The sequence below is a fragment of the Leptopilina heterotoma genome, unplaced genomic scaffold, assembly GCF_015476425.1.
Source record: "Leptopilina heterotoma isolate Lh14 unplaced genomic scaffold, ASM1547642v1 Lhet_45, whole genome shotgun sequence".
In the NCBI taxonomy this organism is placed as follows: domain Eukaryota; kingdom Metazoa; phylum Arthropoda; class Insecta; order Hymenoptera; family Figitidae; genus Leptopilina; species Leptopilina heterotoma.
In genome coordinates, this window is record NW_025111086.1 from 9,161 (window position 1) to 153,339 (window position 144,179).

The following is a 144,179-nucleotide window of genomic DNA, read 5'->3' on the forward strand; positions in this document are numbered from 1 at the left end:
GTTTTCCATAGCGTCACGGTTCATTGGACCTTTTTTCATTTTTGTAGCTGATTAATAAGAATGTTTTAATAAAATAAATTTTTTCTAATATTTCTAAATAATTTAATTATAAATCAAGTGTCTGGAATAATTTTAACTTATTATTTCATGAATCGAATAGATTGTAGAAGACTTTTCCAAATGCAACGAGTTCACGCTGTGAGACGGATTTTTCCTGAATTCTTCGGTCGTCTTTGATGAGTAAGCACCAAAAAATATATTTAATTTTTTTTAAATCAATTTTTAATAGAATAGTTTTAATAATTAGCATAATTTTAATTATTTTTTTGTTTTTTTTTAAATTAATTATTGCTTACATTATTTTAATTAATTGACTTTTATTCTTATTTAATTAATAAATTATTTTTCACTTATTTTTTTAGTTGGTTTTTATTATTAATTGTAATGATTAATTATTGTTCACATTATTTAAATTAATTAAGGTAAATTAAACGATAATTTTGAACGAAAAATGTTATTTTTTTATTTATTTGACGATTTTTTAGCTGAAAAAGAATATAATCGGTTCTTTACTTGGGACCTTCAATTAAAGAAATAAAAATTTAATATCTAAAATTTTTTTTATGGAAAGAAATGATTTTTTATAGAGAAAATTATTGTTATAGAAATTAATTTATATTTTTTGAAAATTTAATTTTTTTTGTATTTTTTTCTTTTTTAATTAAAAAAAATTTTTTCTGCAGCGATGTATTCTTCTTTCTCGACAGTCATCGGGGAGAGAACGAAAGAGGAACAGCAGGAGACAAGAAGACTTCGAAGTGTTGTGCGAAATTGGCTGGAAATCTGCGATGAGTTTTGTGTTTAGCTCTTTTTAATTGTAATAGGATATTTTTCACCGTTTATTTTTTCCACTATTTTTTGTCAATTATTTAGCTAGGAATTTCGAAACCAAAAGATGTGATTATATTAGCTAGGTAATTAGCAAAGTAAGTAATTAGTTTTAAGAACGATAGAATAATTTTAATTTCTCAAGAAACTTCAACAGTCAACAGCAAGTGACAACATTCTTTCCCTAGAGATTAGGGGTAAGTGGAAAAAAACAAATATTTTAAGTTCTATTATTACTTCCTACACTCAGAAAAAAATTTTATTCAATTTATTCTTATTTTTATTTCTAAAAAATTTTCTACCAACTTTATTCTTTTCTATAAAAGTGAAATTAATACAAAAAATTTTAGTAAATAAATCATTGGAAAATAGTGCAAATATTAAAAATAATAAAGTAAATTTAAAAATTGATAAGCGAAAAATAAAAAAGTAATAAAGATTTAAAGATAAAGTTAAACTTTAAAAATTTATCAAGAGTTCAAAATAATATAGTAAAATTTAAAAAGTATTAAGAATTAAAAATTAAAATTAAAATAATTGTAAGAATTCAAAATATAAATAATTAAAACAAAATGAAAAGATAAAAAATTTAACTAATTTTGATTGAATTAAAAAAAAATTACGTTGAGAGAAACAGCCTTTTTAAATAACAGAACATCTGGGTGTAGGTTTTAATTTAAATAGTAATAAATAATAGTTAAGTACCAGTTACTGTGGTTTTTGATAAAGTAATTTAATTTTGTCATTTGAAAATGTACAGTTTACCATAGTTTGAAAAAATATGCAAATAAAATGAGACCTCAAAAATATTTAAATTCATATTTCAAATATTTGTTTTTTAATGTAATTTATTTTTAAGAAAATTTGTTTTAATTAATTTTTTCATTTAAAATTTAAATTCATTATTTCCTATGGCTGGAATATCGCAGTAATTGGTACAGATTCTTTTCAGGGGGAGTAAAAGACATTTCTTATTATTGTTTTTTTCAAATTTATCCTCTCCTTCCTGAAGTACAATCAAATTATTCTGTAACAGTTAACTTATATGCAAGAGTTTTCGAAATTTTCCACTATTTATTTTATGAGTCTACAGGGTTGCCACAAAAATTAAATTTTGCTCTTTCCTGACTTTTCCCTGATTTTCAGACAAAATTTTTAATTTTTTTCTTGACCCCAAAGAATATTTTGATTCACTCTAAAAATTATTAAAAAATCAAAAAAATCTAAATGTTATTTACGAATTTCTCTAATTGTAAAATCATTTGAAAACATCAATAGTTTTATTTTCAGAATTTCAATTCAATTATTATTTTTTAAAATTCTTAATTAAATTTTTTTTAAATAAACTATTTTTAATAACTTTTTATTTTTTTAAAAATTCTTTGACAATTTTCGAAATCCATTTGCTTACAATTCATTTTTACGAAACTTTGATTATTCATCAATTCTTCAATTAAAAATTCATTTGAAAATAAAAACTTTAAATTTAAAAAAAAAATCCAATGAAATGTTTTTAAAAAAAATAATTCTACAGAATTAGTTATAAGTATGAAAAATTTCAATTTTTAAAGATTTTAATTTAAAACCTTTCAAAATTCGATTATTTCTAAAAATTCATCCTATAATGCTTTTAACATTCAATTATTATTATCGAAAATTTTAACTGAAATTCATTTTTAAATAAATTTTTATTAGAAAATTCTACGAGAATTAAATTTTTTAAAAACAAGAATAAATAATTTATTGAATAATTTAATGTTTCTTAAAATTGAATTGCCATAAATAATATTATCAGCAAATTTTTAAATAATTGAATTTCTTGACAAATTTTAATAAAATTCTGCGATGAGTTTTATTATTTATAAAAATAATTGAATTTCTAAAAAATTGTATTATTTACGAAAATAATTGAATCTATGTAAAAAATGTTATTATTTATGAAAATAATTGAAGTATTGCGAAGAAATTTATAAAAAATTTGCAATTAATTGAAATCCTGTGAAATTTTTATTATTTATGAAAATAATTAAATGTTTGCGTAGAATTTTATTTAATAATTTATTTTTTTAGGAAAATTTTATTAAAATAGTTCGTGAAAATCATTGAATTATGAAAAATTTTTGAAATTTTTCCAAGAATTTTATTAATTCTAAAGATAATTGAAATTATATGTTTGTGTAGAATTTTATTTAATTTTTTTTAAATAATTGAATTTTTTTGAAAAATTTTATTAAAATAGATCTTGAAAATCATTGAATTAAGGAAATTTTTTTTGAATAATTGAAATTTTGCCAAGATTTTTATTAATTCTAAAGATAATTGAAGTTTTGGCGAGAATTTTTGTATGTATAAAGACAATTGAAATTAAATGTTGGGGTAGAATTTTATTAAATTTTGTTTTAAATAATTAAATTTTTTTGAAAAATTTTATTAAAATAGATCCTGAAAATCATTGAATTAAGGAAATTTTTTTTAAATAATTGAAATTTTGCCAAGATTTTTATTAATTCTAAAGATAATTAAAGTTTTGGCGAGAATTTTTGTATTTATAAAGATAATTGAAATTAAATGTTGGGGTAGAATTTTATTAAATTTTGTTTTAAATAATTAAATTTTTTTGAAAAATTTTATTAAAATAGATCCTGAAAATCATTGAATTAAGGAAATTTTTTGAAAATAATTGAAATTTTGCCAAGATTTTTATTATTTATAACGATAATTAAAATGTTGACGAGAATTGTTTTATATTTATATAAAGATAATTTAAATTTTGACGAGAATTTTTTTATTTATATAAAGATAATTGAAATTTTGACGAGAATTTTTTAAAAAGTTTTTTGCTTCCTGACCTGTGGCAACCCTGCTCTAATGTTTGTTTATTATTTAATTCAAAGAAATGTGAACATGACAATAAGTTTTGAACGTTCAACTAAACGAAATAATTTTTAATAAAAATATTTTCATAATTTAATGATTGCAATAGAAATTAAAAACGAATTTTTCATTTAGAAATTTTATTATTCATTTCTTTTCACAGTGTTCACAAAATTATTCTAATTAAAATTTAATTTGAAGAAGAAATAAATAAATTTCGGATTTATTTGAACGTTCAAAACCTTCGGATGATAGAAATATTTGAAAATAGTCGGTAATTCATTATTATCTTGTAAAAAATTGACTTAATGAAAACACGAATGCAAAGTAAAAAATTAATTGACTTTATGAAAATCGGAATCAAAGGTAAAAATATTTACATATTTTTTAATTAAATTAAAAATTTTATATAAACCAGTGCGATAGAAAATCGAAAAAAACTTTCGGTTTATTTAATTGAAATCTCTAGAAAAAGACTCAAAATGTAATTGTCTGAAAAATTTTTTTCTCTAAAGGAGCACTTAAGCTGTGCGAGTACCTTAACAAAAAGTGAGTTTACAGGTCTGTTTACCGTCTAAAAGTATTTAAATACTTTAAATAAATTAAATACTTTAAATACTTTAAGTGCGCTTAAAAGTATTTAAATACTTTAAATACTTTAAATGCGCTTAAGAGTATTTAAATACTTTAAATACTTTTAGTTTCATTTTACTTGCTGAAAGTATTAAAATACTTTAAAATGTAAATCTAAAAAAATTTTCCTTTGGCAAAAAGTAGCTTTACGAATTCGTTTACCCTCTAAAAGTATTTAAATACATTAAATACTGTTAGTTTAATTTTACTCCCTGAAAGTATACTTTAAATACTTTTAGCCGAAAGTTTTTTTTCAACCCCACTGGTTTATTTAATTTATTTATTATTATATTTATTTCCGTTACATCTTGTTTTACATTTCTTTGAATAAATATACATTTTTTCTTTAACTTCACTTGAAGGAATAGGAATTAAAAAAGACAAAAAGTCAAGTGCTATTTTTTAAAAATAATATTTAAATAGTTTATTTATTGTAACACATAATATTACATATCTTAAAATGTAAATCACGCGATTATACAAAAAAGAGAATATATTTATTAATATATATTTTTTAATCCTTGCACGTAAGTTTTACTTGCTAGTAAAAAATCCTCTTCTCTTATTTGTCAATCAGTCCTTTTTTTCTCCTTTTGGTCTCATCGAGTCTTCTTTTACTATTATTCCTGAAACAAAAAAAAGATCTTTTATTCCCTCAAAAAAGATTCTAATTTGTATAAAGACGTTTTTTCCTAAAGAGCGGAAAGTTTCACTTCAAAGAAAGGCCCCTTTCCTTCTTCTTGGAGGGGAAAGTGACAACTTTTCTTTCTTTGGGAAAAAATTTAGTCACTTTAGTTTCCATGGAGAATAAGTGATTTCTTCTCTCTAAAGATAAGAAAACTTCTTCTCAGAAAGATCTTCTTCTCTTTAAAGATAGAAAAGTCACTTAAACTCCAGGTGGAAAAAATAGGACTTTTCTCCCTGGGAGTTTTGGAGACAACTCTGCCAGGGAAGAAAGTTCCTAAGGTGCAGTTTTGACGACTTCTTCTTTTCCCTAGGGAAAAAGAAGTCCTGACGACTTCTTTCTCCCTAAGGAAAAAAGAAGTCCCCAGTGGGAGAGTTTGACGACTTTCTCTTCCACTTGGGAGAAACCAAAGTCGTCCTCGAGGAGAGAGTTTCCGACTTCAATCTCCTCGAGTGGGGAAGTTTCCACTTCTCAATAGAAGTCGAAGTCAAGGATAGGAGCACCAAAAAACTCCTACTCCTTGAAAAAGAAAAACAATAGGGTGTATGTTAACTTTTTTCAATTTTTTTTCCATCTCTATAGAGGTCGGTATTCACAGTGACCTTCTTACCCGTTCGACTTCTTCTGAAATTGAGAAAGTCGCAAGTCGCCATTTTGGACGACTTCTGACTTTTCTCTCTTCCTACTCAAGGAGAGTGAAGTCGACAACTTCTCTCCTTGAGGACGACTTCATTTCCCATTTGGGGAGAGAAAGTCGTCATACTCTACCCAGGGATAGGGTAAGGAGGTAATTCTAAAAGTCCTTCACTAGGGAGTCTGTGAAGGACTTAATTTACTATGGTGGAAAGACTTTCTTCCGGAAAGAAAGACTTGTTGCAAGTCTTTCCACCAAAAGGAAGGAAGGAAGAACTGATGTCTGCTCTCCATTGGTCAATAGAGACTAGCCGGTCCCCCAGGGAAAGATACGACACTTCATCTTACTCCCAAAGAGCAATTTCTCCTTTTTGGGGTAAAGGCGAAGTTGCCCTACTCCCTAGCGAGTAAGAGAAGCGCGTTTTCCCTAGGGGAGACTGAGTCCCTCCAAAGGAGAGGTGACATCAGCTCTACTAGGTAGACAGAAGAAAAAAGATATTTGAGTTCCTTTTCTTTTTTTCTGAATCTTCACTTTTCCTACTCTTATTTATTTTCTCCCTTGCTCCATAGTCTGGGAGAAAAAAAAATGGAACACGAGTAGAAAAAGTGAGGAGTCAGAAAAAAAGAAGAGGAACTCAAAGAAGCAGTAGAAGAAGTTAAGGAAAAGTGAGGAATTAAAACGAGGGAAGGAAATGTAAGGAGTGAGGGAAAAAAGAAGTAGAAGAAGCTAAGGAAAATTGAGGAATTAAGTTTTGGAAGAGAAAGGAAAGAAGTGTCCCCTTCAGGGAAAGACACGATCACTTCATCCATTTCGCTAGGAATAGAACAATTAATTTCTGCTACTGTTAGGAGAAATTTTGCCCTACTGCACAAAAAATGAATGAAGTGCGTTTTCCCTACAAGAGACTGCAATAGAATATGATTGATAGAAAGAAAGAATACTCGTCCCCCCCAGGGAAAGACACGATCACTTCACCTACTCCCCGGAGAGCAAGTGAAGTGCGTTTTCCCTAGAAGAGACTGTATACATTTCAAAGAACTGTACTTTTGGAAATAAAGAAGGAAATTAAATATGAGAATTGTTTTTGACTTACCCCTTTTCTGCTGTCCTTTTCCTCTATCGATTCCTTATTGAGTAAAGTTGAAAAATCCATCACTTGTAGTAAGATTTGTAGTATGATTTGTAATCACTGTAAAAAAAATAAAGTCAATTAATAAAGACAAAGACACATAAAGATAAATTGCATAAATAAAGATAAATTGCTAAAATTTATTTCTGAGTCCAGATATTTTTTTCCATTAAAAATAGTTTCTTCAAATTGAACAAAATTTTTGTATAGTAAGTAACAAATAAGACTTAATTTTTAATTAAAATAGCTGCAATTTAGAGTCAAGAATTATTGAAAATAAAAAATAGAAAATAGAATTACTAATGAAAAACTGATAAAAAAAACCAAATTTTCAGAAAGAATTTCAGGGCTGCCAAGCTATATACCTGGAAAACCTGGATGTAAGGAAATTTTATAAACCTTGGAGAAAACCTGGAAAAGTCAGGGAATTTTGATCAAAATCCTGGAAAATTGTTTCTAAAGTTATTGTGTTTATTCTTGAAATCCAATTTTACTTAAATATTTCAAAATTAATTCAATTTTAAAAGAGTAAAATTCTTCTCAAAAATTCAATTATTTTCTAAAATTTTAATAAAATAGAAAATTTTAATAAAATTCTTGTCAAAATTTTAATTATTTTCAAAAATTTTCCCCAATTTAATGATTTTTAATATCTACTACTTTAATAAAAAAAACCCCAAAAGAATTCAATTAGTTAAAAAAAATTTTAATAAAATTCTACGCAAATGTTTCATTATTTTCATAAATAATAAAACTCATCGCAACTTTCAATTATTTTTAATACAATTTTAATGGAATTCCTCAAAAAAGGTAATTATTCTAAAACATTATATTAAAATTTATCAAAGAAATTCAATTAAATTTTAAAAAGCTTTCAATTAAATTTTAAAAACCTTTACTACAATTTATTTATTAGAATTTAAGCAATACATATTTTCAATACAGTTTTAATCAAATTTCTTCAAAAAATTAAATTATTTTCAAAAATATAAATGAAATTCTTTGTAACCGTTTAATTGTTTTCAAAATAATTTTAATAAACTTCTTCGTAGAAATTTAATTAATTTCAAAAATTTGTCAAAATTTAATTATTTTCAATGTCTACTATTTTAATAAAATTTCACAAAAAAATTCAATTATTTGAAAAGCAATTTTAATACAATCCGTCTAATTTAATTATTTTCAAAAATAATATAATTCTTTGCAGAAGTAAAAATTATACTCAAAAATTTACAAAAATTCTTGTCAAAATTTCAATTATATTTATAAATAATAAAATTTTTCTCCGAAATTCAATTATTTTCAAAAATTTTAATAAAATTCTTGGCAGAATTTCAATTATTTTTAATCTAATTTTCATCAAATATCTCGAAAAATGAAATTATTCTTAAAAATTTTAATAAAATTTGTCAAGAGAATTCAATTATTTAAAAATTTATTGATAAAATTCTTGATGAAAATTCAATAAAATAAAATATTTATTTTTGTATTTAAATAATTGAATTCTCGTAAAATTTTCTAATAAATATTAATTTAAAAATGTATTTCAGTTGAAATTTTAGATTATAATTGAATATTGAAAGCATTATAGCGTGGATTTTTAAAAATAATTGAATTTTCAAAAAGTTTAGTGGAATTTTTTCTTAATTAGTTGAAGTTTTTTTAACTTCTAATATATTTAATTGAAGAATGTCAGAATAATCGAAATTTCGTAAAATTAAATTTTAAACAAAAGGATTTAAAAATTCTCAAAGAACTTTTTCAAAAATTATTTTAAAAAAATTGATTTAAAGAAAAATTTTTGCTCTCTAAAATTAAAACGGTTGCTTGCTTAAAACATTAATGGAATTGATTTTTATGTAAATAAATTAAATCTCTAAAATTAAATCAGTTGCTTAAAACAAATTGTTAATGGAATTAATTTTCATGTTAATAAATTAAATCTCTAACTTTAAATCAGTTTAAATCACAATATCTTCAATTATAGAATAAATATTATTTTCAAATACTAAAAATCTCCTGGAAAAGCGACAAGTTACTGCAGAATAGAGAAATTATCAACTAAACTTTCAGGCTGAAGGAGAAAATTAACTGCAAAGGAAAGAAGAGAAGGGGAAAGGGCTCAATTTTAATTTTGTACTTTTCTTATCGTTGAAGTAAATGTAGACAAGGACGAAAGGAAAATAATGTCGAGAGTCGGTTATCTTTCTTGTCCACAATAGACGGATTAACTTCTATTTACAAGAAAAATAAACATTAAAATTAACAATTTTCAAAATTTTCAGTAACACGCAAATTTTCAGAAAAAAGTAATAAAATTATAAATTTCAAATTAAATATTATGTTTTAAATTCGAAAATAATAAAATTTCCCTCGTTGTTAATTCACAAATAATTATTTCAGACTAAAATACTTTAAAGAAACTTTTATCTATTTTTCATTTATAAAAAATTATTATTGTTAAAAGAACTGTTTAAAAGTAGATTAAATTTGACATTATTTAATTTTGTAAATAATTTTTGGACGAACGACTTTCTTCATTTTTTGGAAGGAAGAGAAAAATGAACATTTTTTTAAGAGGAAAAAGGTGAGATTTTTTGGTAAAAGAGAAAAATGGAAAACTTTAATTAAAGTGGGGGAATTTGAAAAAGAATGCAAAGTATATTGGAATAATTGAAGAAGAAAGAAAAAAAACAATGACCGACCTTTTGTTTTCAAATCAGCAATTCTCAACTAATTCAAATTTCGAGAGTGATTAACTTTATTTATTCCAAATTTCGTACTATTTCGACCTTTTGTTTTCAAATCATCAATTCTCAACTAATTCAAATTTAGAGAGTGATTAACTTTATTTATTCCAAATTTCGTACTATTATTTTCATTCAGGAAAATATAGACAACAACGAAAACAAAAGAAGTTCTCTTAACAATGTCAAGGGTCGTTACGAACTTCCCTGTTTACAAAAAGGGATTAACTTCTCTCTCTAATTTTCAATTATTGAAAGTTGCCTTCAAAAATTCAAATTTACAAATCTCAAATTCTCAAAAAGTTAAGTAATTTTCCACTAAAATTTTCATTTCAAAAAATGTAAAATACTAAAAAAACAGTGGAATTTTACCATCCAAATAAAAAAGAATTTATACTTGTTTTTTTACCAATTATTTTTGCTTTTCAATCTTTATAATAATTTTAAAGTTTTCATTTTTATTTTTAATTCTTATTTATTAACAATCTAACATTTTTTTAATGTTACTTTTTATTTCTTTTTTATAATTAAAGATTAAATAAAATATTTAAAAATTTTAGAGTTAACATTTTTATTTCCTTCTTACTTTCTATTTTCTAAATATATAAAAATAAAATAAAATCTCTACTTATTTTAAAGTTAACATATTTAATTTTTAATCCTTATTTATTGTTAAGTTTTTTCTTATTTCTTCTTTATTACTGAAATATGAAAATAAAATAGGTATTTACAAATTTTAAAGTATACATTTTTATTTTTTACTTTTTCTGAGTTTTACTTTTATATTTTTTATTTCTTTCTTATTTTTTATAAATAGAAAAATAAAATAAATTATTGGCATTTTTTGACTTACCCCTTTGGTGAACTCAGCTTTGAAGATTTCCGGACAATTTCGACTTCTCGCTAAGGACTGCTGAAGAAATATGTCTCTGCAAATAAATTTTTAGTTAATTAGACGTGAATTTAAAAAAAATTTCATACTTTTATTCTTTTTATTCAGAAAAAAATAAATTGTTGAAATAAAATCTTATATCCGAATTTTTTTTCATAGTGTTTTTTATATAAAAAAAACTTTTATATTTATAAATATAAATATATTTTTTATGTGGAAAAAAATGAAAATTTTAATTACAGAAAAATAATTAAGACAATTATATATTTATTCAATTATGAAAATATTTTTAATATTTATAATATTAAGATTTTCGTTTAATTATTATTCATTAATAATGAGCTAAATATTCTGATTGTAACAAATATTTTCAACTTCTGTAATTCCACTAATAATTTTAATCACCATTGACTAATATAAATTTTTTCATAAAGTAAAAAAGAAAAAAATTTTTTTAAATTTCTTGGTACTTACTCATTATTTTTTCATTAATAAATTAAAAGTACTCAATTTACTAAAAATATTATTATATTATATAAGTATTTAAATAAAAAAAAATTTTCTTATTTGGTGAAATAAAATTTATTTAACAAGTTGCCCCACCAAAAGAGGCCAATAAACTGTGACGCAGTGGAAAACTGAGGCAGAAGGCGAAAACTATTCATAAAGGAACGAAGGGAAGGGGAAAGGGCTCAATTTCAATATTTCTTACTTTTATTGTCGTTGACGAAAAGGAAACAATGCCGAGAGTCGTTATCTTTCTTATTTACAATAGGGGATTAGCTTCTCTCTCTTTCCAATTCTATTTAAAATTAAACTATAAATATTGAAAATAATTTTTAGTAATTTTCCACCAAATTTAGAAAAAATTTTAAACTACTCAAAAAAATGTTATACAAAATAATTTTTTATTAAAAAAAACGAATACTGTAAAAATACTGAAGGTAATTAATTTTATTGTTTACAATAAAGGAATAATTAATTAATATTAAGGGCATTTGAACCTTGATGACGTTTCAGTTTGTGCAAAGCATGTGTGACGTCATCAAGTTTCAAATGCCCTTAATTAATATTAATTAATAATTTCTAAAAGTTTACAGTAACATTAAAAAAATTTTTTTTATCAAATAAAATGGTATGTTTTACATGAAAAAATAGTAAAAATATTTAATGACTATTTTCGCCTGTTGTTAATTCATAAATAATTATTTCAGAGTAAAATATTTTAGAGAAACTTTTTTCTATTGTTTATTTATAAAAGATTATTATTGCTAAAAGAATTAATAAATAATTTTCAGACGAACGACTTCTCCTTCTTTGGAGGAAAGAGATGAAAGATGAACATTTTTTGGGTGACGACTTTTTTTTGTTAAAAGAGAAAAATTAAAAAATTTGGAGTGGGGGAATTTAAAAAACAAAGCAAAGTATTGGAACAATTAAAAAAGGAAGAAAAGTATTGGAAAAGAAGAAAAACAATTACCAACCTTTTGTTTTCAAATCAGCAATTTTCAACTAATTCAAATTTAGAGTTGAAAACCAGAATATTTTCAATTAAAATTTTCATGACAAAAAAAAATAAAGTAATTAAAAACAGAATTGAATTAACTTCTCTCTCTAATTATAGTTAAAAGCAAACTATAAATATTGAAAATAATTTTTCAAAATTTTTAGTAATTTTCCACTAAAATTTTTAGAAAGAAAAATTCTATTGAATAGAAAATAAATAAAATTTTACGTGAATAATATGTAAAAATGTTTACTGATTTCTGCTTCATTTATTAATGAATAATAATTATTTATAGAAATTTTTAAGACTTCTTTATTTTAATTTAAGTTTCTTATTTTTTTTTTTATTTTAAATTCTATTTTTAATAAACAATTTTTTAAACAATTTAATTTCAAATATTACTAGTTGTTGGCTATAAAATTTTACTTTTATTTTACGAATTTTTTTCTGAAATAAAAATTATCTTGATCTTGAAGTATTTTTTATTTCTTTCCTTATAAATTTGCCATTGAAATTTCTATTTAAACAAAAAATTTCAAAACAAATTATCTCACCATACTGATGTTTAATTAATTATTTCAATAAAATCAATTAACAATTTTTAACTTTTTTCAAAATTTATAATCAATTTTTTATTTTTAAATTTTACTTTTTTCCTTTTTATTTTTATTTTATAATTTTTTATTACTTTATTTTTTACTTATTTTCCATTGTTACTAACCTTATTCATAAAAAAATTATTATTTTTCTTGAAATATTTTTGATTAATAATATTATTCCAATGAATTTGAAATTAAAATTTCAAATAAATTTTTCATTATAGAAATTTCAAGCAAATAAAATTCTTCAACAACAATGTAAACTTTCTTGTTTACAAAAAGGGATTAACTTCTGCCTCTAATTGAAAGGTCTTCCAACTAATATTGAAAATAATAATTTCTAGAATTTTCTGCAATTTTTATTATACGGAGAATTGTTATTTTAAAAATAAAAATATATTATTTTTTTATTGGAAATAATTTCTACAATTTTTTGTAATTTTTATCATACGGAGAATTTTTATTTTAAAAATAAAAATATATTATTTTTTTTTATTGGAAATAATTTCTACAATTTTTTGTAATTTACAAAGAATTTTTATTTAAAAATTAGTTTTTTTTTGTTATTTTCAACTATTATGGAAAATAATAATTACTAATATTTTCAGTAATTTTTCATTTAAATATAAAAGAAAAGTAAAATTAATACCTAAAAGATGGGAATAAAATTTTATACAACAAATTAAAATAATTTTTCTTACTGTTAATTTGTTATTATTCTTTGTTATTTAAACATTTAAAAAATATAAAATATTACATTTTAAAAGAATTTAAATGTGAACTTAGAAAAAATTGATTGAAATTTATAAATTTTTATTTATTTTATTTTTTTATTTTTTTATTTATAAATTTTTACTATAATTTAAATTTTAATTCTCACTAACTTTTCTTTAAAATAAATTACTATTTCTTTATAATATTTTTCATTTTATTCTTGAATCAATCAGTTTAAAAATAAATATTTTTATTGATTTTATTTACCTACAAGAAATTATAACATTAAAAAAGTGTATTTAAAAGGACGATTTTTATAGATTTTATAATTAAAAATAAAACATTTTTCGGAGTGTAGAAATAAATAATATTGATATTTCTTTGACTTACCCCTTTGCATCTGGTATTCTTTGAGCATAATGTCCTAATCTAATGAGAGCTGAGCGCCTAATGACGTTACGACGATTTCCGGGCAAGTTCGCATCATGTTTCATTGTCTTGTCGAATCGCACTTCCCCTTCCATTTCTCTCGAAGGACTTTGGTGTCGAAAAATGCAATGCGATAAATTGCTTTCTGAAAATTTAATGAATAACTAATTTATAATTATTATTTATATAATTATTATTAACAATTAAATAATTTTGAATCAAATCAATTAACCCTTTTTTAATCAAACTTTCTTTCTATTTTTGAGAGTTTGAAGAACTAGTTAAAAATTTTTATTTAAAAATTCCACTTTTATAAATTTAATTTAAATAATTTAAATAGAATTTACTATAAATAAAATTTCATCTGGTAATTTTTGAACCATTTTCCAGAAATTGGTATAAAATTTTTCTATTTCGTTAAAAATACCCTTTTTTATTTTTATTTTACTTTTATTGAAAAAAATTCCTCTTTTATAATTTCTCATTATTCATTTCAACGAACTACTTGAATAATTAAAGAGAATTTTTTGTTAATGCATCTGTCATTGGATAAGTGAAATGTGTCTATAAAAAGAAGAAGACACAAAAGTTATAAAAATTGCAACGAAAGAGAAATTGTGTCATTATTTATTTTTTATAATATTATATATACATTTTTATATATATATATTAAACGTATAAAAATGCGAGATAAATTCAGTGTAACGTGTATTTGCATAACTTATTCGTCTTGAGAATTCTGCGATATTTAAATATATATAGAGTGCGACTATTTTTTCGCTAATTAAATAGCTGTTTAATATTTGATAAAAATATTTAAATCTCGTTCTAGATTTCAATATTTCTTTTTACAATTTTTAGCAAATATATCATATTTGTCGAGAGTTAAAATTTTTTCAAAATTTTTTGCAAAAAATTAAATAGAGAAGAAAATTTTCCACTAAAATTGTTTCAATGTCATTACTTTCATTTTTGTACCTTTTTTTATGTATTATTTCTTATTCTTTTGTATTATTCTATTTTTTTGGAATTTATATTTTATTTTTATTTTAAATTATTATATTCATTATTATTTTTTTCATTATTTTCCCATATTTATGCTTTTTTTATTGTATTTTTTTATTATTATTTTTCCATATTTGCTTTTTGTTATTGTATTCTTTGTTATTATTTTTATTTTTCCATATTTGACTTTTGTTATTGTATTTTTTATTATTATTTTCATTTTTCCATATTTGCTTTTTATTATTTTTACTATTATTATTATTATTATTATTATTATGATTATTATTATTAATATTTTTCCATATTTGCGTTTTTTGTATTTTTTTATTACTATTTTTATTTTTCCACACTTGCTTTCTGTTATTATTTTGTTTTAATATTATTAATATTTTTCCATATTTGCTTTTTGTTATTGTATTTTATTATTAATATTAATATTATTATTATTTTTCCATTTGTTCAGAATTTTATTTTAATTATTATTGTCAGTAAAATTATTAAATATATTTACTATCATTTATTTTATTAATCAATTTTTTAAAAAGTTCACAGCTTTCGGCGTTGAAAGTATATTTGTTTATTTATTTATTTTACTAACAAAGCCCCTTTTATTTATTAATACCTATTATTTTGATTATTTATTGTTTTATTTGTTGATTCATGCCTTTCGGCACTGAATTATTTATTTATTTATTTTACGAACAAAGTTTAAATTTTTTACAGGTGGCAGGAATCGAACGCTGATCGGTCATGGAATTTGTCGCGTTCTACGCCTTAAGCACTTCGGCTATCATTAACCATCAATTAATTATCACAAACTACAACTTCTTCTACTTATTAAACTTATTTTTTATTTTATTGATTAGTATTTATTGTATAGTACATACTGCATTAAAATTAAAATTAATAATCTTTAAAATAAACAATTTTTAAAAAATAAAAAATTCTTAAAATTTTAGAAAAATATTATCTTTAAAATAAAAAATAAAAAATTTTTCGTATTTCTACCCCGAAAAAAATTATAACCGTCAATGTAATATTTAATAGAACTGTTATTACAAAGATCAGTGAGTGTCAAGAATAAAAAAAAAAAAAAAAAAAAAAAAAAAAAAAAGACAGCGCACTATATCTAGCGCAAAAGTCTACATTGATTATTAGTTTTAATGAACAAATATCAATAGGCAACATCTGTTTGCTCGCTTATTATTTTTCTTGGACACTAATTGAAATGTGCTTTAAAGAAAATTAAATTTATTCTCGATAAATTGATTTTTTTCCATCTCTTAAAAGCATTTTTTTTAATTATAAAGAAATATATATTCATAACTCAAAAACAGGTATATGAGAATATTAAAATTAATAATTAATTCCAAGTTGATCAATCATTTAAGTTTCACTCAATATAAATTCCCGAGAAGTAAATATTATTGACAATAATTAATCATTGCAGCTATATATAAATATAAATAAACTATACCTTTATTCATTTTTATTAAAAATAAATTTTAAAAATTATATTTTTTCATTATCAATAAAGTTCAATTACTTTGCAAATAATTTTTTTTTTTAATTAATAAATAAAAAAAAGTTCTCGGAAATAATTTACGTTTAAATATTTAAGAAGATGAATACAATGAAACGTAGTATAAATATTTATAGATGAAAGATTATTGTTTTTCACGAGACTTGAATCAATTTAAGTTTAAACGACGTACGAGAAGAATATGTATATGCACATTTAAACGTATATTAACATGATTGACGATCATTATAGGTCACTGAACAAAATTTTCAACGTCAACAATTATATACTTGCTGCACAAGACTGTATCGATTTTTTTAACTTTGCTCATTTATTAAATTATATTCAAACAACAGATACAATTTTTCATAAAATAAATTTTTATTACAATTTGTAATAATTTTTTCAAATATTTGGTATTGCGTATCAACCTTGACATAGTGCAGACAAAATCTCTCTCCAAAAATAGTATAAAATTTATTTTTTTTAAATTATTTTTTATTCTTTTTAATTATTTTTATTTTTTATTTCTTATTTTTTATTCTTTATTCTACTGAAATAAATCCTAAATTAAAAATAAATGAAATTTTTAAAATTGAAAAAATAAATAAAAATAAATGACAAAAACAATAAAAAGTAGTAAAAATATAAAAACAATTGTATTCAATTTATTTCAATAAATAAATATTTTAACCGTAAATTTAAATTAAATTTTCAAAATTAGGAAAACAATAAAAATAAACAAATGAAAATAAACGACAATAAAAACAATAAAAAGCAGTAAAAATATAAAAACAATTATTTTATTAAATTTATTTCAATAAATAAATATTTAAACCGATAATTTCAATTAAATTTTCAAAATTGGAAAAACAATAAAAATAAATAAATAAAAATAAACGTCAATAAAAACAATAAAAATAAATAAATAAAAATAAACGACAATAAAAACAATAAAAAGTAATAAAAGTAGAAAAACAATTATATTAAATTTATTTCAATACCTAAATTTATTTATAATTTTTTATGATAAATTTACTAAATAAATATTTTAACCGCTAATTCAAATTGTTTTTAAAGTCCATTTAAATAATATTTCAGTTAAATATAATATATATTCAAAGTATATTTAATCTAAATTATATTTCAATTTTAATTAAATTGGACTTGATATAAAATATAAACTTTCGCTTTTGTTAAAAATTTTTAAAGCCGATATATTCTTCTCGAAGTTGAGAACGTTCATATACGTATTTAAAGCCGCAATGAAAAATAAAAAAAATAAATAAAATAATAATAATAATAATAATAATAATGTTTAATAATAATATTCCTGATAGCATTTTTTTATTAATTGAATAATAATTGAAAAATTACTTATTTCACAATTTAAAAAAAATTATATAAACTTTAGTTGAATTATTTAGTTTCAGTTAAATATTCTTGTTTTAGTTTTAGCTGAATTTTAGTTTAGTTAGTTTTTGTTGAATAATAAAATAGTCAAAAAATAAATTTAATACTAACTAAATTTATTACGTTGAAAATAAATATTTTTCTCAAAGTCTTTTTATTTCTATAAAAAAAAAAAAATTCATTTGGCACAAATAAAATATTCGTCTCAGATAAAAATTTTTATTTATCGAAATAAATTTATTCAAAATAAAAAAATGTGTTTTTGTCACTAATAAAATGTTTTTTTTACTAAATAAAAAAAAATGAATTCAAATTAAATAAAATTTATATCACATTTAAATGTTCCATCCTTCAAATATAATTTTTAAGTAAATAAAGTAAAATTTATTTTTTACATATGAAAAGCTTTTTGAATAGAAAAAATGCATTTAAATAAAATAAAATTTTATCACAAAAATATTGTTTAGCTGAAATAAATTTTTCATATAAAATTAATCAATAGTTCTCACAACAAAAAATGCTTTTTGGCAAAAAGAATTTTTTATTTGAAGCCAAAGTAAAAATTTTTTTTTTGATGATTTTATTAAAATCAACAAAATGTTAAAATTAATCGAAAGTTTATAGAAAATTAAAATCGATGAAAAGCTCATAGAAAATTAAAGTTTATGGAAATTTGATGACAAGTTGATAAAAAATTAAAATTAACAAAAAGTTATTAGTAAAAAATTAATAAATAAAAAGTTCATGAAAATTTAAAATTATAATAATGATAAAATACTACTTAATTTTAATTAAAATGAATTTTATTTCGTACAAAATTTATTTAGCTAATGTAATTTTTTTTTTTTTAGTGAGAATAAAATAAAATTTATTGTCAAAAAATAAATAGGTCAGTAGGCTCTGAGACAAATACATCGTCTTTTTTTTAAAGGTTGTAGAAAATAAAGTTAAAGAGAGTTAACATAAGAACCCCCATAAAATGACAAGAGTAAAAAAAAAATAATTAACAGTTTTAATGAACAAATTAAATAGTATAGTTATGAGAATATAGTTTGTTTAAATAAGCAAAGAAAATGTCCACTTTGTGGTTTCAAAGAATTAAATGAAAACATGGTCATGGAGTTGATGAAAAACAGAATTGAAAACGAAATAAATACATATGTGTACTTGTGTGATTGCATATATATATTATTAACTTTTATGTATATATATATTTTATATACATATATATGTCTATATAAATTGCACAAAGTGGAAAATCAAGTTTTGCTTTACAATTTGACAAATGAATAATGGAAAAGCCGTGCGGTTTATATTATAATGTTGAACTTTCGGTAAATTTCTAAATTTCTATATATCGTTGATGATGATTAAAGGTAAAATTAAGCTCGAAAAAAGAATATTTTTTTTTATCTCTTCGTTAACAAAAGAATTCATTTAGAAAAAAATTTTTTTTTCACTCCAACTTTTTTTTTTTTTTTGTTTTATTTAAATTGACGTAGTCGTGAATCTTTGAGATTGAAATAGATGCAAATTCTTTAGAAGTCCATCTTTGAGAAGGTCGGTTCTAACATGAGAAAGGGGTGGTTAGGAAAACACTGGTATAAAAAGGAGAAAACGATGTAAAAGGCGCCGTGGCGTCGCGGCGTCGTCCTTGTGACGTCAATTCAATGATACACCCTTTGCAATATATATATAAATTTATAGAATCAAAGGACAAAAGTTGAAGGGGGCGAAAAACAAGAATTTATTCTCCTTTTTGATATTTCCTCGCCTAAATATTATATTATATAATTTAATGTATAATACACTAAAAAAAATTTTTTATTTGATTCAAATAATTAATAAAAATAATAAAATTAAATATTTATTTATCAAATAAATATTTACTTGTGTCAAATAATTTTTATTTGAATCAAATTAATTTTTTAGTCTATATATTATTGCATTGAAAAAAAATGTATTTAATTTCCTTATTATAATTAATTAATAAAAATAAATTCAATTTAAATTATTTAATTAATAAGTTATTTTAATTTATTCGATTTAATTTAATTTTCATTAGGTATTATTAATTAATTTATTTAATGTGTATATCAATTTACTCGAATTTTACTCCATTATAACCGATGATTTTTGAAAAAAATGGTAAAAAAATTTATTGGGAAAGTTTTTTCGGAAATCGTATAATTTTTAATTTTGACCCATTTTACTATTTGTAACCTATTAACACAATAACCTACATAAAAACATCTGCTTGCAAGTATTTCGAAGCCAAATAACTGCTAAAGCTTCTAAATCACTTTTTCTTTCCACAAAATACAGAAATTTTCATTTTTCAGTACAAATATTTTACCAATAAAATTATTTCTATAGAAAAAATTAATCATTTTTCATCAACAATAAATTTTAAAAAATTGATCCTAAAAATGAAACTAAAATAACTTGAACTGAGAAAGAAACTAGAAAAGCAAAAATAATACCAAAAAAAAAAATTTTTTAATAAAAAGAAATAAAAAAATAATAAAAAAAATAAAAAAGAAACTACACTGCAAAAAACTAGATTGTATAAAAATATATAATAAATATTATCTTAAATATAATAAATTTAAAAAAACATAAAAAAGATACTAAAACTAAAACTGAAAGTGAAATTAAAAAACTGAATAAAAAAAATCAAAATAAAAATCTAGATTTTTTGAAAAAACGACAACAAATATATTGCAAAAATAATAAATTAAAAAGAAATTTTAAAAAGCAACTAAAATAACTTGAACTGAGAAAGAAAATAAACAACAATAAAACTAAAACAAAAAAAAATAAATAAATAAAAAGCTAGAACTGAAATAGAAATTTAAGAAATTAAAAAAAACCGTAAATAAATAAAATTACAACCAAAAAAACAAGATTATTGAAAAAATCCAAAATAACTTTTTCTAACAAGTTTTGATTTCCAAAAAAACGTTTTTCTAAAAAGTACTGATTTCTAATGTTTATTTTCCTGAAATTCGTAAAATTTCATAATTTTGATAAAAATTTAGAAAATTGTTAAAAAATTAAGATTAGAAAATAGAAACTATTTTGCATATTTTCTGCGTCTCAATCACAATTCTGTTCACAAAATTATGAGTTTCTTTTTGAAAAAGAAGAAATTTTTTTATAAAATTCCTATTTCTTATCACAATTTTGAAAAAAAAATTCCGTTATATTCTTTGAAAAAAAAGAAATAATTATTTGCATCATTTTTATACCAAAATTTCAAAAAAAAATATTATATTTATAAAACATTTTTTTAGAAAAATTTTAAATATCTTTAAGAAAAAAATTCCTATAATTTCTATATTTGTTAATTACGATTTTTAACTAGATTATAGTTTAAAATTTTGTTGAAAAATTTGCATAGTTTGTATTTTTTCATTACAATTTTTTAACAAAACTCAAGTATTTTTTTTTTTAAGAATTAAAAAATTTCCATAAATTTTATTTTTTAATCGTCATTACAAAAAAATTTGAATATTGTTAAAAAAATAAATTTGAAAATTACTTTTATTAAAAAAAAAAATTTTTTGTCAAATGACCTTTATTATGAAGAAAGAAAATTAGAAAATCACCTTCATTAGAAACAAGTTTTTAATTCAATTATTATTTTTTAGAATTTTAAATTATTTTTTTATGAAAATAATTAAATTCTTGCATACAATTTTATTAAAATTTTGTTTAAATAATTGAATTCTTTTTGGGAAATTTTATTAAAATAGTAGATATTGAAAATCATTAAAATTAGAAAACTTTTGTCAAGAATTGAAATTAGGACAATTTTATTTATTTTTTTTTTTTGAAATTGAATTTCTGCAATTATTTGTAATTTCTCCAAAATTGAATTTTTTTTAGTGTTTTCAACAAAAGTTCAAATTAGAAAATTTTTAAATTCTATTATTTTTAAAATTGCTAATTTTATTTAAAAAAAGGCAATAAGAAGTACTGGTCGAATTTGAAATTACATACCCATTTTATGGTATTAAATTAAATGGCAGGGATTGTAGTATAATAATTTTAAAAGAAAAAAAATTTTCTCCACGGCTGATGGATATTTATAAACATAATTATTATATCATTCAAATGTTTTACGATAGCAGAATATTATCTTTTGACCTCCCAAGTGAAGACTAAACTATTCAGTTTCACAAGGGCAGGGATAATTATTATTTTGACATTAAACTTCACAATCTGAAATGTTGCCTTTTTTTTTAATTTTGCAGCTAAATTATTTTTTCTAAATATCGGATCAACTCTCTTTCGAATATAATTTTAAACAATTTTTTTTAATATAAATTTTAACATTTATTGTATTATAAATTGAAACATTTATTTTAATACAAATTTTACCATTTATTTTAATATAAATTGAAACATTTATTTCAATATAAATTTAAACATTTATTTTAATATAAATTTAAACATTTATTTTAATATAAATTTAAACATTTGTTTTAATATAAATTTAAACATTAATTTTAATATAAATTTAAACATTTATTTTAATATAAATTTAAACATTTATTTTAATATAAATTTAAACATTTATTTTAATATAAATTTTACCATTTATTTTAATATAAATTTTAATATTTACTTTAATGTAAATTAATGTTATTTGCTTCAATAAAAATAAATAATAATTGTTATTAACAATACCGTTCTATTCACTCAAAATTACAAAAACTGCACGTGATTAACTGTGACGTCATAATGGTTGAAATGCCCTTAATATAATTTTTAATATAATTTTTAATACAATTTTTAATATAAATCTTAATATTTAATTATTTACCTTAGTAATTGTTATTAACAAATACCGCACTATTCACTAAAAATATTTAAAACAACACGTGGCAGAAATTGGCACAGCCATTGATATTTATACTCTGTAGGTTATCTATCCCCTTTACGAGAGAGTTTTCATGCCATCTGGACGGGAATTTCTCGCATTATTCTGGCGCGAAATTCAAATTCAACGAAACAAAAAGGCGAAGACTTTTAACTATAACTCTTGAACTATTAATCAAAAATTAAAATTTTAAATTGCTTTCTACTTTCGCAATCTTTTTTCAAGAATGGCTAAAAAATTGGCCCACAATTTCAACTGTGAAGATTCGTCCAAATCTACTTTTTCTTCCTCCTACTATTTTTTTCTCGTTTCGAAAGCATCTTCATTTGAAAAAAATTCTTATTGAAAGCTTTTACTTAAATTGAAATATAAATTTCCGGCTTCTATAAATATAAATATATATTCTTTCCTTTTTTTCTTTTCTTTTTTTCTCCAATATTTTTTCAGCATATTTTCTTTTATATAAATGTCAATATATTCCACTGTATTCAATTTTGCAATTATTAAGTTTTCATTTAACTGGACTATTTTTATTTATCTATAAATATCACCTCCCCCTCTCCCCCTCTTCGGTAATTATATTCACACCCAATTTTTATACACTTCCAAATGCGATTTCCAATAAAAGTGATAAAAAATTTATTTTTCAAATGAATCGTGAATTCCGAAAAGGACCTTTTTTAATCGTTACTGAATAATAAAAAAACGTTTTTAACACAATAGAAAGTGTTTTTTTCCTTTTAATTATAATTTTTACTGTTTTTTTATTTTATTATTGTTACTATAACGTAATAAATAATTACAAACAACTGTTAAATAAATATTTATATAATTATCTATAGTAGTAAAAGAATTACTTATTCTTTTACTTTTTAATTTTAGAATTATTATATAATTATAAAATTATAAATCAATTCAAGAAAATAATACGTATTTAATTGTAAAAATGAATAAAAAATAAAAAAAAAATGTTTTAAATTAATACTTAATTTGATTCGAAAAAAATTATTTTACTCAAAAATTATTTCTCTCAAAAAATTGTGTATTTAATTAAAAAATTCTTTGATTAAAAGAAAAAATATAACATCTTTCAATAAATTAATAAGAGTTTCTAATAAATAAAGAGTCAATTAATCGATTATTTGAATCAAGTAATTTTTTTCTCCGCGAGCACTGATATATAAAAATTTATTCACGTGACAGTAAATAAAGAGTTCACTTGAAAGAAAAATAAAGCATTGTATATTTTTTGATAGAAAAAAAAAATGTGCAATTCAAATGTCAAAAGGAATATTTGAATTTTAAAATAATTTTTTTTTTCAAAAGAGTTTGAAGAGTTTTATAACAATGAAATTTGTATCTAGTGAAGGAGGATAAAAAAAAGAAGTTTTTCTAAGTTATCGTTACTTTAGTATAAGAAAAAAAATACTTCTGTGAAAGAAATATATATAAAAGAAGTGAAATAAAGAATTTTTTACAAAAAAAAGATAAAAAAGTAGGAGAATGGAAATTTATAGCATTTATCAATGATAGATATGGTTCAACTGGCAACCGTGAAATCGTGCTTTTCATCATTCAATGGAAAAATAGATCTCAATTGCAATAACGAACTATATACTATCGTTTATCTATATATATAGATTCAAGTTTCAATTCAAATCGATTAATATTATAAGAGTTTTGTATTAATATTTGACGATTGAAAAGTACTTTTAGCTGATAAAACGAATCCATTTAAATAATATTGAGAAAAGCACTTTTCGTTTTAAAAATAATTTTTTCTACAAAATAATTTAATAATTTAATACTTTTTAAATTTAATTAAATTTCAAAAATAACTTAAATTAGATTTAAAAAATTTGTTGTACTAAATAATAATTCTCAGCACGTGTATTTTTACGAATAAATACTTTTAATTTAATTATACTTTATATTGCAATTGATTTTTAAAGAAATTAAATTAAATTGAAAAATGTATGTCAAATAAATAATAACTTTTAGCTCGTGTATTTTTATAGAATAAATAAATAATTTTATTATTTTATAATTTAAACTAATTCAAAAATATATTAATCTAAATTTGAATATTTATTATAAAAAAATAATAACTCTTAGCAATTTTATTTTTTAACTGAATAAGTAAATAAATAATTTACTTTATTATTTAGAAATAAAAAATAATAATAATAATAAATTAATAATAATAATAAATAATTTTCTATAATTTATTAGAAAAATAAATTAAACTAAATAAAAAATTTATTGTAATGAATGATAACTCTCAATTCGCGTATTTTTACGAATACAGTGAAACCTGTCTGAATGCAACTCGATTTTGTAAATTTTTTACAGTAAATAACACTTAAAATTTTTTTTTCTAATTTAATTTTGTAATATTTTTGCAATATTCTTGAACAAAGTAAGTGAATTCGTCTGTAAATCAATTAAATTAGTAAAAAATATTTAATAATAAAATTTAATAAATGAATAATAAATAAATAATACAATTTCATTATTTAAATTCTCCCCATCGTAATAATGATTGCAAGAAAAAATGTCCCTGTACGAAATAAATTTAACTTTAATTATTATTTGACAATATTAATATATTTAATATATTTAATATAATGAATAATAAACCGTAGTATAAATTTATAAATAATTTCATTTAATTTCTTCATGCAATTTAAGTTTAAATTATAATTTAATTTCAATATTTTGAGTAAATTTATTTATATTAGTTTGTTACGTATAACGAAATTTACTATAAATTACAGTGAAAATTGCAAAAAAAAAGAAAAATTAATGACATAAACTTCTATTTTCATAATTTAATTTGCCTCAAATGCGTCATTCTTCTTTTTGGACAAAAATACGTAATTATTATTGGGTCAAGGGGTTAAAAGTTGATAACGAAAAATAGAAAAAAAGCAAACTATTGCCAAGTTTTAATTATAAAAATTATTACTCCCTTTAATATGCTAAAATTTAAAAAAACAAATTATCAAGTTCCGAAATTATTAATTCAAAATACTATACAATTTAAAAATAGTAAAGAAAATGAAAAAATTGAATATAAAAATAAAATACAATAAAAATAAAACAATAATAAAATAAAAAAAAAAAAAATTTTTTTAAATAAAAAAATAAAAGAAAAATAAAAAAATGAATAATTCTCGATTATAAATTCATATTACATTTGAATTCTTATAAATTTCTATCAGAAAAGAAATTTTATTTAATAAAGAAAATGTTCTCTATTCTCATTTATTTTGAATAATTTAGTTTTATCGGTGAACATACTTTTTTTTCGGCAGGAAAACTTTTTTTTCTTTGGGAAAAAAAAAAAAAAAAAAAATTTTTTTCACGCTCTCGTGTCTTATGAATAAAAGAAACACGTGGTTAAAACAAATATATGTATATACTATATATGTATATATGTATAAACATGTATAAATGTTTATGACAACGTCAGTCGATCATACGATTAGTCAGAAACGTAAAATAAAGAAGACACGTCAAATCGAATGTTTTTTCTTCCACAGAAATTTTCTCTGACGATATTTGTTACGTTTTACGTTCTTAGCACATTTTTCTATATAAATTAATTTTTTTATTTAATAAAATATTTCTCTAGTTCGCAGTAAATATTTATTTCAAAACAAAAATATTTACTTGTATAATTATTATTTTTTTATTATCCAGTATTATTATTATTATTATTATTATTATTATTATTATTATTATTATTATTATTATTATTATTATTATTATTATTATTATTTTTATTATTATTATTATTATTAATATTATTTCGAAAAATAAAAAATTTGATTTGAAAAAATCAATTAAAAAAAATTATAATAGTAATATAATTATAATAATAATTATTGCTATTATTATTTTATACCAATAGTTAATAAATTATAATCATTTTAATATTATTGTTATTATCACTACAATTGTTATTATTTTTCCGAAAAATAAAAAAAAATTGATTTGTAAAATTCCATAGTAAAAAAAAGATTTTAAACGTTTTATGAATTTTTTGAAAAACACAAATTAATTCACGCGAGCGTATTAGTCATAATTGAAAAGCAGTTTATAAACATGATGAAAAAATTTGCTTCCTCCATTATATACTAAAAGGAGATTTGATCACGTTTTAGTAAAATACCAATTAACTTGTTGTTGACCATATGAATCACTGATAATTACTTTGTTGTTAAATAATAACTCCAATAAAGTTGACAATTAAACTATAGGTTGTTGGTTAATTTTCATATTAAACTGTTTTTTTTTTGCAATTGTATTCAAATTACATGATTCTCCGAAATTTTGCGACTGAGAAAAATAGTTCATTTCCAAATGTAAAATAATACATTTTTTTTAAGTTGGTAAATTGTTTGATATTATCATAATAATAATTATTATTCCGCATTAATTTAAATTATTTTTATAAAATGAAGCTAATACTAATTCCATTAATAAAATGAAATTACTGATATAATTAAAATCGAGATTAGAATTGAATTAAATAGAGTAGTTAGTAAATAAGAAGTTAATTAATAATTAATAATTAATAATTAATAGTCAAGTGTGACAGAGGTTCAAATAATAATTTCAATCAGCGGAATAATAATTATGATGAAAAACAAATAAAAGATGCTTAATAATGTAATAAAAACTTACTTTCTCATAATAGCGATTGTGAGTGAAAGTTAGGCCCGTGGTTAGCGTGCCGAATTGTTCCTTGGAGTCGTTCCCGTGTTCGCCTCCCTGTAAAAATAAATTTTTTTTTTTTTGGTAAAATTTTTTAAAAATTAATTTTACTGATAGATATAATAATCATATATTACTTAACGATATATAATAAATTTTCTTTGAACTATAAATTTCAGGGAAAAAAAAATTGTCATAAAAAAATCAAAGATATAAATTTAAATTTATGTGGCTCTTATATATACGTATATATGTGATTGTAAATAACAGTCATTTGATGTTTTCTCATTATACAAGGAAAAGTAGTTCTAATATTATATAATGTCAAAAAAAGATTTTTCACTTTTAGAGGAAAGAATTTTCATTTCAAGGAAATCTTTCAATTTGAACATCGATTTCCTTGTGCGCTATGAATATCTAAAGGACGCATACAATGTTATGAAAGCAAATGCCAATAATTGGTGAATGGAAATCTACTACGAAATTAACAGAAAAAAAAAGTTTTATTATATTTTTTTATTATTTATTTTTAAATATTTTATTTTTACATTTTTATTTTATTATTGATACTATTACGTAAAAACTAATTACTAGTATTATTTCACAATGATTAATTATTTTTATTTATAAATTAATAATCAATTCACCCCAATTAGTGATATTTTTTAATTAACAAACAACTTGTATTTTAGAATTCTAAAACAATTTGAAAGAATAGAACAAAAAAATCCACAATTACTAGGAATCGAACCCAGAAACTAATTTTACAAATCCAGCTGGTTAACCACGAGACCAAACATTACTTAATAATATAAAAAACGTTTTTAATACAATCGAAAGTTTTTTTTCCCTTTTTTAAACTTTTATTTATATTTTTTTCACTTTAATATTGGTAGTATTAGCTAATAACTAATTACCGGTATAATAACTAATTAGTTATTTATAAATTAATAACAATTTTCACCAATTATTAATATTTATTAATTAACAACCAATTTTTATTCTATGAAATTATGAAAAAATGAAAGAAAAGTCGAAAAACCACAACAAAAAAAATCACTTCTACCGGGAATCGAACTCGAAAACTAATATTAGAAGTCTGGTGCGTTAACCACGGAGCCAAAAAATACTGAACACCTATAAAAATTTTTATAATATATTCAAGAACGTTTTTTTCTGTATTATATTTTATTTTTTCGATTTTATTATTGTTACTATTACAAAATAACTATTAGTATAGACTCCAATTAGTTATTTATAAATTAATAACAATTTTCCCCAATTATTAATATTTATTAACTGACAATCAATTTTTTATTCTATGAAATTGAAAAAAATTGAAAAACAAGTGGAAAAAACACAACAGAAAAATCCACCTCTACCCGGAATCGAACCCAGAAACAAATATTACAAATCCGGCGCTCTAACCACGGAACCAAATGCTACTGAAAAATATCAAACTTTTTCTAATACATTCGAAACTGTTCTTCACCCTTTTCATCCTCAAAAACAATACAAATATCAATCGATTTCGATTTTTAACCAAGAAATTTTCATTTCTCACCAATTTTGAATCTAAAAAAATAACTTTTTCCAGAAAATAAATAAATATAAGAAAATAAATACACATATAGAATACATACATGCCAAAGAGGAGAAGGGGGGTAGAAAGGCGCACGATGACCGGCTTAGGTGGGAAGGTAAGAGGTTCTGTAACAAGAGGGACGAGGTCTGTAGCGGGGGGGGGGGACTGCAGGAGGGCAGAGGGAATAAAGTGGCGTGAGCGTCGCACATGCGCATAAACTTAAGTTTCTTCAAAGCTGTCTGCCGCCAAAATCACGTTCCGCGAGTTTCAGAGTTTTAGTCGTGAACGGCCGTCCGTTGTGAATGATACGCGAGAAATATTCGTTATCAATTTCACAGAGTGTGTTTTCTTTTCAAAAAGAAACTTATGACGGAACTTGATTAATAAAAAAAAAACCAAAACAATAAAAAAAAGAAATCTGTGTGTAAAAGAAATTTATTTTTTCACAAAATATTGTCAATTATTAAAAATTAACAAGTTTTGAAATAAATAAATAAATAAAAAAAAGTTTGTCTTTCAACCGGATTGTTAATCACTTCACCGGTATCTGAAGTTTTTCCTTTTTTTTTAGTTGTTGATACTTAAAAGAAAAAGAAAGACAAAAATTCTTTAAGTTTGACCACTTTTCAAAGTGTCTGTGTGTGTTTATGTGTGTGTTTGTGGGAATTTGAAAGTTTGAAAAAACAAAATATTGAAACGTGTTGTTTATCACAAGTGGCGGGAATTGAAATTATCACAAATTTTCATATATTTTGGAAAATACTTTTTTTGCAGAAACTAAAAAAATAAAAGGAGAGATTATTTTTGAGAAAGAAGATATGCGTAATCTGATGGAGAGACAGAATTCATCCTGGTTCGCGTTGCTTTTGACCGCTTTCTATTCTGGTGAGAATTTTTAATTTTCTTTTTCTTTTCCTCCGAACCGCGCGAGTTCAACTTTGCAAAAATGGAAAAAAAAAGTTCTTTTCCTTACAATTCAAAAAAACTTTTTCTTTTTCTTTCTTTTTTGCAAAGGGGAAACTTTGATTCAAGTTCAAACTTTTAAATTTTGTTCTCGGAAAAAAATTCTTTGGAAAGAAAAAGTAAAAAAAAAAGACGCGGGAAATTTGAATATATGACGAATTGAAATCACGAGTTTTGTGAATTATAATTCATCGGCTGGATGTTATAATTTTTTTGTTTATCAGTGAATATTTTTCCTGTTCGTGAAGAGCGTTTAGTGGCCTTGCCTTATCGGCAGACGAGACGAGCTGTGAAAAAAAGTCACTCTCGTCTCAACAACTCTCCCTCTCGCCAGAAAAGTGTTTGTGGAAGCAATTTCATGACATAATTGACGATAAACTTGGAACCTTTCAATTTATATTTGCATCATCCTTCACGCATCTACTACGATTATTATCTCTAATTCATAGAAGAATTTTTTTTTACCAAATCAGACAAAAACTGACCTAACCGTCAATTATTTTATCTTTGAAGAAAATTCCCACTATTATCTCAGAAATTAATTCGTATTTTTTATATTTTAATCTGTAATTATAAATTATTATTATAATCTAATACAATTGTAGTAATTATAATATAATTATCATTTAGTATAATTATAATTCTAATTTAGCAGAATTATAATTTAATATAATTATAATTTAGTAAAATTATAATTTAATATAATTATAATTAAGTAAAATTATAATTCAGTATAATTATAATTTGGTAAAATTATAATTCAATATAATTATAATTTAGTAAAATTATAATTCAATTAAATTATATTTCAATTCAATTACAATTCAATAAAATTATAATTGACTACACGGAGAGAAAATATATTTCAAATTTTGTGAAAGTATTTTACAATTTGGGGAAAAAAGTCGACAAAGCGAAATTTTTATATAAAAAATACTAAACTTTAAAAAAATTCTGTGAAATTTTAATTAAATTTTAATATAACTTTACTATATCATTTCTTTCACAGTTTAGTATTATCTATATTAAAATTTCGGTTTGTTGCACTTTTTCTCCAAATTGTAAAATATTTTTACAAAATTTAATATATTCTCTCCGTATACAGTTGCAATGGAATACAATTATAATTTAATATACTTGTAATTTAATATTTTATACAGTATAAAATATACTATAATAAAAATATATCAAATTATGTCAATTTAAAAAATATTTATAACACCCTTCTCGCCTTTTCATATCGAAATTCGTTACACGTGGAAAAAATTATATTATCCAATATTAATTTATAGATTATGTTCTATTTTTATAAAAAAAATTTATTTTATAATATTAACTTTAATAATTTAAGTAATACTTAAATTAATTAATTTAATATAAATTTAAATTAATTTTTATCAAAAAATAATTCAAATGTTTTTCAAATGTTTTTTTAATTCAAATAAATCATCTTTGAGTCACTTAAATTGTATTTGCTTCAAATATATTAAATATATTTGAAGCAAATACAATTTAAGTGACTCAAATAAAAATTACTTGATACAAGAAAATATTTATTTGATAATAGACAATTAATTTATTTGAATCAAATAAATTTTTATTCACTGTTGAAAATTAAGTCGAAGCATTTTTTTTTTCGTAAATTAAAAAAAAAGAAATTTTCAGTTTCCTTTTTACTTACAATCAGTAATAATAATGACGATTACCGAATATGATGTTTATTCATTAGTCAAACTTGACAATTCTTTTTTTAAGATTCATAATATCAATTACGTGATGCGACACTTTTTCCTCGTATATAATATTTTGTTTTTATTTACTCTTTCCTTGTGTGTATATATCCACATATACATATACACATTTAGTACACGTGGCACTGTTTCGCGGAATAATTCGCTAATTTAATTTCAAAATCAAGACACAGTATAAAATTTAAAAGTGAATGAGCGAGAGAGAAAGGAAAAGAAATTTAGAAAGAGAGAGAGAGAAAGAGAGAGGGATACAATTTTGATCCGACGTCAAGATTACAATATACGATTGAAATGTTGCATCTTTTATCAATCTCGCGTGTAAAATTCTGGCACAAAAGCGTACAAACATCTACACGCAAAAGACATTTCAATGAAAATGTAAATATCGCACTCAATCTGAGCCACGAAATTTATAACTCAGTTATTTCCATTAAAAAGTAGGTCCAATTTTATCTAATATACGATCATGGTACACACATACACAATATATATAAATATATACATATTATGCGCCACGTATATATTTTTCAAGACGAATGATGTATGGAAAAAGAAGAAAAATCTAATCGGAGCATATCTAATGAAACAATAAATTCTACGAAAAAGATAAAAAAAATTTTTCTTAACTTAATTATTATGTAATTTATAATACGAGGAATGGGAAAAATTTTGAGAGGGATGTTAAAAAGATTCGTATTCTAATTTCGAAATATGCTGAAAATGGAATTAAAGCAGTTTACTATTAATTAAAGGTACCACTTATTAGTACCATTACTATTATGGTACCATTACTATTTTTAATGGTACCATTACTATTATTAATGGTACCATTACTATTACTAATGGTACCAATAAGTGGTACCTTTAATTAATAGTGGTACCATCACGTGATACTTTCAATTAATATTTGTATCAATAATAATTAGCAGCACCAATTGTTGGTACCATTAATAATTACCGGTACCACTAGTTGGTACCATTAAAAACTACCGGTACCACTAGTTGGTACCATTAAAAACTACCGGTACCACTAGTTGGTACCATTAATAATTACCGGTACCACTAGTTGGTACCATTAATAATTACCGGTACCACTTGTTGGTACCATTAATAATTACCGGTACCACTTGTTGGTACCATTAATAATTAGCGGTACCACTTGTTCGTACCATTAATAATTACCGGTACCACTTGTTGGTTCCATTAATAATTACCGGTACCACTTGTTGGTACCATTAATAAATAGCGGTACCACTAGTTTGTACCGTTAATAATTAGTGGTACAATTTGTTGGTACCACTATTAATTTAAGGTACCACTTGTTAGTGCCAGTATTAATTGATGTTACCAATGATTGGAGTCACTATTAATTAAAGCCTAATAATAACAGATGTTGTCATTTGCTGGTACCAGTACAAATTGCTGCTATCACTGATGTTAATTTGGTTATACTATTTTTTGAAGGTAATACCAGTTGGAACCATGATTAAGTAAAATTAGCACTGATTGGTACCACTATTAATAAAAACTACGATTAATAAATGCTACCATTTGTACCACTATTAATTGAAGGCACCACTTATTGGTACCTCTACTAATTAAAGGTGCCATTTTTTGGAACCACTATTACTTAAAGTTACCAATGATTAGAAGCACTTTTAAATTAAGCTATTATTAATAGATGTTGTTATTTGTGCGTGCCAATATTAAGGGAAGTTACCACTGATTGGGACCACTACAAATTGATGACATCATTAACAGATGTTGTCATTCGTTGGTAGCACTATTAACTGAAGGTTCCACTTATTGGTACCACTATTAATGCAAGGTACTACTTTTGGTATCACTATTAATAAATGCTACTATTTTTTGGTACCACTATTAATAAACGTTGCTTTTCGTTGGTACCACTAAAAAATGTTGCCTTTTGTTGGTACTCCTATTAATAACTGTTGTCATTTGTTGGTACCAGTATGAATAAATATTGCTATTTGTTGGCACCACTATTAATAAGTGATACCATTTGTTGATACCATTATCACAACAATATTGATTGTTGATGGTAGCAATAGTTTTGGTAACAAGTGTTAATCCCAATTCTTTCGAACAAATTTACAACCGCAGCAACTTTAATTGCAGTTTGTTTTAAGGTTTCCTAATTTGGTGCTAATGGAAACCTTGAACGACACTGCTACCAATAAAATCACTCAAAAGTTCAACAAATACCATTAATTACCATTTATTCATTGGTGAATGAAACATTAAGTAAAAAGAAGCAAACCAAAAATTATTCCACCCAAAACCAAAAACCACACTCAATAAATCCTAAACAAAAATTCCCACTACAGAGAATTACAAAATTCCAACGCTATGCGTCGTTTTTTTTATATAAGGAAACTTCGTAGTTGGTCACTTTCATTCAATGATCAACAGCTGGTTGAGAAACTCGCCGGGAAAGACACATACGAGAAACAGGTTATTTGATAATTTATATATACACATATGTATAGAATTTTGATCCAGCATGAATGGAAAATAAGAAGAAAAAAAGAAACAAAAAGAATAAGAAGATTACGACAAGAATATTATTATAAGATGATTCTGGAATGATGAAGAGAGCGTGAATGTGTTGTAAAAATTTCTCCATTTAACGAGATACAAAAATAGCGAGTGCAAAGAAGAAGTAGACTCACCACGTGGGTGACTGTCTCCGTTACATCGTACGATGTGACGTCAAGAATTGTGATTGGTCGAACCGATGGGCGTGCGCTGCACACGTTGCAAATTTATCATGTTGGTGTGAATACACTCTCATCCGTTAGGAATGCACCTGTACGTATATACCGAGAATTACACATACATAATGCTTTATAATTGTATGTGTATATGTAAAATACATTTTTCGTGTATAACGTGTCATAACTCGTCTGCGCAAGTAAAGTGTTATATTTAAATTTTATTTTTTATATGCGATTGCATTTTATTTATGTTTGTGGAATACTTTTGACCTTCGGTGGTTTTGGATTTTTGAGTTGTTGCAACTGCTACTACTGCTTCTACTACTTCTACTATTTTTGATTCTGCTTTTGCTACTACTATTTCTTCTACTTATACTGCTACTGTTGCTACAATTTCTGATTCTACTTCTGCTACTATTATTGCTATTACTGCTGCTACTATTATTGATTCTACTATTGTTACTACTGCTGCTTTTCCTACTGTTACGGTTGTTACTACTGCTACTGATGCTACTACTGCTTGTATTATTACTAATACTACTTTAATAATAAATTATTATTTAAAATTATAAAAGTAATAATTATCATTATCAGCAGTAGCATCATTATCAATAGCAGTACGATCATCATCATCATTAACAGTATGAATATAATCAGCTATAGCATCATTATCATCAATTGTAGCATCATTATCATTATTAGCAGTAGCATCATTATCAATAGCAGTACGATCATCATCATCATCATTAACAGTATCATTATAATCAGCTGTAGCATCATTATCATCAGTTGTAGCATCAATATCATTAGCAGTAGCATCATTATCAATAGTAGTACCATCATCATCATTAGCAGAAGCATTATTATCATCAGCAGCAGCAGAATCATCAGCATCATATCTGGGAAGTGAGACAACCGCCAGTGTTTGAAATTCGATTACCACGTAAAAAAATTGATGTCTGCGAAAATAAATTCAATTTTACGAACAAGGTGACGTCGCAGCATCGAAGAGGACGTACTGGTCGTCTGTCATGTAAAATTGCCAATGTTATTCTCTTCCCTGACCCTTTCGCTCATCTCTATATCCACGTCTTGCACTCTCTCTCTTCCTCTCTCAAGATTTATTGGATACTCAAACATGTACCTACTTTGAAGTTGAAATTTAAATCTAAAGAGTATTCCCCGGCCTTTGAAAACGTTTACTCTAAGAGGAGAGCGCATTGATCAAATCTTAACGGATATGTTACAAGTAAACTCTCCTCCAAAAAGAAGAGCGAGAAAAAAACTTTGAATCTTTCAATAAAATAGCAAACCTTTTTTTTTAAATAATCCAAGAATACAGAAATACAGAAATACGAAAATGAAATACAGAAGTGCAGAAAAGAAGAAATACGGAAAAGGATTTTTCTAGACAGAAATTTATATTGGAAAAAATAAGTACAATCAGCTAATTGGGTTTTTTTGATTACACTTCTGTTTGATTCATACAAAATAGATTTAAGAATAGTACCATAGAAACGTATATTAAAATTCTTTTTGATACAGGAAATGATGATGTCAGTCGTGGGGAATATGACATCAGCTTTTTTTCTCTTCTCTTTCATATAGTGAAAATGTCTAACTCGTGATATAATTTGATTCTTACTGTTTCTCGTATATGTAACGGAAACATCTTTGAAAAAGTGTTGTCATTAAAAAATTGCGCGAAAGGTTATCTCAATTCTCGACTTTTTTTGTTTTATTTTTAAATGCAAGGACGAAGTTGAGAGACCTATCGTCACGCTATGTATACTCTGCACAAGTACGTTAACACGCGATTAATTTAATTATCATCATACTCTCATTTACAACAATTTTCGAGAATGTGTATTATTAGTCTCGTCACAATTCCAGAACAAAACCGGTCTTGATTTCACTTTTTTATATTGAATAAATTCCAAAAAAATCAATCTTAATTTTTTGATGATCAATAATAATAAGAATCAAATCTAAATTTTTGATTTACGCTGTATTTGAAAACTTTTTGAACACGGTTTTTGTATTATTCATCATTTTATCGAAACCATAATCGGTATTACATCAAGGATTGCGGAAATTAGAGACGATGCTGAAAGAATCGACTACCAAGGTTTATAATTTCTCGTTACATTAATAACGAGATATGCTGTTAACGAGACCTTACTAACGAGACGTTACATTTATAACAAGATGCTGTGCGATCTTATGTAATTCGCAAGTTAGAATTTATTCCTCTAGAATACAGTTTTATCCAAAGTGTTAAAATTCCAGACGAGAAAGAATTTTTTCACCAACGAAGTGAATACAAAATACAAGAAATGACAAAACAAGAAATACAGATTTTAAAGAATACCAAAACACAAACAATACAGAACACGAGGAATAAAAATAAACTAACGAAACACTAAAGTATTTGAATATTTTAAACAATTCCAAGTTTTCGAAAGAAATTTTTAATTTACCTTTTTTCTAATTCCTCGAATACATTGCTATTTTATATTTATAAACTTTTATTGAAAAATATCCCAAGACCGAGAATTTAAAAATATTCGAAAAAGAAAATTCTCCAAGTAATGCGTATATATATGCGAAAGTAGTTGGAAATTGCCAAAACTTTTCTCTGTAGGATTAAAAGCACACTTTCGAATAAAAGTAAAAAACTTTTCAACACATTTTCGATATAGAGAATATTATATTTTTCATTACAGAATTTACGAAATAGAATATATATGTGTATATAAATTATACTCGACGTTGAAAAGAGAGGTTTGACTAAACAAACATATGAATAATAACGGAGATACCATGAGACATAAAAAGGCCTCGAAGAATTAGTGCTGGACAAATGATACCGCCAGTTTTAATTTGCATAAAAATACTTTAGGAGCATTACCAGTCTTCATTATCCTATCTGTACGAATTTAACCTCTAGGTATGTGTGTTTGTGCGCGCTCACACTGCTTTTTTTCTTTATCTTCTAGACGCATAATCAAGTAATGTCTAGCGGAAAAAAACGACTCTTTTCCATATTATTCATTAATCCAAACAATATCTATAATGTCTTTGAAAAGATCCAAACAATATTTAATAATTGTCTAAATATTAAATATTGAGATAGTGTCTAAATGTCTAATTCTCTAATGTGTCTGAATGTCCGAAGAAAATCTAATAAATCATCAACTTTTAGTGTATTTCAATAATGTGGTAAAATCCATAAAAAAATAGAAAATTTAATAGATACCTAATCAATGCGACGAAGATTCAAAACACTCAATCCGAACATATTAATCTAAGGTAAACACTTTCGATAAACGTTTGACATTAAGTTTTCTCCTCGAATAACCTAGATTACAAAGTATGACATCATAAAACAGAATGTTATTGAGAAATTTTTTGGGAAACCCAATACTACGCATTTGATAATGAAAGTATTAATATGAAGCATATATTCTACACTCATATATATAAATATGAGAGCAAGTATGTAATAATGCGGAAACTAATGGACATGCAAAAAAAAAATGATCGTCTAAGACAGAAATACTTACAAAGTTAGTGGACTTTTTGTGTTTCACTCACGACACGTGTACATGAATAATTTTCATTTCATTTTTCAACATACCTTTACACAAATATGGTTGCATGTGTCAGATATACTTTGATTAACGTTTAACGTTGCTGGATCTGCATGTCTGTGTTGAATGTCGAGTATGTATACTCGACATTCAACACAAATATCTGCTTGTGCGTAACACATTCTATGAAATACTTCTGTATGCATAATCCACTAAACAGATATGTGTTATACTTGTCCTTTTCAGTTATTTTTCCACTTTTGGATTTGTACCTTTTGTTAGAGATACTTCTTAAACTTTGTTTTACGTTTAGACCTATTTTTGAAACACTTGTGCATTCATTTCATTTGAAAGGCGAAGTATTTTTTAGGAAAGATTTATGAATTTTTCGATTTTAGGAAACAATTTTTGATTCTGTTCTTTTTGTAGAAAGTACTTCTTCATTTGTTCTTTTTGTAGAGAATACTTCTTTATTTGTTCTTTTAGTAGGAAATGATGCTGCATTTGTTGGTCTTCTTGTACAAAAAAATTCCGAATCTGTTCCTTTTGTACAGAGTGCTGTATCTGTTCTTATGGAACATGATTCTGAATCTGCTCTTTTTGTACGAAATGCTTCTTCTTCTATGCTTCTTGTACAAAATGATTCTGGATTTTTGTATACAAAATTAATTAATTTCTTTTGTATGGAATCAAATCCGAATGTTCTTCCATCCATATGTGATCCGTACAGATGAAGTTAAGTTAAATATTTCTGATTCTGTTCTTTTTGTACCAATAACTTCTGCATTTGTTCCTTTTGTACCAAATGCTTCTGTAATTGTTCCTTTTGTACCAAATGCTTCTGAATCTGTTCCTTTTGTACCAAATGCTTCTGAATCTGTTCCTTTTGTACCAAATGCTTCTGCATTTGTTCTTTCTGTACCATCCGTATACTTTTGTTACGAAATAGTATTGCATTTGTTCTTTTCGGTACAGAATCCTCTTTTGTTGTACACAATCATGTTTTTCTATACTCTCACACTAAATATTGTTATCCTACAGCAAAAAATTGTTCCTTGTCACAAAAATACCAAAATTTACAACTATTCTCACTTCTGCATTTATTCTCCTTGCGCAAAATCCAAATGCATCTGTTTCCTTCCTACAAAATACTGTTCTCGCATACGGTACGAAACGCTTTCCGTATGTTCGAAATAATTCTCAATGCATTAAGTGCTTCTGTACGGTATCAAAAATACCACTACACGTACAAGAAATACATCTGCACATAAATACATACAGCTCATGTCTGAATATATATACGTATATGGAGCACCTTTATTTGTACAAAACGCCTCTATTTGTATGAAACACATCTGTATTTATGGAGCATGTATGTTTTAGATGATGTATGTACCTGTACCGTACGGAAACAAATCCGTATGCATGGAAACATATTTGTAACACAGCAGTAGGTACATCTCTATACTTATACGACATATCAGAGAACATACAATACAAATTCTACCATAATATATTCAGAAGACGCCCTATTTAATTAATTATTTTTAACTCATTACATTAATTAATTTAATTTTGAAATTTCATGTTACAAACTTGTCTACAAATTCGAAATTAATTTCAAGAGGGAACCTTTCTCTGTTAACGTCCAGCTTTTTTTTGGGTACTCTTTCTTCCATTATTCTTTTCTTGGAGTATTCTTTGAGTATTCCATTCTTGGAGTACTCTAAGTATTCTTTTCTTGGAGTACTCTAAGTATTCTTTTCTTGGAGCAATCTTTGAGTATTCTTTTCTCGGAGTACTCTAAGTATTCTTTTCTTTAATTTCCCTTTCCTTCAGTACTCTTTTCTTGAATTACTCTTTCCTCAAGTACTCTCCTCTTTAAATAACCCTGTCTTTAAATATACTCTTGCTCTAATTACTCCTTTTTTAATAACACTCTTTAATCTTTTCTTGAATTACTTTTTTTTCTCGTATTAAATTCTCCAATAAGATTAACTTTTTCTCCACACACACACACATACATACATACACACATATATACAGTTATCATGAAAGGTATTCGTTCGTAAATGAACAACGTTGCTTTATTAATGCATACGGTCATGCATGAGAAGTCACAAGGGAGTGAGAGGTGAGCAAGGTGTAGTGTCTTGGGAAGGGGTTATTGGTAAAGGGGGAAGAAAGGGGGAAAGAGGAGGGGGGGAGGGATTGAAGGCGCGTTTATTTATAACACACGTCAGGACCATCGTACGATGCCGGTTCCACCAATCAGCAACAATCTCGTGGTCTGGCCTTGCGGCCCGTTTCACGCACACACTAGACAAGTTTTAAACTCGTCTGCGACCGAGAATCTCATACTTTTACTAAGTCACAAACACAATATACATATACGCACTTATGTGTGCCTATCAATGATCCCACAGCATCTTGACCCTGTTCACGCCCTTTTTTATCCGTAATACGAAAAAAAATAAATAAAAGAAAAATAAACAACACACAGAAAAAGAAAACAAAAAAATTTACAAATCCACGTGGTTAAGCACGTGCTTTTTGATATGCTCTTATTTATGTGATTAGTATCAATTAGGATTAGGGAATTAAACGATTTTCTCGAGATAGCAATTTTTTTTTGTTATTTTTAATTTATTTTCTATTTGTTCTCTATTTTTAGTAATTTTTTCCATAAGTGCTCTTTATTTTAAGTATTTTTTATTTTAGGTACTGTTGATTATAATTACTCTCATTTATTTTAAGTAATTTTTAATTGAGTACTTTTTTGTTTTAAGTATTCTTTATTTAAAGTACTCTTTATTTTAATTACTCTTTACTTTTACTAATGTTTTGTTTTAAGTAATTTTTAATCTAGTTACTTTTTATTTTTACACTGAGAAAACAATACGGGCAACCAAAAATTATTTTTGAAATAAACATAATAATTTTTATTAAATGCATAATAATTTTGAGTTAATAAAAATTACGTTTAATTGAATTATAAAATATGTTTAATTCAAACATATTTTTTGGTGGGTTACTTATATATTTGAATTAAAAATTTTTTTTAAATTAGTAATTAAGATTTTCAAGATTTATTTAATTAAGATTTTATTCAATCAAATTGATTCAAGATTTAATTAAGATTCTAATAATTAAGATTTTCAAAAAATTCAAATTCAAACCTTTTTGAAATTCAACAACTTATAAGAAAATTACTATAAAACATGAAAAATAACCGAGTGATAAAATCATTATTTTATATTATAAGAATATTGTTACTGTAACTTCTTCAAAATTATTTTCATCATTTCAAATCAATTATTTTTCAAATCAATTTTCTCGAATTTTTAACTAAAAGTTTTCATTAAATCAATTATTTTTAATAATCTTTGAAAAAGTTTTTCTTTGAGAATTTTTAAATCCATTTGTCTACAATTTAATTTTAGTAAAAATTTCGATTAATCGGAAATTCTTCAATTAAATATATCTTTGAAAATAAAAATTTCAAATAATAATTTCAAGTAAAATTCAATTAAACTTTTTCAAAAAAAATTAATTTTTTAGAATTATTAGTTAAAAAAGTATGGAAAATTCAAATTTTCAAAGATTTTAATTTGAAACCTTTAAAAAATTCAATTATTTCTAAAAATTCACGTTATAATTGCTATTCAATTAGTCAATTCAATCAATCAAATCAATTATTCAATTATAAAAAATTTTAACTGAAATTCATTTTTACATCGCTCGCAATTTTTATTAGAAAATTCTACACGAGAATTCAATTATTTAAATACAAAAATAAATAATTTATTGAATAATTGAATGTTTCTCAAAACTGAAATCTCATGAAGAATTTTATCAACAAATTTATAAATAATTGAATTTTTTTGACGAATTTTAATCAAATTTCTGAAAATTCCATTTTTCCAGGAATTCACTTAAAATTGTATTTAAAATAATTGAAATTCTGCGATGAGTTTTATTATTTGTAAAAATAATTGAATTCGTAAAAAGAATAAATTTTGTTATTAATGAAAATAATTGAATTCCTGTAAAAATTTTATTATTTATGAAAATAATTGAATTCCTGTAAAAATTTTATTATTTATAAAAATAATTGAATTTCTGCGTAAAAAATTTTATTATTTGGGAAAATAATTGAACTCGTATTAAATAATTAAATTCGTCAAGAGAAGAAATTTTATTATTAATGAAAATAATTGAATTCCTGTAAAAAATTTTATTATTTAAGGAAAATAATTGAATATGATTGCGAAGAAAAAAAAATTTTATAAATAATTGAATTTCTATGAATTAAAAAGAATTTTTTTTTAACTAATTGAATTCTTTTGGAAAATTTTATTAATTAAAATACTAGATATTGAAAATCATTAAATTGAAGGAAATTTTTGAAAATAATTGAAATTTTGACAAGAATTTTATTAAATTTTTTGAAAATAATTGAGAATTTCGAAGAAGAATTTTATTATTTATAAAATTAATTGAATTTTTTAAGAGAATTTTTAAAAATTTTTGAACATAATTGAATTTTTGCAAAAAAATTTATCAATTTTGAAAATAATTGAATTTCTCGGAATCATTTTTGTAACTTCTTTAAGATTTAACTTCTTTTAGCGTTTTTAATTAAAATTCTTCTCTAAATCCATTAATTTTAATAATTAATTAAATATAGATTAAAAAATTCAATTAATTTTAGAAGAATTATTTAAAATTATTAAAATTTTTCAAATAATCTAAGTTCCTTAAAATTCCTAATTAAATTCATTCATTATTGAAATTTCAAGTACTTTTTTTATTTTTAAGTACTCTTTAGTTTAATTACTCTTTATTTTAAGTAATTTTCATATTAAGTAATTTTGCTTCCTCATAAAGGAAGCCTTATAGTGATGTCGATTTCCGAATTTTTTAGAATCAATTATTTTTACAAATTTTCAAGTGTAGTATACATAATTCGTCGAGAGGAACAAATGTCCGGATGTATGTGTGTATGTATGTGTGTGTGTGTGTGTGTGTGTATGTCACCGATTCTTGTGGACAAATTTTCTCTTACACGTCTTGACGGATTTTGATAAAATTTTGTAGGTGTATTACGGTCACGAATACCAAAAATCAGACAAAAGGATTTTCAAAAATATCTAAAAAAAAATTTTTTTCAACAATTTTTTAATTTTTGAAAAAATTAATTTTTGGATTTTTTGAAATAACTTTTTTCTATATTAAAATTTTTATTAATTCTTGTCAAAATTGCATTCCTGACATAAAAACGAATCGATTCATGTATATAAAGTATATATTTTATCAAAATTTATAAAATTAATAAATATTTTAAATTTTCACAAAAAATTGAAATTTTGTATTTTTTGACATTTTATCTTAACACTTTAAAATAATTATTCTAAAATAAAAAATTAAACAATTCGTATATATTATATTGAGGAAGCTTAATGATCATGAAATGAACAACTTGTTTAAAGTAATTTTCATTGCAAATACTTTTTTTATTTTAAGTACTCTATACTTTAATTACTCTTTATTTTAATTAATTCTAAATTGAATATATTTTTGTTTTAAGTTCTCTTTTAATTTAATTACTGTTTATTTTTAGTAATTTTTATTTTAAATACTTTTCTATTTCTAAGTATTCTTTGTTTTAATAATTATGTTTTATTTTTAGTAATTTTTACTTTGAGTATTTTTGAAAGTAATTTATACTGAGTTTTTATTTTAAATACTTTTTTATTTTAAGTATTCTTTTTTCTAATTACATTTTACTTTAGTAATTTTTTAATAATTTTTAGTAATTTTTATTTCAGATATTTTTAAAGTAATTTTCATTTCAAGAACTTTTTTACTTTAAGTACTCTTTATTTTAATCACGATTTATTTTTAGTAATTTTTATTCTCAGTACTTTTTACTTTAGGTATTTTTGAAAGTAATTTATAGGGTAACTGTACCAATTGTCGAGGGTTTTAGGCAACATGTGACTTTGACATTTTTTTTCTCGGAAGTAAATGCACTTTAAAATTTGATTTTTGTATATTTGGACGAAGGATCTAATAATGTTTAATATTCATTTTTATTTTTTTAATATAAACTAAATTGTTAAGCAAAAAATATATTTAAAAGTCAATCGAGCAAAAGCACCATTTGTCGATGGTCTTGTGCTAATTTCTCGAGGGTCTGTTCCAATTGTCGAGGGTATGACATTTTTAAACATATAACCCAATATAACCTAACAATTAACCTGTACAGATATTTGAAAATCAAGTAGATATTTATTTTTTCGATAAAAATATTATAGAACATTACCAGAAATCAAATATATTTATTTAACTATAATTAAATAATTTATAATATCGATATAAAACATTTTTATAGTAGACGATACAGGACAGAAAATTATTTAACTGTTTTTTAAACTTTTATAAATAAGTTAATTAAATTTAATCAATTTTGTTAATCAGACACTAATTGAAAAAATAAATTAATTTAAGTCACATTAAATTTGTAAACGAATAAAATCAACTTTTATTACGAACTGTAAATATAATGGTTAATTATAATTAAACTATAGTACAAAATTTTTTAGTTTTAAATAATGCATTTTTTTTATTAATTTTTTTCCGTCTTCCTTGTTTTTTTTGGTTGATTATTTTCTGTTGGTTGTAAATTTTTGGAGCATTTTTTTTCTTTTTCTCTGTACCTATAAATGTTTAGTATTTATGTTTGACGTTTAGTAAATAAACACTTAACCATCGATAAATGGTACATCAGCGAAAAAAGTGACTACACCAATTTTCGAGTCATTACCTCGAAAAATGGAACTGTCAAAAAAAAAGGAACCAAATACCGATGATTTGCTTTTAAAAAATATTAAATATTTTTTTAAACAAAAAAACATGCATACAAAATTAATTTAGTTCGTGTACAAAATTATAATAATAATTTTGTACACAAAAAGTCATTATAAATACGTTTAATTTGCATTTCTAAAAATCTCTTTTAATCAACCTGAAGTATTAAGAAAACGGAGATTCGTGTAAATTTCACAGCAGTGAATTATAATATTAATTAAATAATTATTTTAGTAGAATCGCTACGAAATTTGTATATATAAATATACAGTTGAAAATACAAAGATTATTTAGAAATTTTTTTTGTTCTTAAATATTATATATTATACTATTTATCTAAAAAAGAAAATTATTATCCTCGACAATTGGAGCACCCTCGGCAATTGGTGCAGTTACCCTATCGAGTTGTTATTATTATTATTAGGTATAAATACTTTTTATTCCAAGTACGTTTTTATTTTAAGTTCTCCTTATTTCAATTACTTTTCATTTTCTGTAATTTTCATTCTAACTATGTACTCTTTGTTTTCAATAATTATTACTTATTATTTTTAGTACCTAACAATAATGATTAATTATCGTGAAGCTACTGAAAGTTAAAATAACCAATCGCACAATTTAAAAAAAAGAAAAAGATTTTCTCAAAAAAAAAAAAAAAAATTCAAACAGAGATCAAGATAAGTAACTCGACATTTGAAAAATAGAACTGGTATGTTATTTTTTGTGGTTTCCACTGCTTTTTCATGTAACCATGACAGGTTGTGCGCCACTTACAGACACGCTACTGCGTATCAATTGCATAATTATTATTCTAGACTCGACAATATCCGCTGTCAGGGAGTTTAATGTATTCACGCCAAGTGATTATATATACCTAATTTTTCCTTTTTTTTTCTTCTTTTGCACCAATAATATATACTCAATTGTAAACAAAACGTATCTCATATTTATGAATTGAAGAATTGGAAAAACTCATTAATCGCGGATGAAAAAAAAAAGAGAGAAAAAAAATTCTACAACCGCAATGAAACTTAATTACACATTTATATAGATTGTATTCGACAGGAAAAAAAACCCCCCCGAGTTATTTCAATCACGTGTGGGATAAATAATTTGTAACATAAATTATCCGACAATTATAAACTAGTTATAATGATTAAATGGAATTAAAATTTTTTTTCTTCACCTTATTCATAGTTACAGCGTTTGTTTATTTGTGTCTGTGTGTATTTCTTCATTTATCAATAGATCATTTAATACAAGATTCAATTGATATATGAAACATATAGTTAATAATTTAATGTGCTTTAATAGATCGTAAATTTTCCTCAACGTGAGTATATTAGACGTATCTAACTTGGGAGTTATAAAATTTTAATGGATATAAAAGTTGCGTCACGTCAAATAGGGTTCAAGAGCAGCAGATGTTATTGAACTGAGAGAAAAGTTCCCCTTGACAAATAACTTCCGCGAAAAAAAAATTTTTTTTTTCTTATTTTTTCCTTTTTCTTTCTTTGTTGTATATATAAAAAACATTATTGAGTGTTGCTGACAATTCAATTATAGTTGCCGTCAATATTTTTTTACAATATTTTTAATTGGTTAAAAATAAAGTTTATATTATATTAAATGGAAACTATCCATGTTGCGAATATTGGATAAAGGATCAATGCCAAGGTTTGAATTTAAATATTTACTCGCTGGATTTCCATTAGGAAAAAATTATTTTCAATTTGGAATTAAATTTATTTTGTCAATAATTCTCATATTATTGTTAGCGATACAATTTTTTAAAAACTATTAATTTTGTTTTAATATAAATTAAAAGAACAATAAAGAAATAAAAAAAATAATAAATAAAAAAAAATAATTAAAACAAATCAAAAATATAATTATTATTCAAATATTAATTTCAATTCTGGAATAATTTCAGATTCAAAATTTTCAAAAAATCGATTATCAACTAATTTATTAATTAAACTTATTTATTGTTTTCAATAAAAACTTTATTCAAATTCTTCACAGAAATTCAATTATTTTCAATAGAATTTTAATGAAGTTTCTCAAAAGAATTACATTATTTTGGAAAATTTTGATAAATTTATTTATGAAAATTGAATTATTTTCATAATTAATAAAATTCCTAGCAGGAATTGAATTATTTTCATATAATTAATAAAATTCCTAGTAGGAATTGGATTATTTTAAAGAATTGTAATAAAATTCTTAGCAAAAATTTTAAAACTTTGAAAAAATTCAATTCTTTTTGAAAATTTCAATTATTTTCATAATTTTTAAAACTCTACGTAGAAATTTAATTATTTTAAAGAATACTTTGGAAAACTTTGGAAAATTTAATAAAATTCTGCGCAAAAATTTTAATACTTTGAAAAAATTCAATTCTTTTTGAAAATTTCAATTATTTTCATAATTTTTAAAACTCTACGTAGAAATTTAATTATTTTAAAGAATACTTTGGAAAACTTTGGAAAATTTAATAAAATTCTGCGCAAAAATTTTAATACTTTGAAAAATTCAATTCTTTTCGAAAATTTCAATTACTTTCTTAACAAGATTTCAATTATTTTCATAATTTGTAAAACTTTATGTAGAAATTTAATTATTTTAAAGAATTTTAATAAAATACTTCGTAGAAATTCAATTAGTTTGGAAAATTTTGATAAATTTATTTATAAGAATTGAATTATTTTCATAATTAATAAAATTTCTAGCAGGAATTGAATTATTTTAAAGAATTGTAATAAAATTCTTTACAAAAATTTTAAAACTTTGAAAAAATTCAATTCTTTTCGAAAATTTTAATTTTTTTTTACAATTTGTAAAACTTTACGTAGCAATTCAATTACTTTGGAGAATTTTGAAAAATTTTATTTATGAAAATTAAATTATTTTCATAACTAATAAAATTCCTATCAGGAATTGAATTATTTCAAAGAATTGTAATAAAATTCTTCGCAAACATTTTAAAACTTCGGAAAAATTCAATTAATTTCTTAACAAGATTTTAATTATTTACAAAATTTGTAAAACTTTACGTAGAAATTTAAGTATTTTAAAGATTTTTAATAAAATACTTTGTAGAAATTCAATTAGTTTGGAAAATTTTGATTTTATTTATGAGAATTGAATTATTTTCATAATTAATGAAATTCCTAGCAAGAATTAAATTATTTTAATGAATTTCAATAAAATTCTTCGCAAAAATATTAAAACTTTGAAAAAATTCAATTATTTTGAAAATTTTCTTTAAAAATTTTTTTATACGAATTCACTTATTTTTAATACAATTTTAATGAAATTCATACCAAGATTTCAATTATTTCCACAATTAGTATTTTTCGAAAGAATTCAATTTTAAAAAATTTTGTTAAAATTCTTTATTAGAATAAACTGATAGCAAAAAGATCTTCCTTGGTTTTTCTAAATTTTACTTAAAAATATTTTCCTCAAGAACACTTACTTTTCCTTAGAAAACTTTTTTTCAAGAACGAAAATCTTAAAATATTCCCGAGAATTTGTGATAAAAAAAAATAATACCTTAATGCATCAAAAGGAGTAAAGAAATTTTTTTTAATCAACACGATAGGGAGAATTTGCATTAAAAAAGATTTTTTGTCGAGTAGTTTTTTTTTCTGTGCCGCACGAGCATAATTGATTGCATTTAAATTAAGTAAGTAACAAAAATAATAAAATCATAAAAAAATTAAAACTAATAACAAAGAGTAATAAAAAAAAAATTAATATAAATAATATTAAAATAAATATTAATAAATGTATTTAGATAAAATTCGGACAATAAATATTTTATTCATTGTACGAATGTTTTCGTTTAATTTGCCTTAATTATTAATTTATATAAAGAATCTCGGACGTTAAAGATTATTTGACTAAATATAATAAAAAATAAAATAAAAACTTGAAAAAATGTCGACAATGTTTAATTTTGCGCTCCCTCACTATTTTTTAATTTTCTTCAACGTTATTTAGTTGCGGTTTCTTTTTTTCTGGTTTTTCTTTTTTTTTAATGCCAGCTTTTTGGAATATGTATGGAGAGCGGTAGTAGATCTTCAGTATAAATTATGTCGTCCGACATGGTGTCTGGTGTGCCTGTGGGACATTACAAGGATGCACACGTGGCATTCAAAATTAACTAATGCCCGGTCGCATAATGTCCTCGTAATTTCGGACCTGCGGGAGCCGTAACATCGCGGTTCCCTTTAAAATGTCCTTCTGCCTTGCAAAATGCTCCCACAATTCAAACTCAACACATACGTTAGCAATAAACATTAATAGTTGATTTTTTCCAATTGCACATCAAATTTACCACTATTATTATTATTATTATAATTATTATTATTATTGTTATTATTATTATTTAACATTATTGTTTAAGAAAATATTTTTCTTTAGATTCTAATTCCTTTTTTTAAATTTTTTCTCTCCATATATTTATAATAGAATAATTTATAATTTATTTATAATTTATCCCTTTATATACGTGAAAAACGCCCTTAATTACAAAATAATAAGAAAATAATTAACAATAAAATAAATAAATATATAAAAAAAAATCCCTCTCAAAAAATTTTTTATTATTATTAAATATTTAAATATTAAAAATTTTAAATCGCATAATTACTCGAAAAAGTGTAAGTGCTATAAAAAAATTTATTCGATCCAAATAATCTCGACAATTCCCGAATGAATATTGTTTTGCACTAAATATTAATTATTACATTCAATATTAGATTGCAATTTGATTTAAAAATATAAACAGAAATTATTGGTTCGAATCTAAAGTTTATTTAATGACCCAAATGAAAATTATTTTTAGTTCAAGTAAATATTTCATAATTGTCAACTATTTGATATCATTTCCAGCAAAGACATTTATTTTCACTCTTTTACTTCGGAGTCAGTTAAAAATAACCAATTTTAAATATTAAATTTATCAAATATTAATATTAATTTATTATTTTAATTTAATTATATATTTCACTCTTTATATACGGGCAACGTCTTTTATTACATAATAATTTAGAAAATAAAAAACATTAAATAATCAACTTTAAAATAAAAATAACGAAATTATTTTTCATATTTAGTTATTTTAATTACTTTCATTCATTTGAATTTTTCCAGAATTTTTCACATTTTTCATAGTTTTAAATTTATTTTTCAATTAATTTTAATTAATATTAATTGAAATACTGAAAAAAATGTATTTTATTCAAATAACCGATTACTTGTCTATTATCAAATAAAAAATTATTTGAGTATTTGTATAAATATTTTCAGTATTTGAGACAAATATACCATTTCATTGATTTGTATAAAAATTATTTAATTAAATATTTACTAGCAACAATTCTAACTTCTTATTACCTTTTTTAAATAAAATTAGCAATTTTAAAAATAATAAAATTTAAAAATTTTCTAATTTAAATTTTTGTTGAAAACACTAAAAAAATTCAATTTTGGAGAAATTACAAATAATTGCAGAAATTCAATTATTTTCAAAAAAAAAAAAATAAATAAATAAAATTCCTCTTATAAAATTCAACTATGTTCAAAATTTGAAAAAAAAATTCTCGTAAAAATCCCAATTATCTTTATAAATAACAAAATTCTTCTCCAAAGTTCAATTATTTTCATAAATGTCAAAAAAATTCTTGTCCTAATTTCAATTATTTCCAAAGAAATTTTCTAATTTCAATTATTTTCAATATCTACTATTTTAATAAAATTTCCCAAAAAGAATTCAATTATTTAAAAAGAATTTTAATAAATTTGTATGCAAATATTTAATTATTTTCATTAAAAATAAATTTTTTTAAAGAAATTCAAATAATTTTTATAAATAATAAAATTTTGTTAAGGAATTCAATTATTTTCATAAAAAATAATTTTTTTTTAAAGGAATCTTCTTCTAAAACAAAATAATAATTTTGTTAAAAAAAATTGTGATTCATAAACAAAAATAATGCAAAATAAATAAATTTTTTATTTCTTATTCACAGTTGTTTAACAATTTTCTAATTTTATTTAGAAGTAAAGAACAAAAGTCTGCATAATTTCAATTTGACAAAACATAAAATTTAACAAAATTTTAGTCTTTTAATGAAAAGAAGTGAAAAAAAATCAGATGATTTCTATTTGTCATTAAAATTTTGAATTAATTATAAAATAAAAATAATTATAACTTTATAACATAATATTATGAATATGAAGGAACATTCAAATTATTATAGTTAATTAATTAATTAATTATAGTTAATTTTATAATAGACAAATAATCGGTTATTTAAATAAACTAAATTTTTTTCAGTAAATATTATTAATTGAAACTGTCATCTAATGAAACGTAAATTAAAATACTTTAATTTAAAAATTCAAAATTAGTTCCAATTTTATAAAGTTGACTTTTTCTCGCCCTCCACCTATTCAATAACTTACACAGCAAAATCGATAATTAATTATTGAAATTCAAATTTCAGGTAAAATTAACTTTGATTTTAATGTCCTATAAATTTTATAAATTACCACCATCCGGTATAATTAAAGATTTATAATTGAATATTTATAAATTAAGCTCTCTATAATTAAATATTATAATTAAAAACTCTATAATAAAATATTTATAATTAACAATTGAGAATTGAATTAAATATCAAATATACCTTGATATTTTAACATCTACATTTAAAAATATATTTAATAATGAAAAATTATTTTTAAACTCTTACTTTTTTTTCTTTCATTTTTTTTTCTTTTTAATCAGACCAAACAACGTTATAAAATTTCGCCAACTACGCTTTTTATTAATGATATCCGCTTTTCTAATATTTAGAATCTAAGTGGCCTCGCGTAAAATTGTCGACAATTTTATTAAATAAATGGCATCAGGGAACTTAAGTGTCTCAGATTTATGACTGCGTCCTGCTTTTCCTTGTAGTAATGAGGATTTTCCGGTGTATAAGAGAGCTTTTGGCGCGCGCAAATTAGAGGAAACTCGTTAGGACAATTCTAAAAGAGTTAATATCACTTTTTCTTTTGCTTTCCCTCTTTTTTTTCAAATTTATAGACAAGGATTTCGATGCGCAAACTAGAGGATTTTTCACGTCATTATTTTAATGACGATCGAATATATATAATCCTTTTACCCCCCCCCCCCCCACCCCTCTTTACGGTAGTGATCGTGCTTCATTTTCTCGCGCGTACAAAATTAATGTTTGCCTTGAGAAAAGAGGAGAAATTGAATAAAAAAAAAAAAAAGAAAAGAAAAAAAAAGAGGGAGAGGAGAAGAAATCTCGCGAAGATACGCGAGGTGGTCCAGAGAGAGGTGAAATAAAAGAATAAAGATGAGGGTCGAAGATTTTATTAAAGCTTTTTGTGCTGCTCTCACGATTACGAGTTGGCATTTGATAATACTTTCAATCTCTTTTCCCTCTTTTGTTTTTAAGATCATATTTTATGTGCATATATCTATATATAAAAAATTAAATCTATGTTTAACAAATTAAATCTATATATAAAAAATATATATGTATACAAAATATACAAGTACATAATATATAAATGTATAAAAAGTATTTACCAGAGAAATTAAAAAGAAAATTAATTAAATTCCAGACAATGCTATTTTAATTTCTATTATTTTTCCCTTTTTATTTCTATTTTCAATCGGGCGAATTCACTTTTCTGCGGTTTATATACAAAAAAAGGAATTATGAAAATAGAGATTATAATTTAATCAAGTTATATGTGATGAATATCGTTAGAATTCAATATTTGTTTTTCCCTTCGAGTCTCTTTTTTTTAAAATTTTATTCCAATTCTATATTTGCCTTTGTTTTCTCAATATACATTCACTGTACAATTATTCACTTTGGAAAAAAAATTAAATATCCGCAGAATAATAATATAATTATTATATTATTATTTATTATTTAATTATATAATTATATTATTAATGATAATAATTAATCGTTTGAAATAAATAATAAATGTATTATAAAACAATTTCAAATTTCCCGTGTTCTCTGTACTTTAGAAAAATAAATTTATGGCAAACTTTTAAAAGACGAAAAAGAAGGACAAAAAATTAATTAGGACAGAATAGAGAAAAAAAGGACATGTATGACTTTTTTTTTCATACATAATAAATTGTTCCGGTTCATGAAACATTTTGTCACTTAATGAAACTATTACAGTTTTACGACATTGTTACTCGCAGTTAATTCTTTTTCATGAGAAAATAAAAATAAAATTGAGCACGAAAATTGTCTGTTCTCTTTTCTTTCGTGCGGTATTTTTTTTTCTTTATTCTCGAATTGAAAATTGTTTTCAGAAAATTAGGTGAGATGAAAACATTCTTTTCTGTCAATAACAATATATATATATATATATATATTAACACTATAATGTAATTTTCATCAACAACTTTTTTTCGCGTCGAAACAAAATTAAAAAATAAATTTCAAACATTAAATCAAATATAAATATTCTATTAAAATAAAATTTTTTTATTCAAGTATTTAATATATAAAATATATAAATAATTATTAATGAATGAATGAATGAATTAATTAATTTATTAATTAATTTATTAATTAATTTATTCATTTATTCATTACTAATTTTTATTAAAATATGAATTACTTATTAAATACTTTATTAAAAAAATTTTCGATTAGAATGAACAACGAGTTTTTAATAATAAAAAGACGGTTAATTAATCATTAACTTAATATTCTAAATAGTTTATTGAAAAACAATTTTATTAGAAGGAATTAGTAATGAATTTTTAACAAGAAGGTGGTTTAATTTTTTCTTTTCTTTCTTTTTTTTTAAAAATAAAATTTCTCTTGAGAAATATAAAAGAAGAAATTAAGTTTAAGAGAAAGAACAATAGATAGAAAATTGAGGAATTAGATTAGACAATTTTTTTTTCACCCTTTTTCCGGACCTTAAAAAAGTCTAATGACTTTATTGTTAAGGTAGCTCGAAGGGGAGAAAAAAGTAGAATAAACTGACATTAGTCGACAGCCAATTGTTGGATGAACAACAAGAAAAGAATAAAGAAACACATTTTCCTAAATTCTACAAAATTTTTTTTTGTTTCTCCTTTTTTTCTTTTTGAAAACAAGTTTAGAATTCATAAAATTAATAAATGAAAATAAAATTTTAAAATAAAAACAATTTATATTTTAGAAAGCAATAAAAAAATAAAAACTAAACAAAAAAAAAAAATTAAATATTTTATTACAAATACTAAAAGAATACTAAAAATATAAAATACTTTTACTAATTTGAATCAAAATAATTAAAATTATAATATTATATAATTATAAAAAATAAATAATTAGAATTGATATTAATTAATGAATAAATTGGTAAAGAATAAATTTTTTTTCATTCTAAATATACAATGATTGATTGTAAAATAATTTTTATTTATTCACTATCAACGAAAAATAAATATTAATATTCAATGTAAACTAATTTTTCTTTTCAATGTAAATAATTATTAATGAAAAATATTAAATACAAAATAAAATGTACCTAATAAAAATAAAAAGACATAAAAAAAATTTCTAATTTTAAAATTATTTTACAAATTAAAAAATTTCTATACTTTCGACCTATATATCAAGCAAGTTTCCAACAAAACAACGCAAAGCATCAAAAAACAGAAAAAAGAGAATAAAAAAAAAGGTGCGAAATAAAGAAATATCGCCAATTTTAATTAAAGTTTGTCAATAAAAGTGCGCTCGTGAAAAGAGACGAGATTGTCTAAATGAAACGGATTTGCATGTGGGGAAAATATAAAAAGAAATGAAAAACAAAACATAGAAAGCGCATTTTCTGTCGCTTAACGATGAAGGATGAACGTAATATTATATGACCACTGTTGGACCGTAGGTCTCCGAACGCAAGTCGCAAAAACCATTCGTTCAAATTAAGAAGTTGATACGGATTTAATGGGTTTTGTTTTTCGTTTCATTCCTGCCAACCTTTTCTCTCTCTCTCTCTCTCTCGCTCTCTCAATCACTTTCTGTGCTTTTGTTTTCACCAAATTCGGAAATAAATGATTGAACGGATATCTATAGAAACTTCTTTCCTCCGGACAGTATAGGGAAAAAAAATGAAAAAAAATCTCCCTTTCCACGAATACAAGTGTAATTAGCAAAATACTTTTCCACATTTGGCGCGCAACAGTAAAAACCGGAAATAAAATATAAATCATAAAAGGTAGTCTTGGGGTTATTTTTATATACAGAGTGAACTAACTTCTTGTTTTTTCCTTCTCAGAATTTTATAACGAATCGAAAAGTTGGATTTAAAAATAAATAAACACACGTGAGAAAAATTTACGTTTTTTGCTTTTTGATTATTTTAATCAAAAATAAAAATTTTATTTTTAAATTAAAATAATCAAAAATAAATTTTTTTAAAGTATAGAAAAAAGCTACTAAGTGAAAAGTAAAGTAGAAAAATTTAGATTTATGTAAAGTTAAATAATAATTTAAACCCAAATTATAATTATAATTCTTGCATCAAATGAATATTTACTTGAATTAAATAAATATCCGTTTGAATCAAATAAATATATATACTGGAAATAAATAAATATTTTCTATTACCAAATAAATATTTAATGGAATTAAATAAATATTTTCGTGTACCAAATGAATATTTACTTGAATTAAATAGATATCTACTTGAATCAAATAAATAGCCACATGAATTAAATAAATATCTACATGAATCAAATAAATAGCCACTTGAATTAAATAAATATCTACATGAATCAAATAAATATCTACTTGAATCAAATAAATATTTAACTGAATTAAATAAATATTCACTCGAATAAAATAATAAATATTTACTTACGTCAAAAAATTTTTATCAAAATCAAATAAAATTGTATTTGAACCAAATATTTCAGTATTTGAATCAAAAATACAAATTTATTGACTCAATCAAAAAATAATTTGATACAAGACAAATAAAAATTACAAGAAAAATTTATTTGATAAAAGGCAAATAATTGTTTACTTAAATCAAATAAATTTTTTTTCCAGTAAGTTTCTTTAAAATTTACATTTTATATTATTATTTATTTAATTAATAATTTATCTTTTATATTTCCTAATAAAAAAAATCAAAAGAAATTGAATACACATTTTTTTTTATGAAAATCTTTATCCTTCTTTAATTCAGGAAAAAGAAAAGTAGAGATTCAAGTGGATCAACTCAGTGCATGGTCAGACCTACAGTAGTGTAAACTTGTATTCCTTTTTTTCGACATCACTTTATATACGACCCTCAACAGATTACTGACTTTTATTTCCTCAATTTTTATTTTCCCTTTTTTCTATTATAAATTTAGTTTTTATTAATACGAATATTTATTTTTATTAAATATTTTTTATTAATTTATTTATTTTATTTACTATTATAAAAAAATATTGAGCATATCTTTTTCTAATAAAATTATTTATTTATTTAATTAATATTATAATAGTATCATTTACTTATTTAATTATTTATCAATTACCACGAATTTTAATACAAAACCTTCAAAAATTTTTTCTATTTATGACAAGAATAAATTTTTTTTTAATATTATTTAACTATTTCAAAAGTTTTAACTCAATTATCTCAAGAAATAACAAAATTCTTCACAGAAATTCAATTATTTTTAAAAATTTAAATAAAATTTTTTCCAAAATCCAATTACTTTTAAAAGTTTATCGCGATTAAATAATTTTCAATTTTTACTATTTTCATGAAATTTATCAAAAGATTTAATTATTAAAAAAAAAAATTTTTTATACAATTTTACGAAAACAATTATTTTTATAAATAGTAAAATTTCAATTAAGAATTCGAATTATTTTCATCGCAGAATTTCGAATACTTTTAATACAATTTTAAATTGATTCCTCGAAAAATACAATTAATCTTAAAAATTTTATTAAAACTTGACGAAAGAATTTTATTTTAAGAAACATTTAATTATTAAATAAAATAATAAAATTAGTTGCAATAATTCAATTATTTTCATAAATAACTTTTAATTCGTCGCAGAAAATCAATTATTTTCAAAATTTTTTTAAGTAATTCTGCAAACGAATTCAATTATCTTTATAAACAAAATTTTTCCCATAAAATCAATTATTTTAAGGAATTTTAATAAAATTTTTTTTCCAAAATTCAATTATTTCAATAAATATCAATATTCATTGCAAGAATTCAATTCTTTAGAAAAATAATAAAATACTTTGCTGGAATTAAACTATATTCAAAATTTTTTAAAAATTCTCGTCAAGAATTAAATTATCTTTATAAATAGATAGCGAAATTCTTCTCAAGAATAAAATTATTTAAAAAAATTTTAATAAATTTCTTGGCAAAATTTCAATTATTTAAACAAAATTCAATAAAATTCTTCGCATGAATTTATTTACATAAATTATTATTTAAATTCTTCTCAGAAATCCAATTATTTTTAAAAAAATGTAATAAAATTTTAAATTCTTCAAAAAGTTTTCAATTATTTACAAAAATTGTTATAAAATTATTTTTTACAATAAATTTCACTAAGATTTTAATTAAATTTCTTTAAAAAAAATGAAATATTTTATTATTTTCAAAAGTTGTTAATAAAATTCTTCGTAAAAATTAAATTTCAAGTTTTTACGAAGAATTTTTATTAACAACTTTTGAAAATAATAATAGAAATTTCATAAAATTGAATTACTGTGAACAGATGGATTTGAAAATTCTCAAAGAACTTTTTCAAAAATTATTAAAAATATTAAAAATAATTGATATTTAAAGAAAAATATTGTAGTTAAAAATTTTAGAAAATGTTTATTCGATTTAAATAAAAATGTATTTAATTTTAATCATGTGATTATTATAATTATTATAATTATATGATTCCAGTAAATATTTATTTGATTCGAAATTCGAATATAAACATTAATTTAATACTAGACAAATAATCGGTTTATTTTTTAATCAATTTTTTTTTCAGTGTACTATTATTACCTAGTATTTTCTTTATTTAAATTTTATACACAGGAAGAAAAAATTTATTTGATTGAAATAACAGATTATTTTTCTATCAAATAAATATTTTATTCAGTGTATTTTATTTATATAGCACTGACACGAGACATTACAAAAATATATTATTTTTAATATTATTATTACTGTCACTATTATAAAATAATAACGACGAAGCAATAAATATAAATATATTAATTAACATAATTATGAATAACAAAATTTGATTAATTAAATATAATTACAATAGTAATTATATTGTAATTATATTTGTAATTATATTTGTAATTATATTTGTAATTATATTTGTAATTATATTTGTAATTATATTTAATTAATCAAATTTTATTATTTATTATTAACTAATATTTATTAGTTATATTAATATAACTAATAAATATTAGTTATTAGTTATTAGTTATTAATCATGTTAATCAATTTATTATTAATTTAACAAATAAATAAATAAATAAATAATAAATAAATAAATAATAAATTTTGCAAATTTCTTAATAATGAAAAATTTTTATGAAATATTAATTTTGCTTTCTAGTTATAAGCAGGAAATAAAAATTCTCTTTCCATTCTTTTTTTTCCTCGAAAAAAAGTTTCCGCAGGAGAAATAAAATTAAGTGAAAAGTGTGTGTGTGTTCCTGTGTGTATTTTATAAGAAAAGAGGTGTGAAAATCGACTTTCTTCCGGTGCACGAATTTCAAAAACTACTTTATAACTTGATATATATCTGCGCATGAAAGTCGTCGAATAAAATTAGCTGGAATTGTTGTTGTGTTTTACCAGAAGTTGAACTGACGGAACGGTTGCGCTTGCGATATTATAAAAGCTATTTTCTCTCTCTCTCTCTCTCTTTCTCTCTTATATATAAAAAAGAAAGAAATAAATTCTCATCTGTTGTTCTTCATTTTTATTTTTGTTTTGTTTCTACATTCTTTTCTTTTTCAATTGTTTTGCAGTTCTGGCTAGTGGCCGTGGTGAGGAGTGCGGACACGAGGAATTATCCAGATGTGCCAAGCCACTTCAAGAAATCACCCGCAACAACGATCTGAGCATTTTCATCAAGAAAGAAGAACTCGATCAAGTTGTCTGCCCGTGAGTATTTTTTTCGCTTCACTTTTAAAACTAATTAATTATCAGTTAAAATTCCCCCAATGCTTCAATTAAAAACAAATCTATAACGATTATTTATATTTCACTCTCTTTTTCTCTTTTTTAATTCTTTTCATTATTCCTCAAAGTATTTAAAGAACATTTAATTAATTAATTATACTCCTCTCATTACTTATTCATTTGTACATTTTTCAATTCTTTACTTTTAGTATTTTTCTTTAAAGAATGTTATTCTTTTTAAATGATAATATTAAAAGTAGAATAATATTCCCCTTTTTAATTTCTATTCTTTCTTTTTATCATTTTTATTTAATAATATTTTATAGAAAAATATTTATTTACCAAAAAATAATTGCAAATTATTAATAATTATCTGAAAATATTATACTCGAAATATTACAAATTAATTTCTATTATCAATCAATAATAGAAATAATAAATTAGTAGTACAAATATTTATTTCAAGAGGAGAGAAAATATAAATATTGTTATTTTTATTAAAAGTTAAAGAGAAATTTATAAAATAAATTAATAGTGTTTTATTTATAAAAAATAGAAAATTGTTAAAAAATTATGATTAAGAAATTGAAAATAAATACCCATTTTTCCAAATTTTTATTTCTCAATAACAATATTGTTCACAAACTCATTCTTTATTATTTTATTATTATTTTATTTCTTTGGAAAAAAAACATTACATATTTTCGTAGAAAATTTTCAATTTTCATATAAGGAAATAATTTACATAATTTCTATTTCTTAATTACAATTGTTTCAATAAAATTCAAAATTTTTTCCAAATAAAGGGAAATAATGTTAATAAATTCTATTTCTCAATTACAAATTTTAATTGAAATGAGCTTAAAACTTTTTAAATTTTTAGAAAATAAAAGGAAATAATTTTACTCAAAAAAATGTTCTATTTTCTTTAATTGTAAAATTATTCGAAAACATAAATAACTTATATTTAAATAAATATTTAACTATTATTATTTTTCCACAGGAATTAAGACATTGAAAAATTTCAAATTTAAACTTTTCTGAAATTAAACAACTTATAAATCATAATCGATTAATTAATTAATTTAATTATAAAAAAATTTAATTTTTTTAATTATTAATTAATTATAATTGATTTCTTCATGTTTTATAATAATTTATAATAATTTATAATAATTAAAAATTGAAAAAATTTATAAAAAAAAATTGTAAATAATTGAATTTCTGTGGAATTTTTATTATTTTTGAAAATAATTAAATGTTTGTGCACAATTTTATTAAATTTTTTTTCAATAATTAAATTCTTTTAGGAAATTTTTTTTAAATAGTAGATATTAAAGATAATTTAAATTAGGACAAGAATTTTTTTTGTCATTTTTGAAAATAATTGAACTTCTTTAATAAATAATTATTTGCAAAGATAATTTGAATTTTGACGAGAATTTTTTTTTTTAATTTCGAACATAATTGAATTTTATGAGAAGAATTTTATTACTTTTGAAAATAATTGAATTTCTGCAATTATTTATAATTTCTCCAAAATTGAACTTTTTTTCAGTGTGTTCCACAAAAATTTGAATTAAAATTTTTTAACTTCTATTAGTTTTAAAATTGCTAATTTTATTTTATTTTTTATTTTTTACTAATTTTTTACAAAATTAAGTAAAAAATTAGTTAGAATTGTTACTAGTATAAATTATTATTAAAAATTATAAATAAATTTATAAACTAAATAATAAATTAACATCGCAAATATTTATTTCTCGAGGAGAAAAAAAATTAATATTGCAATTCAGGTCAATTAGACCAATTTGTTGGAAAAGTAAGTCATACTTAGAATTATTACTTTTTCTTACAATCTAAAAAAAAAAATTCTTCTAAAAAATATCTTCATTTAGATTGATTATAAAAAAATCGTACAATCTAAATAAAAATGTTAACAATTATAAAAAAAATCCTTCTTAAGAATATCCCCACTTAGATTAATTACAAAAAAAATCCTTCTATTCCCAATTATCCTAAAAAGTCTCTGATTCTATTTCTTATTAAGATTCCCTCACGAAAAGCATTTTTAATTTACTAAATCGACAATTAAAAAAGTTTTCCCCATTTTTTTTTCTTTTTTTTCCAAAGAAAATTTCATTTGTAACACGTTTTCCATTGTTCCATCTTTTTCTCTTTCTCTGAAACTTGAATTCTTCTTCTGAGGAGGGGGGGGGGGGTGTTGTAAAATAAATTATTTTAAGTAACTCCCAAAAGTTACCCGTTGGGAATTCACTTTAAATGCGATTAATCGTAGAATCACTCGACAAGTTTTTGAAGCAGTAGACAAATGCGGTAAATTCGAGAGAGAGGGGAGAGAGAAAGAGAGAAAGAGAAGGAGAGAGATACCTTGTAAATGGAAACGATTTACTTAAGGGAATCTTGCACGATTGTTCACTACCGAATTTTCATCATGTCTACAAGACGCGGCAGCCTCACTTTCTTGGCGGTCGTGAAGAGATATGATGAATCAAACGCAAGAGCGGAACAAAGAGGAAGATGAACGTCACTAATTACCACTGCTTTTAAGCTAATTTCGTTTCTCATGAGAGATGCGAGTCACGCGTTCTCAGTAGTTTATAAAGGATATTTCATTTAACATTCGAAAATATAATATAATAATAATAATAATAATAAAAATAATAATAATAAAAAAAATAATAAAAAAAAAATAAATAATAATAATAATAAACTATAATATATTTTAAAGTACATATTAATTTTATTTATAAAATAAATATAAATTATTTAAATTAATTATATAATATAAACTTTATTTTATTTATTTATTCTTCTATTTTATTTTCATTATTTTATTACTAAAATCATTATTATTGTTACAATAATAATTTAAATAATTTTCAATGAGTCTTATTTTATTTTTTTTTTTATTTAACTATTGGACTACTATTTATTTATTTTATTAAAACTAATTATAATATACAATACACTTACTCTTTAAATTTTCTTTTTTAATAATTAATATTAATTATTATTACCTTTCTTATATATTATTTTATGATTATTATTATTATTAACTAGCAACAATTCGTGCGCTAAAGCGCGCGGCTAACTTTTTAGGATAAAATTAACAATTTTAAAAAATAATAGATTTTAAAAATTTGTAATTCAACTTTTTGTTGCAAACACTAAAAAACCAATTTTGGAAAAATTATAAACTATTGCAGAAATTCAATTATTTTCAAGAGCGATAAAATTCTTCTCATAAAATTCAATTATCTTTCAAATTTAGAAAAAAAAATTCTCGTCAAAATCCCAATTATCTTTATAAATAACAAAATTCTTCACCAAAGTTTAATTATTTCCAAATCAACTTATAATAATAAAACTTTCCCAAGAATTCAATTATTTACAAATTTTTTAAATTGCTTCGCAATAATTCAATTATTTTTATAAACAATAATAATTTTTTTTAACGAATTCAATTATTTTCATAAAAAATAATTAAAAATTGTAGATAATAATAATTGATTTGAAATGATGAAAATAATTTTGAAAAAGTTATTTTTAAAATAAATTTTTAATTTAAATTTAACCAAAAAATAATTTTTTAATTTAAATACACCAAGAGACAAATTTTATTCATACCAATAAATAAATAAAAATATAATTTACTTGAGTTAAATAAAAGTATATTTGTCTCAAAGCCAACAAGGTTAATTATTTGTTTCAAATAAAAATGTTATTCGAAATAAATAAAACTTACATTAGAACATTAATTTATTTGAATACAAATTTAATTCAAAATAAATAAAACTTTTATTGGAACATTAATTTATTTGAAGAAAAATTTAATTCGAAATAAATAAAACTTTTATTTTAACTTATAAATTTTATTCAAAAATAAATACAACTTATATTTGAAGCAAATAAAATTTATTTGAACTAAATAAAAAGTCTAGTTGACTCCGAGATAAATATATATATATATATATATATATATTTTTCCTGAGTGTATAATTAAGAAATAAATTTTCAATTTTATAAATTACTTATAATTTACTAAAAATGTCGATTATAAATTAATAATTAAAAATTATCGAATTAAATATGTATTCACGAATGGAATTGTAATTTCAGCATATGCTTAGGAAAATTTATTTGCCCGGGGAAACTTGGAAAGTTTTCGAGTATTATCTATCCGACTATCTAGGGGAAGTAATTTATCGAATCCTCATAATTTCCGACCACGATAATACGAATCTACGATTGGTTGGTTTAGATAGCAGCAGATGTAGCTGAATTATTGAATAGGATTTGCAAAAAAAAATAAAATAAAAGAAATTTCTTCTGCCTCTATTGAACTGTGCAAGGACCTTACACTTTATTTTCCATTATCAAATTTATTTCCCATATTAGTATTTAAATCTCTCGAGGAAAAATGAAAGTTCAAATTATTTGGTAAACGATTTTCTCTTTATTTCTCCATTTTTCCTCTTTTTTTCCCCATTTTTTATTTCAAAATCGAGGAAAACAAAACTTCTGATTGATTATTTATTTTCTCTTTTTCCCCTATTTTTCTATTTTTACTTTCAATCGTTTTTTATTAATTTCGTTTTTAAAGAAGAAAATGTTTCTTTTTTATTTCAAAGTTTCTTTCTTTTTTTTCTTTAAATCGAAAAAACGAATAATTTCTGTTTTCAAATATTTTCTTAAATTAAAAGAAAAAAGAATTTGAAATTCCCCCCTCCCCCAAATAAAATTCTGTTTATGGAAAATATCTCTTAAAAAATAGTTTTAATTTAAATTATTAAAAAGTTCGAAATACAAATTTTTTTATTTGATGAAAAATTATTTTTAATGATAAAATTAATTTTTAATATTTTGTAAAAAAAGATTGAAAATACAAAAAAGAAATTTAGTTATTGAATTAGTAAAAAGATCCAACTACCTAAATTACTTCAAATACGATTTTTTATTTATTTCCTTCTTCACAAATTTCTTCTTTTTCCATATTTTTTTCCTTTTTTTATTCAAAAGTTCCCTTTCTTTAAATATTTTCTGAAATTAAAAAAAAAAAATTTGAAAATCTCCCAAAAATTTATTTTCTCTTTTTCCCCTATTTTTCTATTTTTACTGTCGATCGTTTTTTATTAATTTCGTTTTTAAAGAAGGAAACGTTTCTTTTTTATTTCAAAGTTTCTTTCTTTTTTTTGTGTAAATCGAAAAAACAAATAATTTCTGTTTTCAAATATTTTCTTTAATTAAAAGAAAAGGAATTTGAATCCCCCCCCCCAAAAAAAATTCTGTTTATGGAAAATGTCTCTTAAAAAATAGTTTTAGTTTAAATTATTAAAAAGTTAGTAATAAAAATTTTTTTATTTTATAAAAAAATTATTTTTAATGATAAAATTAATTTTTGATATTTTGTAAAAAAAAATTGAAAATACAAAAAAGAAATTTAGTTATTGAATTATTAAAAAGTTCCAACTACCTAAATTACTTCAAATACGATTTTTTATTTATTTCCTTCTTCACAAATTTCTTCTTTTTCCATATTTTTTTTTAATCGAAAAAACAAAAAGTTCCTTTTTTTGTTCAAAAGTTTCCTTTCTTTAAATTTTTTCTGAAATTAAAAAAAAAAGAATTTGAAAATCTCCCAAAAATCCTTCTTAAAAAATAGTTTTTAATTATTAAATGATTAAAAAGTTAGAACTGAAAATTCTTTTATTAGATACAAAAAAAAAATTCTTTTCGATATTTGAAAATTGTTAATATTTTTTAAAAATAAATTGAAAATATTATAAAGAAATTCCATTTTTGGAGAATATCCCTTAGAAAAAAATAATACACTAAAAAAAAAAAAATAAATAAAAATAAATAAACTATTAATAAAAAACTAACTATTAATAAACTATTAATAGTTTTTGGTTACTGAAGTACTAAAAAGTTGCAATTAATAATTTTTTTTATTAAAAAATGAAATTTTCTCAATGTAATTGAAAATATTTGTTTAATATTTTCTTAAGTAAAAGAAAAAGAAAAAGAAAATTTGAAACAACCGAAAAGAATTTCCATTTTTTGAGAATAACCCTTAAAAATAGTTTTTAGTTACTGAATTTTTAAAGTTCCAACTAATAATTTTTTTTTTATTGCAATAGAAAATTTTCTTTAACAATTGAAATTAATTTTTAATATTTCCTTAAACAGAAAAAAATGAAAATACCGAAAGAATTTTGATTTTTGGAGAATATTCCTTAGAAAATAATTTTCAGTTACTGTATTAGTAAATTTTTATTTTAATCACTAAATTAAATTATTAAAAAGTTCTAATATTTTTTTTTAATTACAGTAGAAAATTTTTTTCAACAATTGAAATTAATGTTTAATATTTCCTAAAATAAAAAAAGAAAACTTAAAATACCGAAAAGAATTTACATTTTTGGAGAATATCCATTAAAAATATTTTTTTAATTACTATTTCAACTAAATTACTAAGTTACTTAAAATTAAAATTTCTGTCTAGTAAAAATTTGTTTATTGGAAAACAAATCTTTCTCCAATAAAATGAAAATAAAATTTAAATATTTTCTCCCATTTTTCTGTTACAGAATATTGGAGGACGGTGTAAAGTGTATTAATTTCTACACAATGAGGTGTATGAAGGAACAACAGAGAGATCAATTCAATACAATTTATGCAGGCACAAATATGGCAATTAGAGAGCTCTGTCAAGAAGGAACTTACCAAGACGGTAAGGATTGACACTTAATCAGAGAAAGATGAAGGCGAATATCGATTTATTGATTGTTAATAAGAGAGTGAGTGAGCGAGAGAGTTTAGAGGCTGATTACGTCAAAATCAAAAGCGGTAATATTCCGTAATGTAGAGAATGCGAAGTGCATTATCTCACATCCTATACATATATGATGTGCAGTATACATTTGTAGGCTCAGTGCTTAAATATCCTTCGTCAAAATTTCAAACTCCAACTGAATCTCCTCTCTTCACTCAATTTATGACGAAGAAAATTCACATACATATATATATTCAAAGACTAGACCACAAAATACATTTCCTGTAATTTTACAATTTAGACTCAAAATTTAATGTTAGTTTCTATTGTGACCTGAAAATTTTCTTTCGCCACTTTCAATGTTCGCACTCATATTTATAATGAGAAATTATTAAAATGTATTATTTATTATTATTATTTTTGTCCTAGTTATTCCAGAATATTTTGCCCCAACAATATTTTATCTCGTGACAAAATTTTTTTTTTTATTTATTTATTGACATTATTTGTATTTTTTCCCATTTTCCTTTCTATTTTTTTTTTTGTGCAAAACCCTCGAAATTTTTGCATTTTGACGTCTTCTTCGCTTTTTTTCGTTTTTGATTCAATGATTGATTGATGTTTTATGAATATTTTTCACAAACTAATTAATCATCCAGAATAAAAGAAATGTATGATTTTTTTCTACTATTTCCATTTATATAATATTTTTGAAATATTTTTTCAGATTAAATTAATTGAATTATATTTTTTTATACAATAAATATAATTAATTTACATTAAAAATGTATATGAAATGTATATTAAAAATGTATTTCTTTTTACATTTTTGTATTTTCTTGCATAAAAAATATTTTTGGAATTAGAAAATTTATTTTTTTACTGTACATTTTTTTCAAATGTAAAAAATATTTATTTTACTTCAAAAAAGTATTTTTTTACTTTAAAATACTTCATCATGTTTAAAAAAAATACTTAGGTATCTGCATCAATAAAAATACAATTTCTTGCAAAAAATGCATTTTTTAAATTAAAAACGTACTTTTTCAAATAAAAAAAAATCAAGTTTGACTCAAAATGAATATTTTGAATAATTTTCCTTTTTTTGGGAAAATTTTTAAATTAACAGACAATATAATTTAAACAAAAATAAAAACATGGTAAATGAATGGAAAGAATTGAAATAATGGAATTAATAAAATTAAAGAAATTAATAATTTTCAGTAAAAAAAATCAGTTTCGAATTGTAATTATTTTTTAATTACTCTCTCTCTCCCTCTCCCTCTCATGTGTTTAAGCACTGTAATTTCATTTAATGAAACTGACTGTGAATCTAAATTTTAATCACACTTCCCAGTCTCTTTAATCAATATTAGAAATTTTCACTTCAAAGTGTTATATAATATGGTCGAATAAACCTGCAACTATAAATCATCTCTGATTATTAACTATATTCAGACCAATTTACCAAAAAAAATTAAACTAAATAAAATCAAAATTACCGATTTGAAAAAAACTAAAAGGGAAAAATATTTAAAAATATTAAAGAAATTAATAGGAGCAAAAAGAAAATTTTTTCTATGTAAATTTTCAAAAAACCATGAATTACAATTAAAATAATAATTTTAATTTTTCTCCTTCTAATGAATGTACAGCTTTCCTCGAGCACGTTCCATGTATGCAGAAAGAGACAGTAAAGAGAGAATATAATAAGTGCTCGGACGCTTACCAAAATGGATTAAAGGAAATGGAAAATTCATCACTCTCCGGACGTGGAGGTCCAACTTCTCTACAAGCACTGTGCTGGTAAGTTCTTGTTTTCCCAAAGCAAACCAGAAACATTTTTTCCAAAAAAAAAAATACATTTCTACATTATAAATTTTTTCCTCCGTGAATATAATGTAAATATTCTAATATTTGGTTAAAAAAAGAAGTTTTCAAAATCAAGAATAGAAGAAATAATTAAAAAATATTCTTTTAGCCTCGCTTTTAGCTTGAAAATCGGAATTAAAAAATTATTTTATTCCTTGAGATAAAAAAATCAAATTATTAAAAAAATTATTATCGTCCCTTAAAAAAATATTATGCTCCCTTAGATGAAAAAAAAAGAAATTATCTATTTTCCTTTAAATTAAAAATTAAATTTAAAAAATGTATTTTTTTATATTGAAAATTAAAAAAATAATTGTTACATTCCTTTGAATTGAAAATATACTATTTATTTGTTGTATAATTTTTTAACAATAAAACTTGAAATCAATGAATATTTAAAACAAACAAAATGGATTTTAGCACGTTTTTTACCGTTCTCCAATTAATGTATCGTTATTAAAAAATATTTTGACATTCATTGTCTAGAAATGTAACATTATTTCATACATATATATGTGTTTGTATTATATTCTCTCGTATTAATAAAAATAAAATAGGAAACAACATGCGAAATTTTCATTGAAACATTATTTTTAATTGGAATAACTTTTTTTTCCCAGTACAAAAAAGAAGGCAAATGTTTTTTTAGCTTCTATTCGATGGAAATTTAACTGAAACTTACAACTTTTTCAGGAAAACTATTGAATAATTTTGTTTTCGAATTCAAAGTTCAATTAAAAATTAAATAATTAATTATTGAACTTAAATTACTAAATTTAATTAATTACTAAACTTTAATTATTAAATAGTAAAAATATAATTAATTTTAGATTTGTGTCCAATTAATCTTTCAATAAATATTAATTAAATTGAATTTAGTATTATTAATTTAATTTATTATTAATTTAACTTTGTAATTAAATTAAATTTCTTATTAATAATTTAATTACATAATTTTATTACTTACTAAACATAATATTGAATTTAATATTATTAAAAACAAATTGATGGAAAAAAATTGAAAAGAGAGAGTAAAAATTGCGTCGCATTTTTCTTTTAAATATTCAAATGCGAACTATTGACACTGAAAATATTAACATATTAAAAAGTAAAATTTCACATTCGTTATGTTCATAATAATAATAATATGCATAAAGAGCTTTTTAATTTTCAAAATTGCCAGATTGTATATTCACACATTTCATTTTAATTATGATGATTCATTGCAATGTGATTCGCGTTAATGAAAGCGAATTTTCACCCTTGACATTGAAAAGATATGACGTCATAAACAATATTAGGTGGTAAAATATTTTTATTTGACAAAAACAAAAAAAATTGCAACTACTAAAAAACAAATATTATTCTATTTTCTTAACTATTTTTTAGTAGTTGCAATTTTTTTTTAATAAACTTTTAGCGAAAAATAAAAAGTAGGTGATTCACTTTTTACTATTTTGGATATAAGAAAAAAAAACCAAAGACTGGAACATTTTCTATGCTAGATTACCTGAATTTTTTGCAAAGTGTAATTTTTTTCCCTGCGAAAAATCCGAAATAACGATTGGAGAACACTTTGAAATTATTATGAGTGCAGCAGCTATACAGATGTATATTATATGTGCATTTCTATTGCTTTTAAGGGAAATAAACAAAATTATTCAAATACAGTCCTAGCAACATGTTAAGATCATGTTTCCTAATGAATCTCATGCAAATGAGGAAATGTAATCATACCACTTCCTATACAGTATACTTCACCGGAAACTATGCTCACGTTATGTATGTAAATCGACTATATAGGTGCACTTGAGACCCTTGCGGAACGTCAAGGTCATTATCGTCAAATTTCTAGTTTCACTTTAATGAGAAACATAATGTAATCATTATTTCTCCGCAAATCTACTACTACGTTCAATTATTGTTCTTTATTATTTTTTTTTTTTTTGCTCTTTAAAGAGGAAAATTATATTTTTGCCAATCACGTCACGCTTTTCATTATAGTGAATTTTTAAGTAGCTCTTATTTTCCTTTAAAAGAAATTTTTCTTTTTTTTTTAATTTTTATCAAACCGATTTTTTTTGAAGAATTTCTGTTTTTAATTTCGGAGAATTTCCATTTTTTTATTTCCAAGAATTTCTAATTTTTAACTCGAAGAATTTCCATTCTTTAATTTCGAAGAATTTCCAGTTTTCAATTTGCGGGTTTTTCACTTTTCTATTTCCAGGAATTTCCAATTTTTAACTCAAAGAATTTCCATTCTTTAATTACCAAGAATTTCCAATTTTTAATTTCAAGAATTTCCATTCTTTTATTTCGAAGAATTTCTGTTTTTAATTTCAGAGAATTTCTACTTTTTTATTTTCAAGAATTTCCAATTTTTCATTCAAAGAATGTACATTCTTTAATTTTCAAGAATTTCCAATTTTTAATTCGAAGAATTTCCATTCTTTAATTTCCAAGAATTTCCAATTTTTAATTCGAAGAATTTTTGTTTTTAATTTCAGTGAATTTCCACTTTTTTATTTTCAACAATTTCCAATTTTTAATTTAAAGAATTTCCATTCTTTAATTTCCAAGAATTTTTAATTTTTGAGAATTTCCACTTTTTATTTCCAAGAATTTCCAATTTTTAAATCAAAGAATTTCCATTCTTTAATTACCAAGAATTTCCAATTTTTAATTTGAAGAATTTCCATTCTTTAATTTGAAGAATTTCCATTCTTTAATTTCCAAGAATTTCCAATTTTTAATTCAAAGAATTTCCACTTTTTTATTTCTAAGAATTTCCATTCTTTAATTTCCAAGAATTTTCAATTTTTAATTCAAAGAATTTCCATTCTTTAATTTTCAAGAATTTCCATTTGTTAATTTAGAAGAATTTCTGTTTTTAATTTCAGTGAATTTCCACTTTTTATTTTCAACAACTTCCAATTTTTAATTCAAAGAATTACGATTCTTTAATTTCCAAGAATTTTTAATTTTGGAGAATTTCCACTTTTTTATTTCCAAGAATTTCCATTCTTTAATTACCAAGAATTTCCAATTTTTAATTTGAAGAATTTGCATTCTTTAATTTCCAAGAATTTCCAATTTTTAATTCAAAGAATTTCCACTTTTTTATTTCTAAGAATTTCCAATTTTTAATTCAAAGAATTTCCATTCTTTAATTTCCAAGAATTTTCAATTTTTAATTCGAAGAATTTCCATTTTTTAATTTAGAAGAATTTCTGTTTTTAATTTGGGAGAATTTCCACTTTTCTATTTCCAATAATTTCCAATTTTTAATTCAAAGAATTTTCATTCTTTAAATTTCGGAGAATTTCAGTTTTTTAATTTGAAGAATTTCCATTTTATAATTAAAAAAATTTCCGTTTTTTAATTTCGAAAAGTTTCGATTTTCTAATTTTGTAGAATTTCCATTTCTAATATCGAGAATTTTCATTTTTTTGTTTCGTCGAATTTCCATTTTACAATTTTTATCTCTCATAATATTTCAATTAATAAACATAAAAAAATTAATTTAAAATAAATTATAAAATATATGAAAACATGGAAAATGTTAATTAAAAAATTTCGATAAATTTATAAAATATACGAAAAAACATTTTAATTTGCTACGAATTTTTAAATTAAATTAAAATTCTCTGACCCTGAAAAAATTCGAGTTTATGGAAATTCAACTAAAAATGAAAATCCAGTCAAATGGAAATTCTTTCGCTAAATAAAAATTCTGTAAAGTGAAAATCTCTCAATTCACAAAAATATGATGAAAAAAATTCAAAACAAATAAAATTCTATTTATTTGTTTAAATCGAAAGAGAATAAATAATTTTCTGTATTTCTCTTTGATTTCAAAAAATAATTTTCCGCTCTAAAAAATTAATTTTTATTATTAAATAAATTAATTTATTTATCAGAATTTCTTTAAATCTATTAACCACAATTCCTCTAAGAGAAAATTATTGTAAATAAATTGTGAAAAATAATAGTAAATAAATTATAATATTATAATATAATAATATTATTATATTATTTTAATAATATTATTATATTATTATATTATTATAATATTTACTATCCTTTTTCACAATTTATTTACAATAATTTCTCTAAAAAAATATTCTTTAATTTTATTACCACAGTTTTTAAATAATTTATTTACAATAATTTCTCTAAAAGCAAATACTCTCTCAATTTATTTACCGTAATTTTTAAATAAATAATTTACAATAATTTCTATAAAATTAAATATTCTCTTCTATTTCTATTGAATAATTAAGAAAAAATTATTTCCAATAATTTCTCAAAAAATTTCTAATTTCTCTCTTTCTCTCTCTCTTTCTCTCCTAATTAATTTACCCATAATAATTAAGGCAATAGCTCGAATAATTAAATAAATTTTATTTGAGGGAAAAAAAGAAAATGATTATAATACGAGATGAATATATAAGGTGCGAGAGTAACAAATAACTTTCAACTCTCGACACCTTTCATCCCCTGCAATTGGATCCCAGGGGAACGAGTTGAAAAGCTGCAGCAGACCGTGGCATAGATAGGCTAATGACTTTACTGGGTCTGCACGTGGAAATACCCCGTATATTGAAATGTCCGGCTGACCGAGTAAAGCGCGACGGCAATTTCCCTTCCAGTAAAGTCGTCATTTCTCGAAAAATTATTACTCCGCCGGGAAATGAACACTTTTTTCCTTTTCTTTCCTTCTTTCCGCCTTTTTTCCCCTCATTTTTTTTTTTTGGGTAATTTTATCCATTTAACGGAAAGTAATACGCTATAATTGAAAATGTTCCATTCTTGCAAAATTCGTTTACAAAAAAGGGAAATTAAAAAAATTCTTTTAGGAATAAAAATTAATAAATAATAATTAAATAACTAATAATTAATAAATATGACTGTTTCATAAAATGGGACGAAATTTGGATTTTTTTTGGATTTTTTATTTTATTTTGTATCTTAATTTTTATTTTATCTTATTCTTTATTTTATTTTATATTTTATTTTATATTTTATTTTATATTTTATTCTATTTTCTATCGTATTTTGCTCTATTTTTATTACTTTACTTTTTTATAGTTTAGATTATTTTTAATTTTCTTTCATATTTTATTCGCGATTATTAAATTATTATTATTTCCGGGAATTCAAATATCTGCAAAAAATTTCAAGGACAATTTTTCAAAAACTTAATTTTTTAGAATTTCTAAATTAAATTATTTTAAAAATTCGAATAATTTTTCTAAATTTCAAATCTTCTGCTATTCATTTAATTCTAAAAATTACGATTTCAATTTTTTCAAATTCAATTATTTTCGAAAATTCATAACCAAAATTATTCAAAAGTTTATTAATTCTATAAAATAAATATTTAAATATTATTAAATTTCTACATCAATTGAAATTTCCAAAAATTTTATTTCAAATTCTTCTAAAATTTAACCACAATCTAAAAATTTCTCCTGTTGATCAAAATTTAATTATTTTCGTGAATTTTTAACTAAAATTCTTCTATAAATCAACTATTTTTAATAATTTACAGAAAGTTCTTCGAGAATTAAATTATTGAAATACAAAAATTCGTTTATTTCTCCAAATCATTTATTTTTAATAATTTACTGAAAGTTTATAAAAATCTCTATTATTTAATTTAAAAAAGTCCGTTACTTCTTCAAATCAGTTAATTTTAATAATTTACAGAAAGTTCTTCGAGAATTAAATTATTGAAATATAAAAATTCATTTATTACCCCAAATCAGCTATTTTTAATAATTCCCAAAAAAAATTCTTCGAGATCTCTATTATTTAATTAAAAAAATTCCACTATTTCTTTAAATCAGATATTTTTAATAATTTAAAAAAGTCCTTTTAGAACTCAATTATTTTAATATAAAAATTTAATTATTTTTCCAAATCAATTGTTTTTTTTAGAAATTTACAAAAAGTAAAGTCCTTTCGAAAGTCATTTATTTAATTAAAAAAAATCAAATTTTTTATCAATTAAGCTATTTTTAATAATAATTCACAAAAATTTTCTTTGCGAATTCAATTATTTACAAAAATTAATTTATTTCTCGACAATTTGTTTTTTTAGTCATTTAAATAAAATCTCTCAAAAATTCAATTATTTCAAATACATAAATTTAATTTTTTTTCTAAATCAGTTATTTTTAATAATTTACAAAAAGTTCTTCGATAATTCATTTAATTGAATATTTAATTTAATAAAAAACTTAGTATTGAATTCCAATGATTAAAATTCAATTATTTCTCTCCAGAACAATTATTTTTATTTACAGAAAGTTTTTCGAGAATTAAAGTAATCAAATCCAAAAAATCAATTATTAAACTAAATTTCAATTTTTTTTTTTCTAAAAATTACAACTTCATCTTCATTGATTTAAATTTTTTATGTTTTATTTAATAAATATTATTCAAAAATTTTAAAGTTAAAAAAAAATTAAATTTCATTTTGTTACAGTTACTTCCAAACATATCTGGATTGTTCGCACAACGTCGTGCTCAGAGAATGTGGCTCGGAAACGGCAGAATTTACAAAAAATTTCTTGGACCGAATGTCAAATTCGTTGAGAGATGTAAGTGTCACGAAAAATTAATAATAATGATAATAATAATAATTACGAATAGTTATTTTAGAGAAAAAAAAAGAAAGAAACGATCCCAATTATCATGGACCAAAATGACTCGTAATTAAATTATACGATTCGGAGTTTGTATTGCGACCCGCAATAAAAGTGGGGAAAATTGGCTAATTCTTGTTAAGGGACCAACATTGTCATTACACTGGAGAATACTTATAAACGACTATTGCCCAGAAACTTCAATTACATTTTCTATACATTTACAAATTAAAAGTCTAATGTCCCCACTTGAATGGGAAATGAAAATGACTTTTTGCGAGAAGCGAAATAAAAAAATCTCCACAAATACAAATTCACCAAATTTTTCATGCATCAAACATTTTTAATGTAAATTCAATAATTAATTTCATTAAAAGAAGCATTTAATGATTAATTTCATTAATTTGCAAAAATTTAATCATTTAATATTTAAGATTCAATCTGCAAATTTAATGATTTCCAAAGATGTTCCAAATTTCCTTAATTTGCAAATTTAATAATTTCTTATTTAAGAATTAAAATGCAAATTTAATAATTAAGATTTAAGATGCAAATTTACTAATTGAATTTCATAATTTTCAAATCTAATAATTTAATAATTAAGATTTAAATTCAAATTTACTAATTAATTTATTTAATTTACAAATTTAATAGTTAATTTCTTTAATTTGTAAATTTGATATTTAAGATTTAAGAATTGAAATGCAAGTTTAATAATTAAGATTTAAGATGCATTATTCAATAATTAATTTCCATAATTTCCAAATTTAATAATTCAATACTTAAATATTTAATGAAAAAATAAAAAATACAATTCGATTAAAAATTTGCCTAACCCGATTTTCTTATTCCAATTTTTTTTTTATGTTTCAGGCTCACTGTAAAAATTATCCTCTCTCGTCATGTCCGAGTAACTCGAGTTCGTCCATTAGTCTATCAACTCTCCTGCTGCCACTGCTTCCAGTTCTTATTATACTCAGCAAATACTTCACTTAAGTAGAATGAAAAAAATTGTCGTGAACCGGAAATCAAAGCTTCTGTTAAATAATTACAAAAGAAAAAAAAAAGAAAGAGCAGAAAAAAAATAATTAACAAGCATTTTTTTTCCGTTTTCACGTGTAATAGGCAAAATAAAATGAAATGCCACCTCGCGATGAGAAAAGAGTTTAATCGAAAAGAAAAAAAAAATTACTAGGTAAATTTTACCTGGAAAACAAAAGGAAGATGAAAAAAAAATGGTAATACATTTTTTTTTAGCGATCCCCCGAAACAACTATATATAAATGCAAAACGAAAAAAATATTCTCACTCGTCTGTGATGCTCTCGATTTGCACGAAGAGAAATGAAAGTATACAAAAATATAAACAAATAAATATGTATACACTAAAAAAAAATTATTTGATTCAACTAAACGATTATCTTGTCTAAATAAATTTAATTTATAAATTTAATTTATTTTTTATTTACTATTTTAGTATAAATAGTAACATAATTTATTTGTGCCAAAATTCGAATCAATTTTTGTTTTTAAATTTGTATTTCTTATTATTATTATTACTATTATTTTTATTATTATTATTATTGTAATTATTTTTATTGTTATTATTCGAATACCGATTAATAATTTGTATTTGCTTCAAGTACTGAAACTATTAGTTCAAATACAATTTATTTGATTTCAATAAAAATTAAGTACATTGTTTTTATTTTTCAAAAATTTTTTTTTTTAATTTAAAAATATAAAATAAATAAATTATAATAAACAAGTAAACGTTTAATTAAACCAAATAAATTTTTTTCAGTATAGTTATATATAAGTAAAATATAATTATGTATAACTATATATAAATATAATATAATTATATATAACTATATACAGTTATTTATAACTATTTATAACTATATAGTTATTTTAAACTATTTTCAATTATATAGTTATTTTTAACTATATTTAAGTATAGTTATTTTTAACTATATTTAAATAAAGTTATTTATAATTATAAACAACTTGTTACTAATAACTATATAGTTATACATAAAAATGTATATATTATATATATAAAATTATATTATATATATATATTAAAAAAAATAGAGAAGAAGCGAAGTAGAGAGAATGAATTAAAAAAATGGAGTCTGAAGATGAAGATTATAAGATTATAGGGGAAGAAAAAAGAAAGAGGGGGGGGGGGTAGATGTGAATGCGAAAATCCAGGAGATTCGTTAAACCGAATCCATCTAGCGATTCTAATTAACGGCGAAGCTCCAACAAGTCCTTTTAGGAAAGTATTCTCTATAGGGTCGCAGACATGGCTGTGACTATCTAAAAGTGTTCCCAGATATATAATAATTCCCGTTAAATCTGTTTCCACTCTCGTCTCGGAATCTTAAACAAAGCCACTCATGATTTTCTTTTTTTCTTCATTCAGAAAAAATAGTAAAAAAAAAAATTATTATTATTCTTATTGTCATCATAAGAATTTGTGCGATTTTCGCACGAAAATCTTCAATAAGAGAAAATTGTTTGTTTCCTTTTAAAATTTAACCCTACAATAAATTTTTTAAAAATTAAAAATAATTAAAAATTAATACAGATAGTTCTGTAATTATTACAAATAATACAAATTGTTTTGTAATTATTACAAATAATACAAATTGTTTTGTAATTATTACAAATAATGCAAATTGTTTTGTAATTATTACAAATAATGCAAATTGTTTTGAAATTATTACAAATAATACAAATTGTTTTGTAATAATTATTACAATTAATACAAAAAATTTCGTAATTATTAAAAATTATTACAAAATCTTTTGCAATTTATATTTTTTAATTGAAATTACATTTAGAATCAAATATTTAAAAAAAATTGTTATTGTTTATAATAGATGGTTTATTATATTTATAATAGACTACAAAAATGTTTCGTAACATTAGAAAGATTTTTTTCAATCGAAAGTGAAAAATTGTAAAAATTTAAAAGAAATTGAAAATACTAGATATAAAATACTACAAAAAGTATTTTCAAAAAATGCTGCAAAAATATTTTCAAAAAAAGACTAGAAAAATACTTCCAAAAAATGTTTCAAAAATATTTCAAAAAAAATTATACAAAAATATTTCCAAAAAATGCTACAAAAATATTTCCAAAAAATGTTATAAAAGTATTTCCAAAAAAGCTACAAAAATATTTTCAAAAATATTTCCAAAAGAGATTCAAAGAGATTCAAGAACATTCAAAAATGTTACAAAAATATTTGCAAAGTAAAGCTACAAAAATACTTTCAAAAATATTTCCAAAAGAGCTACAAAAATTCTTTCAAAAATGTTGCAAAAATATTTGCAAAGTAAAGCTACAAAAATACTTTCAAAATAAGCTATAAAAATATTTTCACAATAAAGCTACAAAAACAATTTCGAAAATTTTACAAATATACTTTAGAAATAAAAACAAATTCGTAATTAAAAACAAATAAAATACAAAAATAAATAAAATAAAGAAATAAAATAAATAATGAAATAAATAGAAAATAAAATAAATAATTATATAAAAAAGTATATGAAAAGTTATTTTAAAAACATCCATAAAAAAATCTTTCTAACTACCAAAAATTTTCACAGTAACCGTCATAAATAAACAATAATTAAGAAAATTTTTCTTAAAATCTAGAAAAATTATATTCAATTTTTAACAAAGAAAAAAATAATTCATTTCAATTCTAAATAATAGTAGAGAATGAAATGAACATTGAAAAAAAGACACAACCATGAGTTCCGTCCGTGAAGCGAAAAAATGGGAAAACGAATATCGTAAAATTTGGGAACCGATAACGTAAAATAAAAAAAAAAATTCGTACACGTTGTACGTCGCATATGTATTCTAATACTCGAAAATTATATAGTAAAAATAAAAGCTACAGCAACACTTCTTGGTGTACTTCTGCAATATAATAATAATAATAATAATGAAAGAAAAATCTCTATTGAAAATTTATCATCTGAAACGCAAAATCACTCTATCAAGGCAACAACACTTCAAGGATATTTCTATATAAAACGATCATTATTAGATACTTATAATTGTAATTTTTTTTTTATATAAATCGTATATCTCACTTGACAAATATCAATTTTATTGATACATTTATCAAGCGATCAATGAGAGACAATGTATTTAGCAAATTCATACGGTTTTCGAGACATTTCTAATTTCTTTAGATTTTAATCAACAATATTACTGTGAATTTTTTTTTTAATATTTCCATTTTTATTAATAGAAAAAGAATATTTAATTTTATTAACATAAAAAAATTTTTTTTAAAGAAAATTTCTGTAACAAGAATAAAAATATTTGTATTCAAAAATTGGAAAAATTTTTGAATACAAATATTTTTATTCTTGTTACAGAAATTTTTTTTAAACACAAAAACTTCCATTTTTATTATTATAAAAAAAAATTCAATTTCCATTCTTTGTGCAAAAGAATTTTTTCATTTTTGGAATATTTTTATTCTTTTCATATACCGAAAATATTTTGTTTTAAACACAAAAACTTTCCATTTTTTGATAAAAAAATATTTCTTTTACGACAAACAGAATTTTTTCTTTTACAAAGAAAATTTTTTGTAACTCAAAAAATCGAAAGTTTTTCTCTTTTAAACTTTAATTAGAAAAAACTTTTTTCTAACTGCGCCAAAAAATTAAACAAAATATTTTATCATTGAAAGAATAATTTTATTACCATTGCGAAGCATTTCGAATTGACAAAAATATTCTTTTTCAAAAACAAAAAAAAAAAATATTTCTATCCCAATTTGCATTTTTCGTAAAAGTCATTGTGATTATTTGTTCTCTACTTTAAGCTACTCAAAAATAAATGTTGTTGAAAAATGTCTTATAGAACGAAAGTCAAAGTTAATAATTAAGTGTCTAGTTAATAATTTTTTTCCTTCTTTTCTTTTAAAAGTGAAAAAAATTTATAGATTAAATCTCGCTTCTATACCAAAGATCGACTTTTTCACGATGCTTGAAAAGAGAAAAAAAAATTTTTTTTTTTTTGTAGAAAAGGAAAAAAAAATTATTGATAAAAGTAAATTGTAAGTTTACTTTTATCGTACATAGTAAATTAACAATAAGAAAGCTTTCTATTTAAAGGAAAGGATTAATTTTTTTTCTTTCCCTCTTTTTTCTTTTTTTTTTTTTTTGAACCAAACATCTTGGAAAACGATCGAATAGGAAATGCGAGCGTGTTTGTTATTTTTGTACTGTGTACATATAAAAGATTAAACTATATATATATATTAGATTTTTTTTTTTGAAAGCTCATCTTCCCTCCGGAAGCTGGGCTTTGACGCTTTGATGCTTCCTTCATTTCTAGTTTTCATAAAAGCTCTCGTTTTACAACACACATAAAACGCTCCTCCATTCTTTGGACACAATCGATTAAATTTTATTAATATGCGCTCACGATAAATTCCCCAAGTGAATCAGAACGAGCATTGTTATCACTATACACTTTAAATTTTACAGCACAACTCATAACATAGTCACAGAAATAAATAAATAAATTTATAAATATTTATAAATTATATTATAAATAATATTAGAAATAATATTAGAAATTATATTATAAATAATATTATAAATAATATTAAAAATAATATTATAAATTATATTATACACAATATTATAAATTATATTATACATAATATTATAAATAATATTAAAAATAATATTATAAATTATATTATAAATAATATTATAAATAATATTAAAAATAATATTATAAAATAAATTATAAATTATATTGTAAATTATAATATAAATTATAATTTAATTTTTAATATAATTTTAATATTTTTTATTTCACAATATTATTATGCAAAACTAAAAAAATTATCCATATATAATGAATCTGTTTATAAATAAATAAATAAATACATTTATGAATTTATTTATTTACTTATTTATTTTTAAAACTTTCTATAATTATTATGATTTTTTTCTATTTTTCAATTTCTTGGTGACACACACACCAAAAAAAAAATATATTTTTGAATTAGAGACTACTAAATTATTTATTTCGTTTAGATCAAAATTTTATTTATACCAAGTAAAATTTTTATTTAAACAAAAAATAATTATACAAATTTAAAAATAGTTTTAAACTATTTATTTGCTTTAAATAAAAAAATAATTTAGTAGGCTCTGTGACAAATATTCTTTTATTTGACACAAATAAGTTATTCAATTTTATTTATGAAATATTTTTTATTTTTAAATTATTCTTATTACAAATTTATATTATAAATTTTTATTAACAATTTTATTTTTAAAAATTTTCTAAATTACATTTTCATACAAATAAATTTTATATTTTTCAAACAAATTTTATTTCGTTTAAATAAATTTTATTTCTTTCAAATAAATTTTATATTTTTCAAACAAATTTTATTTCGTTTAAATAAATTTTATTTCTTTCAAATAAATTTTATTTCTTTCAAATAAATTTTATTGCTTTCAAATAAATTTTATTTGTTTAATATAAATTTCAATTGATTCATATAAATTTCTATATTGATTCATATTAATTTCTATTTTGATTCATATAAATTTCAATATTGATTCATATAAATTTTTAATTGTTACAATTGAAAATTTTATTTTTTGTGCGAAATAAAATTTCTATTTCAAACAAATAAATTTTATTCGTTTCATACAAATTGTAATTGTTCTAATGAAAATATGTTATTTGTGCTAAATAGAATTTGTTCTTAAAAAAAAAAATTTGTAGATTCTGTGAAAATACAATAGAATAGATTGAAAGAAAACATTTTTTCTAGTTGAAAAAATATTTAAATCCATTTACGAAAATTTGATTTAAAATTTTTTACTCATTAATTTTGAATTGCAGTAATTCTCCATTTTAATTTTAATATTTTAAACTTTTAATAGAATAAAAGAAAATATTATTTTAAATTGAAAAATTTTTATCCTCAATAACAAAAATTTAATAAAAAATATTTTTCATTCATTTAATTTCGAATTGAAGTTATTATTAAATTAATTAATAAATTAGTTCATTAATCAATTAGATTAAACAAAAAAATGAAGATACAAAATTAATCAGAATGAAAATGACCCAAGTTGTCAACCGAAAGTTAATGGAAAATTTTCATTTTAATTAATAATTTAATAAAAATAGAAAAAAAAAATGTTCAGTGAAAATAAAGAAAAAAAACCATAAAACGTAATAAAAAAGAAATATAATTTATGAATAAAATAAATTTATTTATTTATAAATATATATTTTAAAAAAAGAAAAACGAAAAAAAATTCAACAAAATTAAAAAAAAATACACAAAAAAAGCAATAGTTACACTCCGCTCAAAATTAATAAAATAAACTTGAAAATACCAGTAATAAAAAGAAAGTAAAAAAAAATTGCGCTCGTTCAGGACTATATTAGATGAAAACTGTAATATTATCACATTAATGGTAGAGATAACGAAGAGGGAAAAAAAATGGAATCATCGTGTAATTTAAAATCGAAATCTATAGTATTATTATTAAGCAAGTTCATCTGTACCTTTTACTCGCATTACTGCTCTAAAGATATACTAAGTATAGAGATCATTGCACCGTTTATTTCCGTGACGGTGAGAAAGAGAGAAATAGAGAGAGAGAAAGAGAGAGAGAGAGAGAGAGAGAAAGAGAGTAGGTGTGAACTTGTGCATGAGTGAAAACCGAAGTGAGAGAGAATAAAACGAAAGAAAGAATGTTGTAGAGCAACTGACAATGCAACAAAGAAAAAAAGAAAAAAAAAATGAAAAAAAAAGACTTTAAGTTGTATTTTCCCGACGAGTGCACCGATCTCAAGAGCAATATTTATTTGTAATATATAAATGAAAGTCGTTGTAAATATAATTTTTATTGAGTGCACCTCTAAAAGAAAATCGTTTCTTTTTTAGAGATGCTGCTGTAACATAATTCAAGACGTTCGTAATAAATCGATTATTTTTCTTTAAAATTTCCGTCTTCTCAATTTCTTCAAATACCTTCTCCTCAATTTTCTTTTTTGCAAAATTATATGCAGGAAAAATTTATATCAAAAAATTTATATATCAAATATTCGTCATTCAATATTTTTTTAATTAAAAATATTCTAATATTATATTATAAATAATTTTATATAATAAATATTTAATACTATTAATATTGATATTTAATATTAACTATTCTTTTAATATTTTTTTACTTCAAAATATTTAATAACATGACCTTAATATCAACTATTCGTTTAATATTTTTTTATTTAAAAATATTTATTAATATTTAATATAACATTTTATATAATAAATATTTAATAACATTTAATGTAATATTTTATTTAATAAATAGTTATTAATATTTTCCATAAATCTGTTTATAAATATAAATAATAATAAAATTAAATCCTATATAGAAATTTAAGATAAATAAATAATTTGTCAATACGTACAAGTTTAAATTTCATAAAATATTAAATAGAAGGTGGGTAATTATTTAATTTCGAATTTTCTTTTATATTAATTTAAAATCAAATTTTATTTTTACTTACATAAGCTCGCTATAATTTGCACATAATAAATAATTAAATATATATCTAGGTACCTAAAGAATTTATAATTTAATTTTGTTAATATTTCTCCGAATACCTTCTCCTTCAATTTTACGTTTTTCATAAAAATATTTCAGATAGTTTAATAATTTTCCTTGTAAGTTATTTGTTAATTATTTTTTTGGAATTTTATTTCTATTCAAGAATTTAATTTATCATGAAATTAAAATTTTAACATTTACAAACTCGATAATTTATGTACAAAAATAAAGAAATCAATAAAATATATAATGTACTTATAATTATTTTATTGACATATTGCATTAATTAATATTTTTAATAATTCATATTGATTGATAAATGATTGATAAATTTCTATCCGAATTTTATTATTTGGAATTAAAAATAAAATTGCGAATTCGAACAGTTTTTTTAAAAACTGACAAAGAAAGAAATTTATCAAAGTTTTTTTTTTTTTTTTGCTAAAAATCTGAATTTCGTACAAAACATTCTTTAAAAATTTTATAAAGTTATTTGCAAGTCACTGTGATTGTTTTGCAATATATTTAACCCCTTCCCCCTTTCCCATTTTCCTCCCTCTCATTCAACATCTCTCTATCTAAATTTTAGTACAAAAGTAGCAGAAAATGAAAAACTATAAAGTTGAAATAAAATGAAACGAAAAGTTTGTTTTAGGAAAACGTATATGTATATATAGAAAATGATGGCAAAAAAAAGTCATCACGTACTTGTTCTCTATACATATTTCGTTTTATGATTCTCTTTTTCGACTTTGATATCGGACTTTATGTGACCTGTAAACTGTATAAGATGAAACGATCACGTTTACGAATTCCTAGACAATTTTGCCCATATAATTCTCTCTTCGAATTCATTTCATCTATATTGGAATAAAATATTATTTCGTCTCGAAAATATTTCTAATATTTAAAACCATCGATTATGGAGGTTTCAATTTTTTTATTATATTGAATAAATAATTATTTTTTTAAAACTATTATTTATGAAATGTATTCATGATTCGTCTGTTAATTTAATTACCAGTGTTTAAATAAAAAAGAAAATTTAAAAATCAACTATTTTCTTCTGAATTTAAATTAATTAAATTGTTAATTAAAAAATTAATTAATTGTCTTGTAAACAAGTGGATTTTAGAAATAGTTTAGTTAAAATTTCTATAGACAATAATTGAATTGAAATTTTGAAAATAATTTTTAATAAGTTACAGTAGCAATTCTTAAAAATTATTCGAGTTTAAAGGATTTGAAATTTGAATTCTTTTTTGAAATCTTCCTATGAAAAAATAATGGATAATAATGTATTATAAACATATTTTGGAGTTTCAATTATTTTTAGAGTAAACTAAAATATTTTTAGGGTTTAGGAAAAAGTCAAAGTTTTGTCTAAAAATCAGGGAATTCTTTCAATCTGTAATGGAATAATTTTTTTTCAGAGTTATTCTTCATGACCGGGAAAAATAATTCATGACCGGGAAATGACCGTGAATTTTTTTTTTTTATAAAAAAAAGTGTCCACCCTGAATAAAAATAAAAAATCGAAAAAAAATTAAACTGATCCATTTTTTTTCCTCCTTTCCTGCTCCCTATATAAATTCATCTCTAAAAATTTCCTGCAATCACCGAAAAAGAATTTTTCCATTTCCCTATAAAAAAAAACAAGCCCATTTCTCTATATTTACAGAATTTTCAGTAATTTTTTTTTTCTATAAACAAGATTTGAAAATCGCCAGCATTCAAACTATATATTTTACAGAGAGATACGATTTCTTTTGATAAATGTTCCAAGTTTCCTTTTAGACATTGCCATAACGTCTATATGCTATATATATATATATATACATATATTTCTTCCATATATCTACTGCGTCTATGTGTATCTAAAGTTTAGAAACTGAATCTCTGACGTTTCTCGTGTAACTATATTTCCCAAAAGGAGCCGCGTTGCGTCTTACAAGAGAGAAGGAAAATAGGAGCTAAGTGACGTGCAGAGAGAATTGTCAAAATAACAAAGATTTCAAAATGTAAATAATGCGATGGAAATTATGTTTGTAAATCAGAATGCGCGATTGTAAATTTAAGAAAAAATAAATATTTTCCACACATTTTTTTAATCTTACAAATTTAAAAAAAATATTAATTTTCCACACATTTTTTTCCTGCCTTTATAAATTTAAGAAAAAATTCTCATAAATATTTTTCACACATTTTTTAGCTGCTTGTAAGTTTAGGAAAAAAATTTTAAGTTTCCACTCATTTTTTACCTGATTGTAAATTTAAGGAAAAATAAATATTTTCTACACATTTTTCAGCTGATTGTAAATTTAAGAAAAAAATAAATTTTTCACGTATTTTTTAGCTGTGATTGTAAATTTAGAAAGAAATAAAAATTTTCCACGCATTTCTTACTTGATTGTAAATTTACGAGAAAATAAATAAATCTCCGCATGCATTTTTTAACTTTACGGGAGAAAAAAAAAATGAAATTTCATATTTTTATAATTTAAGGAGAAAATGTAAAATAACCAAATTTTGATAAAAAAAATAAATTTCATTTTTTTGAAAGTTTAGTACTTTTTATACAGGGTTGCCACAAATATTTAATTTTATTTTTCCCTGACTTTTCCCTGATTTCCAGTACAGACAAAATTTTCACTTTTTTCCTGACCATAAAGAATATTCTGATTCACTCTAAAAATTATTATTAGATACTCAAAAAAAAACATTCTATTACATTTACTTACGAATTTCTTAAATTGTAAAATTATTCGCAAACATCAATAACTAAATTTTTAAATAAGTATTTAATTATTATTTTTCCATAGGAATTAAAATTCATCAAAACATTCAAATTCAAACATTTTTAAAATTAAACAACTTATAAGAATATTATTATAAAACATGAAGATATCAATTACTCCGTGTCGAAGACTCGGAGTAATTGATATCTTCATGTTTTAAAAAAATTTTAATTCCCATAAAATTTTTCGAAAATAAATTAAATTATTTACAAAAATTATAATAAAATTCTAAGCAAAAATTCAATTATTTTCATAAATAATAAAATTCTTCACATGGTTTCAATTATTTTTAATACAATTTTAAATAAATTTCTTGAACAATAAAATTATCTTCAAAAATTTTTTGCAAGAATTAAATTAGGTACATTTTACAAATAATGAAATTCTTCGCTGAAATTCAATTATTTTTACAAGTAATACAATTTTTCACATGAATTCAATTATTTAAAAAAAATTGATAAAATTCGTTGTCAGAATTCCATTATTTTCATTAATTATAAAATTTTTCTGAGGATTTCATTTATGTATAATACAATTTAAAGTAAATTCCTAGAAAAATGGAATTATTCTCTTAAATTTTTTGTAAGAATTTAATTACATTTCACGAATATAATGAAATTCTTCGTTGAAATTCAAATATTTTCACAATTTACTTTTTTAATGAAAGTTTTCAAAAGAATTCAATTATTTAAAAAAATTGTAATAAAAATCAATTATTTTCATAAATAATAAGATTCTTTACATTATTTCAATTATTTAAAAAAAAATTTTTTTAAATTCATTGCAAGAATTCAATTACTTTCATAAATTAATAAAATTCTTCACAGGATTTCAATTATTTTTAATACAATTTTAAGTAAATTCTTCGAAAAATGTCACTATTTTCAAAAATTTTGTTAAAATTCTTCGAAAGAATTCAATTATGTATTTTATCAATTTATGTATTTTTAAAAATTCATGCTATAATGCTTTTAACATTCAATTATTATCTAAAATTTTAACTAATATTAATTTTCAAATCAATTTTTATTGAAAAATTCTACAAGAATTCAATTATTTAAATACAAAAATAAATAATTTATTGAATAAATGAATGCTTTTCGAATGAATTTTATTATTCTTGAAAATAATTGAATTTTTGTAAAAAAATGTTATTATTTATGAAAATAATTGAATTATTGCAAAGTTTGCTTAGAATTTTATCAAAAAATTTTTTTTAAATAATTGAATTCTTTTGAAAAATTTTATTAAAACTGTAGATATTGAAAATCATTGAATTGAGAAAAATTTTTTGACAATAATTGAAATTTTGCAAAGAATTTTATTAAAATTTTTGAAAATAATTGAAATTTGGAGAAGAATTTTATTATTTTTAAAGATAATTGAATTTTTATGAGAATTTTTTTAAATTTTTGAACATAATTGAATTTCTTCGAAGAATTTTATTACTTTTGAAAATTGTAAAAAACTTTAACAAAATTTTATATTTAATTTCTTTCCATATAATTGTAAATTTAGAAAAAAATACAAAATTTTCAATATTTTTCCCCTCTAATTGCAATTATGTAACAAGAATAAAAAAAAAAGATTAAAAAAAAAAAGAAGAAGAAGCTCCAAAGTAACACGTTGCATTACCTGGAGCCATAACGAACGAAGATGCACTCAACTACTTTTTTGGCTTGCAATAATTTATGGAAGGGGAAATTTCAAGTTGGTTGGGATTTAAGTACAATTTACGTCCAAGTTTCCTGCGTTAAAGTGAAGCAACCTGTTTAAGGATGAAAATTTTCTCGGAAAATAGAATTCATACGCAAATTAAATTCTGACACCTTCATATGCCATATTATCAAATCTACGCGCCAAATGATATTTCTCAAAATTCCATTCTTAATTACAATATTGTGTTTAAAATATTTATAAAAATGTAATTTTTTAAAAAACTTAAAAAAAAAACTTTTGTCTTTTAAACAAATTTTCTTTTCCTTTAATATTCAAATTTACAAATTGATGTAGAAGAAGATTAGAGAAAAAAAACTTGCAAATTGTTTGTTTATATTTTTTCCATATTTGAATAACTCTTCAAGCTTCCACCGGATTTAAGGAAAGGGGAAAAAAGAGATTATGAGGGGGGGGGTGCTTTTTTATGAACTTTCAAACAAACTAGATTAAGCGGGAATTTAATTATTTTTCCAACCACAGTTCACCGATCAAACTAAAATGTTCTGAAAAGCGTTTTATCCCATTTAAAAAAGTTTAACGTATAGATAATTATTTTTCTAAAAATTTCTTTTCCATACTATAAATTCTACCATTATATTTAAATGCAGATAAAAAAAAATTTTAATAATAATAAATAAAAATTATTATTTATAAAATTATTTAGTTCTTTTTAAATTTTTGTATTTTGAAAATAAAATCAATAAATTTGGATATACTTTTAGTCGACTATTAAATTATACGTGTTAAACATCAATCGAATTGACAAACGTTTTAATTAACTTCCATTAATTTTCAATGTAATTGTTTTTCAATTAAAGGAATCTGTTTTACGACTACATAGACACGGTAAATTTAAATACTCTTTTTTTATAATTTTGATGTTCAATAAATGAATAAATAAATAAATTAAATAATAAAAAATATATATCTACGCGAATTTATTTTGAAAAAAGAGTAATTTAAAATATTTTTTTATTATATATACTGATATATACTGTTTTTGAAAACCCCTTTGTTTATAAATAATAAATAAATAAAAAATAAAATTTTTTACACAAGTCAAAGGAAACAAAAATCAAATAAAAATGGAGTTTAATTTTTCTACACGTTTAAATATTGTACTGCAATAAAGTTCAAAAAAACTGAAATTAAATTGCTCCAATTTCTCTTGAATATTCAATAAAATATCTATAAAAAAATTTTAAATTTAAAAAGCGAACAAATCAAATGTATCATAAATAAAAGAAAAAAAATCCAGTAATAATAAAAGTCAAAAAAATTAAAAATTTTAATATAAATTTTAAAATAGTCTAGACATTTATATCATTAATAATTGAATACATTTAATTTTTGTTCTATAATTTTGTTTCCTTTACATTATAAACTCTTTCCCTTTAAATATTTATTTTACTCTTGCTTCGACTTTTTTTTAATTTCAAAAACGTGTTTATTATTTAACTTTAATTAACTCTTTTAACATTCTAAATATTTCTTCAATCAACAAAATATTTCATTATTATTATTAGGTATTATTATTTATATTTAATTATATTTATAATTATAATTATAATTTTTATACCATTTGAAATTATTATTATAATATATCAAATTATTATTTTCGTGAAAAATTCTGTGAAAATTCAAATTATTATTGTTTTTGAAAAAATATACTCGATAAAAAATTGCAATAGAAAGAAAATTTTACAAAATAATTTCAAATAAAAAAATTTTCCATCCACCATTTCTTTCAGTATTCGTTAATTGAGAAAAATTATACTCAATTTCTTGCGGCTTATTAGTTACGATAAATGGAAGTAGTGGGAGTGAACAGGGGTGGGGGAGGAGTTAAAAACAGAAAAGGAAAGCATTGAAACTCAATAGAAGAAGTTATTAATCGATTCAGTTATCTTTTTTTTTTCTTATCGTTTCGTATCATTGCTCATCTATTTCCGTAACCCTCGGGCATTGGTTCAACTTCCATTTCATCTCGTCAGTGAATATCAAACGACAGCCGTTTAGGTAAATCGCTGCAAGCGCTTGATTTCAATTAAATTACCTTTCAAACCGATATTAGCAGACGATGCTAAATTTTCTCTTCTTTTCTTTATATTTCACCCCCAGACATATTCACTTTTACCTCTATATAACACGGTAAATTATATATTTTTAACAAAACCCATAACGGAAATTTTCCTTCATAAAATTCAATTTTACAAAATTTCCTCCAGCAGTTTAATTGAAAGTATCAAATTAATAGCAAATATTAACAAATATTTTCATAACAAAAGTATGAAATTGGTATTTTTCGTATCAAGTTAATACTTTTGGTACCAATTTGATACTTTTGGTACCAGTTTGATACTTTTGGTACCAATTTGATGATTTTGTTACCATTTTGATATTTTTGGAACCCATTTGATACTTTTAGTAACAATTTGACAATTTTGGTACCAGTTTGATAATTTTGGTACCATTTTGATATTTTTGGAACCAATTTGATACTGTTGGTACTAAGTGGATACTTTTGGTACCAATTTGACAAATTTGGTACCAGTTTGATAATTTCGGTACCATTTTGATATTTTTGAAACCAATTTGATACTGTTGGTACTAAGTGGATACTTTTGGTACCAATTTGACAATTTTGGTACCAGTTTGATAATTGTAGTACCATTTTGATATTTTTGGAACCGATTTGATACTTTTGGTACCAATTTGACAATTTTGGTACCATTTTGATATTTTTGGAACCAATTTGATACTGTTGGTACTAAGTGGATACTTTTGGTACCAATTTGACAAATTTGGTACCAGTTTGATAATTTCGGTACCATTTTGATATTTTTGAAACCGATTTGATACTTTTGCTACTAATTTGATACTTTTGCTACCAATTTGATAATTTTGCTACCAATTTAATAACTTTGCTACCAATTTGATAATTTTGGTACCAATTTAATTCGATCAAATCAAAACTATGAGATCAAAAAACTTTTTATTTTAATTATTAACATATTTCCTCAATTTTTTTATTCTTCTATCGAGCGGAATGAAATTTATCTAAAAAAAAAGAAAAGAAAGAAAAAACAATTTTTGATGACAAAAGTTTTCATAAATTCCTCTTAAAAATGTTATACCATAAAGTGTTTTTTTTTTCTTTTCATTTTTTCTCTCTTTCTCTGTCCTTTTTTTACGATGGAGCAAAATTGCTATATAAAACTACTTCGGAATTTTAAATCGTTCATGGATTATAGTTTCAAGAACAAAACGTCTTGAAAACTGAAAAGCAATTTTACTTTGGAAACATTCCAATGTATGGGACCTATTATACAAGCAATCATGTAACTGTCAGGAAACAGTTGGCTTTCGATATTTCTACTTCAAGTCAAATTACAAGCACACATAATGTAGTTGTCGCATTCTTTCTCATTCCCCCCCCCACCCCCCTTCCCCATTATTCTCCCATGTAAATACAATTTTAAAAAAATAATTTTAAAAATTCTCTATATTTAATGAAGTGAGAACTTAAAATAGAAAGTTATAAATTTAATGGTAATTTTTTCGACCACTTTCGCCCTTCTTAATTATATTTTAGACTTTCTTACAAAATTTCAATTCAAGTTTTAAATATTTAAAGAGAAAAGTGGTTTATTTAAATTTCGAAAAATTTAAATAAAATTCTTTTAAAAATTCTATTATTTAATAAAATTTTGACAAAATTCTTTACAAGATTTAAGTAGTTAATAAAATTGCAATTTTAATAAAATGTTCCTATACAATTCAATTGTTTTCAATACATTTCTTCTTAAGAATTCAATTATTTTCACAAATAAATTTTTTATGGGAATTCAATTATTTAAAAGAATTTGAATAAAATTCTTCGCTAGAAATCAATTATTTTCACAAATAAATTTTTTATGGGAATTCAATTATTTAAAAGAATTTGAATAAAATTCTTCGCAAGAAATCAATTATTTTCATTCATGAGAATTCAATTATTTTTAAAAATTTCGATAAAATGCTTTATAAATTTGAAAAATTATAATAAAATCGGTCATAGAATACAATTATTTTCGTAAAATACAACATTTTTTCTAGAAATACACTTATTGTCACAAAATGTTTGTAAAACTCTTCGAAACAATTCAATTATTTTCGTAAAAAATAAAATTCTTCTAAACAATTCAATTATTTAAGAAATTTTAATAAAATTCTTCCCAAGAATTCAATTTTTTTCAAAAATGACCATTTTTACAGGAATTCAATTATTAAAAAAAATTTTTTTAATTCTTTGTCAGATTTCAATTATTTTTAATTTTTTAATGAAATTTCTAGATGCAATTCAATTATTTTTAAAAAGTTTTTAAAAATTCTGAAAAATTAAATTATTTAAAAAAATTTGAATAAAATTCTTCACAAGAAATTAATTATTTTCATAAATAATAATATTTTTCTCTGGAATTCAATTATTTTCCCAAATAAAATTCTTCACAGGAATTCAATTCTTTAAAAAGATTTTTAATAAAATTCGTTGCAAGAATTCAATTATTTTCATAAATAACAAAACTTATCGCAGAATTTCAATTATTTTTATAAAATTTTAAATAAAATGATAGAAAATTGCATTTATTCTTAAAATTTTTTTTTTAAATTCGCCGAAAGAATTCAATTATTATTAAAAATTTTGATAAAATTCTTCATAAAAATTCAATTTAAAAAAATATGCAATTACTGAATAGATTATTAATTTTTGTATTTAAATTATTGAATTCTCGGGAAAGTTTTTAATTAAAATTGATTAAAAAATGAATTTCACTTAAAATTTGAAATTATAATTGAAAAAAAACATTTAAAAAAAAAACATTATAGCGTGAATTTTTAGAAGTAATTGAATTTTAAAAAGGGTTAAAATTAAAATCTTTGAAAATTTGAATTTATAGTTATAATATTCTTATGAAATAAAATAATGATTTTATTACTCTGTCATATTAAATTTATTATAAAACATGAGGAAATCGATAACTCTGAGTCGAAGAGTCGGAGTGCTCGATTTTTTCATGTTTTTTATTATAATATTCTCATATGTTATTGAATTTGAGAATCTTAATTCCTATATAAAAATAATAATGATTAAATATTTATTTAAAAAAGAAGTTATTAATGTTTTTCAGGGTCAGGGAGAAAAAAAAATCAAAATCAGGAAAATCAAAAAATGAGGAAATCAGGGAAAAACAAAATTAAAATTTTGTGGCAACCCTGTGTAATATTATTTCATATTACGATTAACATAATTTAAATTAACCTATACTTGAACAAAAATATTTATTTTATTATAAAAAGAGTTAAAAATTAATATTGTAGATACCAGTTTCTTTAATCAAATGACAAATTGAAATTATTTTTTGATGGATCAAAAAATTATTTTTTTTTAATTTGAGTAAAATTTTTAAATTATTGAATATTGAAAAGCAAAATTTGAAAAATTCAAGGACAAAAGTTCGAAACCCAGGACATTTAAGGACATTTTTTCAAATTCCAGGACTTCAACGACCAGTAGACACCCTGTTCTATTACATCGAAACGTAGAAATAATTTATTAAAAATTTTTGAAAATTATATTTTTGTCCAAAAGAGGGAGAAAAGAAATTTGTTTTCGCGTCAAATTCGGAAGAATACATCATTCGATTAAAAAAGAGGACACACAAAATTCGCTACAAAAATAAGAGGGGAATGCTTCGAAAAAAAAAATAGTATATTTTTTCTTATCATTCGCCAAAGAAACGAAATACACAACACTACATATATACACAATTAATGTATATCCAAACTTAAAGCGAGTGTGCGAAAAAAGAGCTTATTTTACTTTTTGCGCGACAATGTTTTATATATGTATGTGAAATCCGTTGTGTGTCAAGTATATAAGAGGATCTGAAGATGGAAGCTTAGAAGCTTTCTACCCTCGAAAATTCAGATTCGCCTTGAGTTGAATAGGATTCTGTTGTTGGATTTCGAGGAACAAGCAGACGAAGCATGAACAGGGACGTAATACGCGATCCGTTTCGACGGCTATGTGGGCACACTCCTTGTTTCCTGACGGGCTGACGTTGTAATTTCACACTGCATGCGCCCTACTATGTCGCGTAATACCATACACACCTACCCCCCCTCCTTCGCCAGTTAAATTACCCTTCCTCGCAATGAAGCCAAGAGTGTAATACCCCTTCTCCCTCTCCCTCCCTCTCTCTCTCTCATCCCATATTGCTTTGTGTACATCGTTTCACGCGCTCACCAATTTCCGGTCTTGGTCCTCATCATGCATCGTTACATCCTACACATTCAATATTTTCCGTATTGTGTATATAAATTATAAACCCTCGCCTCGTGTGTCTCTCTTTAGGGCGCTAATTATCATTCTTATCCTCGAGGGGAAATTTAAGAAAAACAAATTGCAGGAATCACAGAGTAAAATTTAATATTGAAAATTGTTACTTTCAGAACATTACTTTCACCATTTTCAAAGATAATTTTTTTTCATAAAAATTAGAAAAATTTACTTTAAAAATAGTAGACTTCGTACACATCTACTAAAATTATCAATTTTAAAAATAATAGAATTTCAAAAATTTGTAATTCAAATTATTGTTGAAAACACTAAAAAAAATCCAATTTGGGAAAAATTACAAATAATTGCAGAAATTCAATTATATTTTCAAGAGTGATAAAATTCTTCTCATAAAATTCAATTATCTTTCAAACAAATTCTCGTCGAAATCCCAATTATCTTTATAAATAACAAAATTCCCAAAAGTTCAATTATTTTCAAATTAATTTCAAACTCCCAAAAATAGTACCCAAACATTTAATTATTTTCATATAGAAAAATTTCTCAGAAATTCAATTATTACAATTTTTTTTACAATTTTTTAAAAAATTTTAATTCCTACGGAAAATAATATTTAAATATTTATTTTAAAAAATGTTATAGGTGTTTTCGAATAATTTTACAATTAAAGAAATTCGTTAATAAATGTAACAGAACATTTTTTTGAGTAAAATTTTTTCCTTCATTTTCTAAAAATTTAAAAAGTTTCAATTTCATTTTCAATTTAAAATTTGTAATTGCCAAAAAGAATAGAATATGTAATGTTTCTTTTTCAAAAGGAAAGAATGAGTTTCTGAACAATATTATTATTGAGAAATATAAATTGTGCATAAAATGGGTATATTTCCTATTTCTTAATTATAATTTTTTTAACAATTAACAATTTTCTCATATTTTTTATAAATAAAAGCAAGAATTCAATTATTTTTATAAATAATAAAACTCATTGAAGAATTCCAATTATTTTTCATACATACAATTTTAAATTAATTAATCGAAAAATTCAATTATTTTCACAAATCAAGTTTTCTACAAGAATTCAATTATTTAAAATAAAATTTTCATGATATTTATTAAATTTCGAAAAAATTAATTATTTAAAACAATGTTTATAAAATTTTTATGAAGAATTCAATTATTTTCAAAAATAACAAAATTTTTCACAGAAATTCAATTCTTTTTCAACATTTTAATCAAATTCTTAGAAAAAATTAAATTATTTTTTGAAAATTTTAATAAAATTCTTAGCAACTATTCAATTATTTTCATAAGCAATAAAATTCATCGCAGTATTTCAATTATTTTTAATACAATTTTACAGGAATTACTCAAAAAATGTCACTTAACAAATTTAATTTCAATTCTTCGAAAAAATCAATTATTTAAAAAAATGTTTTTTTTAAATTCTTTAGAAGAATTCAATTATTTACAAAAATATTAGAATTTGTCACAGGAATTCAATTATTTTCAAATATTTTAATAAAATTATTCGAAAGAATTCAATTATTTCAAATACAATTCTAATTAAATTTTTGTGAAATAATTCAATTATTCTTTCAGAATTTTATGAAATTCTTCCCAAGAATTCAATTATTTACATAAATAATTCTTGGAAAGATTTCAATTATTAAAGATAAATAAAAAAATTATTCTCGTAAGCAAAAATTCAATTATTTTGAGGCATTTCAAAAAAATTCTTTGCAAAATTCAATTATTTTCATAAATAGCAATATTCATCACAAGAATTCAATTATTTTCAAAAGTAATAAATTTTTTCATTGAATTTCAATTATCGTAAAAATTTTCTAATAAAATCGTTCGCAAAAATTCAATTATTTTCATAAATAATAAAATGCTTTTAAGGAATTCAATTATTTTCATAAATCATAAAATGCTTTTAAGGAATTCAATTATTTTCAAAAAGATTTAATAAAATGCCACACAGACATTCAATATTATTCTCAAAAATTTTAATAGAATTCTTTGTAAAATTTAATTATTTTTAAAAACTTTTTGCAATTCAATGATTTTCAATATTTACTATTTTCATAAAATTTCCAAACAGAATTCAATTATTAAAAATTTTTTTGTAAAAATCTTTGTAAGAATTCAATTTTTTTTCATGAGTAATAAAAATTTCACAGGAATTCAATTATTTAAATTAGAATTTGAATAGTAAAATTCGTTGCAGAAATTCAATTTATTAGCAGGATAAGAAAGAAGTAAATATTTTTGGTGAAAATTAGGAAAATGTCGGGAAAATAAAATATAGAATAGAATTCTTGTCAGTTTTGTGTAATGTCTAAAACGAGTTTTTTTGGTCGTGAAGTATAATAAAAATTACTTTTTTCGTTAATTTTCATGCATAATTGTAGTTTGTAGTTTTAAAAATCCCAAAGTAGTTAAATGAAAAATTAAGGAACTGTTTAAAATCGTTTTCAAAGAGTATATAAAACAAAGGACAAATTAAAAAATTGAATCTGTCAGTTTTTACAATTATTTAAAAATTGTGTCTCATCCTCTACTAAAGCTTAATTTCGTTATATTCATTACAAACTGAATTTAAATTAAAAAATCAATTTTAAAACAATTAGCATTTAAATAATTTTAAGAAAGTTCAAACTACAGACCACATTATTTGAATTAATGTCAAGTCTCATTCTTAAATAAATTATTTACATTTTCAATAACTAAATATTTCAATTTGTTTCTTTTCATTCAGATACATAATATGAATTTTATACAAAAATCTTAGTACAAATATAACTCAATTTGACGTGCTTTAATATTTAATTGTTTAAAAAATCAATACTAAAAAAAATTTAATATATTTTCATTTATTTGACGTGCTTTAATATTTCATTGTTTAAAAAATCAATACTAAAAAAAAATTTAATATATTTTCATTTATTTGACGTGCTTTAAAATTTAATTGTTTAAAAGATCAATACTTAAAAAAATTTAACATACATATTTTCATTTATTTTTACTCTTTTATTTATTTTCAATATTTTTAAAAAATTTTTTAAATTTTCCTTTAGTTTAAATAACAATTTATTGATTCTACAAATAAAAAATTTATATTTGTCTAAATTTAAAGGGAAAAATGGATAGAATTTTCAATTTAAGAATATAAATATAAAATAAATGGTTTTCTAAACTAACACCAAACTAGAAGATTTTTAATAAAAAATGAAAAATTCTCTCGACTTATATACTTTCTTTCTTAAAGGTTGACAATGACACCTAATCCGCAGCCAGAATTCGACCATATTCCCTCGTTTAACGTACATAATTGACAACTTGATGGACATTCGAAGTTAGTGACAGAACGAAATTCACTAACCCTGTATTTAGACTCTGGGGGACTGCAAATCTAATTTTCCTCAGTATCTCTACTTATACTGTTACAGATCCACAAAATTTTCTACAGAAATAGTATCCAACGATTCTCGTCCATTTTTTTGATAAATTTTTTTCCTTCCTTTTTTTAATTAAAAATAATAGAAGTCTGATTAATTTTCATTTATAACGGGAAATTATATTTTTGCCAATTGAGAAATAAAATTTATTTTGTAATTTAATAAGTAAAATTTATTTTGTAATTTAACTAGTAAAATTTATTTTGCAATATAATGAGTACAATTTAGTTTGAAACTTTATGAGTAAAAAAAAATGAGTTTTAAAATAAGTAAAGTTTTGATTTTGGATTTAACGGAAAATTATATTTTTACGGCATTTAATAAGTAAAATCTATAATTTTATTATTTATAATTAGTAAAATTTATTTTATAATTTATTAAGTAAATTCATATTTTTAATTTAAAGAGCAAATTTCCGTTTCTAATCTAATCAGTAAAATCTACTTTTTTTCAACTAAAATAATAATTTGGATTTTGGTTTTAACGGAAGATTACAAATGCTTAATTGCTGATTAATTAACATATAGATGTAATTTAGTAGACTAAATTGCCGTGGAAATTAAGGATGAGATTAAAATTAAATAAGTGATTGTCCTTTTTGATTTAAATATATGTTAAAATTTTCATATGTTTGGATTTTGGAAAATTAGTCGAGTGTGCTTGTTAAACTGTTTGTTATACACAATATCAGATTATGTTGTTTTGAGATATAGAATTTCGTGAAATTTAAACAATAACGAAAATTAGAATATTACTGCATGAATAATAATCCTATTGTATTCATCTTGCGCTTGTGGAATGCATAATCATCATTAAAACATAATATCTATCTAAACCAACATTGATGTGTCAAACAGACAACGAGCACATTTATATATGTGTTTTCACCCACATGAGGAGAGCAAATACATGCAATTTATACCAAATATTCATATTATCTATTCTCATGTAAATTGGTTACGATTACAATCTTTACATATTAACGTTCCTCGACAATATATATTGGGAGTTTGAATCACGTTTTAATGCAAAAGGCGTTAATAATAATCATTATATTATTGTCTACATTTTCATTATCAAGTTTCACCAAATATTTGATGTGTAAAATATTCCACAATTTGTCCCCGTAGACTTTCCTCGCCCTTTCTTTTCAACTTTTATTTTTTTTAAAAATTATTGTCAGAAATAGAAAAAATTGAAAGTTTTTTATTAGAAATTTTCTCTGAATTCCCTGACTTGTGGCAACCCTGAGTAAAATAATTACTAAATCATTTTGTGAACAACTTTTCGTCATTTCATTAGTAACGTTTTATTAATTGAAATTTAGTTTTCTTTTTAATTTTCATTGAGTTCTAATTATTTTTTAGATGATAATCAAGAGAGTAAAATTTTACTCCTTATACTTGAACTTCAAAAGTTAGAAATAAAATTTTTCTAGCTAAAAATCAACCAAATACCAAAAACATAATAAGAATTAAAAACCAAAAATTTTTCTTCCGCAGATATTTTTAAATAACAATGAGATAAAAACATTTTTTAATTTTAAGTTAAAATTTTTTTAAAAATCTTTAAACACAGGCAAAATTCCAGAAATTTATTAAAATTTAAAAAAAAAATTAATTACTGGTCCCAAACAACTGCTAGAACAATTAAAATTAATATCTGGGTCATCAAAATTAATTTAATTTACAATTTATAAAAAGTAACCACAGCCGATAATCAGCAGAAGATGAAAAATTATTTTCTGAGCGAACTTTATGTTCTGTTCCCTAACAATTGTTAGTCAAAAAATTTTTTACTGGTCCTAAACTATTACTAGAACAATTCCAATAATTATCTGTGACATCAAAATTAATTTAATTCACAAATTATAAAAAGTAACCACAGCCGATAATCAGCAGAAGATGAAAAATTAATTTTGGTCAAACTTTATCTTCTGTTTACTAGCAATAATAATTAGTCAAAAAAATTGTTACCGTTCCTAAACTATTACTACTCTCTAAATCTGAATCAGCGATAAGTATGCCACTATTTCAATTAGCGTATATGCGCTGTGAATTAGTGAAATTTCACTAAATAATCAGTGAAACTTCACTGATTAATTAGCGCATATACGCTGTTTTAAAATAGTGGCATACTTATCGCTGAGAATCAGTGAAATTTCGCTGATTCAGATTTAGAGAGTAGAACAATTCCAATAATTATCTGTGTCATCAAAATTAATTTAATTTACAATTCATAAAAAGTAACCACAGCCGAAAATCAGCAAAAGATGAAAAATTATTTTTTGTGCTTACTTTATCTTCTGTTTATTAACAATTGTTAGTCACAAAATTTTTTTTACTGGTTTCCATCTATTGCTAGAACAATTCCAATTAATATCTGGGTCATCAAAATTAATTTAATTCATAAAATTCCTTGCTTATTCCCGGTTTTTCCTAATCAAATTAAATTCCCGGTTTTCCCGGTTAGTAGAAACCCTGAGAACAAAACGGTTAATTAGTAATTCCCTCATGAGTTATTTTGCAATTAATCAAAGAGTTAATGCACGTAAATAAAATTTGAACTCTCTAAACTTTACTCCCTTTGCTGTACATTCCAAAAAGATACGACTTTAGAGAATAGGAGTTGAAATCTAATTTCCTTTTTTTTTAATTATTGTAATTATTTTCAATCCTTTGTCACTATCAATATATTTTTTAATATTTTAATTTTAATTTAAAATTTTATTTTATTTTAACTATTTTTGAATACCGCTAGTTTTTTAAACCGTAGAAATAAAAATTCGTATTTTCAGTTATTCTTTAAAAAACTTTACGCATTGTTTTCTCCACTGATCACGCCGAGAATTCTAAATTTCCTTTTGCTTTATTTCGAAACAAAAAAATTAATAGACAAAAATTTGCAAAAAAATTTTCACTACTTTTGGTGTTGTTGCTTGTCGGGTGTTTCTTGTGGAGTGCACTTTATTTTAGAGAATGATTGAGATCTTTTAGTGGGTCTTAAAACAGGAAGAGAATAAAAGAAAAGTACCAGCAACTACTCCAATTTTCAAGAAGGGGTGAGAGTATTTCGTCCCAGACACGTAGAACGAGAGGTCGAAGAAAATTCTGTATACGTGTTTACAGAGGTTAGATTTGCTACGTGTCCCCATACTGTATATATAGATGCTTCACAAAAAGAGAAACAGAGAGAGAGAGAGAGAGAGAGAGAGAGAGAGAACATGGACCAACATACTGCAGATACAAAATCGCGAGTACTAGTAGAGAAAAATACATATATGTATAGGCTTGTAAAAATCGGGTCGTGTAAAGGAGTCGAAGAAGCGAGACGAATCCAAATTCAGTTTTCTTTTTCCCCAGTGAACGAGTAGTCTCTTCTTTTCGTCTCAAAAATCCCGGTTATCTCTTATTCTTGCGTTTTCGATCTTTTCCCCAATAAATATACTTATATATATATATATATATGCGTTGAACAAAATTTTACTTGTTTCACCAATTTTGCAATACCTATAGCTCCAAATTTCTTATCGATGCCTCCTCATACAAGGAAATTTAGAAAATAAGAATAAATTTTCTACCGCTATTTTAGTTTTCATCCCAAGAATAGAATAATAAAAAAATTATTTGTGACTCTAGAGAAATAATAAAGCCAAAAAATATTGTTATTTTCAAGGTTAATTTTACTATCGTTCTTTCTAAAATTTTACAATTTTTGAAGTAAATTTTACCAAGGTAAATTTTACTACATCCGAAGTAAATTCACTGTAAAATGAATTTCACTATATAAGTTTTACTCAAATTTACATCGCATTTCTTCTTTTTTATAAACTAAAATTTACTTAAAAAACAGTTCAATTTTACTATCTCCAAACTGAATTATACTTTTAATTTTTTGTCCAATGTGCTTCGAGAAAATTAACATTTTATTGTCTCAGAAGTAAAGTTTACAGTCGTTTTTACTAAAAATAAATTAAAAAAGAAAAAATAAAATTTTACTACTTTCAACGCGAATTTTTACTACCGTTTTTGAACGGTAGTAAAATTTACTTTGAAAATAGTCAAATTTACTTTCAAATTTTACTATGTAATTATTTTTAAATTTACTTTATTCATTTTTTCTATGCAAAAAATCGATTCTTAGAATAAATTTACTTCAAAAATTAATAAAATTTTGCAACCTCAGAAGTCAATGTTAGTCTAAAATTTACTAAAAATCACTTCGAATATAGTAAAATTTAACTACATCTGAAGTAAATTCTCTCTGAAGAGAATTTTATTATAGTTTTTACTTAAATTTACATCAAAAATAGTAAATTATACTCCCTCAGAAGTAAATTTTACTATCAATTTTTAGTCAAATTCATTTCGAAAATAGTGAAACTTTACTACAATCACAGTAAATTTTACTATCGTGTTTGCTAAAATTTACTTTTAAGATAGTGAAATTTACTCTGAAAATAATCAAAATTGTTAGAAATATCCATAAAAGTAAAATTTGCTTTATATATTTTTCTATGTAATAAATTCCATCTTTAAATAGTAAAATTTACCTAGAAAATAGTACACTTTTACCTCTAAAGTAAATTTTACTATCAATTTTTGGTACAATTTACTTCGAAAATAATAGCATTTTACTGCATCAGAAGTAAATGTTACTGTCATTTTTACTAAAATTTTCCTTAAAAATAAAAAATTAAATTTAAATACTTTTGACACAAATTTTTGATATTGTTTTTAGTAAAATTTACTTTGAAAATAGTCAAATTTACTCTGAAAGTACTATGCAAGTATAGTAAAATTTACTTTATTAATTTTTTTAGTATAAAAAATTTCTTCTTTAAATAGTAAAACTTACTTCAAAAATAATAAAATTTTGCAATACCAAAAGTAAATTTTACTAAAAATTACTTCGAATAAGTTAAAATTTTTTTACTTTAAAAGTAATTTTTTTTACCATATTTTGGCAAATTTTTAATGTCTTAGGAGTAAATTTTATTTTCATTTTTACTAAAAGTTTATAAGTTTATATTTTACTTGAAATTATAGTAAAAGTTACATTATTCGAATTTTCATATGCAAAAGAATTTTTCTAAATAGTAAAATTTTCTCCGAAAATGGTAAAAATTAACAGTAATGTCCGCAAATTATAAGCAGTTTCGAGTTTACTATATGAAAGTACAATACAAATTACTTCATTTTTTTTCGATGTAAAAAATGCTTTGACATAAAGAAATAATTATTTATTTAAAGAAATTCATTCCTTAAATTAATAAAATTGTTCTATTGCATTAAAAATTTTTTTTTTATCCCAATTTTTTTTTAATTTAACCAAAACTTGATCCTCTCAAAATTTCTTTAAATAAAAGAAAAATTAAGATAAAAAATAGAAATTATTAAACAGCTCTGTAGCTGTTTAATTAATTTCTATTTTAACAGTCAACGAAATTTTCATTGAATCAACAAAAAAATGTTTTCAAAAAATATTCAGAAAAATTATACACTGAAAAAATGAATTTGTTTTAAATATCAGATTACTTGTCTATTATCAAATAAATATTTACTTGAATCAAAGAATTTTTATTTAAATCAATTAAATCGTATTTGCTGAATATTCAAATACTGAAATTATTGATTTGAATCCATAATATTTATATTTGAATACTTTAATAAATAATTTAAATAAAAATTATTTGATTCAAGTAAATATTTATTTGATAATAGGCAAGTAATCGGTTATATAAATCAAATAAATATTTTTTCAGTGCATCATAATAAATATTTATTATTTAAAATTTTAATATTGTTTTATTTTAATTTTATTATTAATTTAAAAATTAATTTGGAAATTATTAATTATTTTATCTTTTTCCAAGAATAAACATATTAAGCCCTTTTACATAAATATATTTACTTTTTTGAATATAAACAGTGATAGTAATCTAGTGATAGTAATCTAGTGATAGTGATTTAATAAAAAAAGAACTTTCATAAATTGTTATTAAAAATTCCCCATTGCCAAAACCCTAAGCAAGAGAAATATGAATACTCATCATCGATAACCTTGTGATATTCAACGATGACTTAAAAAAAATGAATTGTGAGTTCTTTATAATACTCTCAATGTACACTATTCCAGATACCTATATATATAGCGGAGGAACTTTTTTATTAGGCAGTATATAATATACGTCCACCAAACTCAGATTTCGCACGGGCGAGAAAAGTATAAAGAATATATGAACAATGAAGGTTGTTAGATTCTCAAAAAAAAAGAGGAAGAAGAAAAAAATAAGAAAGAAAACTTTTTCTACGCTAAATATTCAGGGATGTAATAGCTTCTTTCCTTTCGTTCTTCTGGTTATAACACATTCGCATATAAAAATGACGCCGGAAAAGAGGTAGTCGTTTTCTGCTCGGAACAGCGAGAATTCTCAAAATTTATTGTAAGGAAATGGTACCCTGATAAATCGGAGATGCGTGCTAGATAAAATGACAGACGGTTATATCCTATATATCGAAAGATAACCTCGTTTTATTTCTGCGTTTCAATGAACATATATATATAGTCGTACGCCATTTTTATATACATTTTTCAAAAAAAATATTCCCCCTCAACTATCATTATCATTTTAAATGGTGTCCTTCTACACACACGATAAATTTACCTTATCACTTCACTCTTTCCTTTCACTTTTGCACCACCGAAAAATTCATTTCTTTTTTTACTCTTACTTTTCTAAACTCATTCAATTTTTAATTTTATTCCCTAATGCATGTAATTAATTTTTAATTTTTATTCAAAGTTTACTTTAAATTTAAAATTTTTATTTAATTATCAATTATTATTTTATTTAATTATTTTTAACTTTTACTCAATAAGTTTAGTTTCAATTTTTAATCAATTTTTACTTTTTAATTTTTATTCGAAATTTATTTTCAATTTTTAATTTTACTTTTTAGTTTTTCCTTTTTAATTTTATTATTTACTGTTAAATTTTACATTTTAAATTTTATTCAAAGTTTAGTTTCAATTTTTAAATTTACTTTCTAAGTTTTTATTCAAAATTTACTTTCGAATTTTCATTTAAAGTTTAGTTTCAATTTATAATTTTTCTTCAATTTTACTTTCACTTCTTAATTTTTATTCAATTCTTACAGTTTAATTATTACTCAAATTTTAGTTTTAATTTTCATTCAATGTTTTCTTTTTAATTTTTATTCAAAGTTTAGTTTTAATTTTAAATTTTACTTTTTATTTTTGTTAAATTTTTACCTTCATTATTTAAATTTTATTCAATTTTTACTCCTGCATTTTTATTCAAAGTTAAGTTTCAATTTCTAATTTTTATTCAAAAGTTTAATATCAATTTTTAATTTTACTTTTTAAGTTTTATTCAAAGATTAGTTTCAATTTTTAACTTTTTAATTTTTATTCAATTTTTATTTTTTAATTTTTATTCAAAATTTATTTTCCATTTTTAAGTTTATTTTTTAGTTTTTATTTAATTTTTACTTTCGAATTTTTATTCAAAGTTTAGTGTCAATTTTTAGCTTTTTAGTTGTTATTCAATTTTTACTTTTTATTTTTTATTCAAAGTTTATTTCGATTTTTAATTTTTATTTAATTATTTTTAACTTTTACTCAAAGTAAATTTTTAATTTTTAATCAATTTTTACTTTTTAATTTTAATTCGAAATTTATTTTTTATTTTTAATTTTACTTTTTAGTTTTTCCTTTTTAATTTTACATTTTCAATTTTATTTAAAGTTTTGTTTAAATTTTTAAGTTTACTTTTTAGTTTTTATTCAATTTTTACTTTTGAATTTTTATTTATTTATTTATTCAGAATAAACGGGTCAAGCCCTTTCGCACATTAAGTTTTTTTTTATTTTTATTCAAAGTATAGTTTTGATTTTTAATTTTACTTTTTATTTTTGATAAATTTTTACCTTCATTATTTAAATTTTATTCAATTATTACTCCTGTATTTTTATTCAAAGTTAAGTTTCAATTTTTAGCTTTTTAGTTTTTTTCAATGTTTACTTTTTAATTTTTATTCAAAATTTATTTTCAATTTTTAGTTTTACTTTTTAGTTTTTATTAAATTTTTACTTTTGAATTTTTATTCAAAGTTTAGTTTCAACTTTTAATTTTACTTCAATTTTACTTTATTTTTTTAATTTTTATTCAATTCTTACTGTTTAATTGTTATTAAAATTTTAGTTTTAATTTTTATTCAACGTTTTCTTTTTGATTTTTATTCCAAGTTTAGTTTAAATTTTTAATTTTACTTTTTATTTTTGTTAAATTTTTACCTTCATTATTTAAGTTTTGTTCAATTTTTAGTTTTTTAGTTTTTATTCAATTTTTACATTTTAATTTTTATTCAAAATTTATTTTGAATTTTTAGTTTTACTTTTTAATTTTTTTTTCAATTTTTACTTTTATTTTTCAATTTTTATAAAAAGATTAGTATCAATTTCTAATTTTTTTTCTAATTTTTAATTTTACTTTTTATTTCTATTCAATTTTTACTTTTATTTTTTAATTTTTCTTCAACTTTTACTTATGAATTTTTATTTAAAAATTAGTTTCAAATTTTAATTTTTATCAATTTTTACTTTTGAATTTGTATTCAACTTTTACTTTTTAATTGTTATTCAAAGTTTAGTCTTAATTTTTAATTTTTATTCAATGTTTTCTTTTTAATTTTTATTCGAAATTTAGTTCTTTTTTTTAATTCTTATTCAAGTTTTACTTTTATTTTTTAATTTTTATTATTTTTAGTTTAAAATGTAAAAACATTAGCATTCTTTTAACGTCTTAAATTTTTTAAATTTGTTTTTAAAATTTAATTACAATTTTAAAACGAAAATTGATATTTTTAATTTAAAATTTATTTTTAAATTCTTATTTCTATTTTTTAATACAATTATTATTATTATTATTATTATTATTATTATTATTATTATTATTATTATTATTATTATTATTATTATTATTATTATTATTATTATTATTTTTACCATCTTTAATGTTATGATTATTTTTATTAACTCCCAAGGGAGCAATTTCACAGTTACATTTAGCGCAGAAAAAAACAGAAGAGTACAATTTATATACTCTACATTTTTCTCTCCTTTTCTCTCCAAAAAAGTGTGACTTTTATAAAATCCCATTAAAAATGTAAATTTTACTCTTCATTTTTACAGTGTACTGTAAATATTCACAAAACTAATTAAACAACATATAATACTCGATTAAATTAAAATTCACATTAAAAATTAATGAGGTTTTCTCTATAGACACACACACACAAATAATTTCCGTGATCAGAAATAAAACTGAAAATCGAGAGTCATAAATTTAGGAAAATTCAACATCGATGAGAAAACCAGTAGCAAGTTACATGGATTTTCGGTCGATCTATATTTAAGGTAGACTAGAACTCCTCCATTTCCAACTGCGGTCGCATTATGAAATATGGTTTGGAAATGTAATGGAAGGGGATTCCAACGCCAGAAGGCAGTTTCGCTCTCTGTAACTTGACTTGGATGCTGTTTAATGTCAAAAAGGCAAGGGAGAAAAAAAGAGACAGAGAGTAAGACGCAAAAACAATACAGATCCATCTTATGTATATACACGCACAAGAGAATATGCAACAGTATCATATATATATTTTTTCTCATATATTCTTTCAATTTTTCTAATATACATTAAAAATTTCAAGTTATGAAATTTCAAGTTATGAAAAATGAAAGTTAGATTCACAGAAAAATAATATTTCTAATCAAAAGTAAATATTTATCTTTTTCTAAATTCAAATTAATTGAAACTAATCAAATATAAAATAAAATATAAAAATAAGAATTTAATTATTTAAAAACCCAATTTTTAATTATAATACATAATTATTTTTTTAACACATTCAACGAATTTCAAATATAAAAAAATCTTGACTGATTGTTTACCTAGTTTTTAATTCATCAAACAATCAATAATGAAAAAATTCCAATAATTAATAAGAAATTTACATTAAATGTCACTTATTAAAAGTCAATTTAATATCAAATTTATAAATTTGCTTCTGATTTAAAAATATCTGCACAAAATAATTCGTCAACATTGAAAATGTAAATGGAACTAAAGCAAAAATAAAACTACTCAGACTATCTAATTTTTTAACTATATAGAGACGAAAGAAATATTCTTAAATTAAAGTATAATTTATTCACAATACAAACCAATCAGAATCAAATCAAATCAGATTTATAGTTTATAATTTATTGTTAAATTAAGATACGTAAATGAAGTTAAAGTTAAAAGCACAAAATTAATTAAAAAAATTTCGTTTTTTATTTGTATGGAAGAGATGAAGAAATAATTAAAAGTGAAGTTGATAAATAGATGTGGACATATAGATGGCTACTACTTTGTATTTTAAAAACTATATATGTATAGATGAATAAATTTTAAGAATATAAAAAGATTCAATTAACAAAACACAATAGAAATCTAGGTCGTGAGCAAGATGAGAAAAGAATGAATGAAATGTCTCTTCAATTTAATTTAAATTATCAACTATTTAATTACAAAGTTTTATAGATATTCGCGCGCGCAGAAACTTTGCGTAAACTCGTGGACAATTTTATTTAGTATTTAACGAAGAAAAAAGTGAAATTTAAATTTTATTCTGTTACACTTTTTTTTATTGTTGACTTTCAAGTGGGTAATAAAAAATAATCACTTTTTTCTTACTTATATTCTGTTTTTACATGATAATAATCAGTTGTTAAAAATAATTATTTTTTAGTAAAGCAATTATCGACTTTTCACTTAAGTAGTTTGCAGAAAATAGTTATTAGTAAAAAAAATAAATAAATAATATTAGCCAGAAAAAAATGTAATAGACAAAAAACTAATTATTAGTCAAAAATGATTAATCATTAATAACAAAATAACTAATAGCAAATTAAATAAATAATATTAGTCAGAAAAAAATATATTAGACAAAAAACTAATTATTAGTCAAAAATGATTAATCATTAATAACAAAATAACTAATAGCAAAATAAATAAATAATATTAGTCAGAAAAAAATATATTAGACAAAAAACTAATTATTATTCAAAAAAATTAGTTTAATCAAAAATAACTAATTATAAATAACAAAACCAATTTATTATTAGAAGAAAAAACTGATTACAAAATGGAAAAAAAATTGCTTATTTTTTTATACACTTTATATTCAGAGTGTATATTCTTAGAATGTGAAATTACCGTCAAATAATTAGAAAGTAACATAGCCAAAATCCAATAATTGAAATGCTAAAAATAAAGTAGATTAAATTTATTCTTTAATCTTCCGCTTGTTACCTATATCCTTAAATAATATATAAAAAAAAATTTGAAGAGAACGAAGTAAAAATAATCTTCATTAGGTTGCATATTGAATAAATAATTAGGTGATATTTTTAAATTTTAATTTATCGACTTTATAATTGTAATTTGAGTGAAAGAAAAAGATATCGATCTTCTTTTTAATACGCTATTAAAAAATAATAGAAGAAATTGAAATAAAATATCTAAAAACGATGATATGAAAGAATTTTAATAAATTAATTTAATTAACTTTTAAATTGTAAAAGATTTTTTTTACAGATAATTAATATTCTTATTTTTACTATTCGTTCATTAAAAATATTTGAATTGGCGAAATAATTGAATAGTTTAAATGAAATAATGAAAAGAAAATTATGTGAAGAAGAGAAGACGCAATAAGAGTTGAGTCCCTATCTTTGTCTGACCAGTTGCAGTCTAATACTACTGAGAATTCGCTTTTAACCACAAAGCTTCTGGTCTGACGCGTAACGACCTAACCACTAGACACTGCGCACCCCTTCATTTCCGCTAAAACTTTCCACAGCAAAGGCGCTCTGATTTTCTGATTTTCTTCTTTTAACGACTTTTTATTAGCCAGAAACTTCCTCCAAATTTATATTTATCATCCTTTATTTATTTATTTTAATTAGCATTTCTATTCGGTGAATAAAAATTATTTAAAGCTAATTAAAGAAAATGCAATTATTTCCAAAAACAATTTGTTTATTCATTTTTTACTTATATGCCTTTTTTTAATTAATATTTTTTTCATTTAGGTACGTATTTTTTGTGTTTTTTATTTATTAACGTATTTTTAAAAAAAGTATTTCTTCACTTACGTATTTTTTTATATACGAATTTTTTCACTTTCGTATTTTTTCATTTAATAATTTGTCTTTTTTATATTTATTCACTTATTTTTATTCATCAAGATTTATAATTACAATTATTAATATTACTATAGCAAATGTTACGCGCGCTAGCGCGGGGAACGTGCGGTATTCAATAAATTTATTATTATTATATATATATGCAAATTACAAAATTTTTTATTTTCAAATATAAATTTTTTAAATAATTTCATAATCAAAATTTAAAAAATTCACTTATTTTAAGTACAAAATTAATTATTACTGTTCATATTTTCAAAAATTTCACGAAAGAATTCAATTATTTTCTAAAATTTTAATAAATCTTTCTAAACAATTCAATTATTTTTTTAAGTAAAATCTTTATAAAAATTAAATTATTCCCAAAACAATTTTAATTGAATTCCTCGGAAGAATTCAATTTTAAAAAATATGTTTAACACATTTCGAAAAAATTCAATTATTTTTATAAATAGTAAAATAATTCTTCTCAAGAATTTAATTAAGTTTATAAATATTAAATTCTTTGCAGAAATTCAATTATTTTCAAAATAATTTTAATTGAATTCCTCAGATGAATTCAAATATTTTTAAATATTTCCATAAAATTCAATTATTTCCTAAAATTTTAATAAATTCTTCGAAACAATTCAACTATTTTTATTAATATTAAAATTCTTTCCAGAAATTAAATTATTTTTAATCCAATTTAAATAAAACCACACGAAAGAATTTAATTAATTTTAAAAATTTCCATAAAATTCAATTTTAACAAGAATATAAAATTCTCTAAAAATAATTCAATTATTCTCAAAATATTTTTAAAAAAATGCTATATAAAATATTTTATTTAATATTTTATTTATTAAAATTTTATTTCAATGCAATTTTTAAATATATTCGTCGCAAAAAATTGAAAGAATTCAATTATTTTCAAAAAATAATAAATTTGATATTAATTTGAATTTCTCGAAAAAATTTCATTATTTTTAAATATTTCTATAAAATTCTTCATAACAATTTAATTATTTCTTAAAATTTTAATAAATTCTTTGAAACATTTCAATTATTTGTTATAAATAGTAAAATCCTTTGCAGAAATTCAATTCTTTTCAAAACAATTTTAACAGAATTCCTCGAAAGAATTTGAATTTTTAAATATTAACATAAAATTCATTTATTTTCTAAAATTTTATTAAATTCTTCGGAACAATTCAATTATTTTTATAAATAGTAAATTTCTTTGCAAGAATTCAATTATTTTCAATACAATTTTAATAAAATTCAATTGTTTTCAAAATTTTCAATTAAAATTATTAAAGAAACTCCATTAGTTTAAAAAAAAATTCAAAGAAATTATTCAAAAGAATTTAATTAGGATTTTTAAAAATTTTAATAAAATTCTTCGCGAGAATTCAGTTATTTTCCTAAATAATAAAATTATTTGAAGGAATTCTATTATTATTAAATATTTGGATAAAATTCCTTGCAACAATTCTAAAAAACTAATAATTAACGATTTGTTTTTTAAAACTAATTTAAATTTTTAAAAAATATACTTTTGACTTTTATTATTTTTCTGGTAATGTAAAATTTATTTTTTATAATTTAGTTGTATTTTTAATTTACTTTTGCAGTTATTTATTTTTTACTAATATGTACCTATAATTATTTTTTAGCCGAAGTAAAAGAAAAGAGTAGTCAAAATTTGTTAATCTACTCTTTAAAACAAAATTAGTTACACTAATTGTTAGTAAAATCTTGACTGACTTTCTGCTTCAGCAATTAGTAAAGAAAACTAATTTTTAGTAAAAAATATCTAACTGTTAGCAAAAAATAACTGATTTTTAGTAGAAACTGACAATTTTTTACTTCTTAGTAAAAACTAATTACTAATTAAGTAATTAATTTTTAGTAGAAAATAACTAATTATTAGTTCAAAAGTACTTATTATTAGTGGAAAATGACTAATTCTTAGTAAAAAAAAAGACTAATTACTAATTAAGTTACTAATTTTTAATAAAAAAACAACTAATTTTTAGTAGAAAATAACTAATTATTACTTCAAAACAACTAATTATTAGTGGAAAATGACTAATTCTTAGTAAAAAAAAAAGACTAATTACTAATTAAGTTACTAATTTTTAATAAAAAACAACTAATTTTTATTAGCAAATGACTAATTCTTAGTAAAAAAAAACCAATTACTAATTTTTAGTAACAAAATTTTTCAATAATAAATTGTTTAAACAAATGCAATATGCATAAAAACATGATTAAAATACAGTATTTGTATTAACACATAAATTATATGAAAAAACTTTGATGAATTTTAACCTAAAATACAAACTTGAAAACGAGAGTTTTTTAATAGAAAATAAATTCTTATTAATAAAATTTGAGAAGCAATTTCTTTTCGATCTGTGTATGCAATTTTGTTTTTTTTCTTCTTTTTTTATATATACATATATTATATATTCTTATCAAAGTTTGCTTATTCCCTGTATACAATATATCAATCTTACGCTATCGTTTCTTTAATAGAGTTTTCGTACAAGTAAATCTTCACCTCGTTTATGGTGCACGTTTCCGTACTGCGATATGATGTTGTGTATTCAATAACCAAACTATATACCAATATTGAGAACGATTTCACTATGTATATATGTGTGAGACATACGCTACTCTCCTCCGCTCCGCATATACACAACCACCCTATCTGACATTTCATACTCAATATATCAAATTAAATCATCCTATTCCAACTTCATTATCCATTGTCATATAACATGTAAACAATTTTATCTCACGAATATCACACGGTATCTGTCGTAAAGTGTACATCACACTGAGATTATCATTTCTCTGTTCTAATGTGCAATGCGTCATAAATAAAGACGTATAAATTTAAAGACGGGGTAATTTGCTACAACATTTACGGGGTGAAAGGGGCCTAACAACATAATACCAATCCTATAAATGGCAAATTCCTCTTTTTTCTCTTTTCTTTTTAAATAAATAAAAGATGATATTAATTAAGAAACGGGGTAAATCAATATAATACCTATGGGGTAAAAAGAACCCAACGACTTTTAAAGCCTACGAAAAATAAATTTCCCCTCTTTTTTAAATTTTATTTTTTAATTTTAATGAACAGGGTTGCTACAAAAATTGAATTTTGTTTTTCCCTGATTCCCAGACAAAATTTTCACTTTTTTCCTGACCCTAAAGAATATTCTGATTCACTCTAAAATTTATTAGATACTCAAAAAAATCTTAATCATAATTATTTTTCCACGGGAACTAAGATTTTCGAAATTTCTAATTCAAACATTTTGAAATTCAATAAATTGTCAGAATATTATTTTAAAACATGAATGATAAAATCATTATTTTATATTACATATTACAATATAAGAATATTGCTAATGTAACTTCTTTAAAATTATTTTCATCATTTCAATTCAATTACTATTTTCTAAAATTTTTCCATAAAATTCTACTCTAAATAAATTATTTTTAATAATTTATGATAAAGTTCTTTTGACAATTATTAAATTCATTTGTTTACAATTCAGTTTTACGAAATTTCGATTATTCGGAAATTCTTCGATTTTATTCAAATAATATAGATATATACAAATTATCGAATTGAGAACAATTGTTGGAAATAATTTAAATTTTGCAATGAATTTAATTAAATTTTTTGAAAATAATTGAATTACTGCGAAGAATTATTTAATGACAAATTTTAAAACATTTTAATTTTTTCGAAAAAATTTATGCATATTTTATTTTAAATAATTAAATTTCTGTGAAATTTTTATTTATTTGGAAAATAATTCAATGTTCGTGTAAAATATTATCCAAATTTCTGTTTAATAATTGAATTCTTTTGGGAAATTTTATTAAAATAGTAGAATATTAAAAATCATTGAAGTAAGAAAAATTTTTGAATATAATTGAATTTTATTACCTACTTTTGAAAATAATTGAATTCTTGTGATGAATAATATTATTTATGAAAATAATTAAAGTTTGCAATGAATTTTATTAAATTGTTTGAAAATAATTGAAATACTGCAAAGAATTTAATGACTTTTAAAACATTTGATTTTTTCGAAAAAATTTATGCAAATTTTATTTTAAATAATTGAATTCCTGTGAAATTTTTATTTGTTTGGAAAATAATTCAATGATCGTGTAAAATATTATCAAAATTTTTGTTTAATAATTGAATTCTTTTGGGAAATTTTATTAAAATAGTAGAGTATTAAAAATCATTGAATTAAGAAAAATTTTTGAACATAATTGAAATTTTGACATGAATTTTATTAAAATTTTTTTAAATAATTGAATTTTATTACTTTTGAAAATAATTGAATTCTTGTGATGAATAATATTATTTATGAAAATAATTGAATTTTGCAAAAATTTTTATTAAAATTCCTGAAAATAATTGAATTTTGCAAAGAATTTTATTAAAATTCCTGAAAATAATTGAATTTTGTCAAAGAATTTTGCTATTCATTTATAAAGATAATCGAAATGTTGACGACAATTTTTTTTAGATGTTTTGAAAATAATTGAAATTTTGCCATGAATTTTTTAAAAATTTTTGAAAGTAGGGGAAGTGCGCCGGTTGTGGGCACCCTCCGGTTGTGGGCACCCCTACGTAAACTTCGACGGCAAGCAGACTTTACTGATCTAAGTATTGCAAGTCGTGTTCGTTGACAATACGGACTTTTCGTATTGATAACGAAACAAATATATGCATTTGTGTAATAGCTGTGAGCATAATAAAGAAAATTTGCATTAAATAAATAAAAAAGTAATTTTGTATTGTTTTCGAAGAGCAACATATGGGTGTAGATTCGTTCAGAAAAAAAGGGTTTAATTTTTTTTTTGCAGTGTTGTCATTATATTTTGTGATTTACCTTCGTGTTTAACCAAAATCCTGCATCACAAAATGTGTTGGTCTTTTTAAAAAATGACTGTCATTCCCGGTTGTGGGCACCTTTATGTTAAGGAGGCTCTACCATCTGACAATGATGAGGACTACTGTCTCATCTGTCTAAACTTTCTGCCAAGGAAAGTGACAGCCGCAAACTCCATTAAATGCGATGAATATAGTCGTTCAGTGCATTAGAAGTGCGTTATGTTATGAGTACTAGCTACTTCACATGCAAGCATTATGCTTTTGTTAGCTATGAGCATAGTGTGAAAACGTGTCATCATTTTTGTTCTTTATCCCACCAAATTCTCTTAAAATAAAGAAACTTTCATTTCTTCTTTATTTGTGTTGGTTTCCTTTAATATTTTTCCATTTTTAGCGGATTTTTCAAGGGTGCCCACAACCGGGTACAAAATTTTTTTTGTCAAAAAATTCCCATTTCACTAAATTTCTAATAAAACTTTTTTATTTAAAGGAATCAATTTAATTCCTTCACTGACAGTCACCTTAGACCTCTAGCTTTAAATTCGTACACATATATTTGTATAATATGCACATGGACAAATGTTATGAGGCAAAAACAAAAGGGTGCCCACAACCGGAACACTTCCCTTATTAATTGAATTTTATTACTTTTGAAAATAATTGAATTCTTATGATGAATAATATTATTTATGAAAATAATTGAATTTTGTCAAAGAATTTTGCTATTCATTTATAAAGATAATTGAAATGTTGCCAATTTTTTTTTATGTTTTGAAAAGAACTGAAATTTTGTCATGAATTTTATTACTTTTGAAAATAATTGAATTCTTATGATAAATAATATTATTTATGAAAATAATTGAATTTTGCAATGAATTTTATTAAAATTCCTAAAAATAATTGAATTTTTTCGAAGAATATTGCTATTCATTTATAAAGATAATTGAAATATTGACAATTTTTTTTTTTAATTTTTTGAAATAATTGAATTTTTACGAAGAATTTTATTAATTTTGAAAATAATTGAATTCTTGTAATGAATATGGTTATTTATATGAAATAATTGAATTTTACAATGAATTTTATAAAAGTTCCTGAATATAATTGAATTTTAGCGAAGAATTTTTCAATTTATAAAGATAGTTAAAATGTTGACAAGAATTTAAAAAAAATTTTTGAAAATAATTGAATTTCTGGACTTTATATAAAATTCAGAATGTTTTTATAAATTCTAAACATTTAATTTTTTCCAGTACTTTTAATGAAAATCCCTGACTTTTCCCTGACCAATATTCTACTTTCACTGACATTTCCCTGATGAAACTATATAAGACACTATAAATAAGTCATAAATTAAGAAGCGGGGTAATTCATTACAACACCAACGGGGTAAAATAGAACTAGCATCTTAAAACCAAACCTATAAATAACAAATTTTCCCATTTATTTAAAAATACATTTTTTTTTTAATTTTAGATTGTAAGTTACAGTGCATATAAAATTGAAGACTCGCGAATATAACAAAGGAACCAGATTCAAACAATTCTAAAAGGACTTGAATAGAATTCTCCAAGCTTAATAATAACTAACAAGAAAAGAATCTCCTTTCCTAGAGTAACTTACATACTTTTCCCATTTTCCAGAAAAATAAACGATTTTCAAAGAAGACTATTTCACAGCGAATCACACCCAAAATGAAAATTATTTTTTTGCAGACAAAAATCCTTATCTAAATGCCACAAGCTTCACGAAGAATCTCTAAAGAGATTCTAAAAAGGCATAGTCTTGTCTATTATTAAATGAATATTTACTTGAACCAAATAAATATTTATTTAATTCAAACAAATATTTTCCTTAATTAAAATAAATTATATGACCCAATAATTTCAGTAATTGATTTTTGACTTGTCTATTATTAAATAAATATTTACTTGAACCAAATAAATATTTACTTGATTCGAGAAAATTTTTGCTTGACACAAACAAATATTTACTTGAATAAAACAAATATTTACTTGAATCAAAGAAATATTTACTTGAATCAAGCAAATATTTACTTAAATTAAATAATTCATGAGCCAATAATTTTTTTATTTGATATTCCACTTGTCCATTATTTAATAAATATTTACTTGATTCTAATAAATGTTTACTTGAAGCAAACAAATATTTACTTTACTCAAATAAATGTTTACTTAAATTAAATAAATTATAAGAGCCAATGATTTCATTATTCGAAGCAAATACTATTTAATTTACTTAAAAATTATTTAATACAAATATATTTTTTCAAGGTACTTTAAAGTTTAATCAGTGAAAATAATTGCACTGATTCAAATTTAGAGTGTAATAAACAAGTAAAAATCGTTTATTTGAATAAAATAAATTTTTTTCAGTGAATGTACAATGATGATGGCTTGAAAAAACATTTTTTTTTTTTTTGAGAATGGGTTAACACAATATAAGAATGAAGATAAGCATAATATAGAACACAAGGTTAGTCAATCTGGGAATAGACGCAGTGGGTAAATTTGTCATAGGGATTGTCGACATGGTGAAAGAAAAAGAGAGGCCGAAGCACGTAGCTTGTTACCACTTGTTTATCCACTGCAGGGTCGTTTTCCATGAAACCTCAGAAAACCTCTGCCATATACGTCTTTAACCCCAGCATACCGTTGACATACTAAACGCTCCCCCATCCCCAACTCATTAGTTTCTTTATACAAAGCGCACATTTTCAAACATCGAAAATCTTATTTTCCTCACAATTTTAAATCTTTCCTCAAAAAAAAAAAAAAAAAAAAAAAAAAAAAAAATATTTTCAAAAGTACATAAGTAAAAGAATAACAGAATTAAATAAATAAGGAAATAAACAAAGAAATGAATAAATAAAACAATGAAAAAGCAAATAAAAAAGTAAAGAGAGTAAATAAATACAGAAGTAGACAAATAAGTAAATGAAAATGTAAATAAATACAAAACGAAATAAAGAAGTAAATAAAAAATGTAAATAAAAAAGTAAATAAATAAAGATGTAACATTATTTCAATAAATAAAAAAGTACAAAAAGAAATGGGTAAATAAAGAAAGGAAAAAATAAACGTAACGTTAAATAAAAAATTAACGGACCAAAGGCCACAAAATTTACAAAAACTTTATATATAAAAATTAAGGTCCTAAAAATAGAAAAATAATAGAAAATTACCAAAAAAAAAAGTAATTTTATATCAATAAATAAATACCTAAATAAAAATACAAGAGGAAATAAAAGAATAATAAATAAACAAAGAAGTAAATGAATAAAAAAGTCAGTAAATAGAGAAATAAATAAAAAACCAAATAAAAAAAGGTAAATAAAAAAGTAAATAGAGAAATAAATGAATAAAAAAGTAAATAAATAAAGAAGTAAATAAATAGAGAAGTAAATAAATAAAAAATTAAATAAATAAAAAAGAAAGTAAATAAATACAAAAGAAAATAAAAAAGTAAATAAAAATATACATTTATACATAAATAAAAAATGAAGTAAATAAATAAAATGTAATCAAAACCTGAATAAAGATGTAAAAAATAAAAATTCACTCTCGCATATTTAATTATTTAACATTATTATTCAACAAAATGTAATCTAAAAAAGAAATTTAAAAATATAAACTTCCCGTCGAAGAATAATAAATCAAAAACCCTATTTTCCCCCCAAATAAAATATAAATTATATGCAAAACTTTTATATTGTGCGCAGAAAAAATCCAGTTCTTTGAAGTGGCAACAGGGAAAAACATATTAAACGAAGCTACCATTGTAATGAACGTCAAGAGAAAAAGGGTTTGTGGCATAAAATAGGACATAACAAAAAGCAGATATGCGGTTGCAGTTATTATTGTATTATGGATTCGTCGGGTAAAAACGACTTCCTCAGTGACTCGTTTATACAATTTTGTCGCTCACATACAGTTTACTCAAACAAACGACAATTTAAGAACCGCTTTAAAAATAAAAAAAACAAATAAAAGCTCAAATCTATTCTTTTTATGCAAAAAAAAAAAAAAAGAAAAGAAAAGAAAAGAAAAAAGAAAAATTTATACATTAAACCAAACTTTTTCAACTCAACACATTTTCTACTGCATTGAATATTATATTCATTGGATGAAATTTTAATTTTCAAAAATGAGATTTTTTCTTTCCTTCAAACTCAAGGGGAAATTCTCAATTTAATTTGATACTATAGCAACAATTCGCAAGCTTACGCACATGGCTGACTTCTTCCTTACTTTTTTTAAATAAAATTAGCAATTTTAAAAATAATAGAACGTAAAAATTTTTAATTAAAGTTATTTTTAATAAAAATAAAGTATAAATTAGAATAAGTATAGTATTAACATTATTATAATTATAATAATCGTATATTCTGACAGGGAATTCCGAGAAAAGTAAGAAATTTTTATTAAAAGTACTGAAAAAAATTAATTAATTAATACAATTTTAAAAAAGTTGCGTTTAAAATTTTCATAAATAAATGAACTTCAAACGGTTTCAATTATTATTATTTATTATTATTTATTATTATTATTATTATTATTATATATTATTTATTTATTTTTTTTTATTATTATTTGAAATTTTCTAAAATTTCAAAGTTGAATGAATTTGATTAAAGATTTTAATAATTGAAATCTAAAATTAGTTAAATTTGTCAATATATTATATTTAATTAATTATTAAAAATAATGGATTTATAGAAAAATTTTAGTTAAAAACACTTTTAAAAAATTGAATTTTAAAGGAGTTACAAATGATTGAAGAAATTCAATTATTTTCAAAAGTAATAAAATTCTTATCACAAAATTCAATTATGATAAAAAATTTACAAAAAAATATCGACAAAATCCCAATCTTTATGAATAAAAATATTCTTCTTCAAAATTCAATTGTTTTCAAAAATTTTAATAAAATTCTTGTCAAAATTTCAATTATTTTCAAAAAATTTCCCCATTTCAATAATTTCCAATATTTACTATTTTAAAAAAAATTATCCAACAGAATTCAATTATTTAAAAACAATTTTAATAAAATTATGCGCAAACATTTCATTATTTTTATAAATAATAAAAATTTCCCAAAAATTCAAATAATTACAAATATTTTATAAGTTTCATCTCAATAATTCAATTATTTTCAGAAATAATAAAACTCATCGCAAAATTTCAATTATTTTTAATAATAAAATTTTAATCGAATTTCTTGAAAAATGTAACTATTCTAAAAAATTTTATTAAAATTCGTCGAAAGAATTCAATTATTTAAAAATTTGTTAATAAAATTCTTTATAAGAATTAAATTTTAAGAAGCATTCAATTATTCAATAAATAATTTAGTTTTGTATTTAAATAATTGAATTCTCGTAGAATTTTCTAATAAAAATTGATTTGAAAATGAATGTTAGTTTAAATTTTAGATATAAAAATAGAATTTGAAAATAACGTTTAAGAAGTTACAGTAACAATATTCTTATAATATGAAATAATGAATTTAATAAATAAATGATTTTTTTAAATAATTATTTTTTATACTCGATCCTCTTATTGTTTTCGAATAATTTTACAATTAAAGATATTCGTAAATAAATTTAACAGAACATTTTTTCCCTTTATTTTCTAAAAATTCAAAAATTTTCAGTTGCATTTTCAAATTAAAATTCTCAAATTTTCTAATTGACAAAAATGTAATTTATAAACATTTTTTTCTTTTATTTTTAAAAAACTTAAAATTTTATTAAAACAATTGAAATTAAGAAATAGAATTGTTGTAAATTATTTCCTTCTATTATGAAAATTGAGAATTTTCTAAAACAATATTAAGAAACGGGATTATCTAATGTTTTTCTTCCCAAAAAAACCCGAAATGAGTTTGTAAACAATATTGTTATTGAGTAATAAAAATTATGAATAAAATGGGTACATTTTCTACTTCTTAATCATAATTCTTTTAAATTTTCTAATTTGTAATATTATTTTATTATAAATCATAAAAAAATACCGGCATATTTTTGATTTGTCAAACAATATTTTTTAAAGAAAAGAAAGCACAGAAACTAACTTCAAACTGCGGACAGAATTAATGAAAGAATACGGAGATTAATATAGTTAATTTTTTTTTATTATTAATAAATTAATTTTTTATTTTATTATTCGTTATTTTTCAATTCATCAAAAATTAGTTATTCTATTTAATATTTTTAATACCTACTTAATATTTTATTTAATACTTTTTTTTATTAATGTTTTTATTAATTTTCATTTAATACTTAATATTTAATATCTTAATTATTTTTTTAGTTACTTTATTTAATTTTTTAAAATTATTTTTAATTACTATTTTATTTAGTTTTTCAATTTTATTTATTATCAATTTTAATTATTTTTAATTATTTTACCGAGTTATTTACTTTAGTTATTTTAAATGAATAAATTTACAAAAAAACTTACTGGACTTATTCAAATAAATTTTTCTGAGAGTATACACAAAAAACGAGGAAAGTAGCTTTTACTAAACATTCATTAAAAAACTATATTTAAAATTTTTACTCCTTTTTTGGTAATTTTTACTATTTTTGAAGAAATTTTAGTGAAAATTAATAAAATTTATTCTGAGCATATATTATAATATTAAAATTTGACAGAAATGTGCACAAGCTCAACACCTAAAAAACATCTGTTTAATTTTTTTTTATTTATAAAATTTTAGTAATTTTAGTAAAAAAATTTACAAAATAAATTAGATTTAAACTAAATAAAATTATAGAATCAATACTTACCTCAATATTGATTTTTGAATTTTATTTAGTTTAAAATTTAAATTTAATTCACTTTGAAAATTTGTTCACTAAAATTACTAAAATTGTATACTAAAATAATTAAAAAGAAATTTTTAAAGTTTTTTAGGTTTCTTTTCTGTTTTTTAGAAAAGTCGTTAACCAATTTAAATTAGAAAAAAATTTACAATTGGTTTTTTGAACCAATAGTAAAATTTTTTCTAATTTAAATTGGTGAACGACTTTCAACTATAAAATTCAAATTTAGAGAATACGTACGCAACCGTAAGTATAAAAAAAGCCTAACGCATTGAGAAATATGAGAAGATGAACAATATCTGGTGACGAGAACAATGACCGATTCTAATTAAGGCGCGTTAATTGGGCCATCGTTAAATAGAGTTAATCATAGGCTGCGAATCGATGAAACTTGAACTGCGGTGCGAAAGCACAAACACTCGTTCCCCCGCTCGCTTTTCCAGAGAGCTAATAATTTTCCAAACTCTAAACTACTTTGTCAGGTACTTTTCCTTTATCGTAAAAAATACACGAATTGATCATTAATTAAACACAGCTTTTGCATTTGCATTCATTGTGCTCTCATCAAATCTTTGTCCCTTGCAAATTCACATATATATTTGTATTCCATGCTGATGATATGTGTTTGCAAGAGAGAAGAAATTTTTTTCAAAACTAGAACATAATTTTAACGCATCATATTCATTTTTTTCTATTTCCAAAAAAAGAGAATATTTTCTTTTTTAATTGAACTTCCCAATTAAAGAATACCATCGGGAAAATATATCCAAAAAAAATTTCTCTCTCAATCGATTTTCCTCAAACAATATATATATATATATATATATATATATATATATATATATATATATGCATTTTTAGGAACGGAATATTCTGTATCAATATTTCCAATAGTCTGATAATTATAAATATTAAACTAATTTATAATTATATATTTTTCTTGTTATATAATATGTAATAAAATATAATAAAAAATAATGAACAATAATTAATAATCATTTCCACTCATTTATGTTATAAGTAGAATTCACTAAAGTTTTAATATAATAATTACATTATAAATTCTACTATTTTCGTTTTAAATTTTTTCCATTTCCGATGTTTATTATTAATATAAACTTCTACTGAATATTCAAATATGAAATATCGGAATTTTATTAGTATTAGTAATATCCGATTTAATATAATAATTTTCGAATTATTATAATAAAACATAATAAATCTTTAATTATAATAAATAAAATAATAATTAATCAAGGAAAAAATGTTTATCATTAATTTTAATCATTAATTTTACAGCTATAAATTTCACTATACTAGTTAAATTTTTAGTTTCTTTACTAAAAACTTTCTCTGTTCTAGAGAAACTTATCGCTGTTACACTAAAATAATTATTATAAATTTCTAATTATAATAATAATAATAATAAATGTCTCTTATTACATTCACAGTTAAATATATTATTGAGACAAAAAATAAATAAATTTATATTTTCTATTTTAACATTCATTTTTTTTAATTATCAATTTGTATTCGATTGTTTTTTCTCTTCAAAAGAATTTTATTAAAATATTTTGAAAATCCTAATGATATTCTTTTAAAGAATTTCTTTGAATTTTTTAAAATATTGGAGTTCCTTTAATAATTTTAATTCACAATTTTGAAAGTAATTGAATTTTATGAACAATTTCTTTCAAGTTCTTTTAAATAATCGTATTTCTCAATAAATGAAATTAAACTTTTAATTATTGAATTTTATTAAAATTTTTAGAAAATAATGAAGTTCTTCTTAGAATTTTATCCCAATTTTCTAAAATAATTTAATTCCTAAGAAGAATTTTATTATTTATAAAAATAATTTATTTCTGGATATAAATTTTACTATAGGGGAATGTAGTCAAGGTTGGCCTACTGTCTAGGTAGGCCACTCGCGTTTTTTTGTCAAGTTCACTAGCGCCACCTACGCGCATTTTTGTCGAAGCTTGTCTTAGTGAAACCTAACTTTTTGTTCAATTACATTTTCGGAAAATCGAAAATTGTGTTTTCTGTGACGTCGGTACAAAAAAAGCTCAAAAAAAGTTTTGTGCATAATGTGAAAAACCATTAATAAAAGATAAAAAACAAATTGAATCGTCAAGGCAAGTATGCAGAAAATTTGTGGGACTCATGGTTGAAAGAAAAACAAAGTAAAAAATCGAATCCCGAAACGTATTTCTTTATGGTTACAACAATTCGGTAATGTTACTTACTGTCAAGGTCGGCCACTATGTGTTTAAAATGCGCAAAGTTGAGGACGAGCTACTTCATTTGCAAAAACTGCAATTCTGTATAACTCATAATATAATTGATCATCTTATTAATATTTTTATTTAATTTTATTAATATTTTAGTGCAAAACTTTTTTTTATTTATATTTATTTTTTTATATTGTTTATTGTTATTATTTTGTTATTTCATTAAGTTACAAACTGTAAACAATAAAGAATCAATTTTCCGTAACTCCAAACATGTTATTTTATTTTTTAACGATTAATGCCCTTTGAATTTTAAACATGGCCGACCTTGACTGTAATGGCCAACCTGGACTACAAATTTTTTTTTTTTTAAATCTTTATAACTTTTTCATTTTTAAACCTGTCAATTTACTTTGTACAGAAAAAATGTTCCTATTAAACAGGACTTTCCAACCATATACTTCAATTGTCCAAATTCATTTTTAAAAAAAAGTTATAAACAAAAGTCAAAAAGGTGGCCGACCTAGACTATGTTCCCCTACTTATAAAAATAATTGAATAGTTTCAAAGATTTATTAAAATTTTAGGAAATAATTAAATACTTTTGTGAAATTTTATCAGGATTTTGTTAAAAATAATTGAATTTTTCAAAAAAAAAATTTTTTTCTTCAAAATTGTTTTAAAAAACTTTATAACAAATTAAAAAAGACTTCAATTCTTTCGTGATATTTTATTGAAAATAATTTAATTTTTGCAAAGATTCTACTATTTGAATAAACAACTGAATTGCTTCGAAGGATTTATTAAAATTTAAAAAAATAATTGAATACTTTCTTGAAATTTTATAACGAATTAAGAAAAAAATTGAATTCATTCGTGAAATTTTATTGAAAATAATTGAATTTTTGCAAAGATTCTACTATTTAAATAAACAACTGAATTGTTTTGAAGGATTTATTAAAATTTTAGAAAATAATTTAATTCTTTCCTGAAATTTTATTAAGACTTTGTTGAAAATAATTGAATTTTTGCAAAAAGAAATTTTTTAAAAATTTTATAACGAATTAAGAAAAAAATTGAATTCTTTCTTAAAATTTCATTGAAAATAATTGAATTTTTGCAAATTATTTTACTATTTTTAAAAAATAATTGAATTGTTTCGAAGGGTTTATTAAAATTTTAGAAAATAATTCAATTCTTTCCTGAAATTTTATTAAAATTTTGATAAAAATAACTGAATTTTTGCAAAAAAAAATTTTTTTTCAAAAATTCTTTTGAAAAATTTGATAACGAATTAAAAACAAAATTGAATTTTTTCCTTGAAATTTCATTGAAAATAATTGAACTTTTGCAAAGATTCTACTATTTAAATAAACAATTGAATTGTTTCGAAAGATTTTTAAAAATTTTTTTTAAATAATTCAATTCTTTCTTGAAATTTTATTAAGATTTTGTTAAAAATTAATAAAATTTTTGCAAAAAAATTTTTTTTTCAAAATTCTTTTGAAAAATTTTATAACGAATTCGGAAAAAAAATTGAATTCTTTCGTGAAATCTTATTAGAAATAACTGAATTTTTGCAAATATTCTACTATATTTAAATATACAATTGAATTTTATCGAAGGATTTATTAAAATTTTAGAAAATAATTGAATTCTTTCCTGAAATTTTATTAAGATTTTGTTGAAAATAATTGAATTTTAGTAAAAAAAAACTTTACTATTTATATCAAAAATAATTGAATTCTTCCGAAGATTGTTATTATTTACGAAAATAATTGAATTTGCGAAGAATTATATTAAAATTTTTGAAAATATGTATAAATAATAATAATTACCTAATTATGTACTGAATAATTGAATTTTTTAATTTTTGTTTATTAAATTATTCAAAAATAAACAATTTTGTGATTTGCAAAATAATAACAATTATAATAATAAATCTCTCTTCACCCAGAGAAATAGTACCTATATTTGTCTCAGAACCAACTAGACTTTTTATTTGTTTCAAATAAATTTTATTTGGTTTAAATAAAAATTTATTTGGCTCAAATATATGTTTTATTTATGTCAAATAAAATTTTTAATTAAAACAAATAAAAAGTCTAGTTGGTTCTGAGACAAAAATACGTTTATTTAACTCAAATAAAATATATTTGGTTTAAATAATATTTTTCTCTGGGTGTTATTACAATAAAAATTGAAAAACAAAAAAAATGAAAGAAATCCATTGAAAAAAAGAGATAAAAATTATTATTATTATTATTATTATTATTATTACTAACCGTTGTTATTATTTATCAAAAGAAAATATCTTGAGTAAATCGAGGACTTAGGAGAATAAAATCTGTTTGGTTTTCAACTATAAATATATAAAAGAAAGAGAGAGAGAGAGAGATAAGGGATTTTGTTCGGAATAAGCGTTTAAATGATATTCGGCCAGCGAAAAAGACAGTAGTGGAGAAAATCTATTTTGCCCCTCCGTATAATCATTTCTTAAAGAAGAAAACCTGATTCAAAGGAGTTATTGCTTTTCTACAAAGTTAACCCTTCCACCACTGATTTTCCACAACCACAAAATTTCTCATCAGACTTAAGGAAATCTAAACGTCTTCTCTTAATTTAAATATCTCCGTTCAAGATATGCTGTGTCTACTTAAAATGAGCGTCAACAGTTGGAGGGCGGAATAAATTCAAAGTACTTCATTAAAGTCTTTCACAACCTAGTCGATGATGAGAAAGGATTTCTATCCTACTCTCTCTCTCTCTATATATATATATATATATACGAGGAGAAGGAAAAAAATAATAATAATAAAAGACTTCCAATCACTAATATATACTCTCAAAAGAAACCACTCGAGATTGAAAATTTTAGTTCAGTTTTCTTAAATCTTCCCACAATACCTATGTTGTATATAGATAAACTTAAAAAAAATTTAAATTTAAAATTTAAATTCATTAATAAAAAATTTAATGAAGCTGAAACTGTCACCCAGTTAACAGTTTTCAACACCAACTTAATATTTGAAATTAAATATTTTTTTGTTTAATACCAACAACAAATTTTAAAAAATTAACTGTGTGCTGATAACTGTGTGATAACAACTTCTTAAAAAATATTTAACTTTAAAATTTTAATTATCAGCACCCTCTTAATTTTGAAAATTAAATATTTTTTTATTTAAAGCCAACATCAAATTTTGAAAAATTAACTAGATGTAAGGTTAAGTTTCATATAATAAAAGTTTGTATTTATGCATACAGTAAAAAAGTGATTTTCTTATTACAGAAATGGATAATCCTTGTTATCTTATAAAACTAAATTTATCTTTAATAATAAAATGTGAATATAACGCTCACTCCGACTCCAGTCAATTTATCTTTGGCTGATGAATTTTGAATAACGCACGGTTAACTTTACTTCATTAATATTTTACATACGAAGATTCTTAATTCATTTTGAGTATTAATTTGAAGAATTAAAACCGATAAAGATAGAGAAATCTAGAACGAAGAGTTTATTAAATCAATACCAAAATAGTCAGCAATTATACTCCAATCAGCGACTTTTCGATTATTTAAATTTAGAGAGTAAGTAAATAAAACTTACCAGTTTCTTCAATTCATATCAATACTCATTTTCTAAATTTTTAATCAAAAATTAATTATTATTAAATAAAGGACTATTTTGACCTTTATTTAATAATCAGGGTTGCTACGCTTTTGCTCATTTCAAATTTTCTGACTTTTCCAGGTTTTTCCAGGTTTTTAAAACTACATTTATAATTTTATATTTTACTAAATTAAATTATTATAAAACATGAAGATATCGATCGCTTTCTTCATGTTTTGTAATAATTAAAATTTGATAAAATCATTATTTTATATTATAAGAAAATTCTTACAGTCTTCTTCAAAAATTATTTTCATCATATCAATTCAATTATTATTTTCTACAATTTTTAATTGTAAAAAATTCAAATTTCAAAGATTTTAATTTTAAATCTTTTCAAAATTCAATTATTTCTAAAAATCCACTCTATAATGCTTTTAATATTCAATTATTCTTTGAAATATTAACTAAAATTCATTTTTAAATCAATTTTTATAAGAAAATTCTACGAAATTCAATTATTTAAATACGAAAATAAATAATTTATTGAATAATTGAATATTATTTCTTAAAATTTAATTCTAATAAAGAATTTTATCAACAAATTTTAAAATAATTAAATCTTTTGACGAATTTTAATAAAATTTCTAAGAATAATTACATTTTTAGAGGAATTCAATTAAAATTGTATTAAAAATAATTTTTTGAAAAAATTGGTTGAGAATTTTCAAATCTTTTTGTTTACAATTCAATTTTACGAAATTTCGATTATTCTGAAATTTTTCAACTATAAATACATATAATAGAAAATAAGAAACTTCAAATAATTTCAAAAAAAAAAAAATCCAATTGAACTTTTTCAAAACAATTAATTCTACAACATTGTTAATTAAAAGTGTGAAAAATTCAGAATTTTAAAGTTTTTAATTTGAAACCTTTTTAAAATTCAATAATTATTTTTTAAAAATTCACAGCTATAATGCTTTCAATATTCAATTATAATCTAAAATTTTAACTGAAATTAATTTTTAAATCAATATTTATTAGAAAAATCTGGGATAATTTAATTATTTAAATACAAAAATAAATATTTTATTAAAGAATTGAATGTTTCTTAAAATTGAATTATCATAAAGAATTTTATAAACAAATTTTTAAATAATTCAATTATCTTGACAAGTTTTAATAAAATTTTTAAGAATAATTTCATTTTTCGAGTTTGATTAAAATTATATTAAAAATAATTGAACTTAGCCAAAAAATTTTATAAGAGTTTTTGAAAATAATTGAATTTCGGAGAAAAATTTTATTATTTATAAAGATAACTGAAATTCTGACCATAATTTTTGTAAATTTTTTAACATAATTGAATTTTTGCGAAGAATTATATTACTTTTGAAAATAATTGAATTGTTTTTTAGAATTTTATGTAAATTTATGAAAATAATTGAATTCTTTTGTGAAATTTTATTGAAAAATTAGATATTAAGAATAATTGAATTTTGCCAAATTTTTTAAATTAATTGAATTTCTACGAAGAATTTTATTAAATTTAATTGAAAAAAAATTAAATTAAAATTTTTGAAAATAATTGAATTCTTTGAAGAAATTTAATTAAAAACGTATTAAAAATATAATACTTAAATTCTAATAAATAAATTGTAGCAAAGGTTTTTAAAATAATTGAATTTCTGTGAAGAATTTTAATAAAATTTTTAAGAATAATTAAAATTAGGAATTAAATTAAAATTTTATTAAAGGTAATTGAAAGTCTGCGATGGGTCTTATATTATTTATAAAAATAATTGAATTCCAAAAAAGAATTTTATTATTTATGAAAATAATTTGTAAATAATTGAATTCTTGTGTAATTCTTTTATTTATGAAAATAATTAAATGTTTGTGTAGAATTATATTAACATTTTTTTTAAATAATTGAATTCTTTTATGAAATTTTATTAAAGTATAGTAAATATTAAAAATCATTGAATGGAAGAAAGTTTTCGATCTACGTTCTTTAAGATTTCTAATTAAATTCATTGAAAATTGAAATTTCACAAAATTTTAAACTAAAACCTTTTGAAGATCATCTACTTATAAAAATATTGTAAGAGCAACTCTTTTACAATTGAATTAATTAGAAATATTTAAGTAAAAGAATAAGCAAGAATAAGCACAACAACTTTAGAAAGCAACAATTCTCCAGGATTTCGATCAAAATTCCCTCACTTTTCCTGATTTTTTCAAGGTTTATAAAATTCCCTGACATTTCCTGACTTTTCAGGTTTCCAGGTTACGTAGCAACCCTGAATAATAGAGGACTAAATAGTTAATTTATTAATTAATAAATAATTCTTCTGGCAAAAAATAAAAATAAGGGTTCTCCTACAAATCTAGAGAAGAGGATGAAAAGAAAAATTACTCATTATAGTACCTATTTAATTAAATTACATGAGTATAAATGTATCATATATATATGTCAATACAGATATATCTAAAAGTCCTTTTTAGCTGTTGTGAAGCTCGCATTTGTGATAAAGTGCTCTTTGACACTGTAGGCCCTGCAATAAGCTCTAAGAAGCTAAGAGGCTTTTGGCTTCCGTTAGATTATTCACGATTTGACTCTCTATTGCATCCTAGGACCACCACCATCACTAGTATCGCTTGTTGGACGATGTGTACATCCTCTCAAAACAGAAAAGCACTAGACATCCATGAATAATCAATTTAGGAGGAAACCATCCCTCCAACACATTGACAGTTGTATTTTTCATACGTTATTCCATTTCCTTTCTTCTTTTTCTTTTTTTTCTCATCAATCGATAAATCAAAATTAAAAAAAAAATTTTATTATTCAAATCAGTAAAAAAAAATTAATACCCAATTTTTTCCTTTTGAAAAAGAAGAAAATAAATAAAAATAAAATAAATGAAAAAATAATAAATAATGGAAATCATAACAAAATAAATAGAAACTCAGTTTCCTTAAAAATATCAAATCCATAGCTAAAATTTGATTCAAATTAAAAAAACAAAGAAATAGAAAATAGAAAAACATAAAAAAGTAGAGAATAGAAAAAAGAAAAAAAAAATTAAAATATTGTTTAGAAAACAATAGAAAATTAAATAAAGAATAATGAAACGGAAAATAGAAAAGAATAGAATTCCATAATTAAGTAGAAAGTAAAATAAGAAACAAAAAAAAGAACTAAACAGGAAAAACAGTACTAAAAAAAAAGAAAAAACAAATTCAAATTCGAATAAGTTATCGATTCGTAAAAAATATTTCACTGCACAGAGTGTACATTCGAGAGCAACGAGTTATGCAGTTTAAGCTTATAATTAATGAGTTTTGAGGATCGACTTAAACTTTAAATTAAGGTCTTCTCGTTCTATAGAGACTACAGAGCTCAACAATCCCTTTCTCGTGCAGAATGAAGGCAGAAAGAGAAAAAAAAATAAAGATGGGAAATGAGGAGAGGACAACAGGAGGAAAAGTCGATATTACTTGGCAGTCGTATTGGACCGACAACCTACTATTAGTCTCTCCTATGTATATACCTATATATATATATGTATATATATACCTCGTCTGAGAGTTAAACTTTCATCCAACAAGTTTTCTTTAATGAAGCTTTCTTACACTCCCCTTCTTTCTACGTCATCACTTTATACTTTTATAAACAACAATTGGAATTTCAACTTTTATATTAATTACCTATTAGTGAAATTCTACTCTATTTTCGAAAAAAAATATTTTTCACATGTAAATTTTCAAAAATAATAATATATTAAAGAGTTCAAAGCCGAGAGGCGTTAAATATGAATAATAAATAAATAATAATGTAATAATCAAAATATAATTCGTAATTATAAATAAATAAACAAGTAAATAATATAAAAATCGAAATATAATAACATTTATTATTAAAGGTGAAAGAAGTTAACAATTTTTCCGAATCAATCTCACAAATAAATAAAAATTGTTAACTTCTTTCACCGCTTTAATATTGATTACCGAATGATAAGTTCATTTCCTTTAATTAACAATTATTATTGTTATAATAATAGTAATAATAATAAAAATATCAATAATAAAATAATTGTAATAACAATAACAGGGTGTCTAGTATTCTCGTTCAACAAAATTCCCGGTTATTTCCCGGATTTTCCCTGTTTTTTTTCTCATCAAATTTAAATTTAAATTTAAATTTGATTTCAAAAATAAATAAATCTTCAAATTTTTTTAATTTTTCAAAAATAATCTTGTCTCTTTATAATTATAATTGAAAATTTGATTTTTTAATTTTATTAAAATTATATTGATAATAATTGAATTTCTGCAAAAAAATTTCACTATTTATAAAAACAATTGAATCCTTCCAAAGAATGCTATAATTTATGAAAATAATTTAATTCTTGTGAAGAATTTTATTAAAATTTTTTAAAATAATAATCATTAATAATAATTAATTATTTACTTAATAAGTAATAAACATTTAATCAGAAATTTAAAATTATAAAAATTTAAGAGAAGTTTAATAATATTTTTAGAAGCAAAAAATTGATTTAAAACTGTAAGAGGGACTTTAAATTTTAAAAATTAAATTATAATTACGGTCACTAACTTCCCTTGATTATTTTCGAAAAAGTTAAATAAAATTCTTTAAAAGAATTCAATTATTTTTCAAAAAATGTAAACAAATTTCAATTATTTAAAAAAATTTCAATTATTTGTTTAGAAAAATTCAATTATCTTGAAACAATAGAATTAAAAAATTACAACAATATAATTTTTCAGAATTAAGAAAAAAATTTGCGAAAGTTCAATTTTATTAAACAATTTTAAGTATGTATATTTTTTTAAATTAACTAATAAAAATTTTAATTATTAATCTTCGCAGGTAAGAAACATGAATACATTAGAATTTAACTCTTTATAATATTCAATTATTAATCAATTATTAAATTAAAATACTTTGAAAATTCTATTTGTTAAAAAGTTTCTAATGAAATTCTTTAACAAATTTAATTACATATTTTCAGTCGAATTGATTTTTTACTATCAATTTAATTATTTTTAACTAACTTAAATTTAGAGAACAGTATAAATACCTATAAAAATTGAAATAAAAAGTGATTTTTTAGAAACAATTTAAAATAATAAAACTTTTTTAATTTTGGTAAAAAAATTCCCGGTTTGGTATAAAATTCCCGGTTTTTCCCGGTCAAATAAAATTCCCGGTTTTCCCGGAATTCCCGGTTAGTAGACATAAGAATAAAAATATAAATAATAATAATAAAAATAAAATATATTCAGAATAAAGAAGACAGTGAACAATACAAAATACAATAATAAATTATTCATACTCTTCTATTTCGTATTTTATTTATTTATATCTAATTACAAATAAATTACAACTTTCAAAGGAACAGAAACAGAAAATTCAGACTGGGAGAATAATTTCCATCTTTTGATTAAATAAATTTAAATAAATTAACAAACACAAACAAGAAAATACATTTCAAAAAAGAAAAAAACTTTTGAAATTAAAAAGTCAAAGTAAAATTATCAAAAAGCTCTATACATTTTCTTTACATTTTACTGATTAACTAAAATTAATTTACTTCTTGTAATTTTAATGCCTTTCAAGATTAAATTTCAAAAATAAAATTAAAAATTCGATAAAATGTCATTACAATACGTCTAAATTTAAAATGAAGTAAAGCACAAAGACTGAAACTCATTTTAATAAAAAAAAAAAAAAATTCTGTATTCTGTTTCGAGCAACTGATATCAAATATGCGTAGAAAATTCTTTATAGAAAAAGCAAATTAAAGTTTTTGTAAAAAGAAGAAAAGAAAATGATATTAAAAGAAGAAGGATGAAAATGAAAGGAGAAAAAGATTTTTCAAAAAAATCGATATTATAAAGGAAAAAGGGCGGATTTTTTTTCGTACAATTAACAAAAAATTGATTCAGAAAAAGATATCTGCGAAATTTTATTTTAATTACATTAACTAGAATTAATAACTCATAAGAAATTTTTCCAATGGTTTTACATTGAAAGTATTTCGAAATTTTAAGCAAATAAAGAAAAATAAGTACCTTTAATATTTATTTTACAAAAATGATTGAAATTTAAAAGATTTATTATGAAAATTCTGTAAAAATTAGGTAATTAAAATTTTTTAAAGATATACTTGAATTCTCGAAAATAATTTTAAAAAATTGGAAATTTCGTAAAATTTTATATTCTAAAGAATTATATTTTTTCATCTTTAAAAATTATCTATAAATATAATTGGATTTTTGAAATTACATTATTTTATAAATTTACAAAACTTATTCTATTTAAATAATTCAATTCTCATCGTTGAATTCTGATATCAATTGATTTAAAAAAATTTCAGTTAAAATTTTAGAAAATAATTGAATATTTAAAGCGTTATAACAGGAATTTTAAGAGTTAATTAAATTTTAAAAGGTTTTTAAATTAAATTTTTTGAAAATTTAAGGGAAACAAAAGTATAAAAATGTTTAAAGTTTTATTTTAAAAAATTATCAACTACATTATTTTTCTTTAAGAAATTCTTAAAGTTTTGAATAATTTAATTCAAAAATTCTAAAAAAAATAATTGAATTTTGAAAGAATTACAATTGCAATTTTTAGAAATAATTCTACTTCAAAAGGTTTTTTTCATTGAAATTATATAAAATTTTAATTCCTGTCAAAAAATAAATAAGAATAAGTTTTGAATAATTTAATTGAAAAATCCCGAAATATATTGTTTCTTGACGTTTTTGAGTAGGTACTGAAAATTTTTTTTTAAATAACTGTATTTCCGAAAATAATTTTAAAAAATTGAAATAATTGAAAATTTTGTCAAATTTTATTGAAATAAATTTTATATTTGATTGAATATTACTTGTTTTCTTTTCAAAATTATTTTTAAATATAATAGTATTTTTGAAGAATTATTATAAGAATAATTATTATAAATTTAAACTTTCCAATCAGTACAGTATTTTATTTTCAAAGTACAATATTTCTAAATATAAAACATTTCCTGTACAACCGCATTTTATGAATAGAAATATTATTTTTAATTTTTGTAATATTGACATTTAAAATTTATTTCGAATTATAATTTCTAAAATTATAAACACTGTTTAATTATCTTTATTCATAATCGACATTTTGTCAAAGTTTTAATTTTAAAATACACTAAGAATATTCTCTACTTAATGGAAATTTAATTATGCTTGTATATAATTTTACAGAATAAATTCTCAATGACATTTCAATAATCTATTTTTAATAAAATTCCAACCTCTATAGGTGAAAATTTAGAGAACGAGGTCAGATAAGTTCATATAGTTTGATTAAAATCGTGAAAAGCGAATAATGTTCAAGAGTCCATGAAACGAATTTCACTTTGTAGATTTTGCACTTCTGTTTTGCCGAAACAGAGATATTCGCGTCAGATCACTCGTATAAATGTATAACGATGTAACATACAACATTATTGCTAAATCTGTTCTGTGGTTGCTATTTCTACCATTACAAACTCACTATATATCGTCAATATTTACATTTATGTACTAAAATCATTTTCCAAAAAAGAAAAAAAGAAAATAGTTGCTTTTATCATTCAATATGTACTTGATTTTCAAAGCTGAATACTTTTTACGACATCCACTCAACTCACACAAGCACAATAGTGAAATGAACAAAAAAAATTTTTTTTTTTTATTTCAAAACAAAAAATTATTTGCAAATAGAAAATAAAATACACAATGAATGGAAAATTTAATAAACAATTCAATTTTTTCTCGACTAAGCAAATTTTTAAATTAATTTTATTTTTCTTCTCTCTCTCCATTTTTTATTATATTATTTGCATTGTTAATATATTATTATTATTTATATTCTATTCTCTATCTTTCACATATAAATGAAGATATTATTTTTTGATATTTTTTTTTATATTTCCTTCGGGTTTTATTTATTTTATTTGTAAATGAATAAAATGACACGAAAACAATTGCAAAAGAATATATCAAAATTAATTTATAAAAAATATTAAATAATTAACAAAGAAAAATAGAAAATAATAAAGAAATAAAAATTATTTGATTCCAGCAAATATTTAATTGTTAATAGTCAAGTAATCGGATTTTTAAATCAAATAAATTTTTCTTCAGTGTAAAATTAACTCTAGAAAAAAATAACTCAACCTATGAAAACAGAAATAAATTTCCATTAATTGGGTATTTTTTCTATTTTTTTTTTTTATTCAAATATACGAGAAAAGAAATAAATTTTTTTTCGGAACAATGGATTCTACATTAGAATTAATTATAATAGAATAGAAAAGAGGACCATTTCCCCTAGGCGAGCGAGATGAATTTCCCAGTCGGTTTCTAGTATATTCACTAAAATTTCTGTAGATTTGTACGGTGGAATACGTTGCAAAACGCTACTACCATTTACAGCTCTATCGTGCGGGTGCGTTGCAATGCAGTGATGCATGGCAGGCATTAGGAAGATTTAACGCTCGATACATAAATATACATGTGTGTATAATTATATACATACATATAGACATGCATTTATGTGCATGAGCCAACAAATAATGTAACTACTTATTTGTTTTACTATTAACTACTAATATAAACTACTTTTATATATTGTCCTCTTCAATCATTTTTCTTTCCTTCCTCTTTTTAAGATTTTATAAAAAATCCCTTTTTTATTTTACATTCAGCTCTTTATTTAATAATTAAACAATTCGCGCGCTAAAGCGCGCGGCTAACTTCTTACTGACTTTTTAAAAATAAAATTACCAATTTCAAAAATAGAATTTAAAAATTTTCTAATTTAAATTTTTGTTGAAAACACTAAAAAAATGCAATTTCGGAGAAATTACAAATAATTGCAGAAATTAAATTATTTTCAAAAAAAAATAAAATTCTTCTTATAAAATTCAACTATGTTCAAAATTTAAAAAAAATTCTCGTAAAAATCCCAAATATCTTTATAAACAACAAAATTCTTCTCCAAAGTTCAATTATTTTTATAAATGTCAAAAAAATTCTTGTCCTAATTTCAATTATTTTCAAAAATAAAATGCATTTTTCTAATTTCAATTATTTTCAACATTTACTATTTTTATAAAATTTCCCAAAAAGAATTCAATTATTTAGAAAATTTTTTAATAAAATTGTATGCAAACATTCAATTATTTTCATAAATATAATAAAATTTTTTTGAGGAATTCAATTATTATTATCAAAAAAAAATAATTTAAAATTCTAGAAAATAATAATTGAATTAAAATCATGAAAATAATTTTGACGATGTTACAGTAAAAATATTCTTATGATATTATAAAATAATGATTTTATCTCTCGGTCATCTTTAATATTATTATATTTTATATTTCATTGAACTAAATAACTAACTAACTAAATCAAATGTAATTTACTTGAATCAACTAAAAGTATAATATTTGTGTTTTAATATAAAAGAATCTTTATTCACATCATATTAACTTTATTTGAGTCAAATAAAATTTTTCTATCACAGAAATTTTATTTCATCCAAACAAATTTTATTTGAATTAAATAAACATTTATTTTTTATTTGTATCAAATAAAAGTCCCTTCGAATCAAATAATATTTACTGGAATTAAATAGACAAATTTAATTTATAAAATAAAAATTTCATTTCAATCAAAGAAACAATTATTTGAACGAAATAAAAGTCTTTTGAACCAAATGACATTTTTTGAACCACATAAAATTGTTGGGGTACAGTTTTTCTAAAACAATTTTCTAATTTTTTATTTCCTAAAAATTTTTTTTCTAATAAAGTTGAATTTCTAAAAAAAATTTTTTCTAATGAAGGTGATTGTCTAATTTTCTTTCTTCTAACAAAGGTCATTTTCTAAAAATTACTTTTTCTAATAAACGTAATTTACAAAATTTTTTTTGTAACAATATTCAATTTTTTTAATGACGATGATAAAAATAAAATTTACGAAAATTTTTTAATTCTTTAAAAAAAGTACTTGAGATTTCGTTAGAAAATTAAAATAAAAAATAGAAATTAAGCAGATTTTTTATCAAAATTTAAAAATAATCTAGTTAAAAATCGTAATTAACAAATATAAAAATTATAGAGATTTTTTCCTAAAGATATTAAAAATTTCCAAAAAAATATTTTATATATTAATTTCGGAAATTTTGGTATAAAAATGATGCAAATTAGTTTTTTTTCAAAGAACAGAATTTTTTTAACAAATTGTGATAAAAAATAGTAATTTTATAAATTTTTTTCTTTTTCAAAAAAAACTCATAATTTTGTAAACAGAATTTTAATTGAGAAACAGAAAATATCCAAAATAGTTTCTATTTCTCAATCTTAAATTTTTAACAATTTTCTAACTGTTACCAAAATAATGGAATTTTACGAATTTTGAGAAAATAAATATTAGAAATCATAACTTTTTAGAAAAACATTTCTTAGAAATCAAAACTTGGTAAAAATAATATTTATTTCAGTCAAATAAATATTATTTCAATCAAATAATATTTATTTTAGTCAAATAAATAATATTTTAGTCAAATAATATTTATTTCAGTCAAATAAATAATATTTTAGTCAAATAATATTAATTTGAGTCAAATAAATAATGTTTTAGTCAAATAATATTTATTCGAGTCAAATAAATAATATTTTAGTCAAATAATATTTATTTGAAGCAAATAAACATTATTTCGAATAAAATATAATGTACTAAAATCAAATAAACATTATTTCGAATAAAAAATAATTCACTAAAATTAAATAAACATTTATTTGAACGAAATAAAACATATTTCAAATCGAATAACATTTATTTGAATTAAATAGACATTTAATTGATCCAGTAAAATTATTTTTGAAGCAAATCAAATTTCTTTACTGCATAAATTTTATTTCAAATAAAAAATTATAAATTCAATTAAATAGAAATTTATTTCATCCAAATGCAAATTTATTTCATCCAAATGCAAATTTATTTTATCCAAATACAAATTTATTTGATCCAAATACAAATTTATTTGATCAAAATAAAAATTTATTTAAACAAAATAAAAGTTTTTTTAACCAAAAAACAATTTTGAAACCTCATAAATTTTACTATTCTTTCGAAAAAAATTTGTTTGACTTAAAAATATTTTTTTCAACCAAATAAAATTCTTTTAAGCCTAATAAAATTCTTTCACCGTCCCAAATAAAAAAAAAAATTTTTATTGAATTAAAAACTCCCCCCCTTGCGAAATTTATACAAGGAATTTGAATTTCGCAAACTTTGCGCATATATATCGAAAGATAGAATACGTTAAATGTTCAATTAATTAGTTAAAACTTTAATGACATTAAAATCGGTCGAATTCCTTTGTTTGAGAGAAATGTTCATAAAGCTCTATTAAAATTTAATGTGTATTTATGAATATATATCTAGACGAAAAGGGCTCTCACATACGTTCATACGATATTATTCTGAATTATCCTAAAGTCTGCGGGGTTGCCACGAACTGCGCGAATGTATTTGTTAATTGTAGTCTAGTGCATAACTAACATTACTCAAAAAGAGACGAGCTTGTAAAATTCACTTTTCTACCCCCATACACACATATATATATATATTTATATATAAGGAAAAATAAGAGAAGAAGAAAAAATACCGCGTACTAAATGTATATATAGTGTACATTGTCGCAAAAAATAAAATAGAAAAAGCAGGAAAGTAGATATAATTTTTCTGGTCCTAAAAAGAATGCATTTTACTGAAAAATACTAACATTTTCCTCGTATATTTCGTATTCTTTAATGAGGAAAAATTTGTTTCCGCGTGCTTTACAAAACACAACGTAACCGAAATTTTAACTTTTTTCTTTTCTTTTTTCAAAACAGTGCGAGAGAGAAAAAAAAACGAAAAATTCTTTCATTAACTACATTTAAATGAGAATATGAATTTTCAAGACAAAAATTTATCCATATTTTACTAATTAACATTCATTTTTTTAATTAATTGAAATTTATCTACTTTATCAACTAGAATTTACCTATTTTACTAATTTAGCTTTTTATATATTTTACTAATTAAAATTTATCCATTTAATTCAATTAATTAAATTAATTTATTTTGCAAATAGAATTTTCTTATTTGACTAATTAAAATTTACCTATTTTATACTAATAATTAAAATTTAACTGTTTTACCAAATAATATTTCTCTATTTTACAAATTAAAATTCATCTATTTTACTAATTTACCATTTTATGTATTTCACTAATTAAAATTTATCCATTAAATTCATTTATTTTGCAAATAGAATTTACCTATTTCACGAATTAAAATTCAACTGTTTTACCAAATAATATTTTTCTATTTTACAAATTCAAATTCATCTACTTTACCAATTACAAATTTATCTATTTTACTAATTTACCTTTTTATGTATTTTACTAATTAAAATCCAACTATTGTAATGATTACAATGGAAATATTTTTTTAATTAAAATTAATCTATATTTTATTATTCAAAATTTACCTGTTTTATTAATTACCTTTTTATGTATTTAACTAATTAAAATTCATTTATTTTGTTAATTGAAATTCATCTATTTTGCCAACTAAAATTTACCTATTTTCCTAATATATTTTTTTTTATATATTTTATTAATTAAAATTGATCAGTCTTAGAATATAAGATTTTTCTATTTTACAAATTAAAAATCTATTTGATCAATTAAAATTATTTTATTTTACTAATTAAAATCTTTATATTTTACTAATTCATTTATTTTGCTAATAAAAATTGATCTTTTAATGTAATTTTTTTACTAATTAAAATTTATCTTTTTTAATGTAATTTTTTTACTAATTAAAATTTATATATTCTACTCATTAAAATTCATCTATTTGATTAATTTTAATTAATCAAATGAATTTTAATTAATCAATTTTACTAATTAAATTCCAACTATTTCACACTGAAAACAGAAATTACTCGATTCAAATAATCGATTTGAATCAAACGAAAATTTGATTTTAAAAATTCCATTATGAAATAAATATTTACTTGAATAAAAAAATTTTCAATTGAATCAAACAAATTGAATTTGGATCAATAATTTCATTTTCTGAAGCAAAAACCATTTAATTAAGATAAATAAAAATAATCTCAATATTTAATTTATTCAATTTTTTAATTGATTAATATTTAATTGATAATATAGACAAGTAATCGTATACGTTGGATTAATAAATATGAAAAATCCCTGAACCTGTTTGAGGACAAACTCTTGATATTATTATAAATGAACGATATATCTATAAAAACCCGATCGCGATTGTAGATTTTCAATAGTAAATTTATGTCCCTGTTCTCATCTTTAAAAGGGTCAATTCCCACCGAGAACGTTATCTGATGTTAATTGATGTCAACTAACGCAATGATCGTACGATTTCGTATCAGCCAATGAAATTGAAGAATTGAAGCGAGCCTCCGTCTTCGTTGTTGTCGTCGCCGTCAACGTCGAACGATGTGATTATTATTTAACTTAAACTCGTAAACATCTTGTTGGCATTAATCTTGTACTCGCATCGCTGACGCGTTACATTATACAATTTCTCCTCTAATTATAGATTCTTGACGTACACAAAACTTCTTATTCTTGAAATTAATAATCGTCTAATGTTTTTTCTTCCTTTTCGATAAATTCTTTTAATTAAAAAATGAAAAATAGAAAATGGTGCTTTTTTCAAAAATGAGGGGAAAAATATCGTGAATTATTTCTTAATTTATATTTTTCTATATTTCACGAAAAAAGCAGTCTTTTCTTCCTAATCAATAATTTTAATTTCTACTCTAAATTTCCCAAAATAGAAACTATTTTCAAAAATTCACAACAAACATTCTTTCCTAAATCAATTATTTTATAAAATAGGAAAATTTTTTCAAAAATTCAATTACTAAGAAAAAATAAAATTAAAGTACATATAAAATTTAATTATTTTTATAAATAATAAAATTTTTCTTCGAAATTCAATTATTTAAAAAAAATTTTAATAAAATTCTTGTCAAAATTCCAATTATTGTTATAAATAATAAAATTCTTTTCTAAAATTCATTTATTTACAAAAGCAATAAAATTCTTCGCAGAAATTCAATTATGTTCAAATTTTTTTTAAACTCTCCTCAAAATTGCAATTATCTTTATAAATATCAAAATTCAATTACTTTTAAACATTTTTAAAAAAATCTGTTCAAAATTTCAATTATTTATGTTTATAAATAATATAATTCTTCTCTGAAATTCAATTATTTGCAAAGAATTTTTTATAAAATTCTTGTTAACATTTCAATTATTTTTATAAATAATAAAATTCATCCTAGAAATTCAATTATTTTCAAAAGTAAGAAAATTCTTAGCGAAATTCAATAATTTTAAGAAAATTTTTTTTAAGTTCTCCTCACAATTTCAATTATCTTTACAAATATCAAAATTCTTCTGCGAAATTCAATTACTTTTAAACATTTTTAAAAAAAATCTGTTCCAAATTTCAATTATCTTTATAAATTATTAAATTTTTCTCTGAAATTTAATTATTTGTAAAAATTTAAAATTTTAATAAAATTCTTGTCGAAATTTCAATTATTTTGTAAATATTAAAATTCATCCTAGAAATTCAATTATTTTCAATTTTTTTTTTAAATTCCTCGTCAAAATTTCCATTATCTTTATAAATAATATAATTCTTCTCTAAAATTCAATTATTTGCAAAGAATTTTAAAAAAATTCTTGTCAACATTTCAATTATTTTTATAAACAATAAAATTCATCCTAGAAATTCAATTATTTTCAAAAGTAAGAAATTTCTTCGCAGAAATTCAATAATTTTAACAAAATTTTTTTTAAAATTCTCCTCACAATTTCAATTATTTTTATAAATATCAAAATTCTTCTGCAAAATTCAATTACTTTTAAACATTTTTAAAAAAATCTGTTCCAAATTTCAATTATCTTTATAAATTATTAAATTTTTCTCTGAAATTTAATTATTTGTACAAATTTTAATAAAATTCTTGTCAAAATTTCAATTATCTTTATAAATAATAAAATTAATCCTAAAAATTCAATTATTTTCAAATTTTTTTAAATTTCTCGTCAAAATTTTAATTATCCTCATAAATAATAAAATTCATCCTGGAAATTTAATTATTTTCAAAAGTTCTGATAAAATTCGTGCAAAATTCAATTATCTTCAGAAGCACAAAAATTCTTCGCAGAAATTCAATAATTTTCAAAAAATTTTTTAAATTCTCCTCACAATTTTAATTATCTTTATAAATATCAAAATTCTTCTGCATAAATCAAATACTTTTAAACATTTTTAAAAAGTCTGTTCAAAATTTCAATTACCTTTATAAATAATAAAATTCTTCTCTGAAATTTAATTATTTGTAAAAGTTCTGATAAAATTCGTGCAAAATTGAATTATCTTCAGAAGCACAAAAATTCTTCGCAGAAATTCATTTATTTTCAAAAGTAATAAAATTCTTCGCAGAAATTCAATTATATTCAAAAATTTTTTTAATTTCTCGTCAAAATTTTATAAATAATAACATTTATCATGGAAATTTAATTATTTTCAAAAATTCTGATAATATTCTTTGCAAAATTCAATTATCTTCAAAAGTAAGAAAACTCTTCGCAGAAATTTAATTGTTTCAAAAATTTTTTTTAAATTCTTTTCAAAATTTCAATTACCTTGTAAATATCAAAATTCTTTTGTAAAATTCAATTACTTACTAATGTTTCATAAATTTCTTCCCAATAATTTAATTATTTTCATAAAAAATAATTAAAAATTTTGTTTTTATAAAGTCTTATAAAAATAAAATAATGATTTTATCACTCGATCATCTTTAATTATTATAAAACATGAAGACATCGATTGCTCCGAGTCGAAGACTCGGAGTGATCGATTTCTTCATGTTTTATAACAATTTTTTATAAGTTGTTTAATTTCAAAAAGTTTTGATTTTTAATCTTTTGAAGAATTTTAATTCCTATGGAAAAATAATAATTAAATATTTATTTAAAAAATAAGTTATTGATGTTTTCGAAAAATTTGAAAGAATTGTAAATAAATGTAACAGAACATTTTTTTGACTGAAACTTTTTCTTTTAATTTTCTAAAAATTAAAAAAATTTCATTCGCATTTTACTAAAAAAAAATCTCGAAAAAGTCAATTAGTCGCATTTTTTCACAAAAAAAGTTGAAAAAAGTCAAAAAAATTCGAAAAAGTCGCAGAATCCGAGCTTTACAAATAAACAATGAATTATTAATTAATAAATGAATTTCTTATTAATTAAATATTAAAATTTACACTTGTATTAAATTGAAAAATTTTCTATCCAAAAATAGTAAAAAGCAAAAAAGAAAAATAAAATAAAATAAAGAAAATTGAATAAAGTCAGTTTATATTTTACTCCGTAAGTAGAAAAAATTACTTTATCCATTTTCCCCCAAATATAAAACAAAACAAATATAAAAATAAATCAAGTAAACAAAACCCATATCAATTCGTAGACGGATAAATTACATAAGCGCTCATAACGCCCATTAGATTAATTTCAAATTTTCTCGAGTCTGCTAATTATCTTCTCGGTTCAGAAAACATTCTTGCCAACATTCAAGTGCTGAGCTTACAATTTCGATAATTTGTCGACTCATGAGTCGACATAATGCTAACGATAGAAATAAACTATTCTCTTACAAAGAAAAAAAAACATAAAAAAAATTTTTAATCGCTAACAAATGAAAATTTATAAATAATTCCCTTTTACGTATGTAATAAACCCAATAAACACCCAAACAAACCTATCAACTGTTTTGCTAATGATATTTCGGAAACTA

The 144,179-nt window shown here is 21.6% G+C and overlaps 1 protein-coding gene across 1 annotated transcript; it reads left to right on the forward strand.

Moving 5' to 3' along the window:
• The first annotated feature begins 29,134 nt into the window (after nucleotides 1-29,134).
• Nucleotides 29,135-75,551, forward strand: LOC122507155. Its single transcript, XM_043619720.1, has 6 exons — nucleotides 29,135-29,751; nucleotides 58,860-58,995; nucleotides 65,628-65,770; nucleotides 67,468-67,618; nucleotides 74,178-74,292; nucleotides 75,211-75,551. Exons 1-6 carry the CDS (start codon nucleotides 29,685-29,687, stop codon nucleotides 75,331-75,333), a joined length of 735 nt encoding a protein of 244 aa, XP_043475655.1. The 5' UTR covers nucleotides 29,135-29,684; the 3' UTR covers nucleotides 75,334-75,551.
• The last annotated feature ends 68,628 nt before the right edge of the window (nucleotides 75,552-144,179 follow it).

Bases quoted from the DNA above. Each gene is read 5' to 3' on its own strand.
- LOC122507155 (XM_043619720.1), top strand. From the start codon at position 29,685: ATGCGTAATCTGATGGAGAGACAGAATTCATCCTGGTTCGCGTTGCTT. The intron at 29,752-58,859 runs GTGAGAATTTTT...ATTGTTTTGCAG, and splicing joins TTTGACCGCTTTCTATTCTG to TTCTGGCTAGTGGCCGTGGT. The intron at 74,293-75,210 runs GTAAGTGTCACG...TTTATGTTTCAG, and splicing joins TGTCAAATTCGTTGAGAGAT to GCTCACTGTAAAAATTATCC.